At 43.5% G+C, this 144,179-nt stretch overlaps 2 protein-coding genes across 3 annotated transcripts; one reads left to right on the plus strand and one right to left on the minus strand.

The window, feature by feature from the left end:
- The first annotated feature begins 4,252 nt into the window (after positions 1–4,252).
- Positions 4,253–78,254, plus strand: EXT2 (exostosin glycosyltransferase 2). 2 transcript variants are annotated; one of them, XM_066321059.1, is made up of 14 exons: positions 4,253–4,326; positions 6,170–6,729; positions 6,903–6,992; positions 11,590–11,706; positions 15,100–15,295; positions 18,621–18,760; positions 19,651–19,744; positions 38,277–38,408; positions 47,863–48,052; positions 60,404–60,570; positions 67,517–67,660; positions 68,182–68,310; positions 69,494–69,576; positions 75,489–78,254. In XM_066321059.1, the coding sequence occupies exons 2-14, from the start codon at positions 6,194–6,196 to the stop codon at positions 75,625–75,627; spliced, it is 2,157 nt and encodes a 718-aa protein (XP_066177156.1). In that variant the 5' UTR covers positions 4,253–4,326; positions 6,170–6,193; the 3' UTR covers positions 75,628–78,254. The 2 variants fall into 2 exon arrangements, with proteins under 2 accessions (XP_066177156.1, XP_066177157.1); XM_066321060.1 differs by lacking the exon at positions 4,253–4,326 and adding an exon at positions 4,897–5,004.
- A 6,243-nt stretch (positions 78,255–84,497) lies between these two features.
- ALX4 (ALX homeobox 4) lies at positions 84,498–127,509 on the minus strand. Its single transcript, XM_066321062.1, has 4 exons — positions 126,631–127,509; positions 98,700–99,010; positions 91,016–91,144; positions 84,498–88,951 (listed from the first exon to the last, which is right to left on the minus strand). The coding sequence occupies exons 1-4, from the start codon at positions 127,025–127,027 to the stop codon at positions 88,628–88,630; spliced, it is 1,161 nt and encodes a 386-aa protein (XP_066177159.1). The 5' UTR covers positions 127,028–127,509; the 3' UTR covers positions 84,498–88,627.
- Between the last annotated feature and the right edge of the window lie 16,670 nt (positions 127,510–144,179).

The raw sequence follows: 144,179 nt of genomic DNA on the forward strand, positions 1-144,179 counted from the left end.
TGCTTTTGCACTTTTAATTACATATGCAACTATTTTTGTAAGATTCACTGACCTAACAAGAGGTTGTTTTGATTATTTCTGGAGCAATTCAGACCACATCATGAAGAATGGGGCAAGGTAACCTACAAGGATTATATACAAAACAGTATGTGTTCCATCTGAGAAAATCAGAGTGGCAAGATAGACTGATTTTCCATTCTAATTAATGCTTTATTTATTATTGACTTACATAAAACACTGGCAACAGACTGATGACAAGATCCTAGATTATCTGCAGCCAACAAATGTACTAAAGAGTCTGAGGAGGTTATAAATACTCTACTTTTTGTCCTCAGTTTGCCGGGATTGGTTATTTTTAGCAAATAGCCAGTCGACCTTATCAAAATGAAGAATCAAAAATAGTCTGGAAAAACACTGCAAGGAAAGGCTATTTTTAGCTCTCCATCTATTCCCTGCTGCTATCCAGCAAGGTCTGATGGCACAGCTCATGCACGACTGCTTAGTTATTCTAGGCGAATGCTTGTTATGACCTGTCCTTTCCCTGGATGCCTCACTGCAGAAGGCATTCAATTGATTAAAGATTAATGCCTCTGCAGGCTGTGACAGCTGAAAGCTTTAGGGAGGGGGAAACACACACTGACAGATTGTTTCTATCTGCATCTTTCTGCCAGATTAATAGTTTCTTTGAAGGGAACTCTTGCCTAACTTGAATTTCCTTGTGTCTCATACCCTTTAGTGGGAGCTATTGCAGCCCCCCTTCTAATTATATTTACACTTCTTTTTTCCTTTCAGTTCAGGAAAGCAGTAGAGGAAGTAAGAGTTACAGACATAAGTAAAATCACTGTTTTGACCAGTGCCATTCATCACAAACCAGTAGCACTGGCAATGTATGATGGACTGGATCAAGAGAGAAAACCATGCAATTGGCTGCTAGATATTTTATTGATCAGACTAGTTAAAAACTTCACTGATATAAATGAGGGTACCTTTTGTTTGAAATACTTAAACCAGAACAGTGAACCAAAGCAAGGTTCACTGGCTGCTACAATATCCTTTCTTCTCTTATGATAGACACTCTATAATTTATTTCAGTACCTTATATATTGGCAGTAGCCAATAACAAAATTTTCAGAAGAATAAACTAAGCTATGAGTTTTAGTTATGCTATGCCACAGGTGGAAAATAAGGTCAAAAAGATGTTCTCAAACCATTAGATTTCCTCTTCATATTTGCCTTTTAAATTTACCTCCTTTGATTATAAAGGTGTTTCCAGAATGTGCTGCTTCCATCACTGACTGCACAGGGTGCACCATAATCTCACATGCACCTTCTTTACATGTGGAGACACAGTAGCTAGCAAAACGTTTTCTCCTCTGTACACTGATCATCCCAGCAGAAAATGCAGGATGCTGTATGCGACAGCAGGCAAATGTATGGTGTCATGGTAAAGCCCTTAAAAACAAATTCCAAATGACCCCCAAAGAGCTATATAAGGCTGGACATAAAAGGACATAGCAAAGAGATTTGAAATATCTGATTTCTCCTATGCATTTATAAAAATTGATAGCCGGTTATTCAGATGCTGATGAATATTTTCACAAGCTATAAATGGCAACCTAGAGTCTAAAAATAGATGCTGTGCCGCAGACTTGTCTGGCTTAGCTACATCACTAGAATATAAACAGGCTCCCTGATGTGGTTTCAGGGAAATCTCTATCAAGACAGACTACATCCTCCATTTTTCTTGTTACATTTTGAAATAAAATAGCTGATGCCTCTTGCATTTGTTTAATATTAGCTTTTAATAAAATTGCACTCATCTTCAAATTTTCCTACAGGGATAAAAGGATCATCAGGTCCCCGTGGACATTTCAGCTACAATTGATTCGATGCACTTTCTTCTCCCTGGCAGAGCAGGGAGGCAGAGGAAGCGCCTGCGGGCACTGCATGGGCTGGCGCAGGCTGCGTTCGGTGACCCCCACCCCTCCTCCCCGCTGCTTCACGTGGAGCAGCCAGTGTCCCTGTCACGCGACAGGGCTGGGAACCCCTCTCCTTGGCTCAGGCACGTCCAGGCACTGCTCCTGCTGGTGAATCCCATAACTGCAGGGATCCAGTGCTCATCCGAGCAGCCCCAACACATGAATGGGGCACCTTCCAATTCACAAAAATCAGACACGGTCCAATCATCCTCCTGAAGGAGGGTTCCTGCCTCTGATTTATGAATGGGGCAGCTTGCAGCAGTTGGAAGCTGATGGGTTATGCCCAGAAACATTATGTGCTCTAACAAGCCCTGGTAGCTTGTATTTGCCAGGAGGAACAAGCCAGTACCTGAGGAAAAAGCCAGCACCGGTGCTCAGAAAGATACTTAAGATCTATGAGTGCTGTCTGTTGTTGGCTTGAATGTCACAGACAAGATGAAGAAGTTGGCAGTGAGTCTGAGGAGTATGCTGCATCACCTGCAATGCCACGTGTGTGGGGAGAAGCTGAAAGAAAGAAGAGAAAGCACTGCAGTGACAGCGTTTTGCCTTTTTTGTGGGAGTGCCGAGCTGTATTCTCTGTGCGTGCCTGTGGATGGCTTTGCAGAAAGCAGTTTTCCCAAGGGCAGGTGAAGTGAAAGAGAACTGATCTATTGCTGACAGTCAAGGCTGTTTAAGGACACTACTCAGTGTGTGTGACAGAGAGATTCAGTTTAGAGGCTTAGAGCAGGGATATGTGCAAACCCCCATATTTTCACAAGCACACGTTATAGGATAATACACCATCATGTCACCATTGTACATAAGATACAAATCTATAGAAATGGCTACAAGAAAAATTGAAAAGGGGAAAATTACGTTTCCCCTGACACTGTTATAAGATACAAATGGTAAGAGTCTTTTAAACCACCAAGGATTGCAAGATAGAGCTGGTCTGCATTGTACCCCAAGGGGGAGAAAGACTGGAAATGCTTCTGGCTCAGAGATCAGGTGGCTGAAGGGGCTGCAAGAGAAAAGGCTGAAAGGAGAACTTTTTGTGGCAGGACAAATTGTTGAAAACTTTATTGGTTAAACTGTAACAGTTGAAACAGTTACAGTCCTAACAGCTGAAAATTGTTTACAGGTGAGAGATACAAAATCAGCCCTGTTTCCACCTCGGTGGCACTGAACGTAGTCAGAAGCTGCTATTTCAGCCCAGAGAGCAGAGAATGATAAAGAACACGGTGTCACATGCAGGGACACCACACTGCCACTGCTGGAATGTCTCCATTGCACCATTGCCCTGTGCATGGTTCAGCTGCAGCATTTTGGGATTGTTCAGCCAGACAAGAGAATGCTCTGGGAGGGACCTCGGAGCAGCCTGAGAGGAGCCTACAAGAAAGCCGGAGAGGGATTTTTTACAAAGGTATGTAGTGATAGAGTAAGGGGGAACGGCTTTGAACTGAAACAGGGTTTAGATCAGATATTAGGAAGAAATTCTTCACTGTGAGGATGGTAAGGCACAGGTGACCCAGAGAAGTTGGGAATGCACCATCCGTGGAGGTGTTCAAGGCCAGGTTGGAGGGGCTTGGAGCAAACTGGTCTGGTGGAATGTGTCCCAGCCTTTGGAAGTGAAGTTGGAGGTAGATGATCTTTAAGATAGACTCTTTCATCTCAAGCCATTCTATGATCTTACCTACTTGAGTGTCTTGAGTGTTTTTTCTTTGGTTTGTTTGTTTTTGTTTTTAGCTTTTATTTGGCCTATAGACCAAGTCAGCGTCCATTTTTGGGAATGAAACCAACGTCTCTGATTCTCTCATGGCTGGAGTTTTGTGTAGCAGATTTGTTCATCTCCTGTTAGAAGGCGATACTTCCAGTTACTTTTGTGAAGGGTTTGGGGAAGGTGTAGATTTGGGATATTTCCTTCCTGAAGTAGTGCGATCCAGCAGAAAGCGACATATGACCCAGACAGAGGTCCTCGGTCAATGAGACAGCCCAATACGGGTTTGGAAAGGCACACAGGAGACTGGAGGAAAGCGAGCCAAGAATGCAAATGTGTTTGGCACCAGGGTGTCGGCGGTTCCTGGGCACAGTTTTGCACTGGCAGATGAAGGCTGTGCCCGTGCCCGTGCCCGTGCCCGTGCCCGTGCCCGTGCCCGTGCCCGTGCCCGTGCCCGTGCCCGTGCCCGTGCCCGTGGGAGCAGCTCCCGGCCCCGCTGCACGCCCGCCCTCCGGCCGCGGGGGGGCGCTGCCGGCGGCCGCGCCTGCGCACCGGCCGGGCGGGGCCGGGGGCGGCGGTGCGGGCGGGCCCCGCACGGAGCGGCCGGGGCGGGCGGGGCGCGGCCGGGCGGCCCCGGGACTGCGGGCAGAGGTGAGTGCGGCGGCGGGTGCTGCCCGCCCGGTCCCGGAGGGTGGGCGGGAGAGCGGGAGCCGCGGCGGGGCGGCGGCCCGAGTCCTGCCGGCCGGGTTCCGGGCTGCCGCGGGCCCGCCCGCACGCCGCGTTGCTCGGAAGGCGTCCGTCCCGTCCCGTCCCTCGGCCCTTGCGCCCCTAATGGTGTTGCCGCCTCTCTGTCCGCTGCGTCTTGCTCCCGTTACTTCCATTAGTCCAAGTGCGAGTGCTCCTTGTCCCGTGCTTGCAGTTGCCCAAGTGAATTGTGTGCGGTGTAAGAGAGACGTCTCCGTGGATGGAGAGGGGCGTTTCATTGAGGGTTCTTCCAGCCGGGCTCGTCAGGACAGATTTGCCGAGCTACTGAAATGCTCGCTGCAGAGTGCAACCGGTGTCATCACACAGCTGGTTCTGGTGCTATGGCAGGAAGGAGGAATAAAAGACGTGGTTAACAGAGCAAAACATATGGGAAGTTTTCAGTTGTAAAGCTGATAGTAATGTAGCATTCTGGCTTCTATCCTGATAACAGCATGACATGTATTGCCTTGTACAGGACCTTTTAGAAGCTTCCTCCAGAATCAGATTGTGGGCCTAAAGTGATGAGAAGAGCCGTTAAAAGTGGAGTGTTTATTAGCATCTGAGATTATTTTAGTGCTACTGTGTGTAAGTACAGTCAAGTCATGCATTAGCCACCTCATCCCAGTCTTTTGTTAAGAACACAAAATAAACATAATTCAATTTGTTACACCATTTGATTAATAATGAAATTAATGCTTCTTTCATTCATTGGTATTTCTTTTCTTCATTATTGTTGTCTGCTGGACAGTTGATATGTCAGACTTTCTTTCTAGCTCACAAAGGAAGAAAACATCACATTCTTCCAAAAGGAAAGCATATAATTATACTGTTCACATTCTTTTTCTGGAAAATGTGCTTTCTACTCTTAAAAGGCTCTCATTATGGAGAGTTCAGGTTGAATTTATTTGTTATGTAAGTTTTAGTTGAAAACCTAAGCGTGTTGTTGCTTGCCAGTTTTTCAGTCTCTAGTTAGTGTTAATTGTCTTTTGCAGCAACCACAATTCTGTGTGTAGGAGCTTGTAAGAATTATCAAAGATGACAGTAGTTTGTGATACTTTATAGATTTTTATTTCAACTGTAGTTCAGATTATAGTGAACTGTCTTAATGCTTTTTTCAACGTGACTGCAATGGCAGCTTATAGAACACTTTTATGCCCCACAACGCACGTTGACAAAGATGACAAATTAATTAGTTTTTCTTGCTAGAAGTAGTTTACCATCATTCTAATCAGGTATGGTGAGGCTCCTATGAAACTCAGTTTGGAAATACCTCTACCTTAGAAACAGTATCATGGTCCTAAGTTTTGTGGGACGCTGTTATAAGGCCTTTGCTGGTATCTGGGTTGTTTCTCTCCTGTAGATAAGCATTTTGGTTTTTTTTATTAGCATTCCCTCTGAGTACACTTTTTTGTAGGTGCAGTGGGACTTATGAGGCCTCACCACTTCTGCAGTGTCTGGGATTTCCCGTCCCTCTCTCTGCCCGAGCTGTGCCTTTTTCTGGCTTGTGGTTGTTGAGTGGCCCACATCATTTCATTCCAGCCAGGCCCAGCAGATCAGCCTCAGCTGGTGCTTGCCAAGTGGCAGTCCTGGCTGGCATAATGAGCCACTCCTGAGCATCTGAAGAAAGCCTACTGCAATCTGCTGAGGCAAAGACCCTTCCCTGAAAGCAGTAACCGCTTGTTTCCCTGCATTGTGGTAACTATGTATCTTTTCTAGAGTTCTTCCTAAATCCTCTCTCTCTATTTTGTAGCGACAAGAGATAATTAATTCCATTATGTGTGCCTCGGCCAAATATAACACCCGGGGTCCAGCCCTCATCCCAAGGATGAAAACCAAGCATCGCATCTATTACATCACTCTCTTTTCCATAGTTCTGCTTGGCCTAATTGCCACAGGAATGTTCCAGTTCTGGCCTCACTCCATTGAGTCATCCAGTGACTGGACCGTTGAAAAACGCAGCGTCCATGATGTGCCTGTGGTCAAGCTTCCTGCTGATAGCCCCATTCCTGAGCGGGGAGACCTCAGCTGCAGGATGCACACCTGCTTCGATGTCTACAGATGTGGCTTCAATCCCAAGAACAAAATCAAAGTGTACATCTATTCCCTGAAAAAGTATGTAGATGAGTATGGGACGTTGGTGAGCAACACCATTTCCAGGGAATACAATGAGCTGCTGACGGCCATCTCTGACAGCGAATTCTACACGGACGATGTCAACCGGGCCTGCCTGTTTGTGCCATCCATAGATGTCCTCAACCAGAACGCCCTCCGGATCAAAGAGACAGCTCAGGCTTTGGCACAGCTGTCCAGGTATGTGCTGAAACTTTGGCGTGTGAATGTAAAGAGCACAAAGTGAAAAAAAGTAAGGCTAATGCAGGATGGGAGAATGCACCAAGTTAATGCCAGCCATTAGGTTTTGACAGAACTCGTCTCTATGTAGCAAACACCTTCCTAATTGCAGTTTGTTTCTTCTTTTGCTGTAGGTGGGATCGAGGCACAAATCATTTGCTCTTCAATATGCTGCCTGGAGGGCCACCAGATTATAACACTGCCCTAGATGTTCCTAGAGATAGGTATGTGTTGTGCTGTGTGATGGAAAGATCTGGGTTTAAATGCCACTGGAGAAGCAACAAGCTCAGAAGGGCAATTGATAGCAAAGAATGTGCTCTTTAACCTTGACAAAGCTAGCCTATGCCTTGCTTGTCTCTCAAAAAAGGAAAGTAAAAACTTGTGTAGAAGAGGTGTTTACTTTTGAAATCTGATCGTTTAGCTCCATCCTTAATTTTATAAGGGATGTGACTGACAGTTTGCTTTTAACTCTTGGACTTGCTTTAAGGTTGGAGAATCTTGATCTAGTGTGTAACTGATTATTTACAGAATATCCCATTTGATGCAAATTAGAAATTCAAAGATGATTGTAGCAGCAGCTTTCTAGTAGAAGTCAGGTGCTTCGAGGGCATATTAAAGCAGCTGCTCTGCTTGACAAAACTATGCTGAATTTCAATAGTTTTTGTTATCTTAATAATTTGACTATATTGGTAATTGGACAAATGCTCTTAGTTATTCTCTGGCAAGCGTGCTTTAAAAATATTTGCCAGGGACATTAAAGGCATACATTCTGAGCTCAATTTTCACTTGCAGGATAGTTTAGTTTTGGAAGAGGAAAAGAGGTTGTAAGGCAAAGAAAACTGGAATAAGAGGAAGGTGATACTGTTACTGAAGATGTTTCTAACATGTCTGTGTGTGCTTAGTTCTGCTGAGTTAGGTCCATTGTAACCAGTGCTTTTATTGAAGGTCAAAGTTAACTTTCTTCTGCCAAATTAAAAAATCTTACCTAAGATACGGAATCTTTGCTAAGATGATTGTCTGTGAAGTGTATCTTGATTTCTTTGTAGCAAAAACAACTTAAAACATCCTCCAATACTGGAACAGATTTTTTTTTCTGCACATGTTTAAAGAGTAAATTGGCTCATTGTAATTACATCACTGTGAAGTAAGGCTTTAGTTTTTTCCTTCTCTGTATGAAACATGTATGTATGGGTTGGCCTGGAGAGGGCAGTCAAGCATCAGTCTCGTGTAAACAAGTCTGTTAATCTGTTAGTAAATACTTGCATTTGTTATCTTAGATTTTTACTTAAGGAGAGTTTTCATTTGACAACGGAATGGGCTGCATGTTTATAGATACATGAGTCTGTCAAAGAAGTGACTTTATTAGCTGAATGTAGGTATGCTGCAGAACTTTTTATTTTTACTTTTTAATCTCAGATCTCTGCTTACATTTGGCCTTGCATGCCTTGGCTTAGCAGGCAGGAAACCAATTATTTTGGTAGGTGTTTCTCCTAAGTATTTGTCATGCTAATGTGGAAAACTGAGTAATTCAAGTAAAAAACGAAAGTATTTTTTTGCATTCAGCTGTTGTAGTTTGCCAACCTGACTCCATCCACAGCTGTATGATCACAAGCTGTAATACATAAGACAGGCAATAACAGTGCTTGGGATGGAAAAGAAGTGAAATTTCCTTTTTGTAGGCAGTCAGAAGTTGGACTCTTTGATGTATAGAACCTATTCTACAGGTCAGAGGTGTGAAGACAAGGGGACTGTGAAAGAAGTTGGGAGTGTGGCCGTAGTCCTGGAGAGGCCTGAGTGATGCAGTATGAGCTTTCAGGATGATTTTGGAGACCTTAGGAGTTCTTAGTTAGGAACAAGCAACATGGGTGTGTTTTCTTGATTTGAGAATGTCTAAAGGTGTTAGCACTGGGTAGTTAACCAAGTGTGAAAGAGTTGTTTGTAGCATCACAGGGTGAGAAGCTGCTGGCCAAAATAAAGACATGCTGGCAGAGTTAGTTGGTTTTGAATGGCCTGTCTAAACTGTACCATGACAAATCCAGAAGGACTGCGTTTGTGGGAGTCTGTGGATCACTTGTGGAATACACAGGTAATATCTGTGAAGTTTGCACAGGGAGTATGGCTTGCCTTCTACAATCAACATGTCTGAGAGATCACACACAGTTGAACTGTAGTGGATTATGAGGTTTAGTAGACTTGTGTTCTATTAATTTGCTGCTGAATATTGATCCAGGTAAAGTAAGACCTTATACACAGGGGGGAGTTCAGTTATGTAATAATTTTACATCTGTAAAAGTTCTTGGCTAAGGTACTTCACTAAGGGGTTGTTTGTTTATTAAATCTTTAAATCTATTTTCCAAAGACAGTGTAAAAGTGTTTTATTCTATAATTTCAAATATGAAAATATGCCTTTTGGGCATAGAGGTTATATTGCTAGTATTAGCTGCCATAACGTATGTAATCTCCTGCCATAAAACTTAAAAGATAAGCTCTATATTATCTGTTAATAAGTGCTGTTGGATTTGGTACAATGATGAGGTTGAAAGGATTTCTTTTGCAAAGCTATTCTAGTGCTGTAGAATTGAATTTATGAACTAAGATACTTTTTATTTATTTCTGTTTCAGTCCGTGAATTGGGTTCAGTGACTTGTGAAATTTGGCAGAAAGCTGCTGCAGATGGCAGTTGGACAGAAACATTTAGAGTACAGGCCAGCTGGAGCCCTTCGTGGAGAGAAAGAAGGATCAATATTTGAAAAGTGGTGAAAAGTTGCTCAGGGACAGTCATTCCTTGCTGATCAGTACAATTTAAAGATTTTTTTGTCTTGAGTACATTAGGAGTTAATATTCCTACTCTCTTAATGCACTGTGCAATGAAAATCCAAGTGGAGTTACTTAACTGGGGTTGGTTCCCTGTGGGTTTATTTAGGTAAAAATCTGCATGACACACACCTGCTTTCTCAAGGCTGATGAGGTGCTGTCGTGTTTTCACTGGATCCTATTAAAACAATCTGGTTCTGGTTTCGCAATCTCAGGGGGGAGGGCTGCAAAAAAAGAGAAGGGCGATATAAAGTGCAAGAACAATAACACCCAAGCCAATTTTTTTCTCTCTCTTCTTGTAACTGAATTAATATGGATAGGACATAGAACAGGCAGCTTCAACAGTGAGACCTGGTCATAGCAGTGTTGTACATGTCACCAAAAGCAGGAGGATGGAGGACATTGGAAAGGAATTAGAAATTATTTGGGACATAATTTCTAAACTCAGCATGTACTTAATTTATCATCTGGTTCTCAAGTTGATTTTTGCTCCTATCATAGTTTGTGTTCTGAATAAAGAGTCACATTTATGGCAAAGTGTGATCTTGGTGTTTGAACACTCAACAGTTGTGCTGCAGGTCAGAGCAGGAAGTGAAGTATCTTGCAGGACATCTGATGGGGATTAGAACAGGCACAATGTGTTCATCCAGAGTGTCTTGTTCTGATGGGAAGAATCTTGGGTGATAATTCAGTATAATGATAATCTATTGTCTAACATTTATGGAAGACTGCTTCTCCAAACACCTTACCAAGGATTTCATTCAGTGGTATCTGAAAACAAGCATATTAGCTAATAGATTGTTGGTGCCTTTTCCAGTCTTGTGCTGACTTTTTGCTCCTGTGTTTGTTCTGATTACTGATGAGACCTGTGCCTGCTCTGATCTGAACTGTGACAATAAGGCTTTCTACTGTAATAATAGCTGCAATAATGGGTACAGCTCCTCAAGATCCTTTCTTTAGTGCCTTGTCTAGTAATGTATTTGTGTCCTGCTCCTTTCCACAGAGGAGACAGACTGGAATTGAGAATTGTGGTACCTTAAGCAGAACCAGTATCCGAGAATGACAATGGAAAAACTGTTGTCCTCTACTAGCATATTTCCAAGAGGTTTGATTTGTGATAGGAGATTGTAGCAAACCCTTTTCTTTCTGGAATTGTATATGATATACTGCTTTCTTCTATACACATTGTTCTCTCCTGTTTCTTAAAGCACTTCTGTGTGGCAAAAGGTTGTCCCATCTAGGAAATGGCACAATTGCAGCTCATCCTCTTGGAAGGTTGGATTGCATTTTAGTTTATCAGTCCTTGATTATTCCCATGCTCTCTAGTATATAGTGTCCCAAGCAACCTCTATTATTGGAACTTAGTGTCATGACATGCAGATTTCTTGTTCTCATGTTTTCAGTTTATAGAATTTTTGTGTAATGTAAAAATGAAATAAATTTCACAAGTGCGATAACTTCGAAAATGCAGTTGCAAATAACTTCTTTTTATTTTCCATCCTGAGAAGTCTAAAGTCACTGTAGGGTGCTAAAATACTGTTACTGTACTGTGATTTGTATCTGAAATATGGCTTGTCTTGAACATTTTGAAAGTTGTGCTATACCTAATTTTTAGTACAGGCATCAAGGAATACGTTAACTAGTATTAAAAATTCAGAATGTATTTCTTCAGATTAAAATTGTCTTAGGATATGTAAGCTTACAAATTGCAACCATGACAGCAATACATTAGATTTCCCTTTATTAATGCAAAAATGGTCCATTCCTCGGTGATCATACACAATTGTAAGCACTCTGTTGGTGACTAGATCCAATTTAGCAGTAAACCGAGATCACAAAAACTAAAGTCAACCTGAAACCAGCATGAAAACATGCCACGGACAAATGCTGAGGGAAAAGCTTAGCCCAGAGCATGTGTTTTCTTGTTCTGGTAATGACAATCAGTGAATTGCTGGAGTTTGAATGTTACACATTCTCAGTTTAAACTTACTTTTCTGTATTTTCCAGAGCTCTGTTGGCTGGTGGAGGCTTCTCCACTTGGACTTACCGGCAAGGCTACGATGTCAGTATTCCTGTTTACAGCCCATTGTCAGGAGAAGTAGATCTGCCAGAAAGAGGACCAGGGTAAAGTAATTCCCATGAATTGGGCAAAGTATATTCAATATTGTATTTTGTAATGATGATTATGAAATATAAATATGGCCGCTAACTTTATGGTGAGCTTGGTCAGTTTTGTAAGAGTTATTTTTAACAGCTCTTGCTATTAAAATATATATAAACAGCTTTTGATGCTGATGGTTCCAGTGCCAATGGTCTTGGTTCAATTGCCAACTGCTCCCTTGAATAGCTTTATACTTTTCTTATGTTGTGATGCCCAGAACTGTGCAGAGGATTCCAAGTGAGACAATCCCTTCCTTTGGCCAGCTGCCTGATGCACCCCAGGACAGGGTTGGCCCTCTTGGCTGCCAGGGCACAGCTGACTCACATTCAGCTTGCCATCAACCAGGACCCCCAGGTGTCTTTCCACAGGGCTGCTCTCCAACCTCTCATTTCCCAGTCTGTCCATACATCCAGGTTTGGCCTGTCCCAGGTACAGCCTGGCACTTGTCTTGGTTAAACTTCATACCGTTGGTGATTGCGCAGCCCTTTGATTTGTTGAGATCTCTCTGCAGATCTTCTCTGCCTTCAAGGGAGCCAGCAGCTCCTCACAATGTTTTACTGTTGGCAAACATACGTAGTATCCCTTCTAGTCCTGTATCCAAGTTGTTTATGAAAATGTGGAGGAAGAGCTCAGGGCTTAAGCTGGAGCCCTGAGGAGCCCCACTGTGACAGGTTGCCAGCCTGATGTAACACTCAACATTTGCACCTGACCTGTCATTTCGCTCATGAAAAAGAAGGATGAAAACTTTTATGTGTGATTATGGGAATACATACATCCGGAGCTTAGAATACTGATTTTATTTGTTTCTTTTTTTAAAGTAATAGAGTAAGACATAAACACAAACAACAGAACCCTCCCCTCCTTGAACCTTGTAGTTGGAAGTAAAGCAAGACAGTTGGGCGACAAAGTACTGATTTTCTCAGAGCATGTAATTAGCCATTGAAGTGAACTACCCTGGCAATGGTGACTTCTCTAATCCTTTCATGTCTTCAGAACAAGAGGAGGTAGAAGTCTGGAAGACATGCTTTAACAGGTTATGGGAGGCTGTTCTTTTTATATTTGGTAAATCTTCTAATTACACAGCTGAAAAAGTTTCACTGTAACAAGGTCTTAACTCTGCTATGGTTTAAAAGATGGGCAGACAGAGGCAATGAGCAGACAGATCATTGATCTCCGTCGTGAAGATCAAGTTTACAAATGTAGAAATTTTAGGTCCTTTTCTTCTTCCAGTGTTCTGTAGAGAATACAAATTTTCAAAATTGAAAACTGATTGAAATGGTGCAGCCTCTGTTGGACACAAACGTTATTGGTCTTTGGGTTCAGTTGTCCTTTCTGGTAAGGGCTCTTGCTCTTGGCTGCTCCAAGTATGATAATGCAGTCAATTAAAACCAACTTGTGCAGCAGTGGTTTACTTTGCTCACACCCTTGATGTCCCTGCTTGTGATGCCCCATGACCAGGCCAGCAATGCAGCCAGAGATCTGGTTGCATCCCAGTTGATTGTTTGGAGGTCTCAAGTGTTACTACATTTCGACACAGAATGAAAACACACTTTGTTTTTTCTGTTTGGAGAGGATGAATGTGATGATAGGCTCCAGCATGTCTAGAACCAGTTGTAAAGAGAGAAGCAGTTGTATTGTTCATGTCCATGTAGTCAGCTAAACTCTATTTCTGATTTTGAGTCGGATAAGAGAAATAGGTCTTGTGTTCAGTTAAGGTGTTGAAGATTTAGTTTCTCAAAACTGCATTTTTTTTTTAAAGCGTCTTGGGCAGCCTGGTGTCCGGAGTGCCATCCAGTGGCCAGTCAGCGTTACTAGTGAGACGGGCTCCCAGCCTCGACTGCTTTGTGCAGGAGGGGTGGGACGAGGACACGCCGTTCAGAATCCAGGCTTGCTTGGGAGAAACGTTTTCATCACACTCCGTTATTTCATTTCATAACACTGTTATTTCTTAGGAGGGAGATGGCGTGTACTTTCTTTTGTAGCAGTGTTTGATAAGCCAGATTTTGAGTGTCATAGAGTGACGACAGTTTCAAGGCAAAATTTAGTTTTAAACATATACACAAATAAACCTACTTTTTTTTAAGCTGGTTAAATGCATTTATTATCACTCATGTGAATCATTATTTCCTTTTTTAAAGGCCTGAACTGAGGGGGTTTGAATTACTTGCCTTTTTAATTGGATTGCTTAAAATCCACTTCTGCTGGTAGCAAGTTGGTAGCAGCTGGAGACTTGTGAGAAAGAATGTTTAAAAAAAATACTATGCATCTGTTAATTGGAGCAACTAAAGTGACCAGCGTGAAAATGAGTAGAAGAGGTGAGAAGAGCAGCAGGAGAGGTCTGACTTTATAAAGTGTGTGTGTTTGTGTGTTTTCAGAGCTGTAAATTAAAGATAGCATCACGTGGAGTAGAACTGGAATCCTAAGTACAAGCCTTGTACTTCCTGTGTTCTTTTGGCAGCATGAGGGCACTCACTCACTATGTGTGTTCCTTTCACTGGGGAGTGGTGGAGCAGTCTGACTTTAGCTGACATATTTTAAAAGGAAACCCAAATAGATGAGTATAACAATTATATGACATGCTAGTTTCCAGTATTAGTATAACTGTTTAAATCAGCAAGCACCTAATTTGATCTTGTATTCCTGTGTGGTTTACCTCCAGTGTTAATTACTTTAGTATTTAAAATGTTCAGGACATTTTAAATATTCGTGGTTTTGGAACATGGCAGGAGTTGAGAGTATATGGGATTATATACACCATGTAGACCTTCAACTTTTCCTTGGAAATGGTCCCTCTATATTGCCCCAAGGGACAAAACTGAATCACAGTTAAAAAAGATGAGCTTGTTCTATTGCTGCTGTCACCATATCAAGACTGAATAAACTAAATACTGAGTTGTCAGTTCAGCACCTTTTTTCAATTAAAATTCATGAGAACATATATGGGAGGAGAAACTAGAAGCACTCAGTGTCCTATCTACTTTGTTTTAGTACATAAACACCAAACAAAAGTACAAACAATGCTGGCATCAGTAGCAGGCTGATTTAAAATGCAGCTAAATAATGTTTATTTAAGTTTATAATAGAAGTTATAATGCAAGTACCTATTCTAATGTAATAAACACTCTTACTAAGTACAGATTTATTCAGAGTTGTAAATAATGTTGAGCCACTTACTATCCCAGACTTAATTATATTTCATCATTACCCTTTCCAGCCTTGTCTGAAAATATGGTCTTGGCAGCATGTCCAGATTTAGTTATCTTGCTCTGCTTTTCCAGGATGGAAGGAAATGGGTTCTTGAGCATCTTGGAAGTAAACTTGCAGTGCTGTCAGGTCACCTGGCTGTGTCTTTTCAGTCCTCGCAGGTATTTCATTCTGTCATCTCAGATGGCTCTGCACCCAGAATACCGCTTGGAGCTGGAAGCTCTTCAGGCTGAGAACGGGGAGTCAGTGCTGATCCTGGACAAATGCACAAACCTCTCCGATGGGGTCCCCGCTGTTCGCAAACGCTGCTACAAGAATCAAGTCTTTGATTATCCTCAAGTGCTTCAGGTAAGGCTGTATCTCCTGAAGACTTCTCTTTCGCAGGGCGTCTGTCTTAGCTGGAGTTCTGTTCCTGTTTAGCAGTGGTAGGGTACTTCCTTGTATTTAATTATTGTGCTGGATATGTTTTAAAACTGCATAATTTATTATGTTAGCTTGAGTATTGTATCCTAAATTCATCCAATTTTTAAGAGGGCCAAAAACTATGTACTCCAGCTTATATGCAGACTATGCTTATATGGGACTGGTGGTGGTGGCTTAGTAACACAAGACAGCGTCTTGTAAACTTAAAAAAACTACACAAAGATAGGCAGCAATGTGATGCTAAAATGGAGGAACAGGAGGAAAAACTTTTGGAGGCAGCTAAAGTTGCTCACTTCAGAATTGGAGAGGAGCATTGGAATGTACACCTTCCGAAACAGCTGGCAAAAGGGCTTTCAGCAGGCATGAATTTGGAGTTGATTTCTCAGATATGACAGTCTAGGCCTTGGTAGATGAAACTTGGAACTGAAGATGGCTTTGTCAATTTGATAAAAGGTTAAAATGAACTTTGAAGAGCTTATGCTCTTATATTTGGCCCAAAAAAAGAGTGTTACATTTAAGGAGAGTTAGTCAGATTACATTTTTTTATGCAGCTTAGTAGTTAAATTGTACAAAACTGTCTGTGTAGATATGACAGACTGAGCTAAGAGGCTTGTCAGCATGCAGCTATGAAAACATCTAGGTGAAATGTGTTTCATGGCCTTGGCCCAACTTCCAGAGGCCTTTTGATGTGTCAGGGAAGATAAAACTAGATAGTGTTCTCAGACCCCTGTGTCTCTTGGCAATTCACTAACAGAGGTGCTTTGGCATGCAGTGTGGTGAAGTGAGTTATGCCATAGGCCACTGTGCTCTGTCTGCGGCCACCAGCATATAATCTGTCTTTGAACTTCAGCAAATGATGGTAAAATAACAAACAAGCTGAGGAAAGGCAAAGTTTCCACCCCTCCTGTTATGTTTTGTAGGAAATATGTTTAAAATTCCATGTGGAGGAGGAGGAGAGGGAGGAAAGGGTCACTGTGAGTCCTAAACTTTGAGTAAAAAAAACTTGTTTGCTTTATTTCTTTAAATACAGACTGAATTGCTAAAGGATAGCAAGTCAGGGAATCTATATCTATATCTTGGTATATATGATTTTATAACTCAAAAGAGAGTTGGCACATGCCGAGATTGTTAAAATACTTTCCCCTGCATTTCCCTTTGGAATGTCTGGCTGATAACAGTGGTGATGTGAGGAGATGTATTTATAGTAACCTTTGTCTAGACAGGAAAAATGGTTATCTGGGCAGATGAGCATGTGTGTCCACATCTGGGCTTTTTTTTTTTTTTTTTTCTTTTTTTGTCTCTCCCAGACCTTACTAGTCTCTTCCACCTGCTGCTGTGTGATCTGTTGAGTCAATGGTTAAAATGTGTGTTCATTCTCTCAGCTCCTTCCATTCCCCACACCCTTCTTTTCCTTCTCTTCCTGCCTGCGAGTGGGGGAAGGGGAACTTGGATCACAGTTCATCCTTTCCAGCGCTGCCTTTACAGATGTCCTACTAGACAGACTCTTGGACTTCTGGGTTGTTAATGCTTCCTGTTTGCAGTCTTCTCTTGGATGAGATTTTCAAGGCTCTTGTACTCTATGGCTATGAACACAGGTCTTATGATTGCATCAGGAAACAAGAAAAGAGCCAGCAAAACCCCATGTATTTCCTAGTTCCATCTTGATGTTTTGCTGCCCTGCTGAGCCTTCTGGCTCCTTTTCTTCAGAAAAGAACAAAACTGGAACACAAACTGGAAAAATGTTTTCTTATCTATGGGAACCCCTGTATCAACTTTATAACTTTTCTTTCTTAAATTAGCAATAATACTGACTTGGGATTTTTCCCTCTTGTGTAACTGAACTCTATTAATTTTGTGATCTTGAATCTGTAGCAAGATTCCTTAGTGGCAGTGAGAACTAAAGTTCCTTAATTCAGGCTGAGTGCAGCATAGTCAAGAAGTCTTCTCTGCTGCAGGTTAAACTCATGGTATTGTGTCTTCTGGACATGAATAAATGGATTACACTCTTTTTTACGACAACTTTTTTTTACCTTTGAAGCTCCCTTCCTCCTGCCCTCATTCCTTCAGAATAAGTAGCATTGATAGAGTCAATCTTTCCTTGTAGATTATGCTTTTAAGGTAAGTAATCATCCTTTACCTACCACTGAAAGTGCTTTGCCCAAGGCTGAACCCGGCTCTGTTTGAGGTCTTTTGTTACTGTGAAGAGTAAGTGAATCCTTCAGATTTCTTAAATTGTATGTCTTCTTGGACTGTAAGACTACCTGTGGGTGGAGTGGTCTGTGTTTTCAACAGTACAACATTGTTGTCACATGAATACCCTCTCTTTACCTGTTCTTTTGTAGGAAATGTTCTCTTCTGGAAAGTGCTGATCTTAGCCTGTTACTTCATGCTTTATATTTGTGCAGTTTGCTATTTTTCTCTGAAGTGTTGGATTCTATATGTGTTAGTATTTCGTAGTTGATTTATGTGTATGATGTCCAAGTCTAATCCTGGTATCCATTATACCTGCCAATCCTACAAAATCATAGGTATTGTCAGGTCTAATAAGTATGGTCTTAATTCTGTTACTCAGTTAGCTAAGGGACACATTGAATGCTGTTGCACGTGGGAAAGATTACTTGATCCATCACTGTTTGACTTGTGCTAACTACTTTATACTTGGAGTTCTGTAATTGTAATTTATGTAAAGCCGATGAGGGCTTTATATAGCCCCTGATTTCTTAATTTGCCTGTGAAAATGCTGCCAAACACATCAAATGACTTGAGATACAAAATCTGTTACTTCTCTGCTATCCATGAAGCTGCACTTTCTTACAATAGAAGAAAATGAAGTTGGCTCCACAGAGTTTATACTCAAATAAGCTCATCTTAATTGTTGCTCATCTCGTTGTGCCAAACTTTTGAAATGTTTTAAACTTATTTTTCTCCTTGAGTTTTCTCAACTGATTTCAAAAGTTTGGCCATTGAAATGAAGTGCAGAATTGTCTCACCAGCCCATTTCTCATTCCTCCACGTATGATTTTTCCTAGCCCATGGAAGATAAGTTGTAAAATTATTTTGAATTAGCTAAGAATTCAGAATGTATTGATTGCACAGAGCAAGTTGGTTTTCCTTTGGACTTGTGGGTTGGATTTTTTTATGAAGGGAAAGGCATGAAAACATCATGCATATATACATACATGCACATACAATGCAAATATAATATTTCCTTTTCTTCTTCATCTGTGTGTTGGATACCATTTGTTGACAGGAGTCTACATTCTGTGTTGTTCTACGTGGTGCCCGCCTGGGACAGGCTGTGCTAAGTGATGTTCTTCAAGCTGGCTGTGTCCCAGTCATCATTGCTGACTCCTACATTTTACCTTTCTCTGAGGTTCTGGACTGGAAGAGGTCTGTACCTTCACTGTTGTATGTTGAACCACTGCCTGAGATACTTCACTGCCTTCAGTGATTTGAATCAAATCTGTGTAATAAGTCAAGTGTTCTGGGGGTTACAGGAAATGAAATACAGAGTAAGATGCAAACTGCCTTTGCCCTTGATCTATTATGTATCAAAAATAGGAGGGGAAAATAAACAAGACTGATATGACAGAGCATTTGATTATCCTATAGCCAGTCATTTTTTCCTCTAAAACAGATGTGCTGTATAATCTTGTGCTTGAATTCAATGAGGACTGGTTTCCATTCAGGCTCTCTTAAGGAAAATATGTACTAAATATTGCATCACAGAAATGCTGATTCTTTATATTGCACCATGATTCCCAAGTTTATCTGAGCTGGAAAGATATCATTACTTTGTGAGTGAGTACACTGTGTTGGGACTTTAGATTATTTTTCTATGCATGCACTATGCCCAGTTACATGATCTTGGGGTAGGGATAATATGTACAAAAATGATTTGTTATATGTGTAACACTGTATATGCTATTACTGTTTGGCTGTTCCAAAAATCTCTGCTGACAGGAAGTCAGTGGCAATCCAGAGATGAGAATTCCAGATTTCTGAATCTCTGTCCCTTCCATAATTATTTAATTATCTGGACAGATCAGTCTACAGACTTTAGTGGCATTGTCTATGGGCAGATTGGCTGGCATTGGGAAGGAACTGCTAAAGAATATTTTGTTACACTGAAAGAAGACTATTTCTTTTTGCTAATGTCTTTTGAATATATCTTATTAAAATAGGACAAGATTCTGGGTTGGAAAAGCAAAAAATATCTTTTAATGTAGAATTTCTTTTTTCTCACCATGTCTTGTATTTTTTTTTTCCTTTTCTTATAGGGCCTCTGTTGTCATCCCTGAAGAGAAGATGCCTGAAATGTACAGTATTCTGCAAAGTATCCCTCAGAGACAGATTGAAGAGATGCAAAGACAGGTAAAGCAATGTACCATGTTAAAATTATTTTCCTTTACAGCTGGAGTGTAGGTTCATACACCTGCCTTGCTCTGAAAGCTGCTGGAATGCAGAAGCATCCACTGTGCTCTCATGTTAATATTTTTATTATTTGACCCTGTTCTTTCTTTATGCTAAATATCTGCATTTGCTATCACTTTTCAGTGGAGTGGAAGCTCTCTCTGAATGTAAGTGTACTGCCTACTGACATTTATTAACATATTTCTGATGAAATCACAGTGTATACTTGTTCTGTTTTTCAATGTGGTATTTAAATTGTAGTAAAGGAGTTCAAGAGTCTCTGTTTATTTCTAAAGAAGCTTTAGTTTGTAGAAACATGTAGTCACTTAAGATGTGAGGGGAGCATTAAGTCCAAAACATTTTAAATATTTTATCTACATTGTCAATTCCTCTGAGAGAGAGATTTTTCTTATTTGATGACTGCAAGAACTGAGACCATGAACTGTCAGACCAGTAAAGAGGATATTAACATGTAATGTACACTTGTAGCTAGGATTTTTCATCCTTGGCATCTTATTGTACCTGAGCATATATTGTTATAAGGTAAGACGGTACTCTTATCATTGCCTCAGTTCCTCATCAGGAAAATCCTACAGGAAGTAAGAGCTAGGTATTTAAAGAAAAAGGTAACTGTCTGATCTCAAATGACTTTTCAGGAGGCATGGGATTTCTGTAGACAAATTTCTGCAAGAATTGTGAAGTCATGCATCTGAAATTCCCTCACACAACCTTAGTGACAAATTTGTCTTTTGCATGGTCTTTGTAAAAAGTGATCCAAGACATTTTTTAGTTGTTTAGAAACAGCTCTAGTTGTTTCTATTTAGGCAGTGCTAAATGTTTCACAGAGTGTATTAATACTGGTATATGGGGAGAAAATAGACTCTCAAATTTAGAAGTAAATATCTTTCACACCAGAATTCTGTTGCCAGCTTTACTTCATTCTGTTCTGAGTCTGCAAATACCACAGCAGCCATCAGGGGTCTCCTTTCTCTTTAGTGCCTTCACATAAATGAACTGTTTTGATGGGGCCTGCTGGCAGCACCAAGGTGCCACCAAAACCAGGAGGTGAGAAAGTAACCTTAGTGTTACAGCTCCTGGAAATGTGATTTTTGGTTTAGAGATGTTGACACTAAGGAGTTTTGCCTAATAAAGCTTTAAAATTGACATTAATAGCCTGTCAATGTGTGCAATAATTTTCTTGTCTGTTTCACTGATAATGTGAAATTATCATTTCACGATAGTGTTCTCCAGCTATGGACAATCACTTGACATTAAGGACTAAAGTATGAAATCAGGAAACTCATTTGTAAAAAAAAAAAAAAAAAAAAAGCCAACGAAATAAAAACAAAGGAGCAAACCCCCTAAACATTCACAATGAAACAAACCAATAATAATCCCCGTAATTTGGATGATGTATGCATTATCTATATTACCTGTAACTATAAAATTAACTTAAAATAGATGATATTTTAGTGCTCATTATACAGATATAGTCTCTGTTCAGATTGAGTTTTGTTGGATTATGCATGGTTTGCGATGACCACTGTCACTTCAAAACATCACTGAACCTCACTGGAAAGTGTGATTCTGTTGACTGAAGGTGTGATGTGTTTTTCTAAAGCTTCTTCCCACATCTTGTTGCTTTTATTATGTGTTTTGGTAGTAAAAGTAACAGGATGAAATCTCAAGGTCTGTCTTCCATCTTCATGAATTTATTTCTGTTTGTGTATTGAGGATACTTAAATGTCTTATCCATATATCTCATGTCCTGTCAGCCTTATTTACAAGGCAAAATCCCTGTGTAAGTGTCTCTGAAATTCCCTTACTGGTAGGTGTTCTGTGTTCTAACCATCTAGGATGGTGAAAAGTACTTAATGACTGATACTGTGTGGACTACTAGTAACCTGACTGGATGAATGGATGAAATCATCTTTTTCTAGGAAAATAGAACAAATCCTTGCTCTGAATTTCTCCTGTCTGAAGCATGCATTTATCATATCTATCAGAATTTTTGGGTCTGATAACCTTTGTGGGATTGGAGCCTTGCTGTCCGACTGCATTGGTTTCAGTGGTTGTCTTACAGTTCTTGTCCTTACTTGGAAAGCATCAAAATTAGAACAAATATTACTGTAAGTTTTAGCTTGCCACTTTTCCTTGGTACTTTTTTGCAGTATTTTGTTACAGGAGATTCTCTGGAGATCATACATTAAGACAAAAATGTAGGCATAAGCATATAAGTGTACACCTATGTATCCCTGTATATACATTTTTTTCAAGTTGAAATAGATTGTCTGCTTTTAATGAGTAAAATTTTCTCTATGCATATTTTTTTTCTTTGTTTCTGGAGATACTTCTGGCTATACATAAGCTGAGGAAGAGAGGAATTTTCATAGAGAAATCATTACATTTAGGTTGTATAAGAACTCCTTTGCAAGTGTTTTCTTCCAGTTTGTACACCTATCATGGACATCACCTAACACTATAATGAAGAGGATAAAGTACTGGAGTTTTAGTTTTGGAGACATCATCTGCTAGGATCTGTGGCTGGTATGACCTGAGCTGTGATTTCCTACAGCACAATTGTATTTTGCTCAGTTTTTTATTAGACAGTACATGGTATAAACTGGGAAAGAGATTAATTGGTTTGAGCAGAGCTTGAGTGTGGGAAATCAGAATTAATTCTTTTGTCCTACATCATACCTGATTGCACTGAGATCTCTGGAGATCAGCTACATTAACTTATGCTTTTATTGTTCAAGTTGCAGAACAATTTGCTCTCAACAGTTCCCAGTCCAGTTTCCTGTCTGTCCTCACAAAGGGGAATAATTTCTATGCTTGTAGCCTAGTGTACACAGTGTAAAAAAATGATACATATTTTCAGTTCTGCATGTACAGCCTAAGTTCCTGAAAACCAGATTCTCACATGTAATAGCTCTTAAAAACTGCAACATTTTGACCATCAAAACCAGCCTCTGCTGATTGGGCTGCTAAAATTAATAGCAGTCTGGATGAAACTTATGTATCTTTGGGATTGCTGTCTTGTCTGTTTTCTACAGTAATGTTGTCATTTTCATTTTCTTTGAAGCTTCCTTGAACCATTACCCTCTCACAAATAGTTCCATATGGAGTCTGAAACACTCCTCTGGGCAGAAGTGCCCAGAGGCGAGTTGATAAGCAGCTTAGCTGCACAGACTCGATGCTGCATCCTTATGCTTTCATTTTTATCTGCACCTCTAACCAGGATCCGGGTAATAGCAAAGTTCTAGAAGCAGAGGGGAAAAAGTAGATGTAATGGGCCTGTGTAGCCCTGGTTTGTGGCTGAGATGTTTGGTTTTCTGAAATTCCTTTCCCAGGGACATGTTGTTGTAACAGTAAAATTGTTAACGTATTTTTCCTAGGAGGGGCTTCTTGATGTCCCTTTGGCCTGACCAATGTGATTGAAGAGGTTTGTCTTCTTGTCACCAATCAAATTAATCTGTGTGGAATAGTATAAGAGGGGAGACACTTCCCAAGAATGAGAGAGTCACTTTTTCAACCTTCTGAAATCAAAGTCTTTGTGTCGTTGTAGTGTACTACAGCATCAGGCGTGTATGACAGAGAGTAAAACTTGAAATTTTGTCTTGTTTCCACAGAGCAATAGATAAAGGAAAAAAAGCAAAATGAAACTTTGCTGGTGTCTCCTTGTCTCATGCCTTGTATAGTTTCTCTTGCAACAGTTGTTTGGATTTTTTTTAAGGTTTTGCTCTGAAAGCCTGTTAGTCTCTGGAAACATGTTTCAGCACTGTAATTGATATATAAATGTCTTTAACTAGTGTGAAAGTTTTCCTCAGCTTTTATCTCAGCCTCTGTTCTTTTTTGACCCTCTTTTTGTGAGGTGAACCTGTCTATCTGAATATATAGGCATCTTGTAAATATTTTTCTTCACTTGATAGCAACATACTTAGAACTCTTTTAGCATGGATAGGCTCATTAAGGCATAGAATCAGAATACGGAACTACTGTGTAGTGGGAATAGAAGACTTATTCTTCCATTTATTTAGGTCTTCTTTCTCCCTGAAGAGATTTTAGGCAAGGAGTTTATTTTCAAAAGGTGGCTTTGTGTGCCTGTTCTTTTTTGACTTTGTAGCACTCCCCATCTCCCAGGAATAAAACTTCTGAATTCATGTGTTCTGGAAGACTGGATGACTTTGTGTGCTCTAATGGCACATGGATGAAGAGGTGGTATTCTTAAGTGTGGGAATTCTTTTTATTCTGGTTTTCTAGGGAGACATGGGTATGATCACATACAATATGCATGCTGATTCCTCTTCTGTTTTCTTTTACTGCCCAATTTTAACCAAACTTAGAGAGAAGTGGAGGAAGTGGAGATAAGATATTCTGTAAAATTAGGTACCTGTGTAGGAGTTAAAGCACCCCAGAATACCATGGCCTTTTAAGAGAGACTTTGCAGCTTGAGTCCACAGTCATAGAAAACCACTTGCATTTATCCATTATGAATTATCTGCTTTGGAAAAGGTTTTATTTGGAACTGGCACACCTTAGGCCACAGAAATTCAAGTACAAAATGGCCAGATGATAAAGTGGTAACTTAAATTCAGTATACAAAGGGGTATATATGCAATTTAAAATGGCCTTCTCATGGGCGGTTTTGGCCTCTCAACTAGCTGCAATCACTTGGAAAAGAATTCTTAAGAGCTGCAATAAATAGTTATGTGAAAGTATAAATTCCATAGTCAGTTATGTTAAAAAAATACAAAGAATTTTTTGAAAAGAGGTAGAGAACAGGTTGGAAAATACTATGCCACTATGTAAATCTGTTGTATGTCTGCACCATGAATACAGTAGTTATGGTTCTCCCATCTTGAAAATGGGGGAACAAATATAGTAGAAAAAGGTCATCAAAAGTTTCAAGAGAAGACTGATTAAATAGCCTAACACTCTTCATCTTGAAAATGAATGATTGGTGATGGTGAAGCAGGAATATAATACAGAACTATAAGATAAGAAGGTAATGAGAAAGTGAATGGATGTGGCTGTACACTGTTTGATACAGTTTGATTTGATGTCTCACGGTACTTTTACTGTTTGAAATCTGGTCTGAAATACAAGGAGATGATCTCACAGAACTAAGAGGCAGTCTGTGAGAATTGCTGCTTCATAACTTTGTGTGAGTGAAGAGGTTTTATTGACATAAAAGGCAGAATGAAGAAATCCAGAGAAGGAAAATCTGTCAGAGATGAATGTGAAGATATACCTTCTGGCTTAAAAGTTCCTGCATTGCAGACTTCTGGAAGCTGGAGAGTACTTTGAGGAAGTGATGGCTTATGCCTGCTGTGTCTGTGGGAGCGGGGTTCCTAAGGTACCTGCTGTGGAGCACTGTCAGAGGGAGAATATGGGAACAGAAGGCCATTTGGTCAGACCTGGCAGCTTCAGGACTCATGTTTACAAAAGACTTTATATTGCCTTGTGTAATAACGTTGTCAGATAATCAGTGGTTTTTAAAATGCATGTTGACTTCACTGGCTGCCAAACACTTCAGTGGGAGACTATTGAAAGTGATGTATAGTTTCCTTCTTTGGATGAATGTGTAATTCACTTTCCTGAAGCCCCACAAGGTACCCTCTCAAATAGTGGCCGTATACCATTCTTGCTTTTCATTAATTAAAGTTTTAGATAATTACAACCTCTGCGTTTTTAGCCCGAGTCGACAATTAAAGGCTAAAAAAGGATGTAAATTCAGTGTAAAAAACTGTGGATCAAAAACATGTAGTTTATAATGGCTGTTCCCACAGTTAGAATACTTGGACAAGCTGTTGTGGTTTTTCTTGTGCACATCCCGTGTGCCTCAGCCCTGAACTGAAGAGAAGTTCAGACTCCAGGTTAAACAGAGCTGAAGACACAAGCATAAATCAATGACTTGTTTTAGTGCCACGTTAAAACAACATGAGTGGCTGGCTTTTCTGACCCTCCTCCCTTTCATTTAATGTGCTTCTTTGGCTCTTCTTTAAAGAGGGCTCTGTAGAGTAATTTCAACTCTTATCAGCTTGCTGACAGCTATATGAGCCTTTCTGCTGGCTCCAGGCAATCCCTGCCAGCGTGTGAAACATCCCATTCTTGCAGTGAGATGGTCTTGGATGGAGTTAAAGCAAATGGGTGGTGGAGTTTTCTTGTGGGTGGTGCAGCTTACATGAAAGAGATGGGATTTAGTTCTTGTTAACCAATTAAACAGAAATTCATTTCAATATCTGGACACTAGATGCTCTTTGAGCATGCTTAGGCTTTTACAGGTCCTTTTAATGAGAATATTAAACTTACAGCTGCAGTTCTTTCCCTGACAGGGGACAGCTTCTGTCTCTGGGTTCTGTAGAATTATCATTATCAAGTTTAAGAAAACTTTCATCTGTCTGCCATTTGTAGCATTTTAAGGAGTGCGACTGCAGAGACTAACCCTGCTTTAATCCTCCCAGAGTGCTTCAGTGAAGCTCTGGGTCCCCCATAAATGTCAGGCCTGGACAATTTGCCATCTTATCAGATGCAGTGAAGTTAGTTCCAGCCCTCTCACCCCTCCCCCAGCGGAAAGATTTGTTGCTGCAAACAGCAAAGGAAAGAAAAAACTTTTTCCTGGCTTACTGCCAGGATCACCATGGGAGTTGTAGAATCCTTGGCATTTATATATGAGACTTTCATTGCTCTCCTCTCCCTTCAGTTATTGCAGAGAGTGTCCTTATCCTAGGTTTTTTTTTTCCTTCTTGCCTGTCCTGCCTTGTTGTTTTTCAGAATGAAATAAACTGTCTTCGTGGCATCTCTGAGAAAGAGCTCTGAAATTTGAGACCAATCAGCACCTCCGTGTATAATTTTTACAGGATACATTTGGGCTGCCTTTGTATCTACATTGGCAGCTTCTAAACAGTAAAAGGTTAAACTTAACTGTAAGAGGAAAATTATGCTATTCAAATACAATTTTTTGTTTTTCAGATTAGATTTTAAGAGTCTGTATTTTAAGAGTCAGTATAGTCTTGCACATTGGATTTTTGGTATTTACCCTTTGCAGATTGCTATACACAACTTGGATAGACTACAGATAAACCAGATGATCCAGAAATTGGGAAGGCATGTACTTTTAGAAAGGCTATTTGAAAGTATTCTATCATGCACATGAAGCAGCCAGCTGCAGACAAACAGATGATTAAGCATATTCTCCTGGTGTTGCACTCTTTCTTTGTTACTCTGTTCTTTCTCTCTGCTGCTGTATGGTCTGTACCACATCACATTCTTTATCAAATCTGCTTGCTTTGTTTACCTCCTTTAATTATTGAAAGTATTACAACTTTAGCATTTATCTGTATAGCATAAATACACTGCATTGCTGTAGTAATTTGCATGTGAGTATATAAAATAGAGTAGTAAATACACCTTGGTCTTGTATCCATTTGACTGATGAGTAGATAGATATGCAATAACTTGTACAAAGTCAAATCATAATATTAGAATTTAGAAATCTAGATCCTGTTTTAATGACTGTATCAAATGTATCTTACAGGACAGGAGGAACATCTGGCTTTTAAATTAGGAAGGTCTTACATTTTCTATAGAAACAATTTGCTGCCAGATCACCTTTAGCCAGCTTTTCCTTTAATCTTTGTCTGTAAATTATGCAGATATTTTGAATAGTTTCTTAGATGCCTGGAGGTAGGAAAAATTATGCATGTTTTTTACAAACTGAATAGTGGGCTGTTTTAGGAAAATACGGTAGTGCCTCTTGACTTTCAAATGGTGTAATTTGTACATGGGGTTTGGCTTCTTCCTTTTTTTTTTTTTTTTTTTTTTTTTTTTTTTTTTTTATTAGCAACAATTTTGAATGCTCTTTAGAAATTAAAATGGCACCTGGCATTAGTTGTCTTTGAATTCTGATGACTTTGTTCTGTAGAGATGCTATGGGCAGAAGCATTGGAGAGGGTGTTCATATTCCAGGATGTTAATGTTGGAGTAGGTAATCGTGGATAGAAGTTTGACTTCATACAATTAGGAATAGCACGCTATTCCAGATGTTTACCAAGAAGAAATAAATAACTCTCGTTGATGTCTATCAAGGTTTTTTCCAAGTCAATTTATTTTCAATCCTGTTTCCTTGTAGTGTGACTATCATACAGTATTATCACAACCAGCAGTTAATATTCACCTTCCCCATTGCGTCAAATAGCCGTACAGCTATATGCAGTTTGAGCCATGAAGGATGAGGTATTTTTATATAGCTCAAGCTAAGATCAGTTATTTTTAAGATGTGGAGGAAAACAGCAGCACCATGTCCTAAATGGGAATTTTCCAGTAGATAAGTAGATACGGAAAAAACCTCATGACTGCCAGTCTTTCAGCTTTTATCCTCAGAGAAGTCAGTAAGATATATTTGTATTCAAGCAACACTGGCAGTAATGTCTGTAATTAAAGTTCTCCAATGCTGAGAACTGGCTGTATGGGAGTATGTGTATTATGTTTGTGCTTATATAAAACAGAGCTGTACAGCTTACAGGAAACTGAGCAAAACATGCCTTCATCAAAAGAGCAAGTTCTTCCTGGTACAGAGCTTAAGCTCTGAAATTGAGGTATGTGCTGATTTTTGACAGCTATAATATGGTGGTAACCTTACCTAGATTTTTTTTCTTCCTTCAAAAAGCTGTCCTTTCATGTGTGTGATTGGCACTGGGCTTGCTTTGTGTTTAGCTTCTCTAATCAAGGGAATTTAAGCTTCTATTCTCCCAGCATTAGTACAGCAGTCATGGGAAATCTCAAACAAGGCAGATCTTATTGCAGCAGTTGACACAAATAAAAGCAGTTGTGCTTTTATTTATTTATTTTTGATGCTGGATGCTGATTAAAAGTTTCCAAGCATCCTTTAGCTATGTTATGAAGCCAACCAGTGGAGAGGAGGGCAGCTGCAGAGGAAGGGAGATGCTGGTGGACACAGGACAAGATCACAGTGGGAAGCATCAGTGTGTGTAACTCAGAAAGCTGGGAAAGGTGTAAACAGATCCCAAATTTATCTATAGGGTGGGCTCTCCAAACACTGTTTTATTGGCCAGTGGCTCCTGCTTTACTAACCTCTAACCTCTGCAGTACTCAGAGGTGCTGCCCACCAGCCAGCCTTGTCTTTGAACCTCCCTTGGCTCCTGCCACCTCAAAGACTTGCAGTCAGATTCCTGTGTTTTGCTTGGGACCTCACCTCTCAGCAGGATGCCTGCAGCAGGGAAAACTGATCTACCCTGAGAACATAGACATATTTGAAGGCAATACCCCTAGGACTAGAAACCTATTGCTTTCAGTTTCAGGAGCTGTCCATCACTTGTCAAGAAATGTGGATAAAACATCTTCCCACCCCCCATCTTCTAGTCATGCAGTAGTTGAATGTTCCCTGCAGTTACACATATATATATATATATATATATATATATATATATTTGTTTTCTGTTATTTTCCAGACTGCTGTTGAATCAGAGATAGCACAATTCTAGCTTACTGTAGGTCTAGTTTTATATTGAGTGTGTTGAGAACAAACATAATAAGGATAATACAGGTTCAAGTATTTTTGACTGCTCCCCAGGTTAGGTGTGCCTGCCACTTTCTTTACAGTAATGGCCTAGTGACATTGGAGTAATTAGAGAGCCATGCAAACTCCTGGAAATTGGAGGGAAGAGAGTGGGCTATTTTTTGTGTCTTTATTTACATCATTATTGATGACTATGTAGATATAATGGCTTATCTGGAAGCTAGAGTAGTCTCTGTCTCTTTTTCAGCTGTGTTATATCTATGGTGTCAACACATGCCATTTGCTTGTAAATAGAAAGAAAAACTGAAAGCTCTTTGGGAGCAAAAGGAATTGAGGAAATGGTAGTCAGTTTTTATATAGCATGTTTTTAAGGCTGTAAATGCTGCATGAAACTTTGGAGGTTTGTTTGGTTGTGGGGTTTTTTGGGTTTTGTTGTTTATTCATCTCACCCTGCTGCTTTCTTTGCTGGCTCTGTCTCCATGCTTTGCAACAGTATTCCCAGCCACAGCTGAGAATGGGCTGGGTTCCTTGCTGTTCACAGTGCTGGTATTTGTTTGTTGGCTCCATAACTGAAAAGTATTTTGACCATGGATTTGTAGGGTGCCAGGAGAGTAAGGCAGGCTTCCTGGCTGGGACAATGTTGCCTCCTGCAGCAGAGTTGCTAAGTTGACATACTCATTAATCAAAGAAGCAAGTCTGAGGTGCAGAAATATATGGAGGGAGCGGAGAGCACCAGTGTTAAGTGGTATTTTTATCTATTCAAGTCTTGTGTTCTTGCTTCTTTTAGAATTAAGTTGCTATTTCTAGGTCAAGGAATAGCAGAAATCTGTATTTTAAGGGTAAAGATAATTCAGAATTTCAAGACTATATAAAAAGTTGCCATTTAATGAAAGAGAATGAGAACTTTTATTGAAAATACCTTCTTTTGTGTCATGTATTTGAGCAGAAGGCTCTTCATGAGAAGGTGAAAACCTTAGAAACACCAAAGCAACAAAACCTTCAAAACCTACCATCCCTAAAACAAATCAAAGCACCCCTCAAACTCCCAAAGTTATATGGAAGTGTAGGAGCAAGAGTGAAAATGTTAAATTTAACAGATAAGATTCTAAGAACCATTCTTGCATATGCACAGTGTGTGTTGTATGTGTGGACTACTACAATTGATGTGATTCTTTTCAAAGCACCAAAGAGGAGAATCTGAGGAAGGCTGCAGTGCAAGAAGCTTAATTTTAATATCTGAGCTTGCACTAACATTTTCTTTTAACTTTTCTAAGAGTCAGCAAGTAGTCTCCAGCAATAAAACTGAGAATGAGTAGAAGTGAGTTATTCCCAAGTGGCTGGTATCTGAAGGGTAAGATTAGCATTTTGAACTCTGACCTCTTTCCCCTTTACGAATTGGCAGCTTCAAAAAGAAAAAGGAAAAAAAGAAGTTTGGATAATGGAAAGATTCAGTTTTCACTCTCTGTTGTATCTGAAGGAGGCAAATGTGCTTGTTTCATAGCTGAAATTATTGCAGCAGAGAATATTGAGCCAAAGGATTAAATCCACTTACTGCTTCACTTTTGAAGAGATTGTTTTTGAAGCTTGATTACAATAAAAACCAGCACCATGAAATGTCTGTCTAGAATCTCTTTCTTAATATATTTGACTGTAATGATACTAATTATTGTTTTGTTTGCTCATACTATGGAAGTGTCTTGTAATTAAGGAATATTCCTCTATAGGCCACTCATATAATTTGTATAAGTTAAATAGATGAATTGAGTATTTTCAGAGCTTGAGAATTGTGCATAACTCAGAAAAATGGAATGAAAGTTTGGAAATAATATTAAAAGAATGATGTCAGATTACATTAGAAGCAAACCTTAGTTAATTAGAAAGAACAGTGTGTTCTCTGCATTATTCTACTGCTCAGTCCTCTTTTTTTCCTTGCAGAGTAACTTCTGGTTTGAGGTTCAGATAACCCTGATGCTGAATTATGGATTAGTCTTTATCTGAAGTGATCATGGGCCTCCAAAACTTCAGTTCCTTGCTTACCTCCATTTGTTAAATTTAGGGGTGACATGCTAATACTCAGAGCACTCTTTATATACTGTTTGTGCTACTGCTTTTTGTGGATAGGTCTGCAGATGAAACACATGCAGATGCAACACAGCCAGTTTAGGTTGAATTTGGAAGATACTTTTAATCTGATATTCTATAAAACATGAAAATCAGAAAACTTTTCAGTTTTAGGCAAGTTAGCATGATTTTACCAGTATTTAATTGATTTAATGGATTTTAAAGCTTTTAAAATTCCTAGTCCATGTATGGGGACAAGAAAGTAATTTTTACTTTCAGACTTCAGTTTCTAAAGAGTTTACCTCCAGTTTCAGGTAATTGTTCTGGCACCCCAAAAGGGAGATAATTTTTCAGAGCACAGATCTCTTACTGTTATTCATAGGCTGAAACACATGAGTTGTTTTTGAAAAATTTAACCTACATTTGTTTAATGTAGGTTACATTAATGTAATTACTGTAATGTAATGTAAAAATGTAATCTAGGTTAATTTGTGTAGCCTAGATTTCCATTTCAAATCTTCATGCCTCTCTGAGATGAATGAGACTACTTCAGATAGTCTCTATTGAAAACAGAGCTTCAAGGGGAAGAAGGACCATGACCTACAGCTAGTCACTTATTTTATCCTCTCATGCTCCCTTGCTAAGAAACAAGCAGATTTATCAGAAGGTATTTTAAGGTATCAGAGGTCTAAATTTCTGTCTGAATAGTCCTGTTTTTTCCTGGACTGATTATAGAGAGAATGAGCCAGCCAGCCTTTGGTGTGTTGAATGTGGTTGAGTGATATAACCAAGGGTCCTAAACCAATCAAGCATTTTTTAATAGTCCCAAATTCTTACCTTTGTTTTCTAGAAACGGCAAAATATTGTTTAATTCTTAATAGTATAAAGTCTTCTGAGGCTTTCTTGTTAGCCTGTGTAAAAAAACCTGCATGGAGAACTGCATACTAAAAGTAGTATGTGTGATCACTGAGGAAGCTGTTGGAACAAGGAACCAGATGTAGGAACAGTACAGAAAGTAAATGACATTTTACCAGATGTAAAACAGTACAGAAAGAGGGTGCAGATTACAATTTATAAGCAGAAAAATGTGGGAACTTGGAGCTATAAGGTCCTCAGTCTGAACCCAAAACTTACCTTGGGAAACTTTCTAAAATGCATATTGCTCCAAAAGAATAGCTTACCCTATTTTCAGTTCCAGTTTGCAGGGGAAGTCACTAGGGCTCTTCAGAGCTCAGGTTTGCTATCTGACTATTAGATAATATCAGCTGTATTCATATGCATCCTAAATATAGGGTAAACATATAGAAATTCAATTTATGTTGAACCTCAGTAGCCCATTTAATAATACTGCCCAATGGAAATAGTTTGGGAGGAGAGGAGGTTGCCTAGGACCAATCTGAGTAGTTTACTCTATGGGAAATAATGTGCTATGTCTCAGTAAATTGGAAAATGTTTGATTATATTACAGTATGACATATAACTTCAGCAGGCCTTTGTGGATGCACTTCTATGAGTTCCAGAGCTGGGCTGTAGATATTTACTGTAATATCTTCTGTATCCCTGTTGAAGGTAGTGTTTTAGCAAAGGGTTACTGCAGTCAGCTACTTCAGTTACTTAACAAAATTTTTTATTAAAGTTTCTGTTTACAAATAAAAAGAGTAAGTTATTGGGTTTTTTTTCTGTTCTTCTATCCATTTCAAAATCTGAAAGGTTTAGAATGGTAAAGTCTCACATCATCTCTTTGAGGTCAGTATTACACATACTGCTGAGAGGCTGCAGTAGAAGCAAGAAATCTAATAAATGTCAAATTTTTATCTGTAAATAAGTAACAGAATCAGGGTTAAAAGTAGGATCACCAAGTTTCCAGACCAGTGCTGTTGCAGCAGGTAGACCACACTCTTTTGCTTGGAAAGACTTCTCTAATCCAGCTGGGAGTGCAAACCAGGAACACCAAGAGCCATTAAGAGGGAAAAGCATTTAAGTAGAGTCACCATAGGTGGTGTGAAAATGGTTGTACTTCAAGGCCTTGTAAACCCTTTCAAGGTATTTTGGAAGCACTGAACTGCTGCAGTGGAGCAGAATCTCACAGCATCATGGCGCCTGACCTAGAAGTTGAGAAAAGTGGTGGTTTACGGGCAGTTAAATTTTACTACTCTTTTGCGAATTTCGGTTTTTTTCTCCTCTTGCTACTTTTACGAACTCCCACCAAATCATGGGCTGTGAAAAGACAGAAGGCTAGAAAGTTGCTTTCATGGACTGTTTTCTCCTTGAGCTAAATGTTGCTGAAGATAGTCCTTTCCTTGCCTTATGCCCAGTGTTGGTTTTTTTTTTTTTTTTTTTTTTTTTTTTTTGTTTTTTGTTTTTTTTTTTTTTTCCACAAACCAATGGAAAGATTTGCATTGATCTGTCTTGCAGTCTATACCAGAGCACCATTAATGGCATTAACACTAGAACTTATAAACATTATATGAATGGACTCTGTAACCTGATGCTATGTTGGCTTGTAAAGAGCTTATAAAGAGATGCTAGGCCCCCAAGTGTGTTTATTTTTAAGGAAAATAACACCCTACCTAAATAAATGTTACTTTCTCTGGGTAGGCTGCCCTGTTGCTGTATGCTGCTGCCTGTTGTCTGTTATGAAAATAAGTGCAAATGCTGCTTCCCAAGCATTTGCCTGTGCTGGTATGTACTGAATATTATTGGTTTAGTCTCTTCTAGTCTGATTGAACTGAATCCTGGAACTGAAAACAAGTGGAATTGAACTTTTGGGTTGGATGTTTGCTTACTTGGTTTAAGGAACATCTGTCTTACAGATATTGCTGGTCTTTCTCAAGGTGCATGTGTATTTGTAGAGATAAATGGATAGCACTACACTATGTTAAGAAATTTTGGCCTTTAAAAAAGTGATGGGTTTTCATGGCTGATCTAGTGAGGATGCAGCAGTTGAAAGTGAGTCAGGAAGAAGCAAGAAAGGAAGGGCAACAACTTAGTACTGCTTACTGACATGCCCATGTTTGTCAACTTGGTCTGCAGAACTCACTGCTTGGCGAGAGGAGAGAATTCAGTCTCCAATTCCTTCACTCTTTGGCTTCCATGATAAAGTTGTCATGGCTTTGTTAAATTTGCTGCAGAAATTGAATTCAGATGAACTAATTTCATGGGCAATCTATTGTGTAATGAGAACTTCCAGTCACTTCCAACCCATTGGGCAACCCAATAATGTATTTCTCATTGTCAGTCAAGTCATAGAGTATGCTAGATTTGACTCTTCAAAGCATTGGAAAACTTTTCAAAAGGAATGCTTTTCTGTCTTGCATTTTGGATCTATCCTAGATTTTCCGTTTATCCAGAAATTTAGAAGGAGAAGAGAAATTATATTTCTTTCTGTTTTCAATTCATTGTAAACCATACAGGTTAATGTACATTCATCTATGTTGTCTTGGCAGTCGTAAAGTAGATGTTTGATCTCTATTAACCACCTAGGTTGCCCATGGCCTAAGCAATACTTAGGTGTATACAATGCTAGATTTCTCTACAAGTCTGTGGTGTACATAGTGTGTTTCCTAGAAAAATCTGGAAACCTCATCAAGCTAGAGTACTAGAAGCTAATTTCAGTTCAAGTTGAAAGGAGAAGTCTGACTTTATCGTAGTTGTAGTCTGGGTGTAATCAATGCTATGTGAAAGCCAAGGTCTGGAATTACAGATTTTTATTTCAAGATCCTGAAAGACATTCAGGTAGCTCTAATTAGTGTATTGCAATTTCCATACCTTAAAAACATTGCTTAGTGTATTGCTTGAGTTTTCTGGATTTATAGATATGGAAAAAAGAAACAGAGAGCTCAGTAAATCTATGTAAGAATAATAAGAAAGTTGCCATAGGGGTCTGGTGTTGTTGTTACTCTCTCCTGTATCACAAATGTGTTCATGGGATTTCTATCTCCTCTATTTCTTGCATTCCAACATAAGCTTTTCAACCTCACCAACAGAGTAGAAAATACATCTCAAATGGAATCAACATACATCTTCCCAATAGAAAACTTTCCCAAAATATTTAGTAACTCAGCATGTGGAGCAGCAGACACTAGCGAGCCATGTTAATCAGTTCTGCTTTATAAAAGCAAACAAGGTGGGGAGGAAGTAATGAGACCCTGAAACATCTGTTTGGGGACCTCAAATCCCCATAGAAGGTTTTGAGTTCTGCCTTAAAGAAACACAACTCCAAAAATATTACAACCAACTGTGGGAACATTTTATGGCTCTTTGCAAAAAATTAATTACATAAATATTAGTCTATAAAACATAAATTCCCTCTGCCCTCTTCTCCAGATTTGCTTCTGGTATAAAGGTGTAATCTTCCCTGACATTACAAGCATTTTTTCAGCAAAGAGAAGCTAGATCAGATCCATCCTGGTTTTGCTGAAGGAAGAAAACCATCTTTGATTTTTAGGAAGCTAGATAATAATAGATAGTACAGTATTAATAACCAATCATAGAATATTATAGGAATGCTATCATTGAATAACATTGAAATACATAATCCTGTATTTCACACTAATAATAGTTGCTTAATTGCTTATAAAATTGTACATTAAAAGGCTACATAAAATGTTTTCTCCTTCCTACTTAGTGCTGCTTGTAGCAATTGTTCTAAACTGTTGTCTATCATGAAAATAAAATTTGGAAACCTTTTTAGCATACTTGAACAGAGAAGTTAGCTGTTCTGGTCCATTTTAATTCTTAATCTGCTTCTGGTTTTCTTTTAAGGTAGTTTGCTGTTTGATTATATATTTTCCTTAAGGGATAGGGCATGGGGAAAGAAATACTAATGCTTTTGCTCAGCATGTAGTGTTTGCTTTATTTAGTGTCTTTTTATGTATTCTTACCTCTTTATATGATTCTGGTTTTACAGTTGAATGTGGTAGTAATTTTGTTCTGTGTTCTTGGTAATCAGTCTGTTATCCAGCTGTTAAGTCCTATCAGGGAAAGAAAAAAGGAGAGGAAAATGATTCCAGTCTAAACTGAAGTTGCTTTTCCATTCTCTCTGGATAACAAGTAGTGTCATTTTGGACATATCCATCACTCCCTGTAGTTAAATTTTGAAATAGCCTGAAATAGTCAGTTATGGCTGTTTGCACAGTAAATGTAGTACTTCAGAGAGCACTAATCTCTTTCCTAGTTTGCTTTTTAAGTTGTAACATTGATTTTTTCATCTTAAATATTTACAGAAATATTCTGCTGAATCTGTTTTACAGGGGTTTTTTTTTTTGTTGTTGTTTTGTTTTTGTTTTTTTTTTTTACTCAGAGTAGAGTTTTAGGCCTGCTGGTTTGGCAACAAGTCTGTAGTTCTAAATCCCATAGCTTACATTTGAAGTAAAGTACAGGGTAGCATAAGCATAAATATGTGCAAGTTTGTGCTTATAATCTTTCCTCTATCCTGTTATTTAGTCTAGGAGTATTTAAAAGGAAGTATATATGCAGAAATCACAGTGTGTCTTCTGACCCACAGAGTGAGATCTGTTGGCATTTCTTAACAGCAGATAAACAAGGGTTATTTTTGGTTCATCCTAAGATCGGTACCTCCAGAAACTTGGTATTTCTTTGGTAATAAAATAAGGTAAATAATACAGGAACTAAATAAGGTAAATAATATTATTTAATATTTTCATAGCATTTAATTAAAACTGGCTTGTCTGTAGAGCCTTTTTGCTATTTATGAAGTCTGTAGCAGGAGTAAAATAGCACTTGCCCAAATTTGTGTATTATCTTCAGCTATGTCCTGACTCTGAAAGCCTCTAAACGTTCCAATTAATGAAAAAATGCATTTGTTTTAATTGCTCTACCTCCTAGATGCAAACACATACTCTTATAGGTGGTAATTAACTGTAGGGAGATTGCAAATTAGATTAATTTCTGGAGAGTTTGAGGTGTTGCAGTTTCCTGAAGAAATGTAAGGTTGAAAAAAAATCATGTATTTTGGGCCAGAACTCTTGAACTACATGGTTTGGTTAAGTATGTTTCCTTCTGGGTTGGATGGGGGCCTACAGGATCATTTGATAGTTCTAGGGATTGAAAAAATATGTTTATATCTCTTAACAGGGAGTCAGATAAGTCAGCATTTTTATTTCCAAACCCCTGCTTTTCTTCTGTCATTTCTGCCTTACACAGAAACTGGGACAAGATGAAAATCTGTACAGGATCTGAATTTTAGAACAACTCATCTGTGAAATTCAGAGCACCTGCGTATAATAATCTCAGGCTTATTTCAGCAGCTTTACTCTGTGCTAGAAATTAGTCTGGATTAACGATTGTAATAAATTGGCACGTGCATGTACTTTTATGTGAAAATAATAATAATTTACTTGTATAAGTAATATTTGGTTTCTTGGAAGACTTGGGAAGCTATTCGGCTGGTAGGGTTCATGACTACTGAAATTTGCTATCTGATCTAATGTCTCTAATACTGATATTAAAAATGGCTGAATGCTTTTATTTGATTATTTAACTGTACTGTGAATTCCTTTGCATTACGAAAAATGAAGTATAACAATATTTAATTTTGTTCTATGGCCAAACTGCTTTTGACATTTTTCAGGAGCAAAACATGATAAAAATGTGAAAATACTTGATTCCTTCAAATATTTTCATTCTGTTTAATCATTTGCAAAATAATGCTGCTGCTTCTTTTTATTGGCTGTGAGTCCTTTTAGGGGTGGAGTTGAGTTTGAAGCCTTCAGACTTTATGGAAATACTCTATGTACAATAAACATGCTTCTTAATTTAATTTCCCTCTGACCCTTAGACTGCATGGAACAGATTGTGCATGGCAAGCCTAAATTGATTATTAAGCACTAGATCTGTACAATGTGAAAGTAAATTTTATTCTCTTTACAGGCAAGGTGGTTCTGGGAAGCATATTTTCGATCGATGAAAGCAATTGCTCTCGCTACTCTTCAGATTATCAATGATAGAATTTACCCGTATGCTGCCATTTCTTATGAAGAATGGAATGATCCTCCAGCTGTGGTGAGCAAATTAGTTTGATTTACTCATAAAACAAATTAGGCTTTTGGGGCTTTTTCTTGTATGAAAGGTATGTGCTATGAAACTCGGTAATAATTCTGTGTCTGAGTTTGTGTGTGTGTGTGTTGTGCTGGTAACTTGCACAGATGAAGCTAATATATTTTATGACAACTGGCAAAACAACTAACAGTTCATTTTACGTCCTGGCACTAAGATGAGAACTTCTAACTTTTGCTATTGCACACATTAAATTACTTCCTTGTTTATTTATTTATTTATTTATTTTTCCTTGATACACATACACACACACACACAGTCTTTTCTTTATTTCTGTTTAATTCAGAGAGAGTTTGGAGCACTGTATATATGTCTGCAGACAAAATGCTGAAGATCTCAAAATATCTGCAGACATCTTTCATATAATTCTGTTGAAATAGCTAGTTATTCTTGTGCCTACAATTTTATCCTTGTTATTTCTTAACAATTTCACTTATACAGAAACTGATGATCAAAGTTTTACTATTTTTTTTGCCTGCTCTCAGTTTAATTTAAAGTTTCACTGGTTGAACTCACTTCTGTTAAGAGAAAACAGTGCAGTATTAATTAACCTTCTGCACCAAGCAGCTGGTTCTGATTTTTTACTATATAAAAGCCTGTAGATGATTTTCACTCATAATCAGTTAATTTTCTCTATGTCAAAATATAAAAAATAGTTTTGTTTTACTTATAAAACCAAACTTGTTAACTGTCTTGCTTTATGATAGTTTAGAGAAAGAAAGCTGGGTAGGAGTACTGGGTAGAAGTAAAGTGTGTTTTACTTTAAACTCTTCAGACCAATGGAGTGTGAACAGTTGCTGATGAAGAGTTAGAAGCTCATTGATGTGCTTCAGAAGTTGTGTTTCCATTGCCTAGCCAAAGGCATTAATAATCTCCTGTTGTCATTTCTTGGAGAGGAAATGTGGCCCTGGTCAGTATCTAAGGAAGAAATTAATCTGCACAAGTGTGTACTCCACAAGAAGAGCATCAGAGTATCTTAACACCTTTGCACTTATGGTAGCAGACCCAAGCAGGTTTAAACACACTTAGTGAAATGAAGAAAATGCTTTACAGATTACTCAGCCTTTAAAGAGAACCTAAAAACATCTCCTGGCTTCTCTCCTATACATTTTAATAAATGCTGTAGTCAGAGTTTCAAAGTTGTCTGCTTGTTGGGCAGTAATAATCCACTTGAGCCTGTGTCTCATCTAGCTCCTGCCTAATATCCACTCATAGGACTGTTAAAATTTCTAGTCAGCCTGGATGAAACATTATAGTTGGAACATACACATATGTACATTTGAGGTAGCAGAAAAATGGCAACTGTATCCTCCAACTTTGATAAGAAGGCAAAGTAAGTAAATGTCCTTTTTGTTTACAAGAAAATTGCTGTATTCTTCTCTAAATAAACTCTATGACTGAAGCTTTTAAAGAAAATGATTTTAGGTCAGTCTAGGGCTGGGATATAGTTAATTGTTAAAATAAGCACCTGAGAGTTAACATTATCACAGTGAAAAGTGTGAGTAACTGTCATAAATTCTTATGTTACTGCCCAGAACTAACCTCCAAAACTTGCCATGTGTATTCTGCCTTCAAACTCAGCCAATTCAGCAGCCACTTCCTTTAGCTCTGCTTGTTTTTCCATGTGGTATTGTGGTCAGTAGGGATTAAGTGCAATGCTCTTCTGTATGCTTTTGTTCCTGTTGCCTGGTTTGGTTTTGATAGGAGCACAAAGGTTCAGAAAGAATATGTAGAAACTGTAGCCACATTAACAAGAGGTGCACAGGTGCAATCACTGCTTTATGGGCTTCCTGAATTAGCCAGAAATTTCTTTAATGAGTACAAGGCTGTTCATAGAGCTCAGATCCCTGTGCTCTGAATAGTGAGGTTTTGAAAATGAGAGCATAGATTTGCCTATGGAATATCCATACAGGAAAATGCCAGATTTAAGGGATTTGTGAATTTACTTGCCAGGACAAATTCACCTATCTAACAGAAAGAAGAGCTTGCTGTGCAAGATCATTATGTAGAGAAGAACACTTAGAAAGAACTCTCGGCCATGGTTGCTTACCTGTCTGCCTTCTTGGTGGGGTTATTTTTGTGTGTGCTTATAGGGGTTAATTTTGCTTAGTCAGTCAGTAGAATCCTGAGAAATAAAAGAAAAAGTTTGGCAAAATGTTCTGGTTGGTGCTCAATTGTTACAACTGCTTTAGGTAGAAACTGCTTTAGCATTGTTTCTACTTTGAGAATTAGAATGGCTCATAACTCTCCAATGTGCACATTATATTTTGCATTTTGTTGAAGTATTGTAGCTTCATGTGTTTTCTTCTAGAATTAGATTAATCATCTGATTTCAGTATTTTTCTATGTTTTTATATAGTCCTTCCATTTAGTATTTTGGTTGTAGTTTATTAGACTAGATTCTATTTTGAGTTAGCAAACACTTAGCAGATGGCAGCATGTAAGTATGCTAGATTAAAGAGATTTTTAGAGGTCTCTAATGTTCAATTAAGTTAGTTTGTAACAGCAGCACACATGAGGAAAAAGCTGAGAAAGCTGCATCTTGCACAAAAGGATGCCCCAAATTTGATGTCAATTGCAGAGTAGGATTGATAGCCCTCTCTTTGCTTGTCTTTGAGCCTGGGTACTTCACAAAAGAAATCAAGGCATATCTACAAGCATAATAATGATTACATTTTTTTAGTGCAAAATTGCATTGATTGCATTGATGTTTGTATTCCCCCCCCATCTGAGGGGAATGGCTGTTACCTTGTACAGTCAGCATGAAAATGATACTCACTTAAAATTAGTGAGGCATACTCATGGCTAGATCTGCACATGGATAAGCTTTATTCCTGTTCCTGAGATAATCCTCAAGTCTCAACACAAAGAAACATCAGCCCATCTTGTATTGAGTTTGTCATTTCCCAAACCCCGTAAGCCACTGTAGTAGGTACTGCTGCCCAAAGAAGGATTGCTGCACTCTTCTACAGCTGGGTAACTGTTTCCTCTTTTATGTGCAACCTTTTTTTCTTTTGATATTTCTATTTCACTTGTGTATTTATTAGCCAAAATAATGTTCCTTATTTAAAACTTACCAGGCAAGAGAAAAAAGAAGGGAGAGTGTGGGGAGGTGTATGCAAGTGAGGGACTGGGTGGATTGAAGGCTGCTTTTCTTGGCATTAGTTTGACTTATTTTGGCTCAAAATATTAGTAAGACTGTTGCCTGAGTATCTTCACCAGAGTGTCGATCCAGCAGTGGTACAGGAGGGCGTTTTTCCAGGAGGGAATATAAAGTATGCAGAAGATAAATGCATATACGGTTAATTCCATACTGAGTCCATTGCACAGGGGATGTGATCCAAGCAGTTTCATGTGTTTTTATGGGCTGACTGAAGTCTGTTGGCCTTTCTCAAGAAAAAAAAATGTTATAAAGTGGATTATTTTTCTACTTATTCATTGCCCTGTTGAGGAAATAGAAGACTAGTAGGATATAACATGCTAATATGTTATGGAATAATACTTTGAATAAAAATGCACTATGACATATTTCCTCCTTTCAATGAAGAGGAGCAGATGATGTTTTTGGGACCTGAAATTCACTGCTGGACTACTTGAAGCCTTAATGTCTCAGGCAGTCTTTTGTTGCAAGCATGGGTGTTTGATGTCTTTTGTATTTTTTGGCCCAACCATTATCCATTAGGCAGAGGCAATCAGTTACGTCCAAGTAAGCCAGAAAATGACTGATTCTACGGTGTGCATTTTGATCATTACCAGTTTGGTCTGGAGTAGAAATAATGACTTGAGATTGAGATGTGATCTGTTACCTTCAATTAAGTACTTTGTTATGCGCTAATAGAGGTAAATTACTTCCTCACTTATGCTTCGTTGTAAATTGCTAAAATTCTCCTCTTCGCCTTATACCTCACTGATATATGTGGGTTTCTGAAAAATGAGTAAGACAGGTTTTTTTCAGAATTCTTCAGCTGTTTTTGTTGAAATTCTTTCAAGCCTGTTTATAATGTAGACCTATGAAACATTAGATGGCTTTTTTGTCAGGGGCTGCTTTTGAGCTCTGACCTTGGATGATACAGACCAGAGTTTAATAATCACTTGAGAATATCAGTATGCGAACAATAAACATACCAGATTTCATTTCTTCCAGTGAGGCAGAAAACAGCACCATCATTTGGTGTAAACTAAAATAGCAGAATTATCTTAGTGCCCAGAATGCCATTCATTTAGCAAAGCCTAAGATGTTCATTTACAGAACACTTTGTGGGTCCTGCCAATTACTAGGCACTTGACACTTGTTAAAAAATTAAACTATCCCAAACATCTTTGACTAAATTTTGTAGTCCTCAGTCTACAGATATTTCTACTGTTATAACTGTGCTTCCCTCCTAGTACCATTTGTCATCTCCAAAGCATTAAGCAAATATTAACATACACTTTTTTATCTACTTGTAAATGAGAACAAGCTAGCACCTTTCTGGGCAGTGGCTATCTGGTGTTTTTTCCATTGAACAATATTAGATTTCTGTTTCTGCTGTATTTTCCAGCTACTTGTTTGATGGTTTCAATCAGCTGGATCAAATCTTGCTTTATTTATTATGCTAGAAGACAGATATTATTTTTTATATTAAATTTCAGTTTATTGATTTTTTTGTTTTGGTGTTGGTATTACAGACTGGTTGAATATCCCACATGTACAGATGTAAAAATTGGTATTTTTGTGTCAGTATGAAACATGAATTAGCAGCTGCTTCTTAAATTTACCTACCCAGAGATTAGGATATTTTTCTTACACAGTGGATTGTTCTACTGTAGATGGAAGTTCCTGTCTCTCTTGTAGTTATTTTTTTTTTTTTGTGAGGAAGGTTTATGATGTTTGTTAAGACATGAAATGATGGCCACTGCAACTTCATTTGTAATTCTGTTGGGTGTAAGCACATTGGTTGGTTCTGGACAAGTAGGGAGGGTTAATTCCTTTGGGTTTGCCCTGTGGCCACTTGAGGATGGGAAGCATGATGAAATACTTTCTCAAAGTATTGAATTGAGACTCACCATAAATAATTGGAGAAAAATAGAATAAATCAAGGCTTTTTTTGGTCTGGTAATTCATAATTGAAACCATATTAAGGTTAGATTGATTTTAAGAACAACTTAGCTGAAAAAGCCTTAACCACAGTGGCAAGGGATATGTCTCTGGTTTTGCTTAGATGTATAGGACTGCTCAGCTACTAAGTTCAACACACTACTGTCCTTACCTCTGTGCTTTTAAAAGACAGTGAGTTGTTGTTCAGACTGTGCGGTTTCACTAATATGTAGTTTATAACAAGCAGGCTAGGTGTTGAAAATAAAATACACATGTGGGAAAGCTCACTGTCTTCTTCATGGGAGCAGTGAAATTTTATTCCTCGTAAGTGCTGTTGCTGAGTTTTCCTACTAAATGATAGCTGGGAAGTTCTTGGTTCTTCTTGGAACATCTTACACAGCCTTGTTTTCCCAGAGACCATTCTGTGATGATGTTTCTCATGTGTCTGATGTACCTTTCTTCAAGTCTCTTTCAATGGTGGAAAACCAGTCAAGAAATTTTGGAATAGAACAGAGTCTTTGTTATCTCTGATGCTTTACCAGTATCTTTGAGGCTCCATAGAATTTAAATATTAAGAGTGTCTATTTCTCAGTCCAGTTGTGTTCATTGATGTCGTGAAGCTTCCCTCCCATCTCCCTTTTGTACCCAGCTAAGAAAGGTCTGTTATAAACTAAGTTGAACCTGACGACTCTACATCAAGTCCAGCCTGAAGCCTCCTACATCATGAGAATTCAGGTCCCTTGATGCATCGCCCCTAATGTATTTATTTTTCCTGAAGTAGAATCAGGTTGTTTTTAATGATCAAAGGAGGTCATTAATGACCAAATGACCAAATCAATATTTGGTCAAATGACCAAATATTTGGTCAAATTGATTTGGTCAAATCAATACAAAAAGCTATAGTAAAGGAAGATGCCTTGTTTCTAAGGCATTATTGCATATGCACACTTGTAGAAAACATGCACAGGACAGGTGTAGCAGTCCAATTCATTATGTACATACATAACTATTCCTGATTTCTCTCTTCCAGCTTCAGGCTATTCCCAAATTCTCACTGTCACTCACATTCCAGTACTTTGGATTTTCATGTGAACTGCAAAGAGCTGTCAAACAACTGAGACTGTGAGACTTAAGCGACATGAAATTACTCTTAGGAAACTTAACATTTCAATCTGATCCTTTTTGCCCATAAAAATGATTCACAGCAAGTAACCTATTAATCTTAGATTAATTATCCTGGCTCTTCTAATGATATTAACTGAGAGGGTGACAGTGAAGGGTTGTCTTATCCTTGGCTGAGTGTCAGCACTTTGTCAAAGGAAGCTGATGGATGATCAATCTATTGTTGCTGTTTGCTCTCATCTCTGAGAGTGAAAGTTCCTGTGAATTTCTGTCAAGAATGTTAATAAAGATGGGAATGGAGCAAATGTGCCTTCATCACTTGGTTGCTTGAGCAGTGACTGGGAGGATCCATCCCTATGTCATTAGCCATTTCATGCTTTGCTGCTATAATGGAGATTTAATTAGGTTGCTGTTGTATTAATTGCCTGTATGGTTTGCTTTTCCTAAGCAGAAATCTGGAAGACTTTAGCAAATTATGGAGGCTTGAATTTGCCTGATTTCCTGCAGAAAGTGGGGTCAATAGGTCTCAGACTGTAGACACACTCTTCAGGCAGGCAGCAGGGGGTTGGCTCTTAATGGCACTTGAGAGATGCTTAATTGCCTTTTTGAAATGTTTTTCTCAAATGAGAGGCATGGTTCTCCCATCCATTAGTGTGTGTGTCTACGGGCTTTTCCCTCCCTCCATCATCCTTTAGTAGGTGCAGAAGCAAAATCTCCTTAAAAGTTGCCTTATTTTTCCTACGTTATGACCAGCAGGGGAGAATTTTCATGCTTTTCTGAAAGTAGTAAAAGTTGGGATTTAAGGAATGTACCTAAAGTTTAAGTTTATAAGAGAAATTCATGACCATTTTAGGTACATATGCATGTGCTTGCATACATATGCATGATATATTTCCTTCTGTAAGTACCTAAAATAATCTTGGATTATGGGAAAAGAATAATCCTTTCCAAAAGATATTATAGCAAGCAATTTGTTAGGAAGTGCTTTAGACAGAGAGAAAACGTTTCTAGAAAAACTTCAAATCTAGGTAGCAATTCTCACCCATAAGCGATAAATAAAACTTTGTCTGCAGATGGCTTTACCAGTTACTTCTTGTAGGATAGAAACGTAATATTTTCTTGGCACTCTGATTATGATGTTAAACCTCTGTTTCAAGTATTAATGAAAGGAGGTTTCTGAGAGTTGTGTTAAGAAGCTGCTTGACATTACCAGGGTCATTTGGATAATAGCAGTCTTGGGGTGGGGGGTTGTGTGGAAACAAGTCTGTAGTAAAGCTTTAATGAGGTGGATTATGCTCTGGCAACATTTAGGTTGTGATTTGCTGTAGGAATTATTGAAGCTACAGCAAAATCAGAGGGCTATCCCCATCTGCCACTAGTCATCTCGTACAAAGTATGTACAAAAGCTTTAATTTTAGAAAATGTAATAATCTGAAAGCAGATTTTTCTTTGCACATATCAGTTCCTGAAGCAATGGACGTTTATTTTCTGAATTACTAAGTGTGCTTTCACAGGTAGCCATGTCCCTTTCATGAACGCAAGTTCCATATTGTATCATTACTGTTTCTGCATTATCCTATTATTCTTCTAGGGTAAAAACTAGAACTTTGTGTTTTCCATTAGGATCCTCACAGTTTAAGATGAATGGTGCTTTTACCAGACCTGATAAAGTGTGTGTAGCTGAAGGCCAGTCTGTCTTTCCAACTATTTCAGGAAATCTACTAAAACATATTACTCCTACCTGACAGGTCCTTGCCTGGAACATACTCTTACACCATCCTGGACAAAAGAGCGTGCCAATGCTGTGCTTAACTTTTCTGCCTCACATATTTATCCCCTCTTCAGTTTTGATTTGTTCATAGAAGGAAATCATATTCACATCATATTTTTTTTCTCCTTTACCAAAATGGTCAAAATGTTAGGACGTCTTTCAGTAAATAGATTCTTTATTCTCCTCATCCTTGAAGTCTTGAATAGTTAGAGGTGTCTAACCATGAAACATGAGGAAAGTGATTGTTGGGTGTATAAAGTTAACCAAAGACTAAATAGGGAAACAGAAAATTTCAAAGTTTTACTTCCTACAAATATGACCTTTGTAAGTCTGAGTCTGTAAAACTTGCTTTACTCCTGATACAAGCAGGCTTAGCTGGAGAATTTCACAGTGTTTCTGTCAACTGCTGGCAGTTGCTAACCTCTTACGAGTATTCATTGTTTTTACAGGCTAGGATTCAAAACTTCCTTGCAAAACAGTATCACTTAGTTTCTGTTTTCCCAACTCCCCTTTTCACCTTGTCCCAAAGGGTTTGGTTTTTCTCTTTGCTTCTCTGTCCGACCCCTGCTTGGAATGTCAGTTGGAATGGAAAATTTAAGACTAAAATGCTGATGTTTTCATTCTCGTCAAATGGTCCCTTCACTGCTTCTTCCCCCATGTTGTCAGCTCCAAAGAGGATTGGCACATTTGGTGGGAATTTAGTTGTCTGTCTTGTCTTCTGCCATCTGGGCTGGCTTCCCTACGCTGTGTATTGAAGTAAGACCTTTAAAGTCCTAAAAGGGATGCCCTAGTTAAAATTCACAAGGAGCGGATAACTCTGAAATTCATCTTTGAATATCATATCTTTTAGATTTTTTTTAATGTAATAGATGGGTTTTTTCTACCATTGAACAAACTTTGTGGAAGCTAGTACATTGCTCCTCTTTTGTATCTGCTTTTTCCCTTTTTGCTTAGATGCACATTTTATGCCAAGTTTATGGGTTTGTTCCTTTGGTTTTGTTGTTGTTAACAATTTTTCACTCTGAAATTGTAGTGCTGATTAAGTTTATCTTTGTTTATTGAGTCCTGACTATAAATATAAATGTCTTGAAATAATGATTAGTAAATGAGAATTGAGCCATGCTAGCTGCGATCAATTTACCTTGGTTTTCCTTCTCCACAAATCTATCTACCTCTTCCACTTTAGTTTTTGCCTTTACCCCTATTTGATTGCAACATTACAGCTAGACAAAAATGAAAATTGAAATAAGAAAGAGATTGGAATAAAGATTTTGAGAAATTGCTGAAGTCAGAATTGCAGAGTGAGTCAACCTGTCTGATCTGAGCAAATTGCAAATCTGAAGCTTACATCCTGGCTACATGAGTTACTCCTTACTGTGGTAATTCACTTTAATCAAACTGGTTTGCTGTTTTGTTGTTTTCTTTCACAGAAATGGAGCAGTGTGAGCAACCCACTCTTCCTTCCACTGATCCCACCTCAGTCCCAAGGTTTCACAGCTGTAGTTCTGACCTATGACCGAGTGGAGAGCCTTTTCCGAGTTATCACCGAGGTGTCCAAAGTGCCTAGTCTATCCAAATTGCTCGTAGTCTGGAACAACCAGAATAAGAATCCACCAGAAGGTAAAAAGCCCATGGGATGGGTGGTAATGGAAGGTGAAACTGGGCATCACATGTCTATTGACACCTGTTACAGATTGACCTTTCTTCTGCATCATTTATATTAAAGAAGTGTTTCATGGTTCTTTCAAAACAATATGTTTGGATATTTTGTGACAAAGTGTTTGAAAGTGAAATAAGAGAAGCCAAAGCAGATAACAAGAAAAACAGCATACCAGTGATTGTGCTGTTGACTTCTGAATCAAAAGTTATAAATACAATATTACAGAAACATTTCTGTCTTTAAGATTTTTGGAGGGAGTAGTAAGGAGAGGCCTATTTTTGGTCTGTATATACTTGCTTTAAATTCTCTGTAGACAGAATTTCATCACAGTTTATATACTGCTGCTACTGGACTGTTTCTAGAGCAAATGTGGTTCAGCAAAGTAGTTTGAATGCTTGGAGCTACAAAATAAATGAATATTTTGTTTGATGAAATAAAAATTTGGGACATTTCATGTATCCAAAATGGAGTTTCCATACCCCTAGAATATCTTGTGAAAATGCTATTGCTTGCCCAGTAAGACAAATACATAATTACTTGTTTTAAAATATCTCTGCTTGCAGCACATATGGTGTACTGTGCTGTGCTTTGTAGTATGTGAGTGAGTCTGGTGTCATCTGGGTTTTGAATTGTTTTTTAATTTGTGGTTATTTTAAAATGAAGATTCATTCACAGGCATTTTCCCAAGTTATTTATAGATGTAGATTTTTTGAGCAAGGTTTGTTTTCAAAGATATATTAATTACTCCAGTGCTGTAAATCACTCAATTATTTAATTTTCAGTAGCTGTGGTGTACTTTGCCAACCTGGCATACTGCTGGCTGCATCCCCTTGTGTCAGGATCTCAGTCTCAGGCTGCCCAGTCCTCACAGCTTGCAATGCCTACATTTTCAAACCCGAGATCCTTATCCCATGTTTTTTTGGCTCCTTCCATCCAATGGCATTGCATGCTCCATGGGCTGCTCTGTGTCTGACCATCCCCCTTCTTCCCCATCCCAGGCTTCCTGCCTCACAAGACCGTGCTGCTCTTCATCTTTTCCCAGGTCCTCAGCTGGAAACACAGGTCCTGACATTAGTGAATTCCAGTATGAAATTACCATGGAATAAATGTGAGGTCTTACCCCATGGAAGGGAAGCCAGCTAGGCTTGGCCTTTGGTAATCCTCTCTAGTGCTAGACAGACTCTCCAATGCTACTCGTTTTATTTCTGTTCCCTAGAGTAACTTTCTTCAAGGTCTGAACACCAGTACTAAAATCCTGAGCATTGTGCTAGGCAATTAAACCCTCCTTTTCTCATTCTGGATTAAATACTGTAGCTATAGCAGCTGTATATGAGCCTGGTTCCTTTGTGCTGTACATATGGATTTGTCATTCTCATCTGAAAATGTGGTGATTTTGTGGGACAAGAAATGTTGCCTTCTAGGAAAATGTGTTTAAAAAAATGCTGTATTGTGGATTCTTCTGTCTTCTGTAGTGAATTAAGTGTGTTATTAGGATTCCTCACTTTATAATTCTCTTTCCAGAGGCTTCAACTGCTTCTGTGTTCTACTCTTCAAGGTTAGTTATTCTGCATAGCAGCAAGATGCAACATAGAAATTATCCCTGACCACTTGTCTCAATTTACCGTCTCCTAAGAGCTTCTGAGAGCCAAGCTGTTGCTACTATTTACTTGGCTCATTTGCCATTTTGGCATCTTGCTGCACTTTAAAGCAGAGTAGCTTTATTGTTTACATTAAGAAGTGTTCTTTATTACTTCTGGGCTAAATACCTCAAGTTCAGTCATGTTTTAAATGTTTCACAGTCCTTTAGAGTAAAAATTGTTGTGTATAAATTGATAACAACAGGAATTCTTGCAGTAAGCAGTTCTTTTCTAAAAACAAAAAGGCTTACTGATAATGCTTACAGTTATATGATCACTGAGTGTGGGTGGATTCAACCTAAATGAATTGTTTCCACATTTCCTTCAAGTAAATCTGAGATACAGGAGAGTTGAAGCAAATAGATCATTACAATGACCTTTTCTTTTCAATCATTTTATTAATCTTGAAAATTAAAATGTGTTTAATTTTTTCTGCTTCTACTACTGCCAAGTCATAAACTAGTTAAAAGAAAAAAAAAAACAACTCAACTTGTGGAGCTTAAAATTGTGGACTTGAGAGCACAGTTGAGAGTATAAGCAGTTTTGTCCTTGCATTGGCCTAAGCATTGCATTGAAGTGAATAACTATTTGTTTTTATTGTCTCTTGTCCCTTTATTGCTGTCACAACCATTGTAATCTCTTGGCCTATGGCTAGAGAGAGGTCAGTTTGATTAAATGAACTTCTTTTATTCCAGATCCATGCAGGGCATTCCACTTGGCTCTTCAGCCAGTCTCTCGTTCAGTCTATTAGTGATCCTAATCCTCAGACTTCAAAGCTACTGCTGTTTATAGCCTGTTAAAGCCAGGAAGTTTCTGATGGATTAGAACTAGGAATGAGTTTGAAGTTTGTAATGTGCACCACTGTCACTGATAAAGTCTAGTTTATTACCCTACAGTAGTATCTGCACTTTTATGGCTATTCATTTTTAATTGGTTGTAGTAAAGCAGAGGCACTTAACCTTCTAGAGCATCAAGTGCTGTATTTCTTGGTCCTTTCCACGTAAGGGACATATTTCAGCACAGGAGCAGATCTTGGCTTTTGTCATTGCAGCCCTTCATGTCTTCGTTTTGTTTTGCATGGGTAAGTGGGAGGGCTGGGTGAAGAATATCCAAATTGCCTTCCTTAGTAAGTATGTGTGCTAAATTGAGAATTGGATTTAGGTTTCCTGGGATGCAGCTGGTAAAGTGCCACACAAGTGACATGTGGCCTTGCCTTTCTTTCCTCTGTCAACACCAGAAAATTATTATAATTGAAAATATCATTCTTATCAAAACAATATGCTATGCATTTGCAGTAATGCCTTTATGTAATGATGCTCACAACTTAGGAGGAAAACCGAATGAAAATTGAGTATAATCTAAAAATTGTAGAAAATTTAAGATCATTAAGAATTTAATGGAGTCACAGGTGGTCACTTCCATTAGTAGTGCTGAGCACCCCAGCTAAGAGGCTGTAGCTGATCTCAGCTGCTGTGCAGTGGTAGCAGGTGTGGGAGTGTGCAAGGTGTCTGGAAAAAAACTTCTTTCAAACCTAGACCTCTCAGGGCAGATGCAGCTCTGATGCAACAGAAGTTTTTTGTTATGCTGACTGATAAAAAAGGTGAGCAGGTAAGAGGGCAATGGATTAATTAAACATTTGACTGGAAAGTTTTCAATCAAATAGCATGTAAAAATATAAAATTGGAGAACTACATGTATGTGGGCTAGATATCAATAGTAATTTCAAGATTGTTTTTTCTTTAGTCTTAAGAGTTTGTAAGGATCATTTTTTAACTTAAGGTCTGAGAGCTATCTGTGGAAGTCTGAACCCATGGTTCTGTGTTTTCTTTAGGGACAGTGAAAAGAAACAAGATAAATGCTATGAGAAACACAGATGTCTTGTGCAAAGACAACAAAGTTTGAAGTTTACACTGTGTTTTTGATGGTAAAAATATTAAATCTTAGATGTGAAATAGCAGAAAGAAAATATTACATACAATGATGATTCTAATCTGGAGCCTTAAAACATTGTTAGCTTGTTATCTTAAGTACTCGATGAATTTAGGGATGTGATCTCTGCTCTCTGTCTTTGGCTGAGTTTTGCATATTTTCTCTGCCATGCATTGTATGCAAGAAGCCCATCAATGCAGCAGTAATATCCGTAGGCCCATAACTGTGTGTATAGTACGAATAGAAATAGTAAAAGCCCTGAAATGTTACGGGGGGAAAAAAATCTGTATTTTCCCTTAATTTACTCTGGATCAATAAAAAAAAAATTGTGGTTCAAGTGCCTGGTGATGGGAATATTTGTGTAGAAATCATGATTTTCTCCATCATGCAAATATTTTTTTCCTTTTAGTTTTGTTTTTCTAAATTGCTAGTCCTGAAATTCAAGAAAATAGTTTGTTATAGCAATTTCCACCAACATTTGTTTCAGGCAAGGAAAGAAACTACTTTGTCTACCACATAAATCATATTACAAGGTATAAATTCATTACTGTTAGTAAATATACAACAAGCTAAAAATCACGTGTGGTAGATTGATTCCTTTTTAGGTTCAGTTTTATAAAAATGAAAAGTGTATTTTAAAGAATGTGTATTTTCTGTTTAGTTGTGGATCCTGGAGCAAAGTTACTGATAAAATTCTTATGTTATTACTGAAAAATAATCTTTGTATTTCTATTTGATGCTGTTAATGGACAACATTGATATAAACAGGGATAAAGAAGGTGAGATTGGATTGCTTTGGATTGCTGTGTCTTAAAGTGTTATCTTAAATTAATAAAAACATCTTTGGTGACAGGTTCGGGTTTTTTTGCATACTGTGCCTTTGGTAGTCAGCACTAGTAGGAATTTGTTTTTTAACTTCTAAGTTTTTAATTAAATTGGCTTCTTGATGATGGACTTAATGCCATTTTCCTTGATTAGCTAGAGAACTAATTAATGGTGATTTTATTCTTCCTTAAGGCATATTCTAAACATTTTGTAATATTACTTCCTAGAGAAATACAGAAAGTTAGCATATCAAAACCATCTTAACAAACTGGGCCTTAGTGTCCTAGAACCAAAGATTCTGTTTTTTTATATTCAAGTGGAATTCTGTGCGTTTCTGTACAACAATACAAACACTGTAATGTGGGTACAAAGCACCTGTTTTGAACTCTGAACGGACTTTTTCATTCAGCCATAATGGAAGGAATTCTGATAAAAGTAGAAGCAACATGCTTGATGTTGTTTCTGACAGTTTTTTGAAACTTCGGACTCCAGCTAAATTCTGCCATTCAGTGTTAGAGACTGCAAAAGTATTAATTAGATTTCATTAGCAATGTTCAATTAGTTGCATTCATGGAAACTACTATAGATAGCTAGAATAAACATCAGATGAGAGCTTGTACAAAAGTTCAGGTATGGGAATTGAGTATGCTGAATGGGATTCTATGCAACTGCAGGTACAAACAGAGCAGGTTTAGAGATGTTTTCTTCCAGTTTTTAATCAGTCTTTGTCTACTTTGCACTACTTCTGGAAAGGATTTTCCTTTTTATATTTCCAAATGGACTACATAGAAATTTTGAGGAGTCAGAGCATTTTATGAATTAATATTCTGGGCCCAGGTTATCACTAGTCATGAGATTAGCTGTTGATTGTTATGGTTGTTAGTCATGATTGTTAGCTGTTGTTACTGAGGTAGGAAAGGAATGATTGTACAAATGTCATTGTATGAGTCAACAAAATGCCACGATTTTAGCCAATAAGTGAATTTCTAAAAATCTGTCATGTTGTTTTTAATACTGACAGGGACTCAGTTTTTGCCATCCAGAGTGTATGCTATATTTCCAGCTCATTATCCTTACCTGCTGCTTCCAACTGCAAATACAACAAACTATCTTCATTCAAGTATCACTTGCTATTTTTTGAACTTGATACTACTTAGAAGTTGTGTTCCAAAAATATTGGTTAGTTCTGTACAGCCACTGTGCTGGTTCTCATTTTCCCTAAGTTGAATGCTGAAACTGGGAATGAATGATTAGTATGTAGAGCAAGTAATTTCCTTTGTAAATCCACTTCTGTCAGCTGACAAGATCAACAATAATGTGTATGCTTCAAAAGGACTTCTTCAGATGTTATTAACTTCCCAGTTTGTCACAAACAAAGATACAGAGAATGGTGCTATTTAGCAACACGATTGTGTGTCCTGGTTCCAGCTGAGACAGGGTTAATTTCTGCAGTCTGTAACACCTCACTGTTCTGTACTACCTCACTCATTTTGAGGGGAAGGGACTCTCTTCCAAGGGGAAGGGCTTCCTTCTGGTCCAGAAAACTTGGTGGAAGGAGCTGTCTGGTATTGTCTGTTGGGCTTTTTTCCATGTGAAGTTTCTTTTCTTGTACCCTGTTGTAAGTACTGTTGCCACTACTGTTCATTTTATCTCATTTCTGTTTCCAGTAAGTTGTTTTTACCTCAACTTGTCATCTTTGCCTCCAATTCTCCTCTCAGACCTCCTGCAGCAGGAAAGAGTGAGAGAGAGTGAGAGAGGCATGTGGTTTGGAGAGTCTTGCTGAGGGCACTGAACTGGGGAGTACCATTCCCAAACCATGGCACAGTGCCATTCTCTTTGAAAAAAAACCTAAAATATTCCATAGAAATATTGCACTCTATTATTTTTGATGATCCCCTTTTATATATGATGTAACAGTTCAGCTCTGAGAAACAGGGCTGGATTTCAGACTAAGAAATCATTTTTTTATATATAAACAATGTGCAGGCTTATGTTAGTTACATTTTCATTACAAATATCAGATCACAAGCCTAGGGTGGTGTGGAAAATGAGATAGGTGAGAGGGTATTCCTTTAGGTTATAATGAAGTTGCTTCTTTCTCTGAAAGAATGAACTGCTGCACTCCCTTCTCTTATTTACATGTTGCATGTGATTCACTGGCAGTTGTATCTGAGAAACATGTAATTAGAGGATGAGACTTTTTGCTGCACTTCCATATGTGAATGTTTTAACTAGGAATGTAACTATGTCACCTTTTCATCCTACAGTTTAAATCATCTTGAAATCATGCTTGAAATTTTTGCTGTGAGATGTGAACTTGGAGGACTTGATGGTGGAGTTGTGGGCTGGCCAGAAACGCAGCCATGTATGTGGTTGTTAGGGTCTGTAAGCCCATTAGAAGAGGGAGCTGCATTGGGCAAAGTGGGGAAACTACTGATTTTGTGTTTAGAGAACCACACACTGTTTTCTGTGGGCTTCTCCAGCAATAAGTGCATCGGTAGTCCTAAATATTGCATAATGCCAGTCGTGACCTGAGAGTCATTACCAGAGAGCAGATATAAGTGTTATTCACTCTTCTCTCATGATAATTTCAGTATGACACACAGTAGGAGGTGCCTGTCATTCTCTTCACAATTCTTACATACATAGGCTTATATTCACTCGAGAACTTTATTTCCATAATTTGCTTCTATTTTCTGCTGAATCACAGAGTCCACACTGATCTTTTCAAAGGTAAGAGTAGTCCCCAGTCCAAACATGCGTTTTACTTTTGTATGCCTAAAGGATCTTGTGCCATGATGTAAGATTCTTAGGCTTCTTTTGTGTTTGTTATACTCTGTTAAAAGTCTGTCTTACTGTAAGAATAAAGTCTGTGCTTTTACCTTGGTCATAACAAAGTCTAGTAAATGAAGAATTTCCTTCATATATGTTTTGCTAGTGCCGAGGTTTCTCAGAACTTTCCAAGCAGTATCTGAAAATTCGAAGTCTAATATTACAGAAGTGGCACGCCCTGTTTCTGATTGCTCTTTAAATACAAATACTTTTCTTTTGTGGTCCTTTAAAATTAATATAGGCAATTTTTAACCTTTCTGATGGATTCTAAAACTTTGACTTCTGAAGTGACTGTTGTCTTTTTTATATATGTATTTCTTTTGGAGTTGCAGTGGCAGAGCTGATCTTTAATACTTGGATCTCTCACTGGAGCCTGCTGTCCTTTATGATAGTCAATTTTGCCCAGGTTGCCAGTTGTTACCCAGGTGTCTTTGTGTCATAACATCTCCCATATGCTTCCATCTCTGTAGGGGCAGCAACCTCCAGTAGCAAGTCAGCCTCTGGGCAGCAAGTAGCCTTGTGCATATTGCATGCTGCAGAGTAACTGGTACCCTAACATCTTACTCGAAGTTTCTCCAAAATGCTTATATTTTCTTTTCATTAATCCAAGGCTAAATTCAGAAACTTTGTATTATGTTTCTCAAAGCACAAATATTTGACAGTAACGTACCCGTTGTTGAGAACTGGTCATTTTGAGAGACTTTCCAAGACCTTTGTAAATCATGTGGATTTAAGAGGATTTGCTGACATCTGAGATGCGTGCTGATTATAATTAGATTACATCTTCATTTTTCATGCACTTTTCATTGCTTTTTCTTCTATAGCCGTTTTTTATCCAAGTGGCGTGTCTGTTAGTAAGCTATCAAAGAGCTGATTTTTTGGAAGAGGTAGAAGTTTATGCTTGTTTTTCTGAATTACTATTTTCCGATCCTAGTGATTTTTTAGTTTAAATTTCTGTTTCAGTATATTCCTATGCTTTGTTACAATTTGGTTGTCATTTTTTCAACATGCAGTAGACATAAAAAGAAGACAAGACTGAATAAAACTATAAAACTATATAAACTTTGATATATATGTGTAAATACAAATTTACAAATGCATGCATACCAAGGGCAATTCTGATTTGCAAGTGAAACACTTGTAACAGTATTTCTGGGATCTATCAGGCTATTTAAAATTATTTTATACTAATCCTGGGGTTACATTTGGATAATTATAGGCAATTATCCAAAGGTCTTTAAGAAGCTTGTAAACATTTCACAGTCTGTATTCTTTATGAGGCAATGACATCTGTCTTTGTGAGGTACCTGTAACAGTCTGTTACCGTTTGTAAAATGGTACTTGTATGTTGTATGGTAAACCAGTAAGAAAGTAGTAAGTGAAATCGAGTACTAATTTGCAATAAACACTTCCAGGCATTCAATGTTGCTGCCTGCTGAGGTTACAATGACTAGTAAGCTGAAAATTTTGGAATTTCAGTGGTCTCCTACTGGAATCATAATTTTAAATTATGATTCATGCAAGGGCTTTTAAAGACCTTACAATGCTGAGAATAAAATGAGCTCATAACACTATAATTGGAATCAATGCTCCATTTTTGTAGTGGCCCCAAGGAGCTTTCTGCATCTCCCCAGCTGGTCGCTGACCATGACTTCCATTGGAGTCCATCAGTCATGGGATATGGGATTGAATCCTTCCAGCTGACTACTGGTCAATATCACAAGCCATTCACATGTGCTAGGGCTAGTGCCTTATGCCTTCTAGTAGAAGGACAAGAGCTGAGTAAAAGAGGACAAGAACATGCATACGTGTCAAATAAAGGCCATAGTCTACAAGACTGCACAGAAAAAAATAGATTTTAGAGACACATTTTCAACCTTACCAGAAAAACCTTGGGATATGAAACTGAATACTGAATGCAAATTTTGCCAGTAAATATCAGTCTGTGTTTCTTCTTTTTTTTTTTTTTTTTTTTTTTTTTAATTTTATTTTCCCTTTGGTCACCCATGCATGCCAATCCTCCTTTCTAATATCCAGCTCCAAGAAAAACTGACTGTTGAAGACTTGCTGTGGTTTGGAAATATTGCTTTGTTTTCCTGAGTGAAGTAGTGTTTGGACTCTGATGTCTTTTAGCAGTGTGCAGATTTGTGGGTGTGGGTTTTTTGAGTGTTTTGTGAGCTGTTAAATCTGAGAGGCCCAATGGCAGTGAGGATATGGACACTTCTTCCTGAGAGCAAATTTTACTTGTACATATGGGAATGAAGCAGCTTCTCTCTTCTCTGGTTCTGTCTTTCTAGTGCAACAGACTGATAATGGAGAGTGCAAAGCTATCTTGGAGTCAGATCTGATTCAAGGTTATAATGGAATTGGAAGTGTGTGCACATAATTGTATTCCATGATTTTGGTGTTTGTCAGCCAGCATTCTTCAGTTCCTTCTGTTGAGAACGATTCCATAATATGATCATGTGTTGTTGTTTAAAAACTTAAACCATTTTCTCAGGTTAGAACTTCTCTTAGTTTTGTCCCTACCGTGGCTTTTTTCATTGACACCTATTTTAACTTCCACTTTTCATTCTCAAAACACAGAAACAAAGATCATATTTCCTTATGCTCTTTTCTGAATTTCTGTATTTGCTCCCCATGTCCTAGTAGTTTTATTCAAACTTCCTATTCTTATCCTGATGACAGTCAACAATCTTACTGTTCATGGTGTTTGGGGCAGACAGTGCAGTAAGACCATCTGGGTTGACCTGTGAGTCATGAGTCACCACATTGCCTTTCTTTTCAGTCCAGTGACTTCTAACTTGACTGCATTTTGTATAATAATACCCAGTCTTGTTAAATGATGAGATGTACAGAACCAACTGTTGTTCTTTTTAACTCTTGCCAGAGGTTAACCGCTGTTACTATTAAAAATGTCTGCCTTATTTGTACTTTGAATTTGCCTGGCTTTAGATTCCAATCATTGTTTTTTGTTATGTCTTTTTCCAGTTTGTTGAAGATACATGTCGTTTTCCTTCTTGTGTAGGTGCTTGTACACGTTGAGCAAATCTACTTTTTGTTCCTTCTTTTAGTAAACTAAACAGATTGATCTCCATGTTCTGCCAAAAGGCAGTTTCTCCTGACCTCAAATAACTCATGTGATTTATTTTGCACCATTTTCAGTGTTTTAACATGGTTTGAAATATAAAAACACCAGAATGAAACAGTATTTTAGCATCTGTCTGCATACAGGTAAAATTGCCCTGCCCTCTGCCCCCATTTCATACTACATGCCCATCTGTATATACAAAAATTTGATTAATCCATTCTGCCACAGGAGTATCCTGAGAACTAACATCTACTCTGCCCCTTCAGTCTGTTTCAGAAGCTGCTTTTAGGGAAAAAGTTGTCTTGGTCCTAGTGTTTCAACTGTGTGTCAAATGTGTCAGTGTGTTTTTTGTTCAAATGCACCTAGTTTACTAAGCAGTCCAGTTGTACAGACTTTAGTAAACTCTGTATGACTTTATTGTCCTCTCTATTTTTCATGTCTCTAGGCTTTGTGTGACTTGCAAATTGCCCTGGAAATGTATATATATTTCAGACATGAAAATTCCAGTGGCTTCAGGCCCAGTATCAGTTCCTCTGGTTTCCACTTACCCCAGAATCAGAGAATGTCTAAGTTTGGAAGGGACCTCTGAAGGTCAGCTGTCCACTCCCCCCATCTCAAGCAGGAACATCTCAAATAGGTTGCAAAGAACCATCTCCAGATGGCTTTCCATATCTTCAATAGGAGAGATTTCACTACCTCATTGGGCAACCTATGTTAGTGCTCAGTCACACTCACTCTGAAAAAGTCTTTCCTGATGTTTGGAGGAAACCTCCAGTGTTTCAGTTTGTGCCATTGCCTCTGGTCCTTTCACTGGCCACCATCTTCTTTGCACCTTCCCTTCAGGTATTTGTATGTATTGGTGAGACCTTCCTTGAGCCTACTCTTCTCTGGGCTAAATAGCCACAGCACTCTCAGCCCTTCCTTGTAGGGGTGATGCTCCAGTGCCATCATTACCTTCATGGTTCTTTGCTGAACTCTCTCTAGTTTGCCCATGTCTCTCTTGCTTTTAATTAAAATACTTTTTCATGAACAGTTGCGTTTGGGATGTATCATACTGTAATAATGACTACTGTTAACCTTTGTGCTAGAAACTGGACATGGTTATGTTACTTCCGTTCCATTTCATTTAGCTTGGTGCTCTATACTTACATCTACAGTTATTCTTTTGCAGGAATAGAATAGGATTTGAAAATTTTTTAGTATGTGCGGAAACTGTTAATGTGACACTTAAGGTGCTACATGTTAAACACATAGGAGAAAATGGAAATTAACCCATTGTAGAGTGAATTGGATCCAGTTTTGTATCTACAGAGGGTTTTGTTGCTATTTAAATCCTTGTTTGACTTGAGAATTTTAAAGTTTGTGTACTCCAGTGCTCTATTCTAATTGGAAGAATGCTGTAGGGCACAAGTTAGAATCCATTTGTATTACCTATTTTTAAATTATCACTGTGATTTAGGAATTTGAAGATGAAAGAAATTGCTGAGACACAGAATCTACTCTTTAGCAATAGTCAACAGTGATAAACAGTTGATATAATAAAATTTATTTTTCTCAGCCCTTAATAGAACTAACATTCTTAGTCAAATTTAGTCAAATTCTTTATGACTCTAGGCTTGCAGTCAGTGATTGTATACTGCTGCTTCAAATTATTTTAGTTGCAGTTGAGTGAAGTATCTTTTCATGCTGTGTGTTCTAAACCAATACATATTATCCCTACACTTGCTCTGTGATGTTGCAAGTTGCTGTTTGGGCGAGCTATCCTCTGTGTAGCTGCCCATGAAGCTCTATTCAGAGATACAGAGGGAAATGTAGCTGAACTTCTGGCTCTTGCCTTCATCTGCTCTTGTGTTTGCCAAACTGAAACAGCTGTAAATTTGCCATTAAGAAGCGTTTGTTTAGATGCAAAGAAGAAAAGCATAAAAGCAGCTAAGATGGATATCTAGACACAGAAATAAAGTATAACATTGAATTCTGTTTCTTTTAATTCTCTCTAGATTCCCTCTGGCCAAAGATTCGTGTTCCCCTGAAAGTTGTTAGGACTGCAGAAAACAAGCTCAGCAACCGCTTCTTCCCTTATGATGAGATTGAAACAGAAGCAGTGTTGGCTATTGATGATGATATCATTATGCTAACCTCAGATGAACTCCAGTTTGGCTATGAGGTAAGAGAATTGTTTTTTTCCCTGGCTCTTAGGCTGTCCACGTCAACATTGTCTATAAAGTGTATATAAAGTGGAGGAAGCACTGCACAGTCTGTTGGTTCAGACCATTGCATCTCTCTTTATCATAACAGTTCAGTGCTGACTGAAATAGTTTTACAGATAATCATTACTTTATTGAAAAACCTGCCAGATAAGAGATTTTCAGTAACTGGCACAGGAGTACCAAGAGACTCCAGAAAATGTTGTAGTGGAATTAGTGTAGTGGAAGCAATCTGAACACTGAACTGCATCCTTCTTAACAGGTTCAGATAAATCAGAAATGCTAGCCAAGTGAGCATGTCTTGATGGACAAGACAAGTTTCAGAGATTAAGTGTTGGGAACAGAGGAGGCCTCTTGAGGGCATGCCGAAGTAAGGGGAAGTGCAGTGAAAAGAGGAACTGAAGATTTTCAAGGAGGGGACACGTGGATCATGTGCTTGAAATGGCAAAGCTTCAACAGCTGCTGTTGTGTGAGGATATGGACAGAAAGAAAGCTTGTCTGAATCAGTTACCTATATGGTGGTACAGAGAGGTGACAGTCTTCATACGTGCCTGACCTGTTTGTTAAAAGTACATTTGAAGCAACACTGTTATCTTCCTTCCAAAACTGTGTTTTGAATTAGGTAACTTTTACCTTCCATATGTATTTTGAGTGTATGACACAGTCCATAATCTAACATTACTGTTATATGTATGTATTTAAGACAAAGATACTGTATTTGTAAACAAATCAGAAACATTAGAAAATGTAATACCATATTTTAAGAAAGCTTTGAATTATTTAGTCACACCTATACATGCATTAACAGCAAAACAACACTGGGCTTCCTATGTGAGGTAGAACATGAAACCGTTACCTAAATTGAATGAAATTATGAGCACTGCTTCTCTAAGGTGGAGAAAGCTAGCAAAATGTGATGTCCAATTTTTAGCAATCTTAAGTGTAGTTAATACAAGATGGTATTTTTAAAAAAATATGTAGAAAGTATTCCTTGAACGTATGTACATGTGTGGTAAAATATTGCTCTTTCTCCCTCTGGAGTAAGAGAGACTGTTAGCATGTAACAAGATTTTGGACTTCAGAAATGTCTTGTGATGATGTAGGTATGCTGAAGTAATAACAAAGATGTTAAGTAGTGGAGACAGAGGTTTCATCTATCATGTGTGTCTCCAGAAAGGAAATACTTCCCTTGCCAGGTTAAGAGTAGTGGGATAATACATGAAGTGTGAAAGATGGAAGGAAGAGGAGACAACTGAAGGAAGGGGATTTTGGCTACACAGGCCTTCTCTATACTTTGTTGTCTGTACTGAATGTTTTAGGCACTGTACTGCAACAGCAGAGCAGTCAAGTGCTGGCAGTTCTGCAGGCTGACTTTTGCCTGTGTTGGTGCTTATAACTGCTAGTTTTGAGGGTGATCTGATGGGATGAAAGATAGCAGATCCATAACGTGCATGCTGCATAAATCCTTGCTCCATTTGCAGTTTGATTTCCATTTTCATAAAGCTGTCTCAAAGAAAGGGACTTAGAGTAAGGAGTGACTTACCAAAGTCACCTAACTAACTGTGTAAGTAGTTCTGCTATTGACAGAGCAGGCTTGAAGACTTGGAAGCAAAGATTCAAACTGCAGCTGAGTCCCAGCTGTGTCAGCCAGAAGTCATGCAAAGCAGGACCTTGGTTTTTGTGTGTCTGAACTGTTAATTTTAACACCCTCAATGGACAATATCTGTAACCTCACATATATTGAGTCTGGTCACTCACACAGAAAGGAGTTGTCCTCATGAAAAACAAAAGTAAGGCAAAGAAAATTTGATGTGAATTCCCCTGTAGTCAGTGCAATTAGGGCATAGTTGGGACCCACAACTACTCATCTCTTAGGATTAAGTCCAACAGCTCTAGCAGTTTGACTGTGCTGGCTCCTTTATTGGCTGTATGGCCATGTGCCTTGATTGCAGGGACTATCTGAGTAACAGTCCTTGTATTCTGTGTGTGAATGTAACTGTTTGGACATGAGATTGTTTAGTTTGGCAGACTGGAAGCTATTTCTTTTGCAGATTTTTGCATTTTATTATAAATCCTATTCCTTTTTGATTCTGGGAAGTCAGCTTACTATGCAGTAACATTGATGGAAAATTAAGTGCCATATTGAGAAGATAGTTGAGACAAACCTATGAGTAATTTGAATCCTTCTATTTTGAGTTTCACTTCACCATCCCCCTCCCCTCAGTAAATTAAATGAATAGAAATGTCTTTGAATACAGAAGCAGTGCAAATTATTCTAGAAATACACAATTTTCCTCATATAGGGGGTGAGTGATGTAACTCCTACTCTCTGGCACAGAAATCAGGGGCTGAAGATTGATCTTTCCTGTCCTTGGGTGTCTGTGACTTGCTTGACAGGCCTGAGCTGGCTCCCAGATGTTAAAATTGTCCTCAGCCTGTGATAATTTATCTATCTGTTTATGTGTGTTACCAGAAAAGTATCTCTCAAACTCTTGACTCATTTGCAGGGGAATCCAGAGGGAACAGTAGCAGCATATAAGATTACTAGAAAGTTTTCTTTTAAAAGTAGGTCTGCTTCTGCTTTGGTCATATGAAGGGTTGGAAACGTGACATTCAGTAATTTTCTTTTCCCTCCTGACATCCTTGAGACTTTGCATTTAAACGTGTGGCAAAACCCCCTCTGTCACACACTTGTCTGAATGTATAGAGCAAGCCTAAAAAAACCCCCAAAAAACAGAATACTTTGATCTCTGTACACTTTCAGCCATAAAAAATTATAGTAACACTCAAAGTGTTGGGCATTTTTTACTTGTTAAAAGCGAACTGTTATGGTGCAGTGATTTATGACCTTGCATAAATCTATTGGAGCAAGCAGAAAAACAGTCCCTTTGAGCTGCTGTATTAAGGTAGCAGAAGAATACTCATGACATTCTGACTTTGAAAAAAAGTAGTTTTGTTAAGTTACATGACTTGAGACACTGGAAAAAAACTGTTATGTCTAGATAATTTTTTTTCCCACTTACTGAATTTTGTTGTTCACAGAGAGAGTGTCAGAGAGACCCAAGAAATGGAAAAAGTATTTAGATTGTCATAATCTTAAAAATTAAAGCAGAACCACTGGCCACCTCTGGAGTGCCTTGTGTTTGAATACAAGACTGAAATCAAGCATTGTAGCATTCTGATCTCTGTGTCTCAGCTGGCCTCGAGGCAGATGTCTTAGCCTTAAGTAATTTCTTATCACATACTTATGCAACACTTTGTCCTTAGAGAGACAAAGTGTTTTTATTAGATCAATAATAGAAATAATCTAAATGAGGATTATTGTTCTGAGCCTGTGTTTTTTGTTCATAAAATGTACAGTTTGGTGCATTACTAAGTTTGCATTTTTTCTGTTGAAAACTTTTGGCCTTCTGTTGGTAGATGATCTTATTCTGTCTTAGAATTGTTTTTCAGCACTTCATGTCTCTGGCATTCTTTAAAAAAATCTACTCTCTGTTGAATTGCATATTTTCCTAGGCTGAAATTTTCATGAAGTTTGAATGCCTTCTTTAGAAGAATTCTTTCTTGTTCATTTTGACTTTAGAAATTTAGTTTTCAGCATTCCTTTGTGGGACAAGTACTGTAACTCTGCTTAACAAAAGAATCATTCACTGCTGGCCACATTCAAAGCTCTTCTTCAAATTGATGATATTATACAAAATGTGTGTGTGCAAAGCATCATGCATCTTTTAATGGACTCTGTGTTTACATTTTGCTTTATTTTTTTAGTGATAGTACAAGCCATTCGTTTGAGGACTGGGAAAGAATTAAGAGTGGATGGGACTCTGGAAGGCAGAAGGAGTACTGATAGGTTGAGTTTGTTTTAATTTGTAAAGAATAGTCAGTGTGTCATTCTTAAAATATTGTCATGGTAGCTTTGGAAATGCTGACTATTTTTCAGTTCATGAAATTGCTGAAATTATGTGTGACTTAATATTGTCTACTGAACTTAATGCATAAATGTTTGAGAAGGTTTTGTAGAAGGAAATGCTTCCTTCTACTTCTGGCTACATGGAGAGTTTGCTATTCTGATGGCACAGCAAAAAATTGCAAAGAATAGTTGAGGCTGTGAGGCAGAAAGAGCCCTGGAGAGATGAGGCTGGAGGGTATTTCAGCCATGCTGTTTATGTCACTTGGGAACTCAACTTGGAAACAAAGCTGCTATCATTTCCAACTGGTTTTCCTTACAAGACTTTTAGTAATACTACTAAGTCAGAACTTTCATTTGACATTTCATCTGGGAGATGCTTCATCCAAAAATATTTATCTTCAGAGTTGACTAGCAGAGTCTTTGGAATTACTTGTCTGCAAAGAAGCATACCTCCTCTTCACTTGGCAATATGTTTTTACTTGGATGTGTCCCTTACCGATATTAAATCAGGCCATCCTTCTCAGTCTGAGAAAGCTAATAAGATCACTGGTTAAAATGAAATGTATTCGTAACAGACTAATAAATTATAGGCAACCATCAAACAAGAAAATGGGCAGCAGTACAAAATAGAGAGTACTATTAGAATCATTAGCACTATTTTTATTCTGAAAGCTTCCTTATAAGCAGTAGCTGTATATATTAATTTTGGCACAAAGTATATGTATGGATTTGGTCAGTGAGCTGGATGGAGCCACTGGGAGCCTTTCCAGAATTACCATTGAATGAGTTAGTGGTGAACATTATGAAAAAGCCAAGCTTTTCCACTGACTTTGAAAGCATTACTTTTAAAGGGAATCTTTGTTCAAAACACCAAAGTTATTTTTTAGATGCATCAAACTGACAATTTTCAGAGGCCAGGAATTTTTTTTACAGGGTTGAGTTGATATTTAGAGTGACACAAGGACATCTGTATGAGTAATGTGCATTATAATTGGCTTTTATTTTATGTCATTTGGACTCTTGAAGATGACACCAAGGGCAAAAACTAGAAGGGATATGAATCCAGGGTTCTGTGTTGAGAAGGCACTGCAATCCCGTGGGAAGCAGTAGCTGACTTTAATCTTTCTTTCAGCTGCTGTTAATATGCATGCCATTTCCTCTACAAGAATTCTTAGCTCAGTACGGTGCAGATCTGTGGTGTTCTGTCAAATCCTTTGTTGAGCCTCAGTAGCTTGTGTGGTGGTGCCTTCCAACAGCTGGGAGATAGACATTTTAATATTCAGGTTTAAAACTAAATCATTAAATTTTTGAGTCCTGGAGAGTGAAGAATAAATTTTTGAGTGTCGTACATTTAGTTTTGTGTTCTTTATTAAGGTTTTCTACATCATGTCAAAGTAGATATCTCAAGCCCTCACTGACTTGCCTGCCAGACGTCTGTATTGTTTTAGTTAGCCTATGGCACCAACTTGTACATGTCCTATGAATTCTCTTCCTTCAGTTCCAAGTTATATCTGCTTTCAAGAACCCTCTGTGTTGGAGCGTTGTCATATCTAAATACTATCCCAGAACTTGTGCCCTAGAACTGTCTGGAAAGATTGATTTCTGGATAAAATAGAAGTTGAGGAGTCAGAAGATCTGGTTCCCATTCTTGTTTCCTGTATGATTTTTGGCAGGTTTCCTCATCTGGACGTTTGAAATAATAGCTGCTCTCATCATGGGATTCTGAAGCTGTATTAACTGACAGCAATAAAATGTGTTGAGATGTATAGATGAAAATGTATATAGTAATGCAAAATCACAGAAATGTAGATGCAGAAGCAGTAACTTAAAGCTGATTGTTTTATTATATTTACTTTGACAAAATACTTGCATAGAGTCCTTATAGTGCAGGCCTCCCAACTGAAATGCACTGGCACATAGAGAGTGCCCAAAGTGAACTACTGATGGGGTGACATTTGCAGGATGGTCGAATTCCAGGTAACACTTGCTTTACTGTATATTCAACTGTAGGGTTCCCTTGTCTTTTCTACAGACAAAAGAGATTGTGAAGGGATCCTTGGGGGTTTTTTGAGGTACTTTGTTGATCTTGCATGCAAAAATTTAATTTTGTGTGCATCTGTTTGTTTATACATTACCAACCTAAACCAGAAACTCTTGTAACCTAACTGTGTGTTAGAGAGGCAAGACTCATTCTTCCAACAGATGGAGCAGTTGTTTGGATTAAAGGACAAATTTTGAATAATTTGTCCGCAAATAATGCAGACAAACTGTATCTAGCAAACAAATATCATTCAGACCCCTCTAAATAATTATAATCCTTCCCCTCTTTTTTCCTAATGCAGAAATTGTCCATTATTTAATGTGACCAGCAGTGTGGAGAACTGGGGTTGCGTTAATGATGCCCTTCTCCTTGTTCTTGTCTACTGTATTTGATCCTGTAGTCAGCTATAAAATAATGTATGGAGTGACAAGGATGGTATCTTGATTGTATCCAGCTGTCTGGAACAAGTCAAGGGCAAAGCGGCCTTCCATGTAGCCAAGCACCCACTAAAGAATACCAGAAATATTAAAATTTAAGCAGTTCCTGACAAAGGAAGCAGGTTGGTTAGATCCAAAGCCAGCTGTGAAAGTAGTTAGATTGTAGTCATATCTACTGAAGTTAAGATCAAAAGTTTAATTTTAATCATGCTTGGGTTTAGTTAGAGTTAAAATCTTTTTGAATAGTCATTTGTGTTTCTTTATAACAATTATTTTAGTATTCCATTAGTGGCCTTTTGCTCTGGGACATGGCTTCTCTGAGTTGTAGGGTCCTTCCACAGCAAGCTTGTTCTTTTTTGTACTTTTTTTCCTGGCAACTTTTTGTTCCAAGAATTTGGACTTGGAAGAATTTAAGTGATCTTTGCCCCACTGAAACTCTACCCTTCCAAAACAGATGTGTTGCATTTGCTTTCTGTGCAGGCCTGGTTAACAGCATGTCATGTTTTTTTTCTCTTCAGGTCTGGCGTGAGTTCCCTGACAGGTTGGTTGGATATCCAGGCCGCCTGCATCTTTGGGACCATGAGATGAACAAATGGAAATACGAATCAGAATGGACCAATGAAGTCTCAATGGTGCTCACTGGGGCAGCCTTTTATCACAAGGTAGTATGCAACTTGCACTGTACTAATGCACAATTTGTACGTTAAAAAAGATCTATATGTGTTTCTGTCATTGTTCCATCAGTTTTTGTGGTGCTATCATTATGTTTTTTAAAACAGTTGGATAACTGATTGCAGACTTTCCCTAGACCTCTTTCAGTTACTGTGAAAACCACTAATTTCTCTCTGCCAGTGAAATAAAATCATTACTTGCCTCTATGAACTTACAAAACTCCTGACAGTTTGCATGACCTGAAAGTACACAGCAAATTTTGCAGGGAATGTTGCTTTGTAGCTGGCAGGTTCAGAAAAGAAAACCAATTTTAATGAAATTTGTGTGGTTGTCAGGGAAGGAGTAATTACTTAGTTTAGCACCCAAAAATTACTTTCTCTCTGCTGAAGTAGTTCCTGTCTGAAGGCACTAGCATTTAGCTGCCTGCCATTCCATGACTGAAATGTTTAGTCTTGCAGTTACTGTATCTATATTTATAATTATCTTCTTTCTCTCACTCTTTTCTCTGCAGTATTTCAACTACCTTTACACCTATAAAATGCCTGGAGACATCAAGAATTGGGTGGATGCTCATATGAATTGTGAAGATATTGCCATGAATTTTCTAGTAGCGAATGTCACTGGCAAATCAGTCATTAAGGTAGGGGTTTCTGCTGTTTAACTTTACAAAATTAAAAACCATGAGATACATACTTCCATTTATTCAGTAGACCTCAATATGTTGCTTAATCCTCCTTTTTCTCTCATTTTCCCCCAGTATGGTATCTTGGTCTCCTCCCATGACAGAAAAGCTTTTCTAGTAAAATTTTTACGTTAACTGAGAACAGAGAATTGCTTTTTACCAGTTGTTTCTGGTGGTTATTTTAGCCATCTAGATGAGCTATAAAAAAGATAATTTAAATGCCAGCTGTAGGTATGTGTATGTATATGTACATGCCCGCATACATGTCATTTTAACTATTTGAGATGGCTAGAGGAAAGAAATTGCCAACTGTCCACAGCTCACTCTATCGTGGCCTTACAACAGCTGATTTATAGGAATGTTAATTGCAAGAGCATTAATTGCAAGATCAGCTTTAAATGAACTTTTTATCCCTGAATTAATTTCCTGACATGTTTCGACACGTTTTCAGGTCCAGACGTTCACTCCGTACATTCATTTCAAAGTGTGTCAACTTGGAATGAGATTTAGAGGCCACCAGGCATTACTTCAATTAGCAGGGTCCGTTCTCTCATCTGTCCATCATCATTTACTGGGACTGGTGGCTGCATTTCCTAGAAAAGTCTTTAGGAGATAAAGTGTGTGCTTTTGCTGAAAAAGTTTTTGAGCTGCGTGAGGGCACAGCAGAGTAATTTGGCACCTCTGTGCGATTCGGAGAGCCTTGCAGAGTTTGCCAGTCAGCTCTTAACTGGAGAGAGCAAAAGAGCGCCTGTTGGATTAACGTTACGGTGAAGTATGGGAAGCTATATTTCATCGCTGTTATGGCTGCAAGAACAAATGGTGTTTATACAGGGACCTTGGCAGTGAGAAAACAGTCATTAAACAGGAATTAAGGAGCTTGTCATCGCCACTTCTTTTCAGTTACAGAAGGAAAAAACCCTCCAAGCTGTTTTTATTGGGCCCCTGTGAATTTTGCAGTCAGCCGGGCCAGATGGAGCTGAATGGAGGAACAGAGTGGCTTTTTTTTTTTGTACACCCCCTCTTTTTGAGACAGCTCAGCTTACACTGCAGGCATGTTCAGAGGTATTGCACTGCTCTCTGTGCAAGGAGATTAATGTCCCTTCTGTTGATATTTGATAATATCTGGCGTGCCTTTCTGCAGGTGACCCCACGAAAGAAGTTCAAATGTCCAGAATGCACAGCAATTGATGGGTTATCACTGGACCAGACACACATGGTGGAGAGGTGAGTGACCACTCTTTATTTCTCAGATTGCCTTCTTCTGATCCCTAGAATCTTATCCTGTATCCCATTAAATTAGGATCAAAAATGATAGTGTTTTTATAAACTACTAATTTTGAAAGAATGTTACATGGATTTGATCAACATAAGTCATTCCTACAATGTGTGATGTGTCTCTGAAAAGTAGACTACTACAAAAAAGCACTTTAGAAGTCTTAATTTTTAGCAGCTTTGCTGTAGAGCTTATAGGACATACATATAAATTCAGGTTCTTGGTTGGGGGTACTGTCAGTAATACCGTATTTCTGTTTGCTGTGGAATATCAACTGTAATAATTATGATTTCTTTTTTAAACCAGACAATTGGAAGCTTACCAAAGAGCAGAAAGGATAGAAATTATTAATAAAGTCATTTGAAGTGATATTTGTACATTGTCTGCCCTCCAAGGGTTGTGAAGCATATTGCTTCCACTGGTGAAGGGCATTTGCTGCATAATTCTATGTTGCATTTTTTAACAATAGCAGCATTATTATATTTTTCTGAAAATTTATTTTTGAAATGAAGTATGCATTTGGAAAGGCAGTGAATGCTTAGAGTGAAATACTGAAAGTTTGTAAGTATGAGATTTTCATTCCCTGCCTTACAGTAAAGGGCTTTACAGCCTTGACCTAGACATTAGGCTTCTCTCTGCCGTGGCTTCTGAATGTGTGAAATAAGGGAAAGTTTCTTCATTTTGCAGTTATTAGGTAGAATTAACCTGAGATTGGGGACCGATAAAGGCATCTCACTTAAGCCTTCTTGGGCTGTTGCATCTCTCCTGCAAACCTTGGGAAAAATTATTTGCAACCTTAGAACTGATGGGGTAGGTAAGCACAGTGAAGAAGTCACCAGAAGAAACAGATAGTTGGACCTGATGATTATAAAGGTATCTTCCAATGTTGATGATTGTATGATTCTATGAGGTGACAAAAAAAATCTGGCCTGCATTTAAAATAAACCAGTTCAGATTTGCATGGAGCGGTGTAACATGGTTATCTTTCTAGTTATCATTTTAACAGTCAGCTTTTTTCTGTCCTTCTCTGCAGAACTCAGAAAATATAAAGTGTCATATGGGCTTTAGTGGATTAAAAATGAGTATGCAACTCAGAAGTAAAACATACCCCATTAAGATGGTAAAAATTACTCTGCAGGAAAATACTTGAGAAAGGGATGGGAAGTTTTGTAGATCTTAAATGCTAGCTTAAAGGGAAGCACAAGAGGTTCCCCCATATCTAACAATCTGGCTTACAGGATGGACTACACAAAGCCAGTTAAGCTTCCCTGTGGTCATAGTAGTAGCACTACAAAAACATGGGAATTTTATTTATGAGATAGGTTCTCATTAAGGAAAATGCTCTAAAACCAGAAGATGAAAAAGTGCTCTTTGCCTTGAAGCGCATTATGGTGCTGGGTAAAGGTCATGTTTCCATGTCTGTAGCAGTTCTTGTATCCTCAGAGTAAAGTGTCCTTGACAGTTTATTGAGAGCATGTTTAAACTGTTGTTTTCCTTGTCTGTAATTTTGAAAAGTGGAGAATACTGGGTTGTGGGAAGTGTTAGATTGACTGCAAATACTCATACTTTTATTTGCCCAGCCAAAGAATTACATGCTGTGGTAGAGTCTGAGTGCAGAAGAATCTGGAGAGATATACAGTTTAGGTATATTCAGACTTGATTTTGAAAGTCCTTAATATTATACTGAAACTGCTTGCTATACCTTGCCTTGCGTTATAATCTACCTAAATATAAGGGAGTTATTTGAGAATCAAAAAAGGGTTTATTATTTTTAATCTTCTAAGCTAGGAATTCATTTAAAGTGGATAATAAATGGTAACAACTCCTAGAGCAAATTTTCCTAACTGAGCAGTAAGACTCTCATATCTATCTATCTGTCTATATATCTATCTGTCTATCTATCTATCTATTTATCTATCTACTATTTTTGGGGGCAGGAGAGAAGCTGAATGGAAAAAAATGCATGCATCAGGGAATCCTTGTCATTATAAAAGAATAATTTTGTTCTGATAACTTTACGGTATTGGGTACCAAGAACAATACCTGATGTGTCAGGCAAAGAGCCATTATCAGCTTTACTTGCAGCTTCCCCAAGTGCCTGACTCCTTGCTTTTTAGCATTCAGAAATAACAAACAGGTAGTCTGAGCTAATTACTTGCCCAGATATCCAGAGATCAGCCTGCTCTTTGTGAAACAGTTTATCAGGGTTGTCACATACATGCACAACATTTAGTGTTAGGTTTCTGGTTCAGAAATAGCAGAGAGATGCCCAGCAACTGCCTGTTAGTTTTGTAAATGGAAAAGGTTTAGAAGTCAGTTGTGGAGATCTGTCCAGGAAAGATATATAACCATCTGGTTTTGTTGGGCATTTTGACTTGTTCAGCAGAGACAAAAGAAGATAGTACAGTTGTACTCTGTCTCTTATTAAGAAATTTTATTCTTTTAGCAATGCACTGAATCATGGGAAAGTCAACTCTGCTATTCTTCCTGCTGTGTAATTTATTTGTGATAAACAGAAGACTTTAGATCCCAGGGTTATCAAACTCCATCATCAAAATACATTAACTGAAGAAAGCTTTGAACGAAGAATTCCCTTGCCCTAGGTTAGCCTTTACATCAGGTCACAGAAGAAACTGCAGGGAGGTCTCATAATCCCTGTATTTACAGGTGTTCAACAAGTTTACTGCTTGTAGTATCTTTGCATCTGGCCCTCAAAAATGGAGAACTCTGTAAAATGCAATCTAGAGGACAACTGCCAGTACAGTAAATATAGCAAAAGGCTGAGCTGCTTCTGCAGCCCCAATAACACCAGTATTTTATTTAGGACATGTAAGTATTTGTCAGAGTCAAAATAAGAAGCCATTTCCTTAAGAAGCAAACTGCCCAGGTCACAGTTGGCCAAAGGTAGCAGGTACAGGGTTACCCTGCCAAAAAGTTAGTTGGATTATAGCAGTGAAGAACCTGATTAAGAGAGACCTTAACAAACACTGAGTTCATCCAGGGCCAATGGGGTTCTCAGTTTCTGAGTTCACACAATCTTAATGTCTTACTGAGTTGAGCATGACTGCATGCCGTCAGCACATCAAGGAAAAACAAAATAATTCCTGGAAGCAAACATACCTCTGTTACTTCAAATTTGCAAAACTCTTGACACAACTAAGAGAAACACCTTCCCTCCATATTGAGATGACGTTACATTCTCTTGGCTACCTAGCTTACAGTGTTTAATGTTCTAGACATCCTTTCTAGCTTATATTGTCCAAAAGTGGCAAAGACTTCAGTATTCAAGTGATTTAGTTCAGTGCTAGAGATGAAATTTTTGGAAAGAAGCGTCTTTCTTTTAAATACATTTTATGACTTGTGCATGACATTTCTTTCCTTTTAAAAAGCCTGTTTCTGATCTTTGAATTTGATTTTTATTTGTGGAGGGCTGACTTCTGCTCCAGCCAGAGTGTTTAGAACATACAAATTTTTCCATTTTTAATTTTTGCCATTTCTTTAACAATGAAATGGTTTCTTGGTGGCTAAAGATATTGTACTGGCAGGCTTGAATGGACTTGCCACCAAATTGAGTTTGTCTGTAGAAGGATCCCATCTCGATATTTTGTCATAACACCTCACTTTTGATTTGAGTGTATAACCTCTGGAGGGAAGAGGTCAACTTTGTCTGCCCTCTCCATTTAGTTTTGTCTTTTGCTCTGAGGGTGCCACTTAGTTCTGGTTGTGACAATGGCTGGTCTGATGTGGACACCTGCCTACCAGGCAGTAGGCTGAGATAACTAATTCATTTCACACCAGCCACCAGGCAGCTGTTACATTACAATGTCTTTCAGTCATTACTGGCAAAGGCAGGATTTGAACCAGTAGACTGTAAGTATTCTTGTATTCCAGAAACCAGTGAAGGCCAGCAGCTGTGCAAACTTCTCACATGCACATCTCCCAGTGCATCTACCTCCTTGCCTGTGAAGTTTGTGGGTTTCCTGCCATGAGGCTTCTCCAATACACATCATGGATTAGTTAACCAGATTTCTTACAAGTAACGGATTATTTGAAAGTCTGACTTTATCTAAAAATCAGATGTGTTTAAGATATCTCACAGTGGGCATCCTGCAGAAGCAACAGAAACTGCTTCATGTTCCTGGAGAAAACATTCAGTTCCTGCTATCTGCAGGAACTACTGCAGCCTTTCAGTGCCTGAGGTCCAAATCTCATTCTCTTGATGGTTCACGTTGTTAATGCAGATATTGAACAACTACCTGGGTCCTCACTTTAGTCCTCACTGGTGGCTCCGTTGCTATTTCAGATCTGTGGTTCACTGAAGGTAGACAGTTCTTGTCACAGGAGTAGAGGTTATGTCCCACTGTACATGATTTTCTCTCACACTCTGAATTCTTTTTCATTTGTTTGTGGTCCCAATGATCTGAATCTGAAGATAGGAAGGTATGAGGTTGGACTAAGTACGAGAGGATAAGAAGGTAGCAGAAAGTGAAGCATCTACATTTACCTGTATAAATATTTTATTGACGTATGACTTCATATGTAGCAGTTTTCTGACACTTTTCTCAGGGCAGAAAATGGTCTGAATTATGACCATTATACCTTGAAACAGCTATGTGGTTGAGGAAATAATTTTGAAAACTGCTCTTGCTGTCCTGTCTACTTCAAACGAGTGTTTGGGGCAGTGTTGAGCAGTCCCCATCACAGAACTGTCACACTGAGTTGGTGTGATTGACCAGGTCCTGATGAGGAAAATTATCCTGGAGCCATAGTGACCCCCTAACCCTTTGAAGGGGTCGGGAGAGGGTGCAGTGGTTGGAGAGTGAGAGACCTGCTCTGTGACCGCCTGCAGCACATCAGTCTCTGTAGCTGAGTCAAAGTGCTCACTTCTCTTTGTTTTCCCTTTTGGATGGCAAAAGAAATGTCACCTGTTTTCTTGTAGCTCTCTGTTATATGTAGGGAACTGTTGTCATGATTCTTCCTATCTGAATTCCTTAAAAGCTGTTTTATGTAGCAGGCAGCTGATGTTGGCTGAACACTGGCTGAGGTGAGGTAAGCCAGGTTTTCTCTGCCTTGCTTCCACAGCGCCCTTCAGTGAAAGAGTTAAAGGAGCAATGTAACAGTTAAACATCTGTTTGCTGGTTTTTTGAAGAGCACGGATGTTCCTTTCCACATTACTGACACCTGAGATTATTAAAATTGAAAGAGTCATCAGTGGTTCAGTTTTTTTTTGTGCTAATGTAATGTCTTATTGCTCAATATATCTTTATTTAGACAAGGAAAATAAAATAGCTAGTTTGTTGCATTTTATAATTTTAATTCAGCTTCACCTTGAAGTTACAGTCCAATCAGCTCTGCCTATTCTCTGAGGCATGTTTATTTTTTTTGTGGGAAAAGATAGAGCTTCTGAAGAAGCCTGAAAAAAGACAGACATCTTTTTTTTTATAACTCTGTTTTCACAAAGCCTTGGTTTTTGCAAAACCTTCGTTATAAACGAAATTGACCCAACAGTGGCCCTTTAAGAGACATGTTGGCAGTTAATCTGTTCTGGTTTACAGCATGTACATTGCTTTAAGAATGACTGGAATTCTAGGGGGAGGGAGAAGGGAAGCTTTGACCTCGGTGTGCACATGTGCTGCTGCCAGCATCCCCTTGCTCGTCTCTGTGATTAAATGGATAAATCAAAGAACACCAGCTTCTTTTCTGTTCTTTCTACATTGAGGCTCTCTTTTTATTTATTAGTAGCCATCATGGCTGAATACTTCCAAGTGCAAGAGGGAAGGTTTCTACCGGTTATTTTGGTATGGAAGTTGGTAGCCAGCCCAATTGTTGGAGTTATTAATTATGCTGCTTTCCTTTTCACCAGATCTGAGTGCATCAATAAGTTTGCCTCTGTCTTTGGGACCATGCCTCTCAAAGTGGTGGAGCATCGTGCTGACCCCGTCCTGTACAAAGATGACTTTCCTGAGAAACTGAAGAGCTTTCCCAATATCGGCAGCTTGTAAAGAGTGAGACAAACCTCAGTGAGGAAAACAACAGCCGAAAAGGTGCTATGAGGAAAATAAGGCCCTGAAGACAAAACTTGCAGAGAGTGGGTTGCATCTGAGGGAGATGGGAATTAATGTTGTTGTCTTCCTTCTATATTTCACGAAGTTGTAATTGAAATCTGAACAACCGCTTCTCTGTTGCTCACAGAGAATTGAATCTGTTTGTGGGTTCTCCAAAAAATGTCAAACACACACTTTTGTCCAAAGGAGGCTATGCACCTGGAAGAATAAAACAGAATCTTGCTCTCTGTGGTCTGACTGGCATGACTGACCTCTTCTATCAAATGTACTGCAGGCTCTCTGGTTAGTGAACATCCATCCATTCAAAGCAACTGTCTGCAGTGTAGAGCTGCTCTCTTTTAGGAGGAGTTTATTTCCTGTATGGCTGGTGGGCCTCTGGCTTTTGAGCTTTAACTGTTGTCTTAAGTAACTGTGTGACAAATAATTTCTTCTGTAATATGAGACAAATGTTTATTTTTTTACAACATCACAAACAAAAATCTCTGTTTTCACTGAGTTTAAAGAGCAAAGCATTTTGTGTTACTTAAATTATTTTGATGGAGATGGAGACACAGCAGCTGGGAGGTTACTTTTCTTCAAAGCAGAGACCTGCAGGACAGAACTGCAATTGCTACACTTTCTGTGTAAACCTCAGGTTTTCTGCTGCACTTATGCAAAAGTCTCTGACTCTATATCAGAACTAGTTGTATTATACAGAAAATTATTTGTCTTTAGTCTTCTTGTATTTTTTATTTTCATTATCAAACCAGCAATCATGTTTCAGTTTTACATTGTAGCTCTCAATAGAGATGAAATATGAAATAAATTTTTTATGTCTGAATCCTCATCAGCAAGCAGTGTACTAATTTGTAAAACACGTGTATTTGGAGAAAGCCACTGTTCCAACTTCAATATACAGGCACATGTGTATGTGTAAGACACTGTTAAACTGCACACTTAAAAACTCCTGTAAGTTACCGTTGTTGGAAAAACTATTGTTTGTTTGCTTGTGATTTAAGGAACCCATTGGCACAGGCTGAAACATACAGTTTAGGAAGTCTTTTGGAGATGTACATTTCTTAAGAGCATTTGAATTGTTTCTCCATACTGAAATGAACCAGAATGAGGGAACTAAATGCAACAAAATTAGAAATAAAGTTGCCTGTACCATTACTCTTGCCCTTCAGTATTAATGAGGGTTCTAAGTTGGGCTGAGAAAGCAATCTTTTTTCTAGCTCCACTGATAAAATGAAATATTACTAGATTAGTGTGATTTCACTGGCTTCTGAAACCTCTGTTGCTGCTGGTTACAGACACATCATATTTGATGTTTTTCTGTTACAGTGCAAGCAACCTTATTCCTCAGATTTGCCAAACCCCAAACAATAGGACAAGTGTTAGACATCATGGTTCTCCCCCTCTCCTAAGCTGGATACGCAGCAATGACAGAAACCAAATGAAAGTCAGGCTAGAAACAGGAAACATCTGCTCCTATTTGTCTCGCCCCCACTAAGACTTATCTTATTGCCCAATGCAGTGGATGTGCTGTGAATGAAAATCATATTGGAACAATAGCTTTGAGGGGATGCTTCACTTCATAACCTCCCTGGGATGTGCCTGTAAACTGTATCATCTGACTCTCTGGGAGTGTTTAATTACTAGTAAGTATTTTTTTGCCACTCTCTGTTATATTCCTGAGTTGCTATGGGAGCTAAAAGGATGACTGTTGCAGTGACAACTACTGTCTGCACAGTGGCTATGACAAGAGAGGGGAAGGTTTGTTACTCATTATTTCTCCTTTGCTGCCTTTCAGGTTTATTGGCATGAACCTTCTTAGTGAATCTTCCTGTTGATTTATGGTGCTTGAGCATCAAGAGGCAGCAGCATATTTTCCTTGAGAAGTTTGCTTTAAAAGTGTAGCTGTGACAGTGCTGTAGTCACTTCAGTTTTAGCTGTCCTTTTGGAGCTGATCTCAGCTTGGCAGGCCCTAGCAGTTTAACTGTGTTATAACACCTTCCTTACAGAGTTGTGAAGCTGCTGTGATTTCTTGATCCTTTCTCTGTAAGCCAGTAAAAAGTCAGTTTTGCATACAGTCTTAAAAGACACTGAGGATTTGAAATAGTTGAATAGTTGAATATTTTTACATGTAGACAGCCAAACCAGTCCTGCTAAGCTGAGCTATAATGTCCAGTCATTAATAAGGTAACAGATCCTTGTGTCTGTATTCAGGAGCATCAGAGTAGGTCCTCCTTGCACAAAATGTCCAGTGACCCCTAACAATCATGTTTTATCCTTTGGCCTTTTACAGTTGCTTTTAAAGGATTGGCTCATTTACAATCCCATTTGTCTCTGTTTAGTGCCATGGAGAAAATTGGGCAATTGACCATAAAGAAAAATTGTAAAATTACTTACTTACTTGCTCTCTGCATTTATGATTGTGATGTTCTTGATGCAAATTCTGTAAAGGTAAGGTGTAATTGTATGTCTGATTTTTGTCAATCTTTAAATTAAGATAATTTTTAACTTTCCATTGTATATATGATATCCAAAAAAGCTTAATAATTGTGTATTAAAAATTAAATCACGAGTGTTTATTGTATTTCACTTCTGGAGTGGCACAAGGAAACATGAATTAATTAATTGAAATAGAAGGGAAAATTTCAGTGACAAGCTCTTTTACTACATAAATCTGTGTTAAAATTGAATATCCACAGTGCACTTCAGAAAGATCTTGTCAATATTTTGTCTTTCCCATAACTGGAGTTTGGTGGTTGTCTTGAAAACAGAAGTTTGGTCTGCATGAATTCATCCCAGTCACCTTTTGAGGAGAGTAGTTGTTACTCTAATTTTCTGCCAAGATTTGACAATAGCATTTATCTTGGAGAAATACGGAATGGATTTTTTTTTTCCAAAGAGATACAGCAGATGTTAAATAACTGTGCTTTGAGAAGAGATCTTTGGCTCAGTCACTGAAATTGTGGAATTCAATGTGGTGGCAGCTTTTTTTTTTTCCAGAAGTGCTGCAGCACAGTCCCTGTGGATCATACTGCAAAAGGGCAGTGTGTGCATGGCACACCTTGCTGCTTGTGCATAGCAAGGGGGATGTGCTTCAGGCGCTGCCCTGCCAGTCGTGGGGAGTCCTAAGGATGCTTTTTTAGCATCACCAACTCTCCTTCCTTCCTCACAGCTCCACCATCTTACTACAGGATGTGAAAATTCAGGCCCTGATGTTCCGAATGACTCTGTCTTTCCATCTCTAGCTCCTGCTCTGGAACCTCCTGCCATCCATCATGCTTCCACTCATGTGGTTCAAATATGCTTTACTCTAGCAACAAGTTTATCCCTCTTAATTATCCATTCAAGTGCCTTTTAAACTCAAGGACCTTGGAGACACGGATGTCAAAATAATTGTGAGGTGGCGTTTAAGTGATGCTCAATACTCCTGACTCATTTTGCTTGTAGGCTGTATTGGTGAGAGTTGAGCACTCTAGAAGGATGCTATACTGAGACACATGAAGATGGATTTAGGTGGGCAATTTTAATGTTAAATGTATCTCCAATTTCAATGCCCAATTTCAATGGATGTTTGATACCTTGGCTACTCCTCACAGGTAGAGCATGTTTTGATCAGGAAAGATCTCAGGGTGGTTAATGGGTACTGCATAAATCTATCCAGCCCTCTTACATGGAAGCTGCTCTCACAACCAAAGCGTGACACATGGAAGAAAAACTAAAATCGATGGTGCTGATGAGAAAATGGGATCAGACAGAGTGAGTATGAATTTTTTCATTTTTCTCTTTGAAGATTTGCCTACTTAAATTTTACTATGACTGCTGTAAAACATGTTCTTTTGTAAACTAAAATGTAAGCTATGTGTAGTTGTTGTAGTCATGGATAGTCTCATCTGTGTACTTAAATAATGAAAAAAATTCTGCAAACTTATGTTTGATTAAATCTATGCTAGAAAAGGAGCAATTTTCCAATTCCAGTTGGTCCAGTTGCTAACTTCAGTCTGATTCTGAAGAGCTGAGAAGAGCAGAGCAAATCCTGACAAGTATTCCACCTATACTGCCTTTTCATTTCAATTTTTAGGCTGAAAATACTAATTTCTGTCAAAACCTGCTAGAAAATGCCAAACACAATACTCTGTAGGATCTGCAAGTTATCCCATGAGCAAGTGGTCACTTCAAACCTCTTGCTAACATTGGCATATGACAGAGATAGCATTTGCTTTGCAGAAAATTCGGGTAGAATTAAGTCATAGTTGTATTTCATGCTGTAGAGAGTGCCTATAGGACAGTGTAAGCTCTTTTTATGTCTGCCACTGCTGTATCTAAGTGCAAGAAATTGAGCTTCATGGTCCTCCTGCATGGGTAAGATCAGCCTCTTTTTGTAGCTGCAGCAAAGGAAACAGAGAGAGGTGATCACATACCCTTTGGAGATGTGGGGGTAAAAACAGGATTGAACACCACTATCCCAAACCTGGGATTAGCAGAACAGCTACACTTTTATCTGAATTGCTGTTGGCTTGGAGTTCTGGGTTCCTCACTACCAAGGCAAAGGACTGTTAGCCTTGACTTTAAGAATCAGCAGGCTTCAGCGGGCCCTGGCTTGAAGCCATTTAGAGACATTCCTGGTGCACTCTGTGTAATTTCAGCCTGATGGAAATGGCTGTAATGCAGTCCCACCTCTGCTGATCTTCAGGATTCCCCTGTCTGCAGCTTCTTGTGGTTGCTTTGAAAGTGAGTTATGTTTCCCATTAAAGGATAACAGGGACAATTGAGGCAATTACGTGGACTGGCTTGGAGCTAGCAGCACGAGGGGAGTTTTCCGACTGAAAACAGTGCTGCTCAAAGGTTCTTCCTGCAAGGTTGCCTGTTTGCTGTCTTCATTTGTCTGGAAAAGGATCCAGTAATTGTCCTTCAAATTTCCTTTAGTCATGCTAAATGCCTGTTTACTTGCATAAACAGGAAGTGCTCCTGCTCCAGACAAGCATGACAAATCTGTAGTGACCATGGACTGAGATCAGTGCAACTTGGTTATAATTTTCTTAGGTCTATAAACTTTTGTGTTAGTGCTCAGTACCAGACTGTGCAGGGGGTATGTTGTGAGAGGAAAATACCAGCCTAATTTTTAAGTTACATCTGTTAGATTTTTAACCTAAATTTCAGTTGAGGGAGGCTGGACAAAGGTCAAAGCTGGACCATTTGGGCAATGAAGGCATGAAGAACTTGGGATATGCAGACCCACATGAGGTTTTTCATGTGTCATTATGTGGTGTGGTTTCTGTTGCATCCTGTGCTTTTAAGGATGAAGCTTATCTCTTCTAGCCCCTCCCCTCCATTCTGTGCAGTAATGGGAACCTGTAAAACTAAAAGCTTGGGACTAAATGAACAAAGTGCCACTTATGGATATCCAGCTGTCCAGTGTGACTGTCTCCTGCTCATCCAGGAGATAAGCCCATAGTGCCTTGGAAAGATACTTGAGCTTTTCAAGCCACAGGCTGTGTTCCCTCCCATATGTCCTTGTGAATATATGCCATACACTCAAGAAAACCACTGTTTGTCACCTGCTAGGCTAGCTGGTTGGAAACTTACAGGTCCTTCTTTTGTGAAACTTGTCTTTGGAGGTGAGGGCCAGGTCTCAGGTGGGTGCTGGGCACAGTTAGTGCCGGGTACCTCGGCTGAGGACTGATGAGAACAATAACTGCTTTGCTGCACTTCATACAAACAGGGAGGGGAAAAGGTTTGAAGGAGAAAGGACCGTAAAATGAGATCCAGGAATTCAGCAAGGCTACAGCAAAAGGAGCAGATTGCTAACTCAGAGCATCTGTCTTTGCCTTGTGAGTAAGTTATGAACTGTAAAGCAAGAGAAAGTGGAAGATCCTTTCACAAATAATAAACACTTGTTTGTCTCAGATTAAATGCAACACCTTTACATGTGGGCTCCAGCTGGCCATAAGTAGATGCACCTTGCATGACTGTTACCTTCTTTGCCAATGAAAAGATTATTGAACATCCATCTGCTTAAAGGTTAATAACCTGCTTTTAAAAAGAGGAAGAAAAAAAGGCAAATCTGTTTAGTTTACAGGAATAAAAAATTGTTTTTCATTTAAACTGCCCGAACTTTGCCCTGCCTCAAAGTCTTATTCTCCAGCAGAGAAGGAACGCGTTAACCTAGGAGCTGTAGCCACATCTCCCAGAGAGAAATTTTTCCATGTGTTTTAAATAACTCCTGTAACTCCACTAAGAAAATTCAGCTTCAAGAAGAAGATGCACATTTCTAATGTGGGTTCTGCCACTATCTAGTTTAGAGAAAGATTTTTTAGTTCTTTGGCATCATTTAAGCCAGGAGCAATTTCTGATGTAAACCCATACAAGCAGGATGTTACTGAAACTGGCTTTAGGCTCTCAACACTCTGAACTCTGCCAACATCTGGAGAATCTGGCTTTGAGTGCTTGAGGAGGGAAGGAATTTTTCTCCTACAAGTGAGAGGAATGGATAAGCTTGCAACAGCACCTGCATTATCCATTTCTTTGTTAGATAGAAAACAGCCATGCACCATCTGAAGGAAGCTGATGCTCCCAGACAACTGATGGAAAGGCCAGAGAGGCTCTGTGGGTCTTGGTGTGTTGCTGGCAGCTGCTGGGCACATTTCATTTTCTTGTTCAGGCAAAGCTGAACAGCTTGCCTGAACAAGAAAAGCCCTTTTCAGTCCACCCAGCATCTGGGTACAGGGACCTGAGCTCCTGCTGGTCCCAGTGCTTGTGGGTCTGTGCAGTCCGAAGGAAACAGGTTTGCAGCTGAATTTATTGATGGAGTGCAAGAAACAGAAAGGGCCCTCACAAAACCCAGATTTCCCTGCAGTGGGACAAGAGCTTTGCCCTGTGAACTGGTGGGACCCAGGAAAACCCTTTCCTTTGTGTGGGGACAAGTGAAACTCAGAGGGGCCCGCAGCCCACTGAGCAGCTTCTGGCTGCAGGCAGGCACCTCTGGGAAACCCTGCAGAGCCACAGAGGAGGGGAGGCTTGGGGGAGGCTTGGATGGCTCTGCTAAAGAGCAGCTAGGAGTCGTGGGAGTGGGATGGCCTGTGGGAATATGGGAAACACTGCCAGCCCCAGATGTCTTTTCCTAGGACTCCAAGAGACCTTGTGCTTGGTGCGCCGAGCATCACTGTGCTGTGTTAAAAGGGGTGGTGCCGCAGCAGGGGGAGCCGAGGGTCCCCAGTTCTGCGGCCTCTTGTTGCCAAGTCAGCTCCTCCCCGTGTCGGCCGTGATTCCCGGCTGCCCCATTGCCGTGCGCTCGAGGAGGGCTGGGAGAGCTGCGGGAGCCCTGTGAGGCTCAGGCTCTGCTGGAGGCAGTGAGCGGAGCAGAGCATGCCGCTCCGTGCCCTGTGAGGCTCAGGCTCTGCTGGAAGCAGTGAGCGGAGCAGAGCATGCCGCTCCGTGCCCTGTGGCCGGTGCCCGCGGTGCCGGGCGCTCCCGGAGGCGGCGAGCCCCGCTCCCGGGGCGGGCAGGGCGCTCTGTGCCCGGCTGCCGGCCCGCGCACATCGCTTCGGACGGGCCGAGGCAGCGGCCCGTGAGCTGCCACCTGTTGTTAATCTACCCCCGGCTAATCCATTCTGGACTGCGTCAGCAGTTCAAAAGGGCACTGTTAGTATTTTTTGCCAGCTTCAATTAACGTGAGATTTTGGAGGCCCCTCTGATCGCATTTCATCTGTCATAAGTCAGGAACAAACCAGCCGGATTGCAGTTGAGAGGAGAGAAGAGAAGGAGTTTATTGCAAACCAAAACAACAACAGCGTTTGTGCCCCCTTAGCCAGGGTGGCTGGGAAGCAGGGACCTTCCCAGTGATGCCACTCCTTTCAAAATCTGAAAAAATAATAAAAAGAAAAAAAATTGGTGACTGGAAATTCCAGCCTTTCACCTCAAAAAAAAAAAAAAAAAAAAAAAAAAAAAAAAAAAAAAAAAAAAAGCTGCAAGTGCAATAACTTACTTCAAAAATTTAAAAATAATCAAGCTGCAAGACTGTTTGTTCTTTTTTAATATTCCACTGTAATGAACTGGTAATACATGGTTGCATAGGCAATAACATTTCATGGCACAAACCTCATGTGGCAACATTTTAAATGATTTTTTTATTCCTTTTTTCCTGAACCTTTTTAAAACTTATTTATTTTTTATATGTTCTACCCCAGGCCCTTAAGCTAAAGAGAAGAAAAAAAAAAAAAAAAAAAAAAAAAGGTAGCATTTATACAAGGTTACAATATTTTACAACAAAAAACTGATAGTATTGATTGAGGTTTGTTTTCTTTCTTTCTCCCAGTCTCTCTTTCAAGCACTGCACACCTAAACTGATATATTATTATACATTGAAAACTGTCCTTCAAAATCAGTAGTATAAAAGTCCTAGCTCTACCTACCTACCTAGCTATGTGGGGGGAGTGGAGAACCATGTTACCAGCAAAGAGTTAAGAGGGTGTAAGGCTGCTCCCTCGCCTCCTCCCAGCTCCCTTCGGGAAACTGCAAAGGGCTGAATGACTTTCCATCCGATTCGACCCCCTTCCCATTTGGGTTTAATTTCTCCCTCCGTCTGTTTGCTTTTTGCTGTGTCAGTCAGAACAGCAAAATAAACACGGGGCTCTGCCTCTGCTTGATTATTTTTCAATCTTCTTCCAAGAAACTACCTTTTTGCCTTAGTTTGTTTGGAGAGTGTTTTACAATGTGCTGCCCAGTCTGAATGTACTCTGAGAATCAGGGGAACACGCCTCTCCACCCTAAAACACCTCCATGGCAGGAGGAAGGCAGCGGGCAGCCCTGCTGGCAGCACACGGCGTACTCCTGGCCCGGACTGGTGATGCGTCCCCTGGGCTGGTGGGGCAGGTGAAGCCATGTGTGCTGCAGCTCTGTGACCTCACATGTGACACACTGTCACTGTGTGTGGCCTTTCCCTAACACCCTGCCCGTGCTGATGGCTCAGGCCAGGCGTGGTCCAGCAAGGACAGTCACCTGACAGGAATACACCTTCCAGCAGGGCTGGATGCTCGCTCACACCCTGCCACAGTCTTTACAGGAGAGGGAGGATGGTTCCATTTTTATTTTGCTCTCTTGGTATTCCTCCCTGTAGGCTCCACCCAGGCAGGTGCTGGGGCAGTGGGACATGAACTGGGAAGCATATCCTGGAGGAGGCAGCCAGGGCCTGGCAGGAGAGCCTGAGGGGAGTGCAGGTGGGTGGCACTGCTGGCAGTAGGTGATGTCCCAGGGGGCTGACCTGGCCCCTCTCCAGGAGCTTGTTGAGGCACAGCAGCCCTTAGAGTCTGGACTCCACAGTGCCTAGCAAGCCCAAGCCTAGTTCCCCACTGGTTTGCAAGTGCTACCAAAGCACTAACTACTGCTTGGAGGCAAGAAGTGCCTCTGAGTACTTGGTAGCAAGTGGTACCCAGCCACTTTTAAGCCAGTGCCAGGACCCCATGCTGCTTTTGCTATTTGCGTCCTGGTCTCAGAGATCTGGGACATCTCTGGGGTTCCCAACCATGGGCAACATAAGGCAGCCACCTTGTAGGATACCTGCTGCATAGCCAGGGCCAGGATTGCTTGGGAGAAGCATTTTGCTACCTCTGTGAGGCCAGAGGGAGCATCTGGGTGAGCCCAGTTAGCTGGGCTACACCCACAGAAGATGCCACCATGGGCATGGCAGGTATTGGGATGGCTGACACTTCTGAGATATTTTGGTGGTGGGTGGGGACAAAGCTTGCAGCTTTGAAGGTAAGTCCAAGCCAGGGAACTGTGATTCAAAGAATAGACAGGAGTAAAATACTAAATAAGAAATAAATAGAGAAGAAAGTCATAAATAGAATTGAAAGGTATTAAAATAACAACAATAACAACAATTAAAAAAGGTATCATCATGGTAACGTGAGATTGCAAGAACAACACTGACCCTGTGACCCTTAAGAAATGCAGTAGCTGCAGGCTGGCTAGGTTAAGATACATATATATATATATATATGTGTGTGTATATATATATATTTATACAGTTTTTCATGTTAATTTAACAGCTAGTTTAAAAAACCCTTTTAAATTAGTTTTTAAAATGTGTGTAAGTACAGATGCATGTAGCTTAAAACTACCAGAACAACTGCATTTGAAGATTTGGGAGGGACACCCCTTCCAGCATTACCCAGAAGTGTGGGTGCAAGGGGCTGTGCTGGAATAGCAGCAGCACATGGAGAGGTGAAGCAGAGCCCAGTGAGCAGTGGGGCTGTGTGCAGCTGGAGGTGGGAGGGGAGCCCTGCAGAAGGGGGTCCAGGGAACAACTCTCCCCTTGCCTCATGGTGTTTTCAGGAAGGCTGAGGGCTGGGCACGCGCAGTGGTGTTTAAATTAGACTGAGTCCAACATGTGCTTTCCACATGAATTTTAAGGTGAGAGAAAGTGGGGGCCAAGCTTCTCTAAATGCCAAGTCTGCTGCCAGAAGACTCTCCTCTCTCTCTAACAAGACAGGGATACAGCACTTAATCCTCTGGGCTGTTAAATAGCTCAGATGAAATACTGGCCCTGTGGAAGTCTGTGAGGAAAAGCTACGCTTTAACTTCAGTAGGGAATGCAGCTAAGCTCTTGAATAGATACAGCCCTCCACTGGAGCTGCCTTCAGACCTTGCAGGCTGAGCAAGACCTGTCCCCATCTGCCTGCCTGCCCCACTGCCCTCTCCTTAGCTCTGCTTGTTGCCAATTTGCCTTGTCAGCAGTGGTACTGGACTGTTCAGGCAGCAGCCCCCCACTGATTGCCTGCTGATAGTGGGAAGTATCAAGATCCCCAGTGTACCTGGGAAAAGGCTCTCAATGCTGTGCTCAGCTGCCTGCACAAATCTGACGGACAAATTGCCTCCTGCCACCAGTCCCTTGGTGGTTGGGAAGCTCAGTGGCTTCTAGGGTACTCAGTGGGGATGTATACACTTCCAACTGGTCAGCATGATCCTGCCTGGTTCAGTGATCAGCATCACTTTCAGCCACCATGCCCAAGGCCTCAGCTGAGTGTTTAGGCTGGGCTGTAAACCCTGGCGGCTTGTGATGGGAGAGGCCCTGGTTATGCAGACAGTGTGGTGAAATGCCTGCTGGCTCTCTGTGTGTAGCAGAGAAGGCACCTCTTAGCATTTCTGAGGAGAGAAAAGAAACAGTACTACTGGTGTTTTCCTTATTCCCGTAAATATATTACTTTTGACCTAGCAATAGTCTATCATTAAGGTAGTGTATTGACAGTCTAGGCACTATGGAAATACTGGTATGGCTCATTAACCTGAAGCCTAACATTTGGTTGTAGCTTATTTATAACTTTTTCCAAGACCACTAGATATTCCTGGACCTTAAACTACAAGATGCCTTAACACTGAGCATGAGAAAACAGGGCAAGGTGACAAACCAGTTTTTATGGGAGAAGTATCCTATAATTCCCTTGCGAATCTCGGAGATGGCTACCCCAGCTCAAGCCCAGCTTGCAGAGCCACACTCGGTGTGTGGTAGTGCGCAGCTGACTTTCAGCTTCTCCTTGGTGATATTTCAGTGGGGTAAAAGGATGTTCCAAAATTATTCCATGCACTATGGTCGTTGAAAAACCTTGTAAAATGTTTAGCCTTGCAAAGGAGGTCTTACTTTACAGCTTTCTGTAGGTAAAAGCACTGGGAGGGAAAAGCAGAGAGGCATGTTGGTTCACACAAACCAGAGAAGTTTTGGTCTCTTCTACCTGCTCTGCAAAGTGAAGAGGATCTGAGGTGGCTAGAGATAGGGCAACGTCACCTTGTCCTCCCTTGAGCCCCTTCCTAGCCGGTTCTCTTTGTTGTCCCTGGTGCAGAGATGCCCACAGCCATTGTGTGCAACAGGGGACTGGGGTGGAGGGCTGAGGGAGGGCCTGTCATTGCACGTGTCTGACCCCAGGATGAGGCGTATGAGGAATTTAGTGGCCTTATGGCACTGTGGCTATGTGCTAGTACTTGAGCTCTTTCTTAGAGCAGTCTTTTTGGGGACTTGCAGATTTACATAGCAGTTATGCTTCCCTGCCGGAGCTGCTGTCTCTAAATTGAAGTTAATAATTCCTGACCCAGTGAAAGACAGAGGAAATCTTTTCGTGTACCACCAGGCTTGGGAGCCATAACATAGACCATGATCAGGGAAAGCAAAGCCCAGGCACTCCCTGGGGCATTGAGCCATGCTGGGAAGCTTTTGTGTGCTGGGGTATATCTCCACCTGGGTCACCAGAGGGCTGGCAAAGACTCTTAGCATGATAACACCATACCATGGTGGGTAGAGAGGCAACCCCTTCACAGGCCTTTACAACTCTTCTTCATCTCAGAATACAAGATGGAGAGGGAGCAGGGTAGAAGGAGGTGGGCTAATGTTGCCCTTTTTCTAGCTTTGGTTATCTTCCCAGCCCTGTTCCCCAGTCAGCTGTGGGAAGTCGTAGCTCCCGCTAAAATGATGTTGGCAGCGTGAGAGTCTCTTTGCTGGTGCCAGAGTCCCCATCTAGTCCCCTGCCCAGGGCAGAATATGTGTGTGAGTGTGTGGGTGGGTGAGTAGTGGGATGGGAGAAGCTGCTGAAAGGCCAGTGGGCTCTTGCTTTTTGGAAAGGCAGATCTGGTGTCAGAAAAAAGTGGGAAGAAAAAATGCCCAGGTTATTGGGGAGGCGACAGTGAGAAGGGATGCATCCCATCTCAGACCTTGATGGAAGAGGCGCTGCTCCACAGCCTCTCTCTCCCTGCCTGATCCCAGGAAGCCGGGAGCTGCCACGTTCATGCTGGAAACACTCCACTTACATTAACATATGTACTTTATATGCCTAGGGTAGCTAAAAGTGCTGCATTCAGATCCCCGAGGAGGCAACTGCTGTCTGGAGTCCGAGCGGATGGATTGACTGGGCTGTCCCCGTGTGCTCTCTCCGTGTCCCGCGGGCGCTGGGCTGCAGCCCTGTCATGTGGCCCAGGAGATCGCGGCGCTGTGCTCCTTTGCTTTCATCCTCAGGGCAGCGATGCTGGAGGTCTTGCGGTCCGGCTCGCTGTTCAGCTCGTAGCCATTGAGGCTGGGGCTCATCCCGGCTGTGCCGAAGAGGCCGCCCATGTGAGTCTGTCCCACGTGGCTGCCGGGCCCGGACACTCCAAGGAACTCGGAGACGCCGCCGGCCGCGTGGGGGTGAGCATGGGGGGACATGCAGGAGGGCACCGTCTCGCAGGGGACGACGCAGGCAGGCACAGGGGAGGCGGCTCCGTTGTTGCCGATCCAGGAGGGATTCTGGATCTGGGGGTGGGAAAAGAAGCGTCAGGGCTGCCCCGTGCGGGGTACGTTGGGTAGGTGGTGTGGGGAGTGGAGTGTGTCCAGCCCTGGCCTGGCAGGGCAGCCTCCTGGAGGGGCAGCCACTGAGACCATGCGGTCTGCTGGCCCCTGCCAGCTGCGGCACCTTCAGCTGCAGCCAGCCAATCCACTCCAAAGCCCGTGTGCCAGCCTGGACAGGGGCAGGGAGTGCAGCAGGATTAGTCACCGCTAGCAGGACTGCTCCTTCTCTGCCACAGCATCTGTTTATTTGTTCCTCTCCCAGACGCTTCTCTTACGTTTTTTGTACCATAAGCGAATTTCTCAACACAGGAAACTTTGTGTCATCCATGGTGTTTCTGTGGTCCTACTCATTACAGAGGGATCAGGCAGAAAGCGCTGCTGTGAGGCTGCTCATCCACCTTCCTTCCCCAGCTCAGGGCAGCTTTGCCTAGGCAAGGGCTATTTTGTACCACACAGATATGCCTGTAGGAGCTGAACTGCCCACAGCCCCCAGCACAGGCAGCTTCATTGCCCCTCTCCTCCAGCAGTGCCCATCGAGGCAGCATCACCCAGCCTGCTGCAGAGCAGAGCCCTGGAGGGCCACCTCGAGAGGCCACCTGGGATCCCGCAGTGTCACTCATAAAATGACATTGGAGAAGAAGAGAGGAGAGCTCGGTATTTGGCAGTGGGCATAGGTGTGCTGCAGCAGGGGGTCCGTGGGCATTCAGGATGAAAGCAGGGAGGAGGTGAGCAGCTGGCTGGAGCAAGAGTGCAAAAGGCCCTTCATCCCACTGCCCCTTCCCACTGCTTGCCCTTGGGCCCTCTCTGATCTCTTACCTCCTGCAAATCGCTTTTCAAATTTTTGATCTCTTGTGCTGGCAGAAGAGGGCATTATGGAGGGAGAGAGCAGTGTAGGTTACAAAGGCAAGAGAAGGACATGCTAAAAAGGCTGCTCAGAGTGTTCTCTGCTTGAAAAGCTACTTTGGTATCTCAGCTGTTTCAAAAGGGCTTCTTGTTCAGTTTATGGGAGATGCCAAGCAGGAGAGAGGTCAAACACTCTCGGCTTGGCTGCAGGGTAGCAGTGGTGCAGCACTGGCTGGGGAGGCAGCTGACAGACAGGGTGTCAGGGAGGGAGGACTTCCAGCAGATCTGTGAGGACAGTCAGGTTCAGAGCACCATTCGCACAGAATTGTGCCCTTGAGCAAATTCTGGGTGGTGGGAAGAGGAGTGGAGGATGGAGGGAGTGCTTTCTGGGGCCCAGCCTAGCCCTGGAGCTAGCAAACCCCAGTCTGCCTGGCATCATCTGAAGTGTTGTGAAACTGGGGCTGGCTCAACGTTTAGGAGGCTATTGTGCTGACAGGCTTTCCAAGACAGGAAGCTAAGGAGGGGAGGCAGCCCTGTGACTTTCTTCCAGGATCAGGGCAGGAACGGTTTCAATAGGACACAGAAGCAGACCCAGGTACCCTAACAAGGCTGCTCCTTCCTTTCCTTTGGAGCATAAATCTACAACTCCCTTGGGAAGCATCCCCAGATGTCACCAAGTGTGCTGTGTGTACCACAGCCCATCACTGGGAGACGGCTGTGGGAGTTTGCCAGGGGAAAAATGCTTTTATCCGACCACTATGTCCAAGGGGCATGGAAACCAGACATGGTAACAGGAAGCCTCCCTGGGATCTGCTATTCTTTAGGCACGGATTAGCCTTTTGGATCTTTTTCAAACCAGTGGAAAGTTAGTGGGCAGCAGCACATGTGATGGGATGTGCTGAGCAGGGTGACCTATGCCCAAGGGTGCCGCTCTGTGGCACACAGTGCTGAGCTTGGTACCTGCTTTAAAGATGACTGCTCTGGGCCAGGGCATGAGTGATCCAAACCAGATCCCTGACTAAAAACTGCCAGCCTTTCAGTGCTTGACAGTATCGCCCCGGCGTCCTCGCAGCCTTGCCTAAGGGCGGGTGGATGTACCTGAGGAGTGATGCACTGCTTGGGAAGGACTGGGCTAGAGGCAGTGTGTCCAGCAAGCACTGTGCTCAGGTGGGAGAGACCACTCACCTGGGCGTAGTTCTCAGCGCGGGTGAGCAAAGGCAGCTCGTAGGCGGTGGAGAAGTGGGTCCGGACCTGCTGCATCTGACCGAACCGCTCCCGCTTGCGCCACTTTGCTCGCCGGTTCTGAAACCACACCTGGGGAGAGGCGACAGCAGGACTGTGAACAAGGGGAGCCCGGCAGTGGCTGGTGGCCCGGCAGCCCTGAAGAGCCCACCAGAGGGCAGGGCCTCACCAGGCCGGTGGTTTTGTATGGCACAGAGACGGGCACTGCTCCACACACAAGTTCTGCATGTGGGAGACAGTCCTTCTCTGCTTCTCTTGAAGGTCTGGGGCCAGCTTGTGCTTCTAGAAAGGGAGCACTCCCAGCAAAAAGGGATGCCCATCTTCTGGTGCACAGCCTTTCTGGGGACATTCCCAGTTCTCACCTCCCACAGCCTGATTTGCCCTGCCCATCTTCATCTCACCCCTAAATCTGTGTTACCCAGGCTCTGCCTGCCTGCAGCTCTCCTGCTGTCAGGCAGTCTCAGACAAGGAGTGTGAATACATCCATGTGTGCTGCTGCCAGGCTGAAAACAGCAGTGTCGGGGCTTTCCCCAAGACTAATCCTGGCTATGATGATGCTATTGACTGCAACTTGCATTTCTCACCAACTCTCTCTCTTAACCGCAACAAGAAATACAAAGCTGAACACCCCTTCCCTCCTTAGCTGCAGGAAAGGACAGGTGCCCTTCTATAGCATCCTTTGGTTTACACTGAGTTTTCTTTGCAGGGTTTGCTACTTTTCGCTTCACAGTGCTGCTCAGATCCCTTCAAGGCACAGACCAAAACTCTGTTTCTGCTCTTATTTTTACTGGCTTGACATCACTGTGGATTATTGCACTGTTGTCAGCACCATTGCTCCTGATTTGCATCAGCCTGAGAGAGATCAGAGCCTGGCCCGGTGTCTTCAAAGCCTCTTGAAGCTCGTGAGTCAGGGAAACACATCAATCAAGAGCTGCTTTGAAGGCACTGAGAGATGAGGGCGATCACCAGGGGCTGGGTTGTGCAGGTCACGCCAGTGCATGAAAGGAGCGCTCCTAGAGCCTCTCAGCTCTGCTTCAAGTTTTACACGGTGACTCGTTGTGCGGGGGGCAGAGGGGGTGTTGCTGACAGGCAGCTTGGCCCTTCCCACGCCTGGCCGTGGGGCAGCTTCGCTGCTTGCCAGGCACCTGGGGAAAGCAGACACCAGGCAGGAAGCTCATGTCTTTGGAGGATAGTAGGACAAGCCAGGTGCTTGGCACAGGGTGGGATGGCAGGACATATTTTGCAGGGGCAGGAGAGCCATGGCACCTGCAGCCTGAATCAGTGCAGCCAGAAGCTGCTACGGGGAGGGATAAGGAGCTTGGGTTTCTGGTCTGAGCTGACCTTCCTGCCTGTGCTGGAAGAGTTGTTTCAGGCTGTCTTGCTTCAGTTTCTGCCTTCCACCACATAGGCAGCCTCGTGCTGGTCTCTCACAGCCAGGTGTGTGGTATGAGTAGGCAGCTGAGGGTCTGGCCATGCACTGTGGTCTGCTTGGGGCAGGGAGCCGATAACGCAGCTGCCAGGCGGGTGCTCTGCATGTGGGCTGTGGATAGCATAGGGTTTGGTGCCCGGCCCCATAGCCATGGCACTGCCACTGGCATGGGCCATCCCCATGCTGGCCAAAGCAGCAACCTGCTATCAACCCCCTACCCCAAATCAAAACCCCTGTGTTTTCAGTAGGTGCAAAAAGCATCAGCAGAAAAGTCCTAATGTTATCCCAGCTGAGCACATGCTGCACATGCAGAGCGTCCTACTGGAGCAGGTTTGATGCCTCAGGCATCTGTCTGTTTTTCTTCTACCTCTTCTTGGCACAGCCACTCCAGCCCAGCTGCAGGCCAGTCCCAGGGCTGGCCTGGATCATGCCGCTTTGATCTGCAGATTCAAAGTTAGCGGTGGTGACCCGGTTCCTCCTCAGGCGGAGGAGGCCCCGCTGTGCACAGAGGGGTGGAGAACAGGTAGGGAGCAGAGTGCTGGCTGTGCATGGGGCCAGGGTGAACATATGCCAGGCATACGGGGCCATTCCCTGTGTGGTGAAGGCACCGGCTGCCTTGCCCGCCTCAGCATCCCACCTGGAGCAGGGCGGCCGAGCTCAGGCCCCCTCAGCAGCGTGAGGCTCTGCAGTGTGACCTTCGAAGCTGTCAGTGCAGGGTCTGTGCCCTCTTCTTCCCAGGACAGCACAACAGCTGCCTTGACAGAGCAGAGTGAGGTCCTGGCCTCTGCTCTAACACATTTATGCATTGGATTGAACAGAGCAAAGTGATTTAAACTGGCAGTTCCCAAATCGCCGCGTGGCTGCTAGGCTGGGAGGATGCGGTAAGTCATTGCATTAGGCTGAAGAAGAAGAGTGTCTTCAGTCCAAGTGTTGGTGTCACAGGCACCAGAGACACTCTGAGAGCTGACAGTGAGCTCTGAAGCACTTGTGGCAAGGTTTGGACTGCTTTTTAAAGTTCTCCTTTGTCCTCTGGTCCAAATAGGCTTATTGGTATCTTGCAGTTGGGTTTCTCCAGGCCTCCACAGTGCTCCAGCAAAAACAAGACAGGCATGGCAATGTATAATGTGAAAATGTCAGCAAAAAAACCCAGCTAATCCTCAGTATTTCCACAGTCTTAGAAGACACCTGCTTTTAAAAAGCAAATCTAAACACAAACAGAAGTTCATTTTCCTTTCATTGCCTGTCACTCCTTGTCAAGAGCGGCTGTTGTGGGATGGGAATGTGACAGCGGAGGTTGCAGTGGCTAGTGCAGCATGCTGTCTGGGGTGAGGATGGACTACTTTGTGCAGGGGCCAGCAGTCACTGTGGGCTGAATTTCAGTGTTAACAATTACAGTAGGAGTGTTCAGTAATGTTATGTATCTGACTCCTGCAGACAATGCTTTGATAAGTCCTGGTGTACCGAATCAGCCCTGTAAAAATCTACGGAACAGAGAATGTTTCATGTCTCCATAAACATTCAGCCATATGCTGGTACCTAAATCCATATGCACACACAGCTGATGTGCTGTTGGGGGGGGAGAGGCCAGAAGTGGCCTGAGACACAGCAAGGAGGCTCCTGCTCACTCTTGCTGCCTCTACCCTTGCACCCAGTAGGCACTTGCCAGTCTACCCCTGCAACCAAGCCTCACGTGTGCTGCACAGGGCTCAGGTGAATGGGCTCAGCTGGGACTGAACCCAGGCCACCGATCTTGTCTGGATAGCTGGGGGCTTCATCGCTGATTTGTCCGTCCTCCAAGTTAAAGAAAAAGGTGTTTTCCTCACTTTCCTACACCATGGTAGTGGTGGGTGAGGCTGACCTCTATACCTGTGGTGGTGGGCTGGTGGCCATGGTGGGGTTGTGCTCATGCCCTGTGCTCAACACCCCTCACTGCATCACTGCTCTGATGCAGGTAAGAGCTGCCCACCATGTTCAAGTCTCTTATGCTTTTGCTCTCTTCTGGCAGCCTCACAGCATCCATTCTCCCCATTCCTGTTCCCTCACCCTGATACCCTCCTCTCTCTGCTCAGCCTCCATCTGTCTGTGTTCAGGACCCCATCCCTCTCTGAAAGGCCAGGCCATCTCCCCTCTTGCCAGAGATGGCCACCAGCCCTTTGCTTTCCAGACTGCAAGAACAGAGCCAGAATTCATCCTTGAGTGCTGAAACTGGACACCATTTTATCAGTGGCCTGGAATGGGAAATTGGAGCCTGGGATGAGAGAATTGAATAACTCGAGCTTGTTTTCATTTCATGTTTAATTTCCTGCAGGCTTAGCTCAGTCTTTCCGCTCCTTCCACCAGCCTCCCAGGGTTTTATGGGGGAAGAGGGATCAAGATATATTACTTCTTGGTTTACTTTGCTTTTTTACTTTTCTTTTTTTTCCAAGGTGGTGATTTTGCTACAGTGGAGTTTGACATTTCCCTCTCACTTTCAAGCCCCCGCCGCATCACAGGGTCACCGCCAAAAACATTTCATTAATGGTCCCAGCAATCATAAAGCTGGCTCTGAGGGGGCTGGCTGATGGGTTATATTCCCTGGCTGTGAAGCCTTCTCCCAGTCCCATCCCTTCCTCCTCTCCCAGAGAGCAGTCCAGGAGTCAGATACTGATAACCCAAGAGAGATAAGCAGCCAGCCAGGGCCAGGCTGGCATGGGCTTGGGATGTGCCTGTGTGTGCTTCTATGCCAGGGGAAGGAGTACTGTGTGAATACATGTGTCTACCTTGTTTTTCTAGTGCCACTGTCTCAGACATCTGCTGCAGACTTGGATGGGCTGGAAGAGCCTCAAGCAGAAGCTCTTTCTGGGGCTCTGCAGCCCCAGACATGGAAGAGAAGAAGAAAGAAATGGGATATATGTGTCGTGTAGGACCTACATGAACACAGCACCCTGTGTGCATCCTTGCAGGTTTGTGGCTGAGCTGTAGCAACCTCTTCTTGGCTGTGCCTCTGCACAGGGCTTATGGATGGCTCCCACTTTGGAAAACAGGGATGTGCAGTATCTTAATAGCACACAGAAACAAGTGACAAGGTTATGAGGACTAGACAGGAAAATGTTGCATTGCATCACAGGGGGAATTAGCTTTGACATTGTCAGACACCAGTACAGATGGCTGGAAACTGAGGCAAGGCAGGGAAGCGGAGCAGGAGAGAGGCCAGGCCATGGAGTGTCACTGCTTCACGGACAGTATGGTCCACCTTATGTATGCTGCTGGCATAGGCTCTTCTCCAGGCATCAAGAACTCCGGCAGCTACTTCTCTAATGTCGCATGAGCTTGAGAAGGGAGTGGAAAAGTCAGAGCTGCAGAGCCTGTCTGGGCTCCATGTCTGCTCCTGCCTGCAGTGCAGCTAGTTATGCTCCCCAGGAAGCCAAGCCTGGCCAGAGGGGATGACCTCCAGCCAAAAGCTGTGGGAGGGAGCATCACACCTTAAACCTGTGCCTCACTTTTCTGCCACTTTGCTTTGCCTGGTTCAGCTTTGTAGGCAGCTGAAGCTGACTTCCAAAGCATCATGGCAGGGCAGGATTATCCCTTAGATGACCATATCTTCCTTGGGAGAGGGACTACTGTGCTTCCCTCAAACCCCATAGGGCTGGAGTAGGTGTGTGCCCAAACACCCCACAGCAGCTAGAGCCTCTCTCAGCATTGTGGAGAGTCTCTGAGAGACTCTGTACATAGCAGCTCTTCTGCTTGCAGGGGAAAAGTAGTGAGGGGTTTGTGGCTAATTTGTGATTTCCACCCTCTAGCCCTTGGTTCTTGGTCCTTGCAGTAGGCATTTACTTCACCATCAGCCTCCTGAGCTGCAGCCCCATGCCTGTACCCATCTTGGGCTGTGAGATAATGGCCCTTGATGCCACACTGCTGGTGTTGGGAGACCCCACAGAGAACACCCACAGAACTGCCAAAGTCAGGCCTAAACAAGATACAGTGCAACCTAGAAGTGGAGACAGGCACTAGGGTGATTCTGTCAGCCTTTGTCTCCAAAAGCTGCCCTCACAGGAGGAGCAGCCTGTGCCATCAGCAGAAGAGCCCTGTGCCACCTCAGACTGCACCTCCATGTCTCCTGGGGGCTGTCACTGCCATGCCAAGGCCAAGCAGCTCACTAGCCAGCAGCCTCAGCCCTGGGAACACATTTGAGATACCAGCACCTGGACATCTCTGGGCCTGCCCAGCCAGCACCCACTGCACTGGGCCCAAGCCTGCTGGTTTCTAGCTCTCCAGTGACAGGAGTCTGCACTGCTACTGACAGCATGGCCAGCCTTCATCATGAGGTGGTGGCCTGGTGCCAGCCTACGGCCCCAGTAACCAGGTCCTTCCCAGCAGAGCCACGGAATGACTGAAATGCAAGTGCTTACCCCTTTCACCGTGGGGTAAGTGCTCCAGCAGCCAGGCCACTTAGACAAGCCCTTCAGCAGCTCTGTCACACGAGCCCTGTCATCGCCATCCCAAGTGAGAGGTGTTGCACTGGCTCTTGCAAGAGCAGGGAGGCTGTTCTTGGCTGCCTGTGGCAACAGGCTACTGGCATGCTTATCTCAGAGCAAGCTGAAACCCCTCTTTGCCAAATATACTCCTGGCTACCTAGGGAGTTCTTCTGCCCTCAGCTGAAGTGTGATCTAGAGGCACAGTGGAGGAAAACCCCATAATGAAGGGTCATATGTAAGGAACTTGTAGATCACATCTGCCTCACCTGCCCTGGCTCTGGTGGCCAGCCCTTCACACTGCCTGGGATGACACAGTAGCTGCAAACCCTGGCTCAGAAGCAAACAGAAGCAGGAGGATCTTGTCTCCCTCCAGCACCTCATTCTCATTCCTGAGCTAAAGGAATTTCATGCACTGTGCAGCCAGTAACCCGATGCTATGCCTGGCCTCCCAAGAGACCCCATTAGCACTTGTAGTGTGTTCTTGGGAAATCAAGAGCTGCATCCAGTGGCACAAGTGAAGAGCTGATGTCTGCAGCACTGCCTTGCTCTGCCCATCCTGTAGTGCTCAGCATGCTACACCCAGGACCAGTGGGAACTGCACTGCTGTCTACTGAAACACAGCCATGTCTAGCCTGAAGAGAAACAGCTGTGGGGAAGAAGAGCACACCAGCCCTGCAAACCAATTTAGGGAAGCAGACAAGAAAAATCCTGCTTCTCGTTGAATCCAGAAGTGAATGTATAAACTAAAATGGACCTAAGCATGGAGGTGGGCCTTATTTGCAACAACTACTTGTAAAGGTTAAAGCAGAGGCTGCCTGGGAGCTGGGAATATTCCTGGCGTAAAGGATAGAATCAGGTGTCTCAATGGGCCAATTATTCTTGATGCTAGTGTGGGTTCTGGGGGTGGTGAGCTGACAAATGCCTGCAGATGGAAGTTACAGGATTAGCTGTGCTGGAGAAGGAGCTGGCCACCAAGGCGTGAGCTGTGGATGTCCGCCCCATCCAGTGGTGCTCCTTTTTGCACATGCTTCTGAGCCCTCACAGGCCTCCTGTTTAAACTTGGCTCAGAGGAAAGAGCAGTAGTCAGAGAATCATTCCCTCCTCTGATGTGGATTTTGGGTCTGCTGGTCCCCCAGGTTAGTTCAAGGGAGCTAGTTCATGAGAGCTGACACCTCTGTCAGTGGAGATGACTGAGACTGTCAACAGAGTGGGGCTGTTTGACTCCCCTGCTCCTCCTAAGGTGGAGGATGCCCCTTTTGCCTCCAGATCTCCAGCTTTGATGCAGTCTCAGTACCTGCCAAGCAGGAAACAAGAGCTGCCTCTCTTATGTCTCCTTATGTTCTCTGGAACTGGACTACCTGTCACATCTGCAGTGGCATCTTCCAGAAAGAGGCTTCCTGTGGAAAGCTTGCTCCCACTCAGACTGTGAGCCCTGTGTCCCCTGCAAGCCTCCTGAAGAGAGCAGGTTTTGTGCAAGCTTTGTTCAGGCGGAGGCTTACCCACCTGCTGTCCCATTAGTTCAAGGGCAAGAAGTGTTTCTGTGAACAGTGGATTGCAGGACACCAGACCAAATAAAGGGATTGACACCAGTGTCAGATGTGGGTGTACCTCCTTGTGCTTTCCCTGTACCACAGGCTCTGATTAGGGCTCGGCTTCCTGCAGCTTATGGTGAGGCTGCAAGGGAACCTCAGAGGTTTTTTGCAGCTCCTCCACCCCTCACCCAGCCCCAGGATTTCCCCCATACCTGTACACGAGCCTCGGTGAGGTCTGTCCTCATGGCTAGCTGCTCCCTGGCATAGACATCAGGGTAGTGGGTCTTCTGGAAGACCTTCTCCAGCTCCTCCAGCTGGTAGCTTGTGAAGGTGGTGCGGTTCCTCCGCTTTTTACCCTTGTTGCTCTCTGAGTCGGCCTTATCCATGGGGCTGGGCAGGTCTGTGCTGGCCCTGTCCTGGGGCACCTTCACCCCGGCCTCCTTCACGCTGAGGTAGCTGCTGTCCATTGCTGAAGGGTCAGAGCTTGGCTGCAAGTCGGGCTCTCCCAAGCCGCTTTCCTTACCTATTTTGATGGGAAGTGGGGAAGTGGGGGAGGGCAGGTTTGGCCGGGGGTAGGGGGCAGGGAGAGAGAGAAAGGGAAACAGTTGTAAATGTTTTGACCAATTTTGGACAGCACAGATGGGCAAGAGGAGGTTGGAGCAAGCTCTCCAGCGCCTGCTCCCTCTCAGAGATCCAGGTGGGAGGATGAGCCCTGCACACTCAGGTGCACACACTCTAGCAAGACTCTCCTTCAACATCTCAACACCCACATCAGGGCTGAACATCATGGAGCACTTCATTCCTTGGTCCTGGCCACAGGAAAGGTCTCTGCCTCTCAGAGACCCATTTTCTCCTTTCACCATTCAGGTCCCCTGTCACCAGCCCATCTGTGCTCCACTGCTGAATAACACAGAGTAGAAAAGCAGGAGTACACAGCAGCCACGTGTGCTCAATGGGGTCTGTTTTCTGCTCCTGCATCCTCAGGCAGTGGTGGTGTGTCAGCAGAGGTTCTCCTGACACTCCCAGTTGACCCCGCAGACTTGCACTACTTTTGGCAAAGAGGCTGTGAATGGGACTCAATGCCACAGAAAAGGACAGTAGGAGACACCTGAAAAAAGAGCAATCCCTGTGTGCAGGGCAGAGGGAAATGAGAGCAGTGTGACAGCAGTCTAGGGGGCTGTTCCCTCATGGTTGCCCTCAACAATTAATATTTAATGAGACGTGACATGAGAGCAGTCTAGCAGCGCAGGAGGGAGAGGTTTCAACCACTGAACCGGTGAACTGGTTCCTTTCTAGGGCTTAGCAGCTACAGTAAAGCCACCTTTGAGCTTTGTAACAGGCTATATGCATCTCGGGTGCAGGCACTCTGTGTCCTCTCCTGCACACCTCCTGCCTCCAGTGACAGTGGTGTCCCTTTCATGAGCAAGAGTGATGCTACGTCAGCAGGACTCTGGTGGGGACCCATGGCTCTCCCTATCTGATGCCACTGCTCTTCATGGTGGGCTGAACTCAGGAGAGAAGAAGAGGGATCTGTGTGAGTGACTGGCCACCTGGCCTTTAGTGCACATCCAAGTGTCTCACCTCTCCACATCTCTGGCTGCAATATTTGGGCCAAAAACGTGGTAGCCCTACTGCAGGTTTTAACCTTGAGCCCCTATGCGGAGTTCCTGAATGTGTAAGAGGTGATACTGTAGTATTTTCTATCCATACTCTCCTTGCCAAACCAAGAGCACATCAAGTGCCTTTCATATTTTTTTTTTTTGAAATTTCACTTTAGTCTATTTTTAAAAGTTACCAGGCCAGGATCAGTCTTTCTGGGAAACAATTCCACTATTTAGTGATGTCCCCACTGAGAGCTTTTCCCAGGCAATGTGATAGCCAGGGCCATTAATCCCAGCTTAGGCATCATAGCCTGTGTCTTTGGTAATACTCATCTACTGTTACAAAATCCTTTTGCTAATTCACTGTATATTTACAGTTCAGCCCTTCTGTGAACAGCTCTGTCACATCTTCACAGCCAAAAGCTCATGAAAAGTGTTGTGAGAAGGTGTACAGAGCACAAGTCCTTGCCTGTCTCTCACTCTTGTGGCTGAAAGGCTGCACTGAGATGACTGGGATGAAACCAGGAGGATGAAACGTGGCTGTCACCCTCAGGCATGAGAGCAAGGGTGGCCCAGGTTTAAGCCTAGGGGGACGAGCTATGAAAGGGATTTGAGAAGAAAATTGCTCAGGTGGTACAGGGGGCTTGTAGGCAGACCTTGGATGAAGGCAATGGAGTTACCTGCCACTTTCACCCTACTGTGATTTCAGATTTATTGCTTTCTCTAAAATTGTTCCTTCAGACTTTTGAGGAGCTTCCTATAAAGCTTACCAAAGCTTGATGTCTATCTCAGCTCTCTTTGCTTTGATCCTTGGGAACATTTTTGCCAAAATTTATGCTCCCTGTGTTCCAGGACCAGTGTCTAGGCCAGTGACTGACACAGTGTCTCTTCTTTGAACCCGCCTTCTACAACTGGCTGACCTCTCCCACTGCTCCTGCGGGGTACAAGTGGACAGACTCGAACAAAATGGGCTGGGACAGTGCCCTGCCCCACAGCCTTGGTACATCATATGCTACAGACATGGTATTTATAATTTTTATGACTGAAAATAAGACAGTTCCAGAAAGTCTGCAGCAATGGACTACCGCCTATGAGACTCAGTAGAGACAGAGTAATAAATGAAGTATTCCAAGAGGTTGGGGGGATTTTTTCCCTTTCACTCTTTCTTTTATTATTTATGATGTCAAGAAGCTCAGTACATTTTCCCCCACGGCTTTGTGTTGGCTGCCTCCCTAACTCCTAAGTCCCCTGCAGCTCCAACAGCAGCAAACACAAGACTTGAAGCCTTTCTTTGGAAACTCCTCTGCTGGTCTTTATCTGCTTCAGGAGCTCAGCTGGGGAAGGGTCTGCACAAACACAAACACACAGAGAGAGAGAGAGAGAGAGAGAGATAAAAAAAGCTCTGTGTCTGTTCTAATTTTGTTGACAGAATAGCTCAAACTGCAGCTGAGAGCTTGGCCTCAGGCTTTCAGCAGTGATAAGTTATCTCCATCACAAAACACCAGCCCCTGGGAGCAAGGAGTGTCCCTGCTGCACACACAGTGGGTGTTCCTGTGCCTGCTCTGCCAGTCCAGAGCCCTCCTTTGCAGCTCAGCCATGCTGCTCTCATGCTCCTGCATTGCAGCAGGCATGAGCTTCTTCACCTCTAGCGCCTCGGGGCCCTGGTAGGGATGAACTCTTTCCATGGGAGGGCCAGAACCTCTGGGATGGAGGGGAGGATGGCAGCATAACGAGGGCATGGTGTGCATCCACCCTTGGCTGAGTATCCCAAGAAGTCAACCTCATTCCCTAGAAACAGGCTCCCTGACCTCAAAACAGTCACGCTAACTGCTGAAGTGAAACAAATTGCATACATCTGCATATGGATATACCCAGACTTCCTGTAACTGGAGATGGCCTCAAAGTTTCACTGCAAAGTTTGGGGTGTCTGTTTCTGATCAAAACTAGGCAGACCTTCGGGTTACATATTGTGAAGATCTCTATGACAAGGAGTTAATGTGAGCACTAGTGCACCCTTAGAAGGACTGCTCAGTGCCACCTTCACTACTTGCCAATCCATCCTTGTTGGATTCACAACTTGTATGTGTTTTGTTCCTCAGGTACTTCAAGAGGGTAATCAACTAAAATCTTCACTATGTACAGTTTTATTCATGAAATTTAACTTAGAGCAAAGTCAGCTTGGTACATCCACAGGGATGGAGATTGGGACATTTCCAACATGCGGCTTTGGGTCCAACTTGAAATGGTAGGTCTGCTTAGCACAGCAGATGCATGACAAGCCACAGATAGGCTCCTTCACAGAGATCCTGTGATGGCAGCCCCACAGCCCATAAGGCTGCAAGAGAGCTACATGGCCAACACAACTCAGGGACACAGCCAGCACAGGTCAGTTCCCCTGGGTTCCAGGCAAAAAAGCCTGCTGTGTCTTGGCACTGCTAGTGTACTGCTCTGGCAACATCTTGTCCAAGTTATTATAGTCTCAGCAAGGAGCTGATGCTATCCCAGTCCTGGGAGGCTTTAAGAATAGTTTGGAACACCTACTGGCATGGGGCAGCTCACAGACATTGTCTGTCTGTGGACAATCCGTGTCCAAAGACCATGGCACAGGTGGCCTGGGGCTGCACCAGCCTGCCCCTCTGTTCCCACACTAAATGACACTGGGGCCTTCTGCCTTCCTGTCCAAGTGCAGGCACAGGAGTGTTCCCCCCTGCCTACCCCAAATTCTGTGGCTTCCAGTGCTGGCCACTTGAGGGTGCTTCTCCTTGCTGCACATGCGTGGTCTGACTTTCATGGCAATGGTGCTTTGAAAAAAATAAAAAAGCTCTTAAAGTCATTCTCTAAACTCTTGCTGAAGTACCAGAGGTAAAATTTTGCCTAGAGAGGGTTTGGGCAGTGTATTTTACATGTCTTACTTGCACCACAGCCCAGCCAGCACTCAAAGACTTGGCCTACCATAGGAACCTTATCCAACTCCTGTGATCTTGCCTTAACACATACTGAATCCATTATACTTGTTTCTAAGCTGTCTGTTGCAGTCTTCTGCCTCCTGTCTGTCATTAAAGTCTAGAAGTCAGCACAAGACTAATATTTTAAAAAATCAACATTTTGGTTATATAGGAAAACCAAAGTGACTGAATTTTAGAGATGCAAAGACCCAAATATTTAGGTTTATTTCTGTTCAGGGAGTCAGTGCTCTTGCAGTCTGCACATGTAGAAAAGATTTTAAACACATTTTTGGTTGTATGTTGCATCACTGATTTTATTAGCAATGCTAATCATTATCATAATCAAAATGCTTAGTCATGCTTTCACTCTTGTGCCCAACTGAAGTGTAAAACAGGGCAGCATTTATCTCTTAAATGCAGGTGGTATAATTTTACATAGGACACAAACCATTGGCTTCATTCTGGAAGCTGAAGTTAACCATTTGCTGCTAAGCAGAAACTGGTTGGAGCATCTCCATTTCTACTCTGGATGAGGATGAATATATGGCCTGTCCATCCCTCTCAGGCAGGGACCTCCTTTGGTTTGATAATGCAGAACCTGAAGGAGGGCTGAATATTGTCTATGCTGTTCCTCTGCTCATGGTACAGCATTCACTGACTTCCCATTGTGCTCAGGAGACCACTACATGAATGCTGTCATCTGCATGGACACCATCCGTCTCTGCTGAGCTTGTCCAAGCTGCTGGCACTCCTGCCTGCAGCCTCCTGAGGCTCTGCAGGAAAGCAGGGACACACTCTGTGGTTACTCGTGGTGGAATTCACAGACTAAAAACAGCTGTGAAATACCTGATCACCCTGGGGAGCTAATTACAGACACGGTGAAGTCCTACAGAAAAGTCTACTTGTAGAAGAATGAAAGGGGGAAAGGCATATTCCTCTCTCCTGTGCTCCTCCTGACCACACCTAGGGCTCCTCTCTTTGAGAAGAGACTTATTTTTCTGATCAGAGCATACAGCAGGAGCAATGCTAAGGCTTGGAGCAGAAAGGTCTAAAAACCTTCTGTTCCCGAAAAGCAGTCTGGAGACAGTGACAAAGGTCCCACACAGTAAGTCCATGGGTGGTTTTTTGCTGGCCCTGAAGCAAGTGTATACCTTGAGTCAGTGGCTCTGCCTCCACTGTGTGCCTGGGAGATGTTTCTGTAGGACTCAAATTCATCTCAGGCCTGGCTGCACTTAAGCCCTCTTATTCCTGGCTGGCTAATTCTCCTGGAGTAAATCACTGTATGAATCTGGGGACAGGCAGCTTGACAAACATTAACTCTAGTGCTACTGAGAAGTTTACATCACAGCAAAAGCCTGGGGAATATGCACTATTTACTTGGGAAAGTTGGTGTTCTCTCACTTTTATTCTGAACTAGCTATTTTTCCCCCCAATACAAACATCTGTTTTTTAGGCCATGTGTTTCTTTATTGCCTGATTAGCTGAATTCACACACCCTGTGGCTACTTGGGGAGAGCTCAGCGTTGTCTTTACAAATGCAACATGTGCTGCTTGCTCATCTTTCATGTTTTTTAAAGGAAGCTAACAAAACTGGATTTTACATAAACAAATCAATTCTGAAAATGCTGCATGGAAGCTGTGGCTAGAGAAAAAGGCACAGCTCATTCACCATGTCCTTTTTCATGTGGCACATTCACCTGAAAAGCGGGAAAGTGCTTACTAGCAAGTTTTGAAGAGACAAAAATGCTTCTAGCAACCTGCTGCAATTGCAGTTGACTTTCTGGCTCCCAGAGCATGATATAAGGAAAGAGCAAGAAAATGTACTGCCATTGCCTCCATGGAGAGAAGATGAAACTGCTCCATTGCCTATCATGGCTTCTTCACTACTGAATATGGAGGGAGATTATTGCTTATGCCAATATTCTGGAGTTGGGCATCTCAGTTCTCTCTGATGAGCCCATTAATTTCCCAGTGACATGGTTTCGTCCTCTCTCACACCTGAAGGTCTGCAGTGTTGCAGGGAATACCTTGGGAATATGCCAGGATCAGTCACAAGATGACTTTTTAAGTGACAGCAGATGGAAGTGACAGGCCACCTTGGTGGCATCAGAGCCTCATTAGATCCCACACGGGTATCCCCAGGCACAGGGCTGGGGGTGATCAGCTACAGGTTTGCAGCATGCCAGGCTATATGCAAAGTTTGAAAGTATTACAGACAAGATGGGTCAGCTACTGCATTTTAAAATGCCTCATTTCCCGTTGTAGGCATGTCACAAACAGCTAAGAAAAAAGAGTGAATTTCTGCTCCATGCTACTTGTGTCTCTGTCTAAAGCAGTGCATGTGAACCAAAAGCCATCTAGAACCTCTGACCTGATATATCCCCAGTGAGTACCAGCCAAGGAAGATGGACAAGGCAGGCAAGGATGGGAAGGCGGCTTGAAATGGCTTTCAGTTTCCTCTTTGCTCTGGTTTTGATACCTTTTGGATATGTAGTCTCTTCCTTCCCAAACAGTCCTGCATACCTTGCCATGACAGTGATTGCCTGAGTGTCTTGGTTTTTCCTAAGCTCCTCAGAGCCAGATGTAAGCACCTAACTGTTCTGAAAACTTGGCTCAATGCTGAAAAGACAAAATATGTGATTTATTTAAGAAAAAAAAACCAGCATCACTAATATTGGACGAAGTATTGAATTGTATCATCTCAGTCATAGACTCACACCTACACACAGGGTAGTAACTGTTTATTGGGATTTCAGTCCAGAAGAGTCCCCAGGTTCTTGGGGAAGTGAAAGACAGAACAGACAGGTCTTCAGTGCTGTTTGCTGAAGACTTATGATTGCCAGAGGCAGGCACTGTAGGGTTTTGCACACTTTGATGCTCTGTCCCAATGTGGGAACTCTGTTGTGCGGGAGCCCCGTCTGAGCTGAGTTCTTCTCCTGGGACATCATTACTGGCTGTCAGCATCTGGAGCAATGTGTGCCCAATGCCTGTAAGTCTCCCTTACTTTGGTACCATTCAGTTAGCCCTCTGTTGTGCTGTTTTAAGAAAACTCTAGATCCAGCAACGTTTCTCCTCCTCTGCTTGGGTACTATCTCCAGCTGAGTTAGCAACAGTAGCATCTAAGGCAGCCAGGATTCCACCCTGTGCTTCACAGGGGCCCTGCAGCTGGAGCAGGGAAGGGTAGGTACTGTGGAGCTCTGGGGCTGACAGCAGGAAGTGCCACGCAGAGCCTGCAGTAGCAGTGAGTGCTGTTAGATGTGAGTGACAGATGAGGTTGATGCAGGGCTTAGGGCTAAGCTCCCACTCTGAAAGGACAAGCATAAGTGTTCCCATCAGATGCAGATTTATGTATTCATCTTAACCTCACCCATGCTGTTTGGCCACTGCAAGGATCTGGAAAGATCCCTCTCCTGAGCACTGCAAGAGAAAAGGGGGCTCTTCTCTGCAAGCTGTCATCTTCTCCAGAAGTTTCCCAGCAAACAGTCAGTGCCTCTCTCTTCCCCACAACATACCCTGGACATTTCCCTTACAATTTCCACTCCGGCTGTGTGCTGGGTGAGTAAGACCTCTGCTCTGTCAGGATGAGAGGGTATGAAGGTGAGGTATGAGGCAGTCATGCAACCTTCTATATCCCGATGTGTGTGTTGACTTCCATGCTAACTGCATGCCAAGGGAGGCACCACTGGCCATCACCTGTGACAGAAGGTATAAATCAGCCCTCTAGTTAAGGAGGGGGTGGGGGATTCTACTTCCTGCTGGTGAGGAAGGCTGGTGAGACAAAGCTGCCTGAAGGGAGTTGATCCTTGCCCTGATGTCTGGCACAGTTTAATTCCCTACTGCCATCTTGCAGAGTGATTCACCCCATCCTGTGGGTCGGTGCCTGCCTGGACGGTGTTCACATCATTGGGTTGGTCTGTCTGCCTCTCTCTGCATTCTTCTCTCTGTCTGCTTTGCAAAAGCAACCTCTCTGCAGCAGAGACAGCCATTCATTGCTGAAGTTTAGCTGCCTCCCACAGGTGACTTCTAGTTGTCTGTTCTGTGCTGCTGGTAGCAGGGCTGGACTTGCAACCTGAAATTTCCAGCTGAGAAGAGGGCAGGAGGAGGGAGGTTAGGGGCATTTTGTAATGGGCTGGGCAAGAGCTCGGCTGCATCTGCATTATGAAGTCCTGGTTCAAATTAATGAGGGATGAACTCCAATGGCTTGTGGGTCCCAGCCAGGGCGGTGTCTGAGCAGGCTCTGCCCAGCCGAAGCAGCCAGCCTGTGGCCCTAGTCCAGCAAGGCACTGCAGCATATGTGTGTCCCTGGACTACCCCTGCACTAAAGTGCAGCATTATGTACTTCAGATGGGCAGCCAGGCAAGTCCAAACAAATCTTCCCAACACTGCTCCCATGGTGCTCCTTGTGCTTCTCAGTTTGGGCCCCCAGGTGCCCCCACAGAGACCTGTGGACTCTTGAGTCTGGATGAGGAGCTGTGGCAACGCCATTGCCACAAGTACAGTGCCCAAGTACAGCACATCTCAGGGGGATTTGGGTGCTACCAGTTACGCTTAGAAATTGGAAAGCAGGAATGATAGAAGGCTGGAGAAAAAGCAGAAAACAGCAAAAGTTGGCTGAACCTCACAGAACCACAGAAAGGGTTGAGTTTAAACATTGAGACAAACTTTGGGCAAGATTTCTTAGCAAAGTAGTTCTGTTGTTCTTCAGTTTTATACAGCTGATTAGTAAAGAAAGGCCCAGACGAGGAAAGAAAAACATTCAGCCTTCCACAAACCTGCCTGTTCTTGGAAGAACATCTATAATTTATTTCCATTCCAACTGCACATTGCAAAACTCAAGGCCAGCCAGGTCTGGGAAAATTCCTACAAGCACTAGGCTTTTAGAAGCATTCCAGAAAGAAATGAGGCTTCTGGCTACCAAACCCACTAATTCACAGTCACTGGGCCTGGCAACAGACTGGCATCAACTTTTACTGGCAGAGAGTAATAGGGCAGCAAAATCCCAAACTGAAGCAAGAAGCAGCACAAACAAACTGGGAACTTGCCAGCCGAGGAGCAAGACACAAAACCCAACAGCAAAGTTGAGAGCAGCAGGTTCTTTCCCTTGACCTTTACACACTCATCATGAGCTGGGGGCAGTGCTGCAGCCTCACAGGGGTTTCCTGCAGAGGAGATGCTGGTGCCAATTGGGATGGGAAAGCCCAGACTCCTGAGAGGGTCTGAAGGTGGTAGCAGCAATGCCTGGTACCAGAGACTCTCCTCCCTGGTCTCCATGAGCCCACATGCAGTGCAGGGGGTACACAGTGACCTCAAGGTCTCTCTGAGCTTGAGATTTCTTTTGAGGTATTGAGGAGATATGGCTGCACTGCATGGCCTGGCCATGCACCACAGTGTGTCTACACTATAGCTGGGGAGAAAGGGCAAAGACAGAAAAATCCATCTAAGACTGGCTTGCTTGGAAACTCCAGTTGACCCTGACACAGTCTAAACAAATATTTTTTTAAATTACTCAGAATGCCCCAGTCTTCTTATATGTATCCCCAAAGACTGTCATAAAATGTCTACAGAAATGACTCTGTGAACCTCTGCTGCCCTGCTCTAGAGGCACATATTTCAGCTCCAGTCAAACTGAAGTTTAATAAACCCTTGGCCTCTGTAGGTTCTCTCCAGCCTCTGCAGCAAACAGTTCTCCCCTGCCTCAGTCTGGCTCTGGGTCTGGGTCCACTTCTGGTGTTTGCCATGAGCTGCCAAGACCGCTGTACCCTCGGATGGGAGACCACCATTAGTTGTGAGTGCTGCGCTCTTGCACCTCAAGGGTTTTTTGTGCTGGTGCTGTGAGGAGTAGGAAAAGAGTGTTTGAAACTCTTCCTCATTTGTCATCAGCTCTGAAATGTTGTACCAGCTTAGGACTCCTCTGAAGCTTTAGCTCCACATCCTTCATATCCCAGAAGAGAGAAGGTATATGTTGACTGTGGGAGGCAGGATAATCGAAGTCTTTTGAATGACACCAGTAGCTGATGCAAGCCACTGTGCTTGGTAAAATACTGGGAAGCCCTGCTTGCCATCATGATTTAAGGGCAGTGCTTTCCTCATCTGAAAAAATACTTATGTGTTGTTCAATAATCCTCCTTTAATGAGGTTTTGCCAATTCATCAAAGAGTAAAAATGATACTGCATGACTTGACCAATTACTCTCATGAGATACTTGTGCAAGACCCCAAACACATGGTTGCTAAAGGAAAGGGATGAAAATGATTTACAGAAGCAGTGAGGCAAAGGTTTATTGATAATGTGGCACTAAGAGGAAATGGGATCAATGTGCCTAAGATTCCTCTAGCAAATGAACGACAAATAGTATTCACAATCAGCAACTTACATCTTTAATTTTGAGTTGAGAATAGCAACATTCACAGACTCACAGATTATTCTGAGTTAGAAGGGACCCACAAGGATCATGGAGTCCAAGTCTGAAGTGAATGGCTCATCTGGGGATTGAACTCAAGATGCAGGTCAAATGACAGTTATTAAGGAAAAAAATCCATTAGGTAGTACTGAGCAAGGAAAACATCCGCATAAGTGTGCTCTTACTTGTGAGAGGGGAATCATGAATTGCTCAAAGGGTAAACGGTGCTTGTCAAGTAATTCAGAGAGTTATGCACTCTGAGGTCAGAGAAAGGGTTTTCATTTCACTTGAGAACTACTTCACCTTGCAACATATATAATTGTCACCAGGGGGGAAAATTAAATTAAAAAACAAAAAACCAAAGCAAGAAAAAATACCCAGAAGTAGGTTTGCATGAGCCAAGAGCATTTGACCTTTATTTTCTGCTCCATCTCTGTGTTTCAGTTCTTTTCCCAGACTGTGCCTGGTGAGCCACATTCCCACAGTGTCTGCCCATCCTGTGCATGCTCTCCAGCTGCCTGACCCTGATGGCAAAAGCTACCAGAGTCTGGCCACTTGCTGTACTTGGTGGTGACCAAACCAGGACAAGATGTGGATCTCTGACCATCACCTGCACCACTGAATTCGTTTATAAGACCACTCTTATAAACCAATTTTTTCTAGGGAGAAGTTGTTGCCCCTGGTGCTGTTGTGGCTGCTGATGGTTACATTGTGTGGAGCCTCTGCCAGCTGGAATGGTCCCTGGCTGCACAGCACCACAGTCAAACACAGTGCCAAGACCAAATACGTCTGCTGGACCCAAGAGGATGAGCAGTGAGAGCACTGTCTGAACGGCTTTTGTGCATTCCTCTTACTTTTTTTTTCCTAAATACTTCTTGCTTTCTGGGTCTTTGGATCACAGATACTGGACCGCTTTCTGTGGTGAACACTGCTCTGTTTTCTCATCATCATCCAGTGTTTGAAAGCGATCATTATTTACTGCATGGCATCCACACCCTATTCAGCAGCGTCCCCTGGGCTTCCCACAGCACCCACCGAGCTGTGCCAGGGGGTCCTGCAGAGATGTCCTAGTCACAGCGAGCTCGGTGAGGTGAGGCACTGCTCTTTCTCATGTTGTGTGTATGGTAAAGTGAGATAGAGCCTCCAGGCACAAAACACACTCTCTATCTAAGCCTGAGTTTTAAAATGTTTTAAAACTCGGGGTTAAGTTTTAAAACTTAGCACTGTCTAATATTTTTGCAGCCTATAGGTGAAGGTCCTGTGCCTCTCAGATGCCCTGAATCGTGCAATACCTTTGTATCTTGGCCAAGTAGATCCAAGCCCACATTCAATCCAATACACTGAGTCTTCAGAACAAGTTTCTGCCACATCAAAATTCCTTATCCCAGCATTTGCTCCCCTTCTTTGCCTGGGCCCAAGCAAGGCTGGACCAACTACCAGGGTAAACGGCCACTGCAATAAGAGGAAGTTCAGACCTGGCTGAAAACACCCCTAGAACATGAGAAATCTGCAGTGTCTGTAGGTGTGAAAATCAAAGGTGTCGCTACTGAGACAGTTCAAACCACAACTCCTTATGGCTAGTTGTTGGATAACCTTTCAGAGGAAAGGCACAAAACACATTTCCTACCCAAAGTCCAGCTCCATTGTAAATCTGATGATTTTGCTCCACAGCACAGTGCAGCAGAACTTATGAAAAAAGTCATCATCAGATTTTTTTCCTGACACGGAGAAAACAAAAAGGTGCTTAGTTTTAGTTACATTCTTGGAAATGGCTTGATTGATTCAGAAGAACTTAAAAAAAAAAAAAAGTATTATAAAAACAGCCAGAGGCAAACAACTGCTGTCGGAGCTTTTAGGCAAGATTGTTAAGTTTTGATTAAGTTAGAAGAAACTGGATGCAGGATTGTGGTATGAAGTGTCAGGCAGTAGACACAAACAACAGTGACTCTGGTAACACATTTTCCTAACAGAAAACAATAAAATCATGGCTCTTGGAAGGAAAGGAACTCCTGGAGCACCACTAGTTCTCGACCAAACTGGATGATTATGTGAAATATAATGACCATGAAAATCAGTCTAAATTAAAAAGCTGAGTTCATGCCCACTTTTGTGTTTGCTTCCAGTTAACATTCCAGGATCATATTGACATGAGTGACTACAAATGTGAAGTAAACATTAGCAAATATTTACAGGAAGCATTTTTAGGGACTTGTGAAAAAGAATATTTGTCTCAGAAACCTGCTTCTGCCAGAGGTGCTCATCCAATCAGGGAACAAGGACTCATCATTTGTGTCCACCATGTACCTACCTTCCACTCACCACCAGAGATGCCCTTTCAGCTGTCTGCTCTTTGCATCAGTTCTCACTCATACAATCTGCTGATCAAAGATTGCTCACAAACATCATCCCAAAACCAATCCTGTGTCCCAGAAAGGCCTCAAAAACTCATTCCTTGCTCACCATTTGCAAATGAAACACACGGGGCATTCATCCCTCCTGCTCCCTGTTTCCCAAAATACTTCCTTAAGGGAGTCCTCAGTTTGAGAGATACCTGATCCCCATAAGGGTGGCTGTGTGCTGACATGGACCACAATTCAGAAAGTCTCTGCCTAGAGATGTTGTGATGCCACTGCCACAAGCAGAGCTTCAGTGTTTAAAATCTGCCTTTTCACTAGAAAAGGGTAGGAAGGAACAGGAGGCCTTAAAAGCAGGTGGAAAGAGTGACTGTAGGGAGGACAGCCTGGAGAGGAGAATAAAATACACAATCAGAAAACATGGCCTGGAATCAATACAACTGGAAAACACCGGCTGGAAAGGTACGTGATGTTTTAGTTTCCTAGATGAGCGCAAGCAAGACGCCTTTTCACCAGCTGCCTTCCCATTCTCTTCAGAAACAAGCCTGTCTGCAAGGGTCTGGAAAGGCTGAAATTTAGGAAGAACAGACAAACACTTCAGTTTCCAATGTTTGAGGACTCCTGGAACTGGTGCCTCCCACTAGGCACTGGCTGGCCTCTTTCCCCAGAGCATTTCCAGCTCATGGCTCAGAGTTCTTGCAGAGAAAGACGCTGGGGACTGCAGTGGGTTGCTTTCTCCTTCCTTCTCATCCCAGACTAGACTTCCCACACACTGCCTTCTCAGATTTACTGTCTCACAGTACATTTAGGGCACGGTTTTTCGGACTTCATGAGAGGCAAACATGCCTGTGTGGGAATGTGTGATTTTTTTCTGCAATTCCTTTGGTTTATAGGGCTCTCAGGAGAAAATATACAGTCGGATGTAAACAATAGGACTCCAAAGTCAAAAACCCCTTCAGTGAACACAGTTATGAGAATTTAGCTTCCAAGAAGCCAGGGTTTTAGAGCCAAGGTTTTAGTGCTAGAGGAAACTCTCCATCCCAAAGAAGGGAGCACAGCCCTGGGCTGTGCCTGCTGGTAACAAGAGACTTGCCTGGAATCAGGGACCCTCTGAGTATTTGCTGCTTATGTCCTCTGTTTTCCAAAGCAAAGATTCAGGTCCCAAATTGGCTTAAACTACATTGCTCTTGCCACGGACACCTTCTACAGCGTATGAAGCTGAGGCTTATAAACTGCTATACAGTTCAATTTGCTTCAAACTGTAATACTCAGTGGACTACATAGCATGATTTTGAAGAACATGATCTGACAAACAGAAAAGAAAAGGTTACTTTGTCTCCTGTCAGCTGATGAACTGTGGTGTTTGGATGCTACAGTAGGAACCTTCATAGATTATTACCAGGCAGGGAGAGTCTGGAAGCCAGTGTGCCATCTTTTTGTTTAATGGTTTTTGCCCCAGGAGAAAGCTGGGCTGGGAGAGCTGAAGGCTGTGGAGCTGCCTGTCTGTAAAAGGGGTGGTCTGACATCCCTTTGGGCAGGACACAACAGGGGGAAGAGCAGGTCACCTCAACCACAGTGCTACTCTGCTATCACTGTCATGCTGTCAGGTCCCCTGCTTTCCCCTGCTGCCTGGGCCAGGCATGCTCTGGGATGTGCTTTGGGCATCCTTCAGCACCCACACCACTGTCCTTCTGTCACAGGACTGAACAAAAAGAAATTGCTTTGCTCACCCCTGTCAGGCATCCATAAAAATACACACCCTGCTCAGACTCCTTCCAGAGGAGTCCCAGACCCACTGACCTACCTCCTGCCAGGCATACAAGGAGGAAGTGCCTGACCAACCAGTGTAGGTATTTACACACTAATATCATATTTTCCTACTGGGACATTTCATAGAGCTTGGATTGACTCTACACCCAGTGTGATGCCATCACAGGCTTTTAGTTGCTGCTCCCTTTTATTTTGAAATTCTCCTGAGGAAGAGTTCTCGGCAAACTTCTTGGTTTTAATGAAATCTGTGGGCTAAATGAGGCCATTCCCTGTTTTTCCCCAGTGGGGAACTAATTTCTGCCAGACTCGACACCCCTTAGCTGTATTCTTGGCATTCAGCACCCACTCAGTTACCCTCATAACTTCTCCTTGGCCAGGACCCACTGGCCTCCTACATGCTAATGCATGTACATGGTCAGTGCTATAGACCATGGTTTGTCTGCTGCAGGCCCCTAATATCTCCATCTCTGTGGGATGTGCAATCAGCCACTCAAAAGCCTACATCAGTGAACATTCACATTGCCTGAGGCAATATTTGCATCAAATTTTCTCTAGAAAAACCTAGGCTGTTACCACTTGATTTTTGCAGAGTCCTGATAGGCTGGACTTACACAGTCCAGATTTATGAGTTTCTCTCAGGGACCATGCCATGTTTCCTGGCTAATGTCTGAAAAGGAGACCTGGGGTCAGAAAGCACATTCCCTGAAAGTCATTAAAACACAACAGAAGAGACAAAAGGGCTGAGTCAGTCCTGGGCCTTTTGTCACTCCCTTGTGAAGTGTCTGAGAGGTGATTCAGTTACACACTCATGGGGTTTTGGTGCTGTGCAAAACACACTAAGGTCTCTCAGTGTGGGGCAGGTACCCAAGCCTTGAGGAGCAGCACAGGGACAGCAGGGAGTATAAATGGAGATATCTCAGGCCAGTTGGCATGCAGTTGACTAAATGTCTTCTTTATGCACCAGCCAACCTTCTCCTCCCTATCATCTTTAGGATGCTGGATACCTCCTATTGCCTTTACTAGCATCTGACAAACCTGTTGAAATACTTTGGCATCAAGGTCTCTGCCTTGTTGCATGCTCTTTGTGTCTTGGTCCCCAAATATGGTGAAAAACTCAGCTCTTAGAAGCTTGGTTGCTATCACAGCCTCTTGGTTCCTTTTTTGGGTCATTTTCTAAAGAAACCCATAGCTACCAACAAATATTGTCTGGCAGATTCTGTGTCAGGCAAAGGCCCAACAACCTCAGCAGCAATGAATTGCAGTAGGGTCTCCAGAAGACACTGCTCAGTATGGGTTTCTCCCCATCCTTGGGGACCCACTTTAGAAATACAACACATGCAAGAAAAGCATCACACCTCCTTGTACTAATTTTCCATCATCTGTCTGCGTTTTCCTCCAAACCAGTTCTCTCATGGCATGACTAATGACTTGCAACTTCAAGACATCACAGCAAATCAGCAAAACCTCTTTTTTGAGTGTTTTGGTGATAATGAACTCTCATGAGTGCTTGTCGCACATTGGTTTATTTTCCCATCTCCTATACAACATTTCATCTTTAAATTCCAAGCTTTGCCACCATGACCAGAGGGCTTTTGCCTTGCTAGTCAGAAAATAGTCAAAAAGCATACAAGGTTGCCAAGTAAGGGTTTGGTTTTTTTAATCACATCTTGTTTGATACCAGGATCTTTTTTTGTGGAACACTGTCTCTTAGTTCCATGAACCCTGCTCTTGCAAACTTACATTTATGGATGAAATAGGAGAGTTTTCATTCCTGCACACTGTGGAAGAAGGAGGTAAAAAAGGATGTAGTGTCAGTTTTTCCTTGCTGCCCTGCTGTGGGAGGTATCTGCACAAAAATATGCCTTTGAACAATGCACTGGTAGAACTAGTCTTTGGTGATTGTGCTCTTGTGTCAGTGCTGTTCCAATCCCACAGGCACCCCCAGCTGTGTTCAATGGAAACTGCCTCAGCCCTGAAAATGCCTGGCTGCTCTCCTTTCACTGTTGGGGCAGCTTTCTCTTCTCGCAGGGGCCATGTGGAGCTTTTGTGATCCTGGCAAGTCTGCAGCCAAGCCTGCAGGAGCAGGATCAGTGCCCTTCAAGGCCAGACAGGCTGACAGTTCCATGCTCCCTTCCCTGACATTGGGAAAGCACTGCCCCTTTGCTCCTGGCTGAGTTTGCCCAGGGTGGATGTTATGTCTCTTTTCAGCAGTTCACCTTGCTCTGGGTTCAATTTAGCTTGGCAGCCTGGAGCTCATGACAAAACATCATTGCTTTTTATAAAACAATAATATCATTGGTTCCTATTAAAGGGCTCATCCCACACCAGGACACCCCAGTTGTCACAGGGACTGGGGGGCTGCCTAAGCAGTGCCTGCTGTCTTGGTCTCTTGAGGGAGGGCTGCTGTACACAGGGGATAGGAGACCCACACTACAGTATTTTATGGACTTGTGCTAACATGAAAGCCATTTTCACCTCCACACATTCACTGTGGAAACCAAAATGAACCTAGTAAGGCACATCCCAGATATTATCTAGTAATGGTAAGACACAAGCACCCTCTGGTTAATGTATCACACAGCAAAGCTCTCCTACACCAGGCCCTCTTTTCTAACCAGGACACCTGATGAGGTCCAAAAACGATGTAGAAGTTCAAAGAGAAGCTCAGGACCTGCCCACAGAGGCAGGCACCACAAACAGATTGCCCAAACCTCTTTCTTTCACACATGTTTTTGAAGAAAAACACTCCAGGCTGAAAGCCCTGGTGCTGACTGATCAGGTCTCAGTCACGGTGATGTATATGCTCAGTGTCAGTTCATCTCCAACCTTGGCTATGCTGAGCAATTTCCTGGACCCCAGCAGTCTGGTCTGTTGCATGCCTTTTTTGCCAGCAAGGACACTTTCCTTAGTCCCTGCCTTCCCTCAGACCCTTGCAATGGTGAGGGCTACATGTTGGACTGTCCCATCATCTCCCTCTCTGGTTTTCATGAGCAACTGCAGCAGGGTTTCTCCCCATCTTTAGGGATCCACTTTAGAAATACAACACATGCAAGAAAAGCATCACACCTCCTTGTACTAATTTTCCATCATCTGTCTGCATTTTCCTCCAAACCAGTTCTCTCATGGCATGACTAATGACTTGCAACTTCAAGACATCACAGCAAAACATCAGAACCTCTTTTTTGAGTGTTTTGGTGATAATGAACTCTCATGAGTGCTTGTCGCACATTGGTTTATTTTCCCATCTCCTATACAACATTCCATCTTTAAACTCCACACTGAATAGATACCTGTGATGACTGTAAATTACACTGGTAATAAACCCCTCTCCTACTACTTGGCTATTCCCATTGCCCACCCTCTGAGGTGGACTGCTGACAAATGGAGAAAAAGGTTGTTCAACCAAGTACTCCAATTTTTACCACCCAGACCAGGGAAAAGGGGATTTCCAGAAAAACCAGCCACAAAACCAAACTAATTAAAGGCTGAAAGAGAACAGCAGGGTTCTTTGGATCCCAGCTTAATATCAAAGCCTAGGCAGAAATAAGCTTTTTGATAGCTTCAACTCTAACTTAAAACCAGCATCACCCAGCTTTACATGAGCAGCTACAGGTTCCTCTGTTTCCTGAGCTGACTTTGGGCCTTTCAGGAGATTTTTATGAGGCTCTGTCGTGACCAGTCATATATTTATATACAACTTACGTACCATTTATATTTACATATACCATTTATATTTATATATATTTATAACAACCCTCTCTGTGGGTATTTTCCCTCCTCAACAGAGCCACAGTTAACAGAGTTGCTGCACTCATGTTTGATGTTGCAGCCAATACCCCATTGCTTTCTATCCTTCATAAGTCCCTTTTTTTAATAGCTTGCAGTCGTATGAACTGGATGGAAATACTCATTTCTCTAGCACAAGTCCTCATACCTATATAAAGCAACCAGCTTCCCTCTCTTCCAGTAGCAGCTTTCCAACTTCTGTTCAAGAGCTGAAATGCAGTATTTAAGCTCTGCCATAAATCCCACAGCTTTGTGGAGTGTTTCTGGCCTTCTGCACAATCTGTCTAACTGTCGAGCAATTGGTCCATTGGCTATTTATCTTGGAAGTCCTCACTGGAGATGTGAGAAACACAAAATGTCTGCAGGTCCTCTGCCAATTAGGTAGGTTGTTCTTCCTCTTGCCTTCTAGCATTTGGCTATGCCCTGTCTAGCTCAGACTGATATCTGGCTCCAATCTGCTTACAAACGTTCAGACCAAATCTTGATAAGCCAGGTTATGTCTACAGTGCAGTGCTTCTCAGCTCTCAGCTATGGGTCCTAGCCACAGCTGTGCTCCTGACTCCAGGAAGAGGTCTGGGCATGCACCATCCCAGGGAAGCTGGGAAAGAACCGCACGGTGCTCCAGAAGGTCTCTCTGTGTCATGAACTGTAGACCAGCGCTGTGGTCCAGGCTCTAGTGCATACCCTGCCCCACTGTTTGGCCTCAGGCTCTCCACTGGGAACAAGCTCTGCAGAACCAGGCTCTGCCCAGTTCCCCTTTCCAGCTGGCTGCACAGTGGGACTAGACATGCATCAGCCTCACATGCAGTATTTCTAGAGTGACATTTCTGGAGTAGGAAAAGCCTGATGCTGTGAGTGCACACACACTGGAAAGCACTAGGCTCATGGGTGGCCTCTCCCCACCTGGCATACCCAACAGCCTGAGACCAGATCCATGGCCAGCAGGCTGGTACCCCTGTGAGCCTGTGATGTAATTTTTGAAAAGCTTTTCTTTTCTTTCAGAAACCTTGCTGTGGCACAGATCTTGTATGAAGTTTAGGGCTGAGCAATGTTTTTCTGTTTCCCCTATTTTGTAAAGCAGCTTCGGGCCGGTGTCACACACATTCCTCAATACCTTGCAGAGTCGTGGCCTTGCAGGTGGGCCTTCAGATCTCTCTGAGCACTGTGCCAGAACAGAGTCATTCTCTGATAGCATTTAACCCTCTCTGGGAACATTCTCAAAATTGCACTCTTTTCTTGCGCATACTGTACAACTTTGGTTTGTTTTGATTTAATTCTGGTGTGAATTTCTTTCACTTCCCACTGCTCTTGAATAGATTAGATATCTGCAAGCACTTTTGTTGTCTCATCTCTTTTGCACCAAAAAAATGAATATAGTTCCCCATTTCCCTTTTTGGAAACAGCATCCTACCCTAAAACCATTACAGCTCCCAAGTGAAGCGGTCAGTCAATTCCCAAAGTCCCAAGGGGACCACTTCCACTACAGCGAGGAACTGATGCAACACGAGATATTTCTTTCAGGCAGCAGTGCTTGTGCCTAGAGCCCAGATTGGGAACAACAGCAATCAGATAGGAGTTATACTGAGACTGTACCAATTTATTTTATTTCCCCGCTACACCAGTCTGCCCAAAAGCATTTGTTCTTTTCCTCAGTTTCCTCATTCCCCAAATGGCACTTCTCTGATGGGCCTTGATGCTGTTGACTCCCTGCCCTTTGGTTGTGTAGGGTTTTCAGGCTTCCACTGAATAAAGGGGGCTCTTGTCTTATGTCCCACAGAGTTTGCACCCAGGCTCAGCATACAGCGTACAGTCTGTTGGTGAGTAAACCACTCAGTCTCCACTACCAGCTCACCCACTGCCTTACATCTAATGTATCCAGTGTATTGCTAATAAAGAATATATTTAGAAATAATACTGATTCAACCATCTGTTTCCAATAAGCAAGAAATTATAAAATTCATAAGATGTAAAAATAAAAAATATGTAAAAATAATAACATTTACACAGCATCTTCATTAAAAAACTTAATAGATACAAACAGAGAAATAGACATTTAATACTGAGCTGGGTAATGTAGTAGTGTTCATCTGTGCAGATGAGAGACCATGATATACCAACTTGTCATGACTAAGTCCTGCTGGGACCTGAAGACAGCAGCTACAAAATGTTGAATCACAGCTATTCTCAAGGGAGATATAAAGAATTTGATACTGGTGGATTCATACTTAGATAGTTCATAAAATCAGCTGCAGACCACCTTCCATAATAATGCTGAGTCTGTCACTGCTTATTACCCATCCAAGATATCCTCTCTTCTTCTTCCCTTGCCTCTCCTCATTCATCTCTTCTCCTTCCTCTCTCCATCCTATTACCCTATTTGTCACTGATTCCTCTCTTTGACCAAAAAATGACCTTAGAATTATCATGGTGATCTCAATTGCTCTTTCATATTCTGTCTACTTATGTGACAGTCAAAATATGAAGATGATTTGCAAGCATGAATGAAAAATACGGCCAAGCAGATTCAGCAGTATGTACAATAACATTGAATTATCTGAACTTACACAGAAAATAAAGTGGTGATTTATTTATTATATGTAAGTAGTTTTCCTTCTTTACTTATGAACTTTCCTTTACGAGTTGAGGCGGCTATCACATGTAACTATGATAAATTGCTCTGACATTTTATTAATATGAAATATTCCCATCCATCTCTTAGTAAATGTTTCTCAAGTCACAGGGGTCCTATATCAGCTGCATTACCACTCAGGCTTCTCCTAATCTAGAACTATCTCTTTTTTTCCATTTGAAAAATATATCTACATAAAGATATTAGACTTGTGCTTTCCAACATGATTAACAATTGAGATGGGACCTTTTTTTCAGATGTGTAGGAGGAGTACCTCAGAAACATATGACTTTTGGAACAGGGATTGCTCAGCATTTTCTGAAAAGCACAACTCATATCTTGTGTTGGCCAATATGGATTGTCTATGCTGATGAGTTGATTTTTAAAGATTAGACCATTAACATGGATTGGCAGGTTGAGCCTATTTTACATACTAAAAACCCAAGGATATGAGAACACACTGATTGCTTGCAGCTTTTTGCACAGAATAAGGATATGACTGTCAGGAAACCTAAGTTAAAGTCGCTAAAAAATCACACATGGGGCCTCTGCTCTGTGAGTTTCTTACTCCAGCAGTGGCTCCTTCTCAAGCCGGCTGAGTGCCTCTTCCTGCCGGAGCCACAGCCCTGCTAAGGTCACACTGATGCCACTGAGTGGCCACAGATTCACCTTGCACAAGTCACACGGGTATTCCAAGAGTCAGTTTTTCCAACTGTAAAATGAGAATAACAGCCTCTTACTGCCCCGAGGCACATTCACACTCTTTACCTGAGGATTGCTAAGCTACAAAGATGCCCTGAACAAATAATAGAGCATCTCAAGAACTCCAGGGAGCAAAACTGGCTAAAGGGCCGGGAAGTAGGATGAGCAAATGGACAGGTTTGGAGATGTCCTTTAGCAGCAGACCTTGGCTCCGAGCTTTTCAGACACCACCTCCCTCTTACAAGGGAAAGTCATCATGGCTTTGAACGCAGGGCTCGGAAAATGAGTAAATGCTCACGGTCTGAGGGATTGAAGTCTGCACATTAGCTCCCCTTAAACCGTGGGTGCATTTAACTTGGGAGGTTAGAAACCACAGCCAAAGAAATCTCTTTTGATTCACAACTTGTTTTGAGCAGTCACCCATAAAGCAGCCAGTGAATCACTCCAGCCAGTTAGTCATGCAACCACACTGAACGTACACTCAAAAGGCTGCACAAAATAAACAGCCTGCAGCTCCAGATAACACACACACAGCTCATTTGTGCTATCTGGCATCAGCAGAGATTGTTAATAGGACTCCTACACCAAACCCTTAGGAAAAAAACGCACTCAAATAAGCATCTCCAAATCTTTCTCTCCATCAGTATTTTCCTCGTCTACTTCGCTCCGTGTTGCTTTCAAAATAATTAAGACTAGTAAAAGTTTTAAGACTCTTTCTCTTTCCACACCTTTTTGTTGCTGGTAACGTCCTGCTGGGTTTACAGACGAGAGCTGCTGAAGTGTAGGGTTAAAGCGGAGTTAATTCCAATCAGCAGCGGACAAGTCGAAAATAAACAGCTCCAGTGCAAAAAGAAATCTTTCTGCAAGGAGGGAGCGGCAGGGATACAGGGGGAGGGAGCCTCCCGGTCCTTTGACACATGAGTGTTATAAACAGCTCGGGTCACGAATCCTATAAAAGCCTCCAGCCAGTTCTACCGTCCAATTCAAGAGAAGCGCAAAACACCTCTCGGAAAGAGTCGCGAATAAAACCTTCCTGCGCGGCCCTAGGGGTGAGGAACGTGAGCCCTACCTTCGCGTCTGGCTCCCTGAGGAAATCCCGCAGGTTTCCGCGGAGGAGATCCCGCACCTCCGAGTGTCTGTTCAAACAGAGGCTTAGCCAAACTCCTGGCGAGAGCTCCCTCCCCTCCCTGGGAGGGTGCCGGAACCCTTGAATGGCAGATCTGGTGGCCCTATTGTGGAAAAGAGAGGGCTATTGCCAGGGCGGCGTCAGCAGCACGCCGAGAGCCGGCGGCCGAGCCTCGCCGGGCAGCCGGTCCCACATCAGCGGGAGGGAAAGGCCGGCTCTGCCGCCCTGCTCCCTGAAGCTCGCCTCCTCTCCCCCGCTCCTGGCTCCTCTTGGCGGCCCCTGCTCCCTGATGCCAGCTCGGATCACATCCCCTCTTGTCCCCTTCCCCCGCTTCCCCAGTGGCGCCCGCCTCCGCGCCCTTCTCCCCTTTATACTCCCTTGTGCTCCCCGCGGGGATCGGGGCAGCCGCGTCTCCCCACCCTGGCGGAGAGGTGCGGGGGAGGCCGCGCACCCCGCCTGCGCCCTCAGCCGCGGAGAAGGAGCCGGGAGCCGAGATCAAAGCCAAGGGGAGAGGGAAGGGGCGGCAGGACCGAAGGGCCACCGCAGCTAGGGACAACCCCCCCAAGCGCTCTGCGCCCCGGGCTGTCGGCGGGCGAGGGGCAGGGGCCGCCATCCTCCTCCTGGCAGAGCCGTTCCTGCGGAGATCCTTAACAGGGACACGGCACCGGCCGAGGCGGGGGAGCCCTGCTGGAGCCCCAAGGGGAGCAGACGGCCCCCGTTACCCCGTTCCTCTCCGGGCGTGGGGCTGCGGCGGAACCGGGGAAGGGGCAGACGGCGCCGGCGCTCCCCGGAGCAAGGCGAACTCCGCCGAGCCCTTGAACGTCGGCGGGGGCTCAGCGCGGCGCCGCGGGGAGCCCCGAGCGCCTGGCAGCCAGCGGGCTCTCGCGGGAGGCGGAGAGGGACCGCCAGCGAGCTCGTTCCTGCCGTGCCTGCAGCTTACATTACATCAGGAAAGGAGGAGGAGGAGAAATCCATTAAAAGTGTCAATTTAAAAAGCACTCAGCGAGCCTCCGATTCCTACAGCAATGGCTTTCTGTACTTCTAATAATAACGCGCTTTCGGCCGCACTTCTTATTTGCTAGCTAAATTTAAAAAATGGTCGTTATTTGCATAACGCGGTACTTAAAGAATTTCCCCTGCTCGAGAAAGCCGTTTCCTTTCTCCTGTTTCCTTTGAGCAAATATCCCCATCACATTCGCCTTCACTCCCAAAAGGATTTTGTTCCAGCCGGTATTTCTAGACAGCAATACTTGTATACATTTCTGTGTGTATAGGGGTATTTGAATACATATGTTTCAAGAAATATTACCTACTTTAGCTCCACGCAGTAGAAATAGCAAGTCAGATTACTACAGCACATAAATCATCAGAAAGCTTTTTCCCCTCCTAAGCCAAGATATATAACCTGTTCTCGGGACTAGATGATCTTGAATGTCTCTTCCAACCTTGAAGATTCACGGATTCTGTGACTTTTACTTAAGAATTCGAGTTTCACTGCCCGTACCGGTTCGCGGCAGGGAACGCGGGGCAAAGAGTGCGAGGCTGCCGGCCCGTGGCAGCGCAGGAGCAGCAGACTCCGGGTAGACACAGGAGGAGCCGTGCCGGGAGCCACATAGGGCCAGGCCGGCAGCCGGCCCTGCGAAGGAGCCCGGCCGAGTGCCAGGGCCGCCCGGTGCCGCTGTCCCTGCCAGAAGCCGGACTGGAAGCGCTCCGACGCTTGCCGTCCGTGTCCTCCGTGTATTTACGACTGCAGCACTCCCTGGCCTATATTTATCCGTACAATGCAGTGGAAGGTCTTAGATCTAGAAATAGAAGCCGAGAGCAAGAGATGGCAGGCTCGGGCTTTTTATAACTCAAAAAGATTTGTTTATTAAAGAAATAAAATGAAATTAAACTACTATAAAAAGGAGAGGACAGCCTGGCCCTCCGAGTGGGTGCCGTGCCCGCGGCAGCGCCCGGCTCCGGGCCGGCCGGGGCCTCCACAGCGACCAGGGAAAGGCGGAGGGGAGGGCTGCGGGGCCGCCGTGCGGGGAGCAGCGGGCCCAGGAGGGGACCGGGCAGGGCCATGAGCCCGCCGCAACGACGGGCGCGGGGGAAACCGGCCGCCTGAATATCGCCAGGCAGGAGAGCCTGCCTGCTGATTGGCCTCGTTTGGTGTTTTGCTTGGTTGGGTTTGTGGGGAGTTTTTTTTCCCTCCTGTTTTGGTGTTTTGTTGTTTTTAAAATTGAGGGGTTTACAGTCACGGCGTTCCACCACACCAGCATCCTGCTCAGGCGCGGGCAACATGGGGCGCGGGAAGCCAGTGGTCCCCGCCGCGCTCCTTCACCTCTGCGCAACGCGCACGGCAGCACCAGCACCGAAGCTGCGGCGGGGTGTCAGCGGGAAGCAGTGAGACAGCCGCCTGTCCCCAGCTTCCCAAGCAAACCTCTCCGGGAAGCTCTCCGCAGCCGCCTTGGCTGCCATGTGCGCGCTGGCTGACCGCGCCGGTGCCCGCTGCAGAGAGCGAGCGCGGCTTCCTCTTCCCCTGTGCTCAGCCGCGCCGAGGGGATCTACCCCGACCCGGAGGTTTCCCCGTCCCTTCAGCCCCAGCGGGGTTCCTCGGGCACAGCTCCTGCGGTGGTCCCGCGGTTTGGGAAAAGGCGGAGAGGCGCCTACGGATGTTGCAGTCGCTCCGCGAAATCGCGATCTGTCTGTTATTAGCGAGTGTCTCTCTTCAACCATTAAGCACTATTATTATCACTATTGCTATTAATTATCCTTGCCGAACCATGTGTCTCTCATTAGAGCCCACCGTCCCCAGCCACATCACAAGGGGCTCACAACGAGCGCGGTCTGGGTCGGGCCTCGCCACCCGCCACCGCCGCGGGGCTCCCGCTGGAGGAGAGCCCCAAACTCCGCTTGAAAATAAACCAGGGGAGCCCCGGCGGTGTTAGGAGGGCAATAAACTCATGTGATTCTATCGGGGGGTTGTAATGTGTCATCACAGGCTATGCAGATGCCCTGGGCTTTGCAACCTACAAAACAAGACAGCCGGTTAAGAGAGAGGATGCCAGGGCGGCGGGAAAGGCACGGAGGGCTGCCCTGCGATCCCACTCCTGGAGCGAGCGGGGCCCGGTTACCTCGTGCACCCTGCCGATCTCCACGGTCCCACTGTGTGTCCTTCCCCGCGGAGCCCGGGCTGGCCCCAGAAGAGCCCCCGCGATGCGGAGCGGGCCTGGCGCTGGTGGGGGTTGTCCGCCCACGGGTGTAACAGTGTCTCACACACGGGGAAAGGCCAGGGGAAGAGAGAGCGTAGGAGAGGGTCAAAGCCCTAGTTCTGCCCAGAAAAATTGTGCAAGGAGCCCTCAAAGAGAGCCCTCATGCCGCTCCACGGCCCGGCGAGGAGACACCCGCAGGAGGATGGTTGTGCCACCAGGTGTGAGAAGGACCCGTGTGGGTCCGGACAGGAGCCGTCCGGGCGCACCGTAGCTGGGCTATGCCTGCGGCTCCTGGGCACGGTCTCTATGGGAAAGACTTAATATCCTGTTCCTGTGAAGGGGAATCACCTGTGCGTGAGGGAGTTGGGGCCGTGAATCTGGATCCAGGAACGCCTCAGCTACAAGCAGGGGGCGAGGGACGGCGCCTGAAGGCGTCCTGGCAAGCCGAGGTTTGGGAGACAGGCAGAATAGTAAGGCGCCTTTACCCTCTTTTAAATCTAGAGACGGGCGAAAGGGTAAAGAGTGCAGAGTGCTCAAATGACGGCGAGAGCCTGGAAGTGGGATTGCTGGCCTGACCCGGACCTCTTCCACCTCCTCTCTGACCGTCTTAGGGTCCCCCTGGAGACACAGTCCTATAGCTGTCCTTGCCTTTGGAATTAACGCATCGAAAATGGGACCCGTCAGCAGAGACGCGCTCTGAACCTAAGCTGGGGCAGCCCCTCTGCCCACAGAGAGGTCACCGGGAGGGAAAGGAAGAGCTTTCATTTCCACCTTCTCTTATTGGGAAAACGTAGGGAGGTTGATTTCTTTCGTTGTTGATTTTTTTCTGTTTGGTTTTTTTTTTTTTTTTTTTTTTTTTTTTTTTTTTTTTTTTTTTTTGGAGGGAGGGGGGACGACGACGGACTGTTTGTTTGTTTGTTTTGCTTTTCCCTGACGGCTCCGACACAGCGGAAACCTCCCGAAGAAGCCTTTTAAAGCCACGGTCGGAAGCGACATGAGAAGCGCCCCCGTTCCCGGCTGTACTGTCGAGCAGCAGCGCGAGGGAGTGTCTTAATTGCCGCTAATGACCCACGGAGGGGATGCGAGGGGGTTATCTGCAGCCGGGCTGAAATCAATTAGGGGAGTGGCAATTAGGGGAGAAAGTGAGAGACAGGAGAGGCCATTACCGCGAAAAGTGATGATTTCGCCGAAATTTTCCAGAAGTTCTTTCTGTGGAAAACGGTCCCCTCGAAGAGTACATTGCGCAGCCTGGCGCTCCGCTCTTTCTGTTTCTGTCCCGGTTTCCGCGGAGTTCCCCGCGCTGCTCGAGAGCTAAGGCTTTGCGGGAGCGCATCGCCCGCATTCCAAAATTACCATTAAGATCGCGGCTAAGCGGGACACGGGGGAAGGGCGGCTTCCCGCGGGCATCCCGGGCTCCAGCCCCGGATGGGAATGAAGATATTCGCGGGGCACGGCGACCCCCGCTGCGGCGAGAGGGGGCTGCGCGCCGGAGCCGGGCAAGGTCTCCTTGACCCCGGTAGGGTTTGTCCTGCCAGGCAGCCACCCCCCACGCTCCCGGGAGGCCCTTCCCAGGCCCGGGAGTCTCTCTCCGCTTTCGCCTCCAGTGCTTCCCCGCCGCACGCCAAGCACTCACCGTAACAGGAGACCTGCAGGGCTCCGTTGTGGCCGCTGCTCTCTTGCAGTTTGATGTTGCTGTCCGGGGGGGTTTTGCAGGCGCCTCGCTGCATGTAGAGGTGCGGCTGCTGCTGCTGCGGAGGGTATTTGTTAAAGGAGGCCGGAGAGCCGGCAGAGCCGGGAGCCTGCACGCTGCCATCCAGGGACTGACATTCCTGCTGGCTGTAGCGGCTCCGGCACTTAGTGCTGCTGTCACCAAAGCCTTGTCCTTTGCTGGCCAGGAAAGTAGGGCTGAACTTGTCACTTGCTTGAAATGCCCTAAAAGGCGAGGAGCCTTCTGTGTCCTGGGAGGCTGCGTTGTAGTAGGAATCCATGGCAGCCGGATCACAATAAGAAACACAAGTATCAGCATTCATTCCTAAAATTAAAAGGCCCGAGTGTCCTTAATGCGCTTGGAGGGGCACCAGGAACCACTCTTTCTCTCTCCCTCTCGCATAGACACACACTCACAGCTGGGCCAGGGAGCTCTAAGAGGATTCAGATGTTCGTGAAAGCTGACCAGATCTCCAAACCCCCTTAAGTTCTCGCACAGTAAAAGGGGTCTTTTTCTTTCCCTCCCTCTCTCTCTCTCACATAAGCTTTCCCTCCGTGTCTCTCTCCAAACTACACTCTAAAAAGGCTCTTCTCTGCACTTTCCCCCCCACCACATAGAAAAAAAAGAAAAGAAAAAAAGAGGGAGAGAGAGAGGGAGACCTCTCCCCCAATTAATATGTAGATGATGACAGTGGAGGGGAGGGGGCCCAGGAAGGGGTGTGTGTGTGTGTTTGGGGGTGTGTGGAAGCAGAGGGAAGGTGGAGGTCGTATCTTTCGCGTTAAAAACATAAAAAATAAACCAAACCAGAAAACCAAACCAGCCCCTAAATTTTTATGATTAGAACCCAGAAAATCAAGAAGATGACATAGACGCCACGAAGGGATGAGTGGGGGATCCGTGCCGGCGGAAGCGCCGGGGACTATTTAATGGTTGTGACACGCTCTGCTCACTCCAGTTCGCTCTTCTGCTCACTGCCCCAGCTGTGGGGACCCTCGCCTCTGAGACCCCCTCCTCTCCGTTAAAGGCAATACGGATTTTCCCCGCAGCTATCTGCCTTTAAGCCTCCCGTTAACCCCTTCAGGGCCGAGCGCTCTCGCAGCGCTGCCGTGAGCTGTTTCCCTACAGTGGCACGGCGGTGCCGCTGTCACCCCGCACAGAGCTGGGCACAGAGCTGTCCGTCGGGTCTCGCCACAGGTTTATGATGATCATTATTTATTAACCTCTAAAAACGTGTTCTCTTCAGGTGTAAAACTATTGGATCCAAACGGGAGGGCAGCAGGGGCGGATTTTAACAGGGTCACCAAGCACAGAGAATTGGACCAAGCTGCTGGAATTGCCAGAGGTGACCTGCAAAGGGACAGAGGCTGGCAGGAACCCTTTTTGGTTTGAGGGGTCAATTACAACCTAGAAAGAGCTTAAAAATAAATCAATACTCACCTTTCGTCGTCCTTCTCCCCCCCCGCCCCCGCCCCAATTCAACCTGATTCCCCTCCTCCCCCAGTTAACTCCTGCTACCCCTTACTTACTCTTACCCTGCCTTCCTCCCATCCCCACATCTGGTTTCTATTGCTCACTTACCTTGAAGTTTTCAGTAATAAAGATATTACGCAAACTAAATCCACAGAAGAAAAGAAAAGAAAAGAAAAGAAAAGAAAAAAAAGAAAAGAAAAGAAAAGAAAAGAAAAGAAAAGAAAAGAAAAGAAAAGAAAAGAAAAGAAAAGAAAAGAAAAGTTAACGAAATAAAAGGGAAAAAAAGAGTGAGACAAGAAGAACCTTAACCCCTTTGGGAGCGCGGGCGGCAGCGGAGCCGGCTGCGGGCGGGGAGCGGGGGCACCGGCGGCTGCTCTGGGCTCCCAGCGGGCTCCCCCCGGGGCCCGGAGCATGTGTCCTCCCTTCTCCCGCGTAGCTTCCCCCACCCCGTGCAGAGCGGGGGGGACTCGTGGCTTTCATCTGTGTGTGTATATCTGTGTGTGCGAGGGGGATCGGGACAGCAGGAATGGGAATGCGACCCCCGAGACCACGGCTCGGGAGGGGCCCGTGGCCACCGCCGCCCTTCAGGCCTTTGCTCCGTGAGCAACACCGGCACCGCCGTTCTCTTTACCTCGGATCTGACAAGAATAGGCGCCCACCCCTCGCCCCCCAGATGCAGAAGGGATTTCTAGCGACGTCGTCATTAAAAACAGCCAGAGACGGATTCATTTACGAGGTTTTAAACCATTTTGTGAGTTTCCCTCAGAGCAGGGCCGGGCTCGCTGAGTTTTCTAGCTCAAGAAACCTTTCAGAGGATTTGCCTTCCTTATTCTCTTTATTACCTCTACTTAATTCTTTTCTCGTCCTTTCTTTCTCCCCTCCCAAACTCACCCACCCCACTGCAGGCCCCTTTCTTTCCCTCGTCCACGACATAATAAAAACCAAACCAACTCAATGCATGAAAGCCTTTCTAAAATCCGCTTCGGGGCGGCCAAGGGAGCTTGGGTACCGCCGGTACCGGCAGCCTGCGAGCGGCTCCGCAGAAGGGCAGCTGCCCTGGGTACCGCCAGCTCCTCAGCTCCCCATCCCCAGCTCCTCCGCAGCGGACTCGCAGCGTCGCTCACAGCGGAGGGGCGCTTTAAATACGCGTTTCCCAGTTCCTTCCCCCGCGATTTTTTTGGGGGGGAACGAAAAAGAAACCTGAAAGAAATTATGTGAGGGCAGTTCTCGACGCTACACCTTTATACTCGGCCTCGGGATTTTTCTTCGGCAAAGTTAAAACCACAGCAAGAGCAAAAACTAAAGGGAGAGATCTGGGGATCGGGCAGGAGATTATAAGCACACACACACATAGATACATACATACCCACACACACACACATATATAAAATATATAAAATATATTTATATATGTAAGATGTTTGTTCAGAAACGCTGCAGTGCACTGACTCGCAGAGGCAGCGGAGCATGGCCGACCCGAAGGAAGGCTGCCCAGGGTCCCTTCGGTCAGAACGCTCGGCTAGCCCCTCCTTGCATTAAATTACAACGAAAAATCAATTAATTTCAAATCAGGGCTAATTTGCAGCCCTAGAAAAGGACAGCAGTGGAACCCTCTGTCTAAGAGCCGACTTGCATCCCTAGAAGCGGAAGGTTAATTCGGGAATCGTTACCGGGGGAAAGGGTGTGCGCAAATACCTGGCGATCTAGCGGGCGTGGGGGGAAATAACCAGGAAATCACTTTTTCTGACTGTTTTCGTTTAGCTGGACTAGCTTTGGCGTGCAGTTCTCTCGGCAAGTGGGACGGGGGATTCCCCTCAGCCCCCGTCAGCCGGGAGCGGAGCCACGCGAGTACAAAAGCACACAGGGAGTCAGTAGCCTGTAGTTAAAGGAGGCGATGGAGCTGCGTGTCGCGGAGCAGCCGGGACAGCCGTGTCCATGCGGCCGCGGCGATCTGCCCGCCCGGTCTCCCCGCATTCCCGCCTGCAGGACCCAGGATCCGCAGAGCAAGGGCGCAAAGGGACACGCACCATCTGAAACACGATTTCATCATTTTCCTCCGAGAGACCCCAAACCTGCCGTGTCCCTGCATCAAATGAGTCTAAAAGGGAAGGGAGAAAGAGCGGCCGAGAGGTCTGCGCTCCATAGCAACCGGTTGCCAATTCCATGTGTACGTGGGCTTTATATCGGGAAAATTTTCGGGTACGGTCCCTGTTGGTTTTGGAAGGGGTCACTCCCGAGGGTCCCTTCTCCCCCAGAGCTGTGGGAACCCATGTGAGAACCAACCGGTCCTGCCTTTATGGATGGCAACTCTCGCCGACCGAGTAACAGTTGGGGGCATCGTCAAGAATCTACAGTTCCGGCCGTTCCAGGTATCCCCTGCCCGGCGACACCCCAGGGAGAGGGGACAGCCCGGGGCAGCCCTGACTGGCTTGTTTCCGAGGAGCTGTTTCCTTTCCACCGAGGCAAGGGCGGGCGTCACTCCCGGGTGAGGACCAGGAGCGAGGCGCAGGCGACGGCGGGCATATCCTGCATTTCGATTTCTGGAAGAAAAATACATCTTTATTCCCGCGTGATTTAAATACTCAGGCTTGTGTCCAGTCCAGGGGAAAGGCAGAGGTTTCCGCCGGTCCCTGCACACCGGGCGCGGCAGCGCGGGGCTGCGGGGAGCGGGCAGGCGGGACGGGACGGCCGCTGGGACGACCCCGGCTCTCGCAGGAGGCCGGGGAGGAGGAGTGGGGAAGAATGCTTAAAAACGTTCCCAGCCACCGCCGAGGAGAACCCGCGGTGTCTCCTCAAGCCTCCACCGATCTCCTGGTATTCCCGATGGCTGCAACAAGAGCGGCGGCGGGATGGCTGAGGAGAGTCACGGCAGGGCTCTGGTGTGCCGGCTCCAGCTCCTCGGGTCCTGCCCCTACCTCTGAGCAGTGGGAGAGTAAATACCTCGGTTCAGGGAGCGAGGTCATTTCACTGGAGAGGGGGAATGGAGAAAAGGGTGATCTTTCACACTGTTCCCTTCTGGCACTTTGGCAGAGCCCTGCTCTTGGAAACGGTTTCGAATTTTTTTCCTTAACAGATTGGTTTGTGTGGTCACTTCAGAGCTGCAGGCTCCTTTTGTACAGGACTGAGATCTGAAGGCGACCTATTTATAACACCACTGCAAAAGGGGAGTGAGGGAAAAAAGTACTCGTGCTAATCTCCCGCAACAATTTATTTTTTTTTTTTCCCAACGAGGAGAAGGTTGCATCTTTATTTCGGGAGTGGAGCTTGCTGAGTGACCGTCCAGCCGGTACCTGCTGCCTTGCGCTCTGGCTCCTGCTTCCTGCCGGGCACCGCCTGGGGCCTGAGCTGTACGGTACGGGGGGGGCTTTGCTGCCCTGCCTTTTGAGCCTTTCCTCGGGAATAAATATCGAATGTTGTTAAAACACGTTTCCCGTGTAACGAAAGCGTTTGCAGAGAAGTGAAGCTGACCAGCTCCCTTCCTTTCCCGGAAAAAGGAAGGACCAGGCTCCGATGCTGGCTAGGCTAGCCGCTGCCTCTCTGAGCTTGTGCGGGCAAAGCTTTTTCATCCACCTCCTTATCTCTCTCCTCGCTGCCTCTTACCGCCACCTCAGCGAGAGAGGTTCGCTTCCTGCAGGCTCTCAGCCCCCAGCCCTGCTGCTTTTCGGCCGTGGGCCCGCCGCCGCGCTGTCCGCCGCTCTCGGCCCCACTGCGCAGCGCGGCCCGTCCTGCTGCTCCGGGGACGGAGGGCTCCATGAGCATCCACACGGGCACCTGTGCCTGTGTGTCTGTATGTTGTCACCAAAGAGGACACCTGCTCGGTGGCTGGGACGCTGGGTGAGGGCCCGCCGGACCCAGGCTGCCTCCGCTGCCGGTGCGCGGCCTGAGCAGCTCATGGTGGGGCCCCGGTGCCCGCTCAGGAGGAGGGGGCGAGCGGGGGTCTCCAGCCCTCTCTGTGTGAGGCACACGGGGAGGGGGCAGGAGGGGACCAGAGCCACCAAGGCCTGCTCCACTCGCATGACGCCGGGGTTCCTAAGGTGCCTTAAGGGACTGCTCCGGCCTGCAAGTGCTTTCCAGACGAGAATGGTGTTCCCTTAGGTTTGGTGATTTTTTTTTTTAATTTTTAATTTTCGTTTCTCTTTTCCAGACAGTGTGGAGCTCGCGCCCAGCTGCGGACAGAGAAGGGCATTTATGTACCCGATCCTACACGCAGACCCCGAAGCTGCCGCGGCTGGAGAAGGGCGGCGGGCCCACACCCCGGCGAGCTCTGCCCTACGCTGTCCGGGTGGTCAGCGCAGCCCTCGATCCCGTTCTTCCCCCATTGTTCCGAGAAAAACATGGAAAATCACCTATTTTGGCATTGCAGGGCCCCGGCTGACGCCAGTATGTGAGAACCAATGGGAAGATGGAGCAGAGGCGCCCCCCCGCGCCCCCCGCACCCCGCTCCGCCTCGCGTCCCGCCGGGTGCCGCGGAGCGCACCCAGCTGGCACCGTGTCCCGGAGCGGGCTGAGCCGGGTCTGAGGACCACAGACAGGCTTAGACCGTGGAGCCGGGCTGAGTTAAAGCCGTGCTCACTTCGTCCCGCTTCAAAGCACCCCGGGGGAGAGGGGGTTGAGGGTGTCTATATTTAATGTTATCCCTGGTGACTGTCCGTAAATTCCTTCACGCGGGAAAATATGCACTTGCTATTAATTTGCTCGATACTTTCCTTTTGCCTGTGACCTTGCCAGCATCGGCTCTGAAATCTGGGGCTATTTTTTGCTTAAGTCAGAAGTTCGGGCGCGGCGAAGGCAGGGCGGCTCTGCCTTCAGGGGGAGCGGTGGTGCTCCGGGCGGTAACGCCGGGACAGCGGCCGAGCTTTCCCCGCGGCTCCTGCCGAGGGCCCCGCGGCAGGGTGCAGGGCAGCACCCACGGGAGCTGAGGGAGGCGACGCGCCGGGCGGCTCGGCGGGATGCGGGAGCCTGGGAGATGGGATGCGGGATGCCGGGAGCCCTGGGATGCTGGGTACCGCCCGCTTGTCCCGGGAATGCGCTGCGGGACCAGGCGGACCCACCGCGCCAAGCGTCCCTGCTCCGGTCCCAGGAACAGGATAAGGACAGCCCCCGACACTGGTGACCTTTTGGGACCGGGGCCGAGATGAGCTGCGGGATAGGCATTTCCCCTTGGGGTGCGTCGGCCTGGGAATGTCCTCCTTGCCCTACGCTTGAAACAAAGAGGTCGGGGAGGAGGGAGCTCCGAGCCGAAGGCATCCAGTGGCAGCTGGTGCACCTGTCAGCGCGGCGGGAGCGGCTCCTCCTGACCTTTATGAGCAGGGCAGAGCTGGGACAGCCCGCGGCGGTGGGGGCGAGGGAGAAGAGACGGGGACACGCTGGGACAACAGGGGAGGTTGAGCGAAAGGGAACTCGTCCCCGGTCCGTCACACTGAGACCTGGCCTCACCGCCCAGGCAAGGGGACCGACGCTGGCCCAGCCCGGAGACCCATCTCCAGCATCCTTCGGCGAACAGCAGCTGGTGCCTGCTGCCAAGCGAGGATGAGAAGCTCTCTCAGAGAAGCGTGGATACTTTTTAGTACAAATATGAGGCACTCAGGGCAAGGCGACTCCAGGTCTGGGAGAAGGGCACCCCCGAACCTTCGGGATGCCGCGATGGAGAGACCGGCTTAGCCCCGTCCCCGGTCCTGCCTGGACCTTGAATTTCGTTTGCTCCTCTCCTTGCCTTACTCCCCGGTAAATATTTCCCAGCTTGTTTGTAAAAAATGCACCTTTCTCGTTGCAATCTCCAAACAGCTCCCTTAAACCAAAGAAAACCGGACCTTCCCAAATAAAGCAACTCCTGACCCAGAGCTAGGAATTATAATCGTGACGATGTTTTTTCCCTGCTAACAATCGCGTCCCAATTACAGATACCACAGCACAGTATTAGGCGGACAGCACACCACTCACAAACTTATTCTCCTTGTGATTTGCGACAAAATCTGCTGCCCCAGCACGATTTTAGTGCCCAGGGCCATGGCTCAATGCGCAGCGGAGGTCCTGAGCTCCTGGCCCGGGCGAGGAGCGCCCGCGCTGGGCTCCTACGCTTGCTCCGGGGCCACGGCAGCGCCTTTTCTCCCATCCCGCTGCTCAGAGCTCTGCTTTCCAAGGCGCTGTCGCAGGAGCAAGCCCCCTTTTATCAGCAGGTTCATTCGGGGAGGAGTGCAGGAAAGGGAGCGTATGCTTTTTTGGGGGACTTAGGCAAGCCCTGGAAAAGTCCCTTCCAGAACTGTCTCGAAGACGGAGGGGAGCAGGACAAAGAGGATTTGCAAATGAAATATTCGGCTTCTGCGCACCCTGTTTTCCCCCGGGACACTTGGCACCAGCCCTTGGCGGCCGCGGGTACACAGTGCCCGGCCCGAGGGCTGCCCGGGCCCGCCGCCGCTCCCCGGGGCTCAACTTCCCTCCACGGCCGGGTCTGGCAGCCGCAGCAGAGGCATCTCTGAGTACCTAGCAGGGGCTTCATGCTGCTCTTACATAGATATGACCCCTTCTTTCCTGTTACTCGTTTGCTTGTTTATTTTTCCCAAGCCTTCCAGGAACACTGCTATTCCCTTTTATTTTTTTTTTTTTTAACTTGCAAGAAATCCTATCAAGGCTTATTGTGTCAGAGCCATGTCTATTAAGGGGGAGTCGGTTCACGACGTTTGAAGATTTCCTCCACAGGATGGTCCAGTGCTGGTCTTACAGAAAGCATTCAAGATATTTTGTAAGCAGTGGAGCAGGCAGAGGAGATGCCTGCGTGGACATCCCATGAGGATGTCACGTCCTTACTTAAAAGTCTCATGCTGACAGAAGTACCCTTGATTTAAGGCAGAGAAAGTGAATCTCAAACAGTGATTGCCTGTATTCAGCCACAATATCTGCTGTCCAGTGGAAGCTGGGAAAGAGCCCAGGAGTCCTGTGGTTCTCTGCCCCTTCCCCCAGTGAGCAGCTCAGCAGTAGCAGGCACCTGCCCAGGTGAGCAGCTCAGCCAGCCTCTGAATTTCAGGCAAAAGTATCTTATTTACTGACAGACACAGCGACACAAGTGACTGGAATTTCTCTAGGTCCTGAGCTTCTTCTTCAGCTTTGCCTGGAGATTGAGAAAGCTGCAGCGCTCACCCAGAAGTCTGTACTAAGTTAGCAACCTTGGTGAAGCGCACCTAAGTCTCCAAATTGCATAGTGACAACATTGCCCAGTCACAGCAGCAGACCTCTGCCCAGCTGCCATCCTCAGCTCTTACGGCATCTTCTTTTACGGCAACTTCTCATCAGGGCACACTGCTGCCAGGGCACAAGAGGAGGTCACTGAGAAAGTCCGTGAAGGGGCAGTGTTTGAATGACAGCATTAAGAAATTTGCTATGAAAGTAGGAGCAATGACTCAGTCTGACTGGTCATTTTTGGTGGCTTAAAAATCAGAATGACAAAAAAAGGGACTAAACTCAACAGCAGCAATGATAACAGCCAAAATCACAGAATGATTTGTCTTGGAAAAAACCTTAAAAATCACCCAGTTCCAATCCCCCTGCCACAGGCAGGGACACCTTGTACTAGAGCAGGTTGCTGAAAGCCCTGTTCCACCCTGGCCTGGAACACTTCCTGGCAGGCAGGGGGCATAAACACCTTCTCTGTTCCAATGCCTCACCATCCTCACAGTGAAGAATTTCTCCCTGAAATCTAATTTAAACTTACTCTTCTTCAGTTTAAAGCCATTCCCCCTTGTCCTATCACTACGTGCTCTTGCAAAAAGTTGTTCTCCCCCTTTCCACTTCAGGTACTGGAAGGCTGCTGTAATGAGGCAAAGGCAGAGCCTCCACAGACATTGCAGTGTGTGATAGAGACAGCCTGTGGCTGTGCTGATGGTGGGATGGAGCGGGAGGACAGTCAGACAGACCTTCCCCAAGTTTAAAATGACAGTCCAGTCAGCTGAGCCCTGGGGCCACCTGTGTCCTCCCTGCTGCTCAGATTTATAGAGTGTAACATTTTAATAAAAAACACACACACCTCTCCACTTTGGTGCATTAAGAGATTTCTAGCAAAACACAGTAATGTTGCTATAAATTTCCCTCCCAGCACCCTCACAAGTAATAACTCAAGCCCCAGCATTTTGCATTTAATGTTTATTTTGATGGCTGCATTCCAGAAAGAAAAGGGAAAAAGAGGCAAAATCTACTCAACCACTCTCCCTATTGCTATTAGCCTGATGTTTTCAATAAAATTTAGTGCAAACTGGGAAACAAACACTTGGAAAAAGAAAGGAGGAAAACAAGCACACTTGGGCAAAATTCTCCTAGACATCTGCCAAGGCCTGGGTTCAAATCCTGGCTTAAATTACAGATGCCCTGCCATGGGTTCTCATTATGTTCCACTCCCTTGGCATGTTTGAACAGCACCCTAGGGAGCCATACCTGTGTTAAGCAAGGTTCAGTGGTGGGATGCTCTGAAGGACTGAGACATATGGAGGCTGAAATGGCCAAGTCTGGAAGTTAAAGGCTGAGGCTTCTTGGCCAAATAATGCAGGGCAGAATACTAGGAGTGCTGCCAGTCATGTTTGAAGTATGTGGCAGAGCTATTTAAAGCTTTCAGAGCACCTGCTTTTCTGTGAAGCCACCAGTCCTTCACGTGCACCAGCACTAAGCCCACATTTGCCACTGAAAAAGGACAAAACCATGCAGACAGATGGTGATACACCCAGACAAGCCCATGGGCATTTGCTTGATGACTCTTGACACTGTGGAGAGCAGCTTTAACTCTCATGTGATGGTGAATATTTATGCAGATGCAGTTAAAGCTTTTGATTGCATACGCAGAAGCAGTAACCCTCATTCAGATGTGATTAATAAAAATGTGCTGAGAGCAGCAGCACTACGTAACCAGGTTGCTCATGACTGAGGGGTGTGTCCCAGGACCACAGTGAAATGTGTATGTAAAGTATGCATGGGCTAATCATGGAGAACTGCACATCCAGAGCACGTGAAACACACCTTTGTGCATCAGACCAGGAGAAGCCAATGGGTTTAAAGAATTACCAGATTTAAATGTCATAAAAGCTTTTGGGCTGCCAATTCTCCAAGGCACAATTCACCTTGCATTCCCTATCCAGTAACTCGGACATGCTGGTATGGCTGTGTCTCTGCCTTGAGGTGTGCATTAATCCAGTTGTGGCTAGACCTGAATTTTTCAGATTTCCTTCTCTCCTCAGATCATGCAAGACCCCAAGTAGATTCAGAGACTGACCATACTGCGATGTTTCACTGAACCACCAGTGCTTCTACACACTCCCTTGGAACAAATTCCATTGGTCCATGAAGGTGCCACCAGCTCAGCCAGCTTTCCCTTTTCCATGGAGTATCTCTGATCTCTGAGTACTTTTATATGGCATTCACTTCTCCCCATTTTTCAATAGTGAAATCAGAAAGATTCTCTGCCCTGAGTCAAGGGCACCAAGTTCCACCAAACACTTCTGCCATGGTGGCACAGAGTGACATCAACCCCTTTTTGTGTTCAGGCCATATATCTCTTGAGTTCACATCCAACACTTGAAGTTTCTATGAACAAAATGACTGTCTGTTGTTTGGCTTATGATATTAGATTCATTGGACAAGTGGTATATTATAAATTAGATATTGTTATTATGACTTCCACGCATGGAAGAATCTGTTATCTCACACTACTTCTTACATTTTGACACAAATGACCTATTTCTAAGTGTATACAATACCCAGCTTCTCCTAAAAGGGACTTCATGCTGTCTGTGACTCTCTGAAATTTCCATGCCATCTGAGTGAACTTCTGCATTGAATCCTGTCATCAAAAGGCAAAAAAAACCCCAAATCATGGAGAGAAAAAATATATTACTCCTGCCCAAGGCATCCTCCAATACGCCTCTATTTTTTTCAGTTGCATGCAATGAACATCAAGACTTGGCCCTGAGCACACTGGTCAGAGTGGAGGTGTCACTGCCTGTGAAGGTCAATAAGATTTTTCATCTCCATCTTTGAGCTAATGTGATTATTTCTATTTGAATTATTCCTAGCGACACATGTCATGAGTACATGAGGCACACACATGATTGTGAACTCACGTCTCCTTTACTGGAAACAAAAGGCTCATGGCAGTGGTGAGCTGCCCACCAGCAAGCACTCTACTGACAGGAATGGGGACAATTCTCAGCTCCTTGTCAGTGATTGTCAAAAATATGTTTCTGCCAGAACATGGCTAGAAAATGTCAGATTTTTCCTTACTTTGAGTTGTTAGTTTTCTTGGCTTCAGAGTGGTTTCATTGAAGATAACACTAGTTTTACACCTAGAAGCTGGACCTTTGCTTTCTTTTCACTCACCTTTTGAACAGAAGTTTAATTAAACAGCCAGTGGATCTGTGAGGCAAGTTTTAAATATGCTGGCAAAACAGTATTAATCAAACACTCCTTTGCTATTATCTGGAGAACATCTGCTCAGTGAACAGTGTTTGTGACTTTTTGACTCCTTTTGAGAAACCCATCAGTCTGTGACCCCACGGGCCTGAAATATGAACCCGCCATTTCTAGAAGAGTTAAGGCACATCTTTTTACCTCATATTATCCCATCTTCCTTCCCAGCAGAACTGCCTACAGCAACCTTAGTGTACTGAACACCCAGGATGGTTTTCACCTCACAGAAATTCATGTGGCTCTGATGGTATCTTGGCAATCCACACTAGGTAAGATTCTTCAGTATTTGTGGCAATTAAAAAAAAAAAAAGGGCCTATTTATGTTTAAAAAAAAATAATGCTGCTCAGAAGGAGGGCAGCTTGGATTTGGGTTGATTGTATTTCAATGGTCAGAATCAGCAAAACCTCCAGCCAGCCTGGACAAAAGGAGAGAGTTCAGTGGTGTCTCTATCTGATTTCTTTTTTTATACAACACACGGCACTGAAAAATATTGGAAGAGGTATAGTAGTTCCTCTTCAAGGCCTCAAGCAGCGTGAGGGAAATATATTCACTAAAAACCTTAAATTGACCCACTCAGCTGATAGCCAGTTCCAAGAAAGTCAGCATTTTGGTGGTTTCTTTTTTTTTTTTTTTTTCCTTTTTACCCTGGTTAATATTATTTTTATAAGGAGAATGGGAATAAAAGTTCACTCTAGATGACTGGCATGATTTACTTCAACTGCATCAGCACTCTCCCAGGTCATATTCGAAGCAGTTTTTTGGTGATATTTCCGGGAGGGCAATGGAATTGTGTGATGCCATTTAAACAAAACAGAAAGCTGAAATATGATTTTTTTAGGTTCCTTAAGGGACAAGAAGAGATTTGTTTTAAAAACCTTCAGTCACCTTAAATCCATAAATTTATTTTACCTTGGGACAAGAAGCAAGGATGAGATCATTGAACTGCACAGATGAACAGAGACCTCACAGATACCAAAGAAACATGAATCCAGATTCTTCCATGGCTGAGGATAAAATGGAACTCAATTCATTGCCTCGTGTCCAGTTCCTCCTCTCCAGGGGCATAATTTCTGTGTTACCTTGGATGCAAGCCTGGCAGGTGGAGTCAGTGCCCTGGCTTTGGCAACTACCCAGGAAACCTGGTGCAAGAGGCAGTGGGGATGATTTGGTGGTGTCTTCTTGGACACTTGACCCTGACCTGTTCCATACCTACATGTGAGAAGCTACCAATCAGTGTCTTGGTTTGCTATCAGAAGCTAGATGAGGTTTGCCAAGCTGATCCTTCTGGACTGCTCTCTGAAATCCCTGAATAACTATAGCAGGACAAGAAAAACGGTGTGGTTATGACTTGGTCTGCAAGGTTATGTCCTTCTTTGAGTAACAAGTGTGGTTGTGGGGAACTGAATTTACCTGGAGGTGAAATTAATCCCCTGGAGGGAAAGCCCTCCAGTAAAGTTTGCTGCAGTGATGTTGCTGTTCAAGTCTGCTGAGGATACACCTCTTGCATAGTGTCCTTACAGGAGCAGAGGCCAATTCAAGGCTGTTGCACTGGTATTTCCATCTCCTGAGAGATTCCTCTGGTGAGAATATGAAGGACTGCATATATATAGCAGTGTGGACTCCTTGCAGCTGTGGCTGCTCACAGTGTTAAATCTGTAAACAGATGTCTGGGCTTGAAGAGTGCAAGAACATGCAACCGTCTGGAGAAGTGTTAAAAATATCCATTCCTTTAGCTCATCTTTACACAAAAAGCACACGTACACATATGTTCTACTAGTACAGGTATGCAGACTATAAAGTTTGCTTTCCTATCAGCTGAAGAGAGAAATATGTATTTGTTTTGGAGCTGCCCAAGAAGTATACATCCAGATCTGTGAATGAAGTTGAGTTTTGGGAACTATCTCCTTCTCTTAGTCATATGAAACTCCATTGTTTCAAATATTTGGGTCGATGTGTTTCCAAAGGGAAATCACTCTAACCTCTTGAGACTGCATTATGTTGGCCCATGCAATCTAGATAGCAACTTTTCCTAATTTCTCTGTGCCTGGGCCCAATCTGGCCTGTGCTAATGTCAATAAAATTTTTGCTGTTCAACTTCTTGGCAGCAGGATTAGGCTTTCTGTTTGTATTACTTCTTTATCTGTGATTTAGATTTTCTGCCAAGGCCTTTAACCATTGATGTCAATTGATGATAGGAGAGGGAGAGATGATTTATTTTTTACTTGAGATACTATACATTTAAGCATCTTACTAGTTGTGTACAAAACTTACAGTTCTTCATGCGAATGCCTGCCTTCCCAGATTACAATAACTTGGCAAAGTTACTCTGTACTTCACCTTTGCATAATGGTTCTTAAAGATACTTGTACATCTTACACACTTAGAGTATTATGCAAATAATTTAAGAGCCAAGAGCATGAATATGCCCATGAGTTGTTCTTCAAAAATTGGGTAAAGAAGAATCTAAAGTTAAAGTTAGCCTCTTTCCTCTCTCTCTTTCTCACTGTCTCTCTCTTTGTCTGCCTCATATGGGCCATAAACCAAAATCCTCTATTCTCCAGAAGCAGCAGGAACAGTGGCTAGTAGCACAAACATGCAGATATTAAAATATGAGCTTATTCAACCATAATTGACCAAAAAGAAAATGAAGTGAAAACAAAAACTTAGTTACACAGCTAAGAAAAAAATAATGTATTTCCTGAACCCATAAGGGTACATTTCTCTCACTCTGATTAAAAATCCTCAGGAGATTTGGGTTTCAAGTGGGGTTAAAAGCTTTATGATTTGTTTAGCCAACACATGTAAACCCAAAGGCTATTTTTGGCCAGGAGCATATCCTTGGTGTAGGGAGCATTTGCAAACAGACAGGGACACTGTCCCCTCTGTGCTGCTGCCCAGCTGGTACATGAACATCCTTTCTGTGCCATGCTGGGAGGGAGCTGCTGGAAAGGCAGATTGGGAAGGGCAGTTGTAGAAGTAGGCTTTCTGCACCTCATGGGCAAAGACCAGGATGGCCAAGGGCTCTGGCAGGGACTGAGATGACGCCGTGTCCTGGTGGGGGCAGCTGAGTTACACCCTGCTCTGCAAGCAGAGAAAGGACTACTGAGTGCCTGAGGGTTGCCTCTGGCTCTCAGTCCCTCCTCCCTCCTGAGCAGGAAAACTTCATGTCCAGTTCCAGGGTGGAGCCTTAGCACAGCCCAGCTCCCCAAAGCTTTGACAGACAGATGCTCTTATATAAAAAAATCAAATGACAAATGCATATTTTCTCTAATATAGTAATAGACCTACAGGCACAAGAATTTCTTGTGGGTTTGGATCATTGCTGCAAAATGTTACTGTGAAAATATCCTCACTATGTCCCTTCTCCAGCATGGATGGTTAGACAGAACTGCTCCCGAGTGCCCAGACTGGGCTCTCAGTTACACAGAGGTAAATCCAGGGCAAATCCACAAGAGTCTGTGAATAAACATATCCAAGTCTGGGACTGAAGAATGATTCAGGGCTCTATAGACAGAGCGGTCTGATATTGGTCATGGATTAAAAGTACAATAGTTTTGTGTAAACAGCAAGGACAAAAGTCTTTTGCCAATACACCGTTTCATGGGAATGGGTCTTGTGAGAGGAGCTGCTTGTCCTTTTGGAACAGGCATACGGCTTGCTTGGAAAAGTCAATTTACATTAAACCCATCTACTCATATTTCTTGACGACGCCTGTCTTAATACTGCCAGATTAAAAACTTCTAGTATATGGAATTAAGATGGAACTTTATAAACTGAAAGAAAATTTGTTCATGTATTTTAATGAAAATACTTCCAGTTGTGACATTGGTAGAAATGCATAGTTCTGGGAGCAGAGCTTGTATGACATTTGGTAAGGTTGCTACTCAAATGTTGCACCGAGTTTTGCTCTCTTCTGGCTAGACAAGTACTGGAGGAAGTTGAAAAGATTTTTAGCAAGGCAATCTAATAAATTTCATAGAAGGAGGCTGTGTAGAACATAATCCAGTCATTCTGTTGGAGGCAAAATATTGGGAGATCACTGACAGTGTGCACTTGCAAACAGAAATATCCACTTACATGGGGCTTTTCCATCATGAAAGCAAAAATGCTTGATGTAGTGGCTGGATTCTAGAGCCAAGCAAGTTCATCCTTGAAGCAAGATATCATTTTATTGTCACAAAGTCACCTCTGCCTCTTCTGGGCTCTGTCTTGTAGCTTTCTGGCACTTGAGAATTTTAAGCTTGGGCAGCTTTCAGAAAGACATGCTTTAACCTGGTTTGTGGGAAAAACCTATTGCCTGTCTAATACAAGAAGAAAACAAGAAATCTCGTCTGCTCTGGGAGCCTGGGAATAGAAGAGTGGAGGTGCTTTGCTTTTGCAGTGGCATGTGGTGATACGAAAGCTTCTTGGTCATTTAAGAATTTCGGGGTCTTTATTTTATGGGCAGGGATAATGTCTAAATACACATTATTTTTTTAACACCACCACCCCCTCTTGTGCTTTGTAGAGTCCCAAGCTACAGTTGCAGAGCTGTGGTCAGGATAAAAGCCGACAGCCCAACCATAAATCAGCCAGAACCGAGTTCCTTAACCTTTCATATTAACCTCTTGCATTGACTTGAGTTAGGTGCTACGCTCTGCTGCTATAAATTGTCCTGCAGTGAATTTATGAGCCTCAGCACAATAAAGGAGTTTTTCTTTGCCCCCCCTCCCTGCCCCTGCCCCCCACTTTTCTCTCAGTGCATTTTAGAAATTATGCAGGAAAGGCCTAATGACTGGGATCTGTGAATATTGCTGACTCTCCTTCTCCACCAAAGGGATCTGACAGGAAGATGTGGGGGTTGCGAGTGGGGGTAGAGAAATTCTTAATTTCATGTATTGGTGATATGATGAGGAAAGCCTGTTCTAAAAAATCCAAAAAACCTGTTAGCTGCCCCTTGGAATAATGCAAAAATTTCTAGTAATTAAACCCATTTGAGGGTTAAAATGACAATCTATTCACACAGTTGTAGTCATCACTCTATTTCCCCTTCTCCTCAGATTCTTTGGTTCATAAGGATGGTGGGATGCTTTTCACCATGGACCCGCAGCACTCTGCTCAGGTCATCCCTGCACACTTTCCAGGGGCAGAAACTCTCTGTGCTGCTGAACGGCATGTGTAGGAGCAAGTCTGCACACGAGGAGGGCCCTTGGGACTGCACTTTCTTCTCTGTGTATCTCCAGTGAGGCTGTGGCACTGAAATGAGAGCCAGAAAAACCCCATGGCTGGCAGGAGCGCAAATGTGCCTTTCTGCCCCCTGGCACTTGGGGGGAGACCCGAGGCTGGAACTGCTGAGGCTGGGCATGCAGGTGAGATGGTCTTTCAGTTCTTTGGTGCTGTTGGGACGGAGGAGATATTTTTGCATAGACATCAAACACCATGGATGTCTTTTGGTGGGAGTGGGGGCCTGCCAAATCCTTCCTTCCTTCCTGCCATTGATCTGTAATGCTGCAGTTCACTATCTGCTGCCCTTCATCCCCGAGCTGGCTGCATTTCTCTATTATTCAGAGGTTTGGAAGTA

Source organism: Sylvia atricapilla, chromosome 6 (genome assembly GCF_009819655.1).
Source record: "Sylvia atricapilla isolate bSylAtr1 chromosome 6, bSylAtr1.pri, whole genome shotgun sequence".
NCBI lineage: Eukaryota > Metazoa > Chordata > Aves > Passeriformes > Sylviidae > Sylvia > Sylvia atricapilla.

Coding starts and splice junctions, on each gene's coding strand:
- EXT2 (XM_066321059.1), top strand. CDS start 6,194: ATGTGTGCCTCGGCCAAATATAACACCCGGGGTCCAGCCCTCATCCCA. Junction 6,730..6,902: donor GCTTTGGCACAGCTGTCCAG/GTATGTGCTGAA, acceptor CTTTTGCTGTAG/GTGGGATCGAGGCACAAATC. Junction 69,577..75,488: donor CAGACACACATGGTGGAGAG/GTGAGTGACCAC, acceptor CCTTTTCACCAG/ATCTGAGTGCATCAATAAGT.
- ALX4 (XM_066321062.1), bottom strand. CDS start 127,027: ATGAATGCTGATACTTGTGTTTCTTATTGTGATCCGGCTGCCATGGAT. Junction 99,011..126,630: donor CCTGCAGGTCTCCTGTTACG/GTGAGTGCTTGG, acceptor CCATCAAAATAG/GTAAGGAAAGCGGCTTGGGA. Junction 91,145..98,699: donor TCACCGAGGCTCGTGTACAG/GTATGGGGGAAA, acceptor GCCTCTCCCCAG/GTGTGGTTTCAGAACCGGCG.